General features: G+C 43.0%; 2 protein-coding genes across 2 annotated transcripts; one reads left to right on the forward strand and one right to left on the reverse strand.

The window, feature by feature from the left end:
• Positions 1 to 14,302: 14,302 nt before the first annotated feature.
• Positions 14,303 to 25,562, forward strand: CRYBA1 (crystallin beta A1). Its single transcript, XM_043962736.1, has 6 exons — positions 14,303 to 14,498; positions 18,300 to 18,364; positions 20,431 to 20,549; positions 23,018 to 23,159; positions 24,430 to 24,572; positions 25,309 to 25,562. Exons 1-6 carry the CDS (start codon positions 14,468 to 14,470, stop codon positions 25,454 to 25,456), a joined length of 648 nt encoding a protein of 215 aa, XP_043818671.1. The 5' UTR covers positions 14,303 to 14,467; the 3' UTR covers positions 25,457 to 25,562.
• An 8,949-nt stretch (positions 25,563 to 34,511) lies between these two features.
• On the reverse strand, positions 34,512 to 55,199 carry NUFIP2 (nuclear FMR1 interacting protein 2). The gene is made up of 4 exons (XM_044001057.1): positions 54,731 to 55,199; positions 49,040 to 50,761; positions 38,149 to 38,181; positions 34,512 to 35,919 (listed from the first exon to the last, which is right to left on the reverse strand). The coding sequence occupies exons 1-4, from the start codon at positions 55,086 to 55,088 to the stop codon at positions 35,867 to 35,869; spliced, it is 2,166 nt and encodes a 721-aa protein (XP_043856992.1). The 5' UTR covers positions 55,089 to 55,199; the 3' UTR covers positions 34,512 to 35,866.
• Between the last annotated feature and the right edge of the window lie 71,273 nt (positions 55,200 to 126,472).

Raw genomic sequence — 126,472 nt, forward strand, 5'->3', positions numbered from 1 at the left:
TTAAAGCATACCAGGTATTCACGTGGAGTTCAGAAAGTTAAGAAAAGGCCTATCTAGCCTAGAGTTCCAGCCTGGTCGGGTTCTTCCTCAAGTCCTCCAACACGAGCCTGTTTCGATCATGAACTTCCCTCAAACTGAGTGTAGAAGGTTTTTTATCCAGAGCATAGGAGGTCCTTACACACTGCTTCAAGCTGATTGGCAGGCATCATCCAAATCCATTGGTTCACTGGACTTGAAGGTGGTCTCAAGTTAAGTTCAAAGTCTTTAGCTTCTGAGAATACCTTCTTTTTTTAAATAGGCATACCTCATTTTATTGTGCTTTGCTTTATTGTACTTTACAGATATTGCTCTTTTTAAAAAAATTAATAAAGTATTTTATTTTTTTCCTGTTACATGTAAAGATAGTTCTCAACTTTTGTTTATACAAGCTCTCCAATTTCAGATTTTTCTCTGTCCCTCCCCTCCCTCCCCCCTCCCCTAGACAGCAGGCAATCTGATATAGGTTTTATATATATATATATATATATAATATATATACACATAATAACATTAAACATATTTCTGCATTAGTCATGTTATAAGAGAAAAATCAGAGCAATGATGACAAACCTCAAAATAGATAAACATCAACACCAAAAACAAAAGAAGTAGTATGGTTCATTCAGCATCTATACTCCACAGTTCTTTTTTTTTTTCCTAGATTTGGAGATCCTCTTCCATCATGAGTCCCCTGGAACTCTTCTGTACCATTGCATTGGTGAGAGGAATCTAGTCCATCACAGTAGATCAATACACAATGTTGATGATACTGTGTACAATGTTCTTCTGGTTCTGCTCATCTCACTCATCATCAGCCCACACAAGACCCTCCAGGTTTCTCTGAACTCCTCCTGCTCATCATTTCTTACAGCACAATAGTATTCCATTGTATTCATATACCACAACTTGTCCAGCCATTCCCCAGTTGATGGGCATCCCCTCAACTTCCAATTCCTTGCCACCACATAAAGAGCAGCTAGAAATATTTTTGTACATGTGGGTCCTTTCCCCTTTCCATGATTTCTTTGGGCAAAAGACCCAAAAGTGGTATTGCTGGGTCAAAGGGTATGCACAGCTTTATCGCCCTTTGGGCATAATTCCAAATTGCTCTCCAGAATGGTTGGATCAGTTCACAGCTCCACCAACAATGCATTAGTGTTCCAATTTTTCCACAGCTTCTCCAACATTTATTATTTTCCTTTTTTGTAATTTTAGCCAATCTGATAGGTGTCAGGTGGTACCTCAGAGTTGTTTTAATTTGCATCTCTCTAATCATTAGAGATTTAGAGCATTTTTTCATATGGGAATAGATAGCTTTGGTTTCTTCTTCAGAAAACTGCCAAACAATACCTTCTTAAGGGCTAGCCAGGTGTGCTTACAATCTAGTTAACTTGAAGTAGGCTAATCAGCAGTCAATCACTCTCACTTAATTCCATCAGTTTAGATTAATCTCCAGGTGGGCCTTTGAGTAGCTGCTAAATCCCATTATTTTAATCACACTAGAGATACCCATTTAAAATAACCCTAGGGGCAGCTAGATGGTGCAGTGGATAGAGCACCAGCCCTGGAGTCAGGAGGACCAGAGTTCAAATATGACCTCAGATACTTGATACTCACTAGCTGTGTGACCCTGGGCAAGTCACTTAACCCCAATTGCCTCACTAAATAAATAAATAAATAAAATAACCCTAGACTCCATAAAATACCTGGGATTATACCTACCAAAACAAACCCAGGATTTATACAAACAAAACCATAAAAAACTTTGTACACAAATAAAGCCAGACTTAAATAAATGGAGAAATATTCATGGATAGGCAGGGACAATATAATACAAATGACAATTTTACCAAAATTAATCTATATATTCAATGCCATCCCAATTAAATTAGAAAAAAATTATTTTACTGAGCTAGAAAAAAATAATACAATTAATTTGGCATAACAAAAGGTCAAGAATATCAAAGGAACTAATGGGAAAAAATGCAAAGGAAGGAAGTTTAGCAGTACCAGATATTAACCCATATTATAAGGCAATAATTATCAAAACTATGTGATACTGGCTAATAAACAGAAAGGTAGATGAGTGGAACAGTGTAGACATACAATCTACAGCAGCAAATGAATATGGTAAACTAGTGTTTGACAAGTATAAAGACTTAAGTTTTGGGGATAAGAATTCATTATTTGGTAAAAATTGTTGGGAAAGCTGGAAAGCAGAAATTGGGCATAGAACAATATTTTATGCTATTTACCAAGATAAGGACAAAATGAGTACATGACCTAGATATAAAGGGAGGTATTACAAGAAAATTTTAAGAAGATGGAATATATTACCTATCAGACTTATGGATAGGTGAACAATTTATAAATAAACAAGAAATAAAGAACATTGTGAGATATAAAATGGATAATTTTGATTACATTAAATTTTAAAAGGTTTTGTACAAACAAACCAAATGTAGCCAAGATTAGAAGGAAAATAGAAAACTGGGAAATAATTTTTATAGACAGTTCCTCAGATAAAGGTCTCATATCTCAAATATTTAAAGAACTTTGTCAAATCTATAAGAATGTGAGTCATTCCCCAGTTGACAAATGGTCAAAGGATATGAACAGGCAGTTTTCCAGTGAAGAAGTCAAAGTAATTTATAGTCATATGAAAAAATGCTCTAAATCATTATTGATTAGAGAGATGCAAATTAAAACAACCTTGAGATACCATTTTATACCTATCAGATTGGCTAAACTGATAAATGTTGAAGGAAAAATTGGGCCCTTAATTCATTGTTGGTGGATTTGTGAGCCGATCCAACCATTTTGGAGAGAGATTTAGAGTTATGTCCAAAGAGGTATTAAACTGCCTCAACCCTTTGACCCAGCAATACCGATATTAGATCTCTTTCCCAAGATGCTTAGGGAAAAAGGAAAAGAACCTACATGTTCTAAAATATTTATAGCCACTCTCTTTGTGGTGGCAAAGAACTAGAAATTGTTGGGATGCCCATCAGTTGGGGAATGACTGAACAAATTGTGCTACATGTTCATGATGAAATATTACTCTGCTATAAGCAATGAGGAACTCAGTGATTTTGGAAAAGCATGTGAGACCTCCACAGAATAATGATGAGTGAAATAAGCAGAACCAAGAGAACATTGTATGCAGTAATAGCAGTGCTGTTTTTAAAACAACTTTGAGTAAAACAAACAAAAACAACTTTTAGCGACCAAGTCATTGTGATGATTACAAATAACCAAATTAACTTCAAAGATCCTATTGTGAGCTTTTACCTGCCTCACCATTCTGTAAACTCCTGGCTGGCCAGAGCTTCCAATCTATAAGGGTTTTTTAAAAAAAAATCCCCCAGGCTCGTTAAGCCAATTTGTAAGGGCCTGCCCCCTCCCCAACTGCTTCTCCCAGACTAACAAGAAAAAAAAGCCTCCTTTCAATAAAAGCAAAACACAGGGTTTATTGATAAGAACAAACTTAGAGATAAGGATAAAGAAAAGTAGGACTTGGGGCGGCTAGGTGGCGCAGTGGATAAAGCACCGGCCCTGGATTCAGGAGTTCCTGAGTTCAAATCCGGCCTCAGACACTTGACACTTACTAGCTGTGTGACCCTGGGCAAGTCACTTAACCCCCATTGCCCTGCAAAAAAAAAAAAAAAAAAAAGTAGGACTTTCTTGCCTTTGGGTGTGGCTTCCTGCTGCCTCTGCTGCCTGCACTTCCCCTAGTCTCTTCTCCTCCCTCTGACTCAGTCAATCAGTAGCTTCCCTCTTGTCTACCATCTACTGTCTTCTGTCTCCACCCATCTCCTTCTCTGGTTGTTCCCTCTACCTCTGCTCTATGTCCCCTTCACTCCTTCTACTGACCCACTTCACTACTCCCTTCTTGCTCTTAAAAAACCTTTCTCTTTCAGGTAACTCGGGCCAACCACCCACACACCCCAAGCTAATTCACTGGCACTCCCAGGGGTAGGGCCCAAGGCTGGCTGGGGCATGGAGCTCCCATGCAGGGCACGCTCGGAGTTCCAGGTTTCCGTGCATATCCCCTGGCTGGGCAGAGGGACCTGAGGCGTGCGCAGATTTTCTGTGCATATCCCCATGGGCCGCCCGAGGCTTACTTGTGTGGGGGGGTGGGCTCTCCCGAGGCCTGCAGGGTATGCCCGAGGCTCTCTAATTTTAGCCAAAGATGGGGGTCCTCAAATCAATTCTTCTGAGGGTTTTTTTTTTTTGGTGGTAAAAGTTAATCTGAGGGTTGTTTTTTTTTGGTGGGTCAAATCAATTCTTACACTATGAGGAAGATGCTGTTTGCATGCAGAAAAAGAAATGACATTACATATATATGTGTATGTGTGAGTGTGTGTATATACCCTCCACACACACACACAGACAGATTTTTGTCTAATGGTAGCCATCTTGAAGTTTGGGGGAGATGCGGAAGGGGAAAAAAAAAGTTATGTGATCACTTTGTTATATATATTTGAAAGGAATAGCAAGTTATAAATAATGGATCTGCAATTTTAGGTACAATTCTCTGCTTTTCTATTCCACTTTGTTATAGAAATGCTTATTTTATTTAAGTTTAGAATAAAATAAATAAGGTTTTAAAAATTTGCAAAGCACTTTCCATTTATTATTTCATTTTATCCTCACAATCACCTGGGAAGTAGATACTATTATTATCTCCACTTTACAGTTGAGGAAACTGAGGCAGGCAGAGTTTAAGTGACTTGCCCAAGGTTACACAGCTAGTAAGTATCTAGATTTGAACTCAGGTCTTCCTGACTCCAGGTCCAGAGCTCTCTTCTGTACTATTCCACTAGGACCTAGCAAGGAATACCTAACAATGGCAGGAACACAGACAGTGGGGAGTTCAAGCTGATGGAAATAAGGAAAAAGCCCCATAAACCTCTCAGGGTACTCTAGAACCCTGGGGGGGACATGCTGCAGCCTAGCTCTGGGACAGTATCAGAACATACTCATTTATCATGTCCCCCCTTTTTCAGACACAGTGCCTTTCTGGATGCAACTACAGCATCACATTGTTGGCTCATGCTGACTTAGCAGTTCACGAAAATCCCCAGGATCTTTTTATGTGAACCTCTGCCCAGCCACGTTTCCCCCATTCTTGACTTTGCAGTTAATTTTTGAACCCAAGTCCAGGCCTTTACATTTATCCCCATTTCATGTTACTAGATTAGGCCTTTAGTTTCCATTTTTGGCTTCTGACTCTATCATCCAGTATAAATGAATAGATGAATGAATAAGCATTTATTAAGCACTTACGATGCGCCAAGAAATAGGCCGAGTATTAAAGATCCAAACAGAAAATTGAGACAGTTCCTGCTCTCATGGAATTCACATTCTCATTGGAGAAGCCAACATTTATAGAAGAGTTCCAGCTGCAGGGTGAATGGCAAGGTTCAGGGTACAGCAGTAGAAAAGATGGCAATCCCTGGGGGTCCAGAGAAAATGGTGGAAGGGCAGATGGCAAGGCCCAAGATGGACTCATCCCAGTGACCTGAGTAGCCATGTTGATCCTGACCCTTGGGGGACAGAGGTAGGGAGGATTAGAGGGGCCCGGCCCATGACAGGTTGGAAGGGGGTAAGTGGTTCTGAGGCTTGGAGTATCTTTCATGCTATGTAGATGAGGATGGATGGTCAACATACAACTGGGGAAGGGGGGGGGGATGAGGATACTAATAGGAAGGTTTGGGGAAAGGTCTCCTCCTGGCATCTGGTCCACCAGACCTTCTGGAATCAACACCAATATATAAGTTCTTCCTCCTGGCTGTTGTCATCTGACTATCTGGTTAGCATTCCCTCTGCCCTCTTAATCTTAGAGCAAGTGGGTTGTTTACTGGGTCACCCTCATTTTTACTCAGGCGATTCCATTCCCTCCACAACTGCCCTAGTGAGATTCACATTAATATGAAATGTTTTCATTCATTAACCCAGTTTTTTCTTTAAAAGCTTATCTGATTTCCTCCTCATGTGACTGTCCCCTTAAATGTTTAAACCTGCCCCATTTTTGTTCAGATTGATGAATCTCTCCGTGGTTAGAAGAGAAGGGACCATGGATGGAGTCCTAAGAGAATTCTAACAAGGGGAGTCAAGATATTGAGTTTGGAAAAAAGGCACAATAGGAACACTCAGAGGTCAAAGGCCAAGAAGGTTAAAGACTGTTTCTTACCAGCCAGATTAGGGAAGGGTGAAGTCTGATTAGGGTGTGATCCATGACATCCAAACCACAGAGTCAAAAGAATGAGGATGGGGAAATATGTTTAATGAATTGCCCCTGGTTACAAAGCTAATAAACACAGGAGGAAGATTCCAACCTCTATTATCTCTCTCAACTACAAGTTCAGGGCTTGCTCCATTATGCCATTGTTGTCTTCTGATCGGCCCCTCTTTTGCATGTGTGGATCCCCTGTAAAAGTTATCCTTAATTCAAGGTATTTGGTGGGTCCACACCTACAAAAGAACCAAGCCACAGCTCATTAGCCACCACCAATATTTACTTCTATTAATCCATAAAGGACACAATTATCCAAACAAGACTTTTAATGGCTTAGCATAGTACAGCAAAATGTAGAGTGGGGAGGGTGGCCACACCTGGGGAACATGTATGGAAGGGCACATTAAGGGAGAACGCATGGTCAAGGAACAGATGTGGAGGGCACGTGGGTGGAAGAGCACATATGGCTACCACAAATGGCTAGGGTGTAAGTCTCACCCATTGGAGGTACATGGGCTCAGGTCACAACCTGGGATAGGCAACCAGTGTTCTCTGATGATATCATTTCACTGTTCTCCTTGGTCTGCTCCTCCCTGGTTTCACACGGCATATAGTCCCTGCCAGGCTGGCTGCTACTAGGTATTGTAGTCATTGCTCCATTTCTCTTTGTAACTAGCTTCTGGCTTTAGCTCAAGTCCTCAGCTAAGATTCTACATCTTTCACATAAAAGGAGGAGGAGGCTCTGGCATGACTCTTTTAGCTTGGAGCCCAGAGTCTTAAGCCTCAGTTCTATAATTAAAGAGGCAAACCTTCCACACCTAGTGTGAGACTAAAGAAAATCTCTTAGCAACTCTCTCTCTATATGGAGAGAAATTTGTCAATTCCTAATGTCTTAGATGTGGGTGGATTCTCTTGGAAGCTAGTATAGTCATCTAAGGGGAGGACACATCTTCTGTGTCTGGGGCTGGATTGCATCCCATTGTTCCATACAGTTATTTGACTTATGGTTAGAAATTCCTTGTAACTTTCCATTAGCCCCTTATGGGAATCCTGTGCCCTCAAATTTATTCAAGGGGGTTTCATCAAAGAAAAAGATCCATGTGGACCTGAGGCACCTCAACTTTCATTCACCCCAAGATCCTCCTGGTATGGGAGTAGACTGGAGGCCCAAACAAAACAAGCCTGGAGGTGCATTTACAATTGAAGTATCCTCCACCTCAATCTTTTGTTCTGAATTCCTGCCATAATTATGTATATTCAGCAAGAAATAAGCCACCCAGGCTTTGAGCTGCTCTGGCTTAGTTGTCAGCTGTTAGCTGACCCTTGACCAAACAGTAAACATTGACGGATGCATGTGTGCGAACATAAGAAAAAAAAGCAAGACTAGAGGGATTTTGACAGAGATGGCAGAGATAGCATTTCACATGGAGGAAACAGTATAAACAAATGTACAAAGGTGAAAAAGGATAGCCTGTTTGGGGAATGCTGAGTGGTCGGGTTTGAATGGAGCAGAAGAGACTGCAGGTGAATGATGGGAGCTAAGGCTGCAGAGGCAATTGCAGCTAGACTGTGGAAAGCGTCAGGCTAACGAAGCTAGGCTTTATTCCTCGGTCAATGGGGAGCAAAGGAAGAGTTTTGAGCAGGGAATTGGCATGACGGTGTCTGTGTCATAAAATTAATCTGTAATTCTGTATTAATTTCATTAATCTGACATTAAGCCCCTTTAGTAAGCGATCTGAGAGAAGAGAGACAGAAGGAAGACGAGAGGCCAGGTAGGAGAGCATTACAATAATCCATAGAGGAGGTAATGAGAATGAAGTTCAGAACTGCAATAATAAGGGTGGCTAGGCGGTGCCCTGGAGTCAGGAGGACCTGAGTTCAAATCCAGCTGTGTGACCCTGGGCAAGTCAACTTAACCCCCATTTGCCTAAAACAACAACAAACTACAAACTATAGTGACAGAATTGGGAATGGGAAAGACAAGATAGCTAGGGGAGACCTTGTAAAGGTAAATAACATCAAAAAGACCCTGCCGGCCCTTTCTTGGATTTTGGGGGGATTCAAGAAATTCTACTCCTAGGAATTCTCAGTGAAACTATATTAAAGAATCAAAGACTCCATAGATTTAGAGCAAGAGGGACCTTGGAGGTGACTCACTCCAACCCCTCATTTTACAGATGAGAAAACTGAGGCCCCCACAACTGAAGAGAATTGCCTGAGGTTGCCAAGGTGGTAAGAGACAGACAGGTTTAGAACCAGAGTTAGGACCCTTTCCATTTTATATCATATATTTCCCCAAGTGCTCCACAATCCCCAGATAACAGGGTACAGAGGAAAGGGTGCTGTATTTAGAGCATAGAGAATGTGGGTTAAAATCCCACTGTCTCTGTGTGACCTTGGGCAAGTCATTCCTCCTTCTCTGAGTTTCTTTACTTGTAAAACAAAGGGGCTGGACTGTAGTGCCTTCCAACCCTAAATCTATCCTTGCCATTGACCGATCTCCAAGTCCCATCCCAGTTTTCTCAGCGGGGTCCCCTGTGATGTCTCAGGCTTAAGGTTTCTTTCAATAGGTCTCGGCCAGACAGCCTATCTCCTGTTGGAGGTTGAGGGAAAGGCAGAGGGTCACGCGGCCTGAGAGCACACAAAATGCCCGAGGAAGGTGCCACCGACTGGAAAGGGGGGAGGGAGAAAGCAAGCCGGGAAACGATAGCTGATCAAACATTTTGCTTTGTCCTCATCACGCTTGATAGGCCGGACAACAAAAGAGCGAGTGAGACACAGTCCAGCCCTTTGTGTTTTGGCCACAAAGTGCTGAGTCCAGGTCCCAGAGTGGCCCTGTGACTCCCTCCTCCCCCGTATGACCTTCCTCCACCTCGCTCCCAATGGGGTGGATAGAATCTCCTAGACCCTCTAAGTTGAGTCACTGGCTCCAGGTGGTGAGGGAATCTGGTCATCAGCCCGTGAACACACCTCCCTGCCACGTCCTTAGTATACTCATCTGTAAAATGGACTACACATGTGGGATATAGGAGATTAAACTCCATGAGGTCCCTGCCTTTCCTCCACTAAAGTCCTTCTCTGGTGCCTCATCATGGTGCAGAGGGGACCCTGAGTTCTCCTCATCCGTGGACAGTGAATGGAATAGGGGCCTGAGAGTCAGTGGACCCAGGTTCAAATCCCAGCTCTGCCAGTAAGTAGCCATATAGTTTTAGGTCAGCCACTTAACCTATCCAGAACTAATGAGGAGGTGGGATTCGATGACCTCTCAGATTCCTTCCAGCTCCCAAGGCCTGTGAACCTAGACCAACGGGACCCAGACTCCAGTAAATCCTACCAAACAAGTCAGAGTTTGGTACCAGAGACAGCCAGGGGTCCATGGTGACTGAGAATAAACCTGGCTGTTGTTGGTGTTTGTCCTTCATTCTCCAAGAGGACCATGACATCAGAAGGTGCACTGAATTGGATTGAAGTGAGGGAGGGCTGTGCAAGGTTATCAACCTCACTCTCTCCTCCAGAGCCATCTGGGTCCAGTGGCAAGATAGACATCAGGATGATTAGAGACAACCCAGGATGTTTAAGGTAATTGGAGTTGAGTGACTTGCTCAGGGTCACACAGCTAGTGTCTGAGGTGAGATTTGAACTCAGGTCCTCCCAACTTCAGGGCCAATGCTTCTAAGTACAGAGGAGCTCATCCTCAGAAGAGGGACCGGTAGGTAATAAATATTTTTTTTTCCAACCATAGACTCTACTAAGACAATGGAGAGATTTCTAGAGGCAGCTTTGGGTCCAAGGCAAGAAATCCTGATGCAGAGAGTCCAAATCTCAGTTTGCCTGTTTAAGACTGTGCAATCTCAGGTAAGTCCCATCCCCACTTTGAACACCAGGTTCCCCTTCTGGAAAAAAAAAATGAAAGCATCAGACAGAATGATCTCCAATGCTCCTTCCAGCTGTGAATCCTGTGATCTGCAGAGAAACCACGGACCTTTAGAAGCACTAGAGAAGTCCCTGCCCTCAAGTAACTTTCGGTCTGTTTGAGGAAGTAAGATCTTTGCAGGAAAAGATGAGTATGGCGATGCTGGGTCTAAATCATAGGTCTCTGCTCAGTGACCCTCTGTTTTACCCTTTTAAAAATTATTGAAGACTTCCCCTCCCCCCAAAAGATCTTGTTTATATGGGTTATATGTACTGGTACTTAACCATGTTAGAAATTAATACATCTTTTTGTTGTTGAGTCTTTTTCAGTCATGTCCAACTCTTCGTGACGCCATTTGGGGTTTTCTCAGCAAAAATACTGGAGTGGTTTTCCATTGCCTTCTCCAGCTCATTTGACAGATGAGAAAACTGAGGCAAATAGGGTTAAGTGACTTGGCCAGGGTCATGAAGCTAGTAAGTGTCTGAGGTTGGATTTGAACTCAGGTGGTCCAGATCAGGAGCACTTTACCCACTGCACCACCTAGCTGCCCTAAGACATCTTTGTATGACTATAAAAATAGTTTTGACCTCATGGACCACCTGATAGGGTCTTGGCCCCCAGAGCACACTTTGAGAACCATTGGCCTAGAGCACCGAGATTAGTGAAACTTGCCTCAGGGTCACATACCCAGTATGTGTAAGAGGCAGGATCTGAACCCAGGTCTTCCCTTTGGGTCCAGCTCTTTCTCCATCAGGCCACAGGCTGCTGCTTCTCATATCAAATAGAATACCAATGGGAAAAATAGAAAAAACCAGAGCATCTGTTTATTTCTCCAGGGTCATGCCAAGAGGCCAAGACCAATGGAAGGTAGAGTACCAGTCATTGGTGTGCGGGAGTAAGGAGGGGGTGAGGATGGGAGGACCCTGTTAGTGGACAAACACTGAAATTGTATTCGAATATTAAGTGGAGTAAATAGCTCTAGAAGAGTTCCTTAATCAACCTTAAAGAATCTGAAATCATCTTGAAATTCCCAGAGTTCTACTAAGAGGGTGGTGGGAGGTAAAGAGGGAGACCCAGGGATTGGCTCCTGGCCCATTCAACAGTACTTGTGCATTGTTCTAGCAATGATGTCTAATTGTTTTCTTTTCATTGAATAAATTTTAAACTACATCAGTCTTCATTGTATGAGCAACCCCATGTGACTTCAAGTCCCCAAATAAAAACATCGATTGTGCATAAAACACAAATAAAGCAGGCTGGCAAAATGCTGGCACTTTTTCTCCCCTGAAGATCCCTGGTGGGGACAGTCTCTGCTCTCATCCCAGCTTCTCATCGACTTGAAAATGGGAAAGGATCTCTGGATATCATCTAGCTCAGGGATTCTCAGCCTTTTTAGGCTCCTGGATGCCTGGTGAAGCCTGTGGATGCCTTTTTAAAGATTTGAAGGGCATGGTACATTTCAGTCAGAAGTTAGTAAAAATATAGATGCAACTTTTTTCCCCCATATATGTTCACAGACTCCCTGAAATCTAACCATTGACCCTCAAGGGAGTGTGGACCCCAAGTCAAAAACCCCCCAACCTCCTCATTTTACAAACGAGGCAATTGAGGAACAGAGAAGTGACTCCCTCAAGGGTCTGATTTCATGGGGTCTGTGGACTTGAATGGGGAAGAAAAAATCACATCTTTGTTTTCATTAACCTTGGGTTTCCTTTATAATCTTAATTGCATTTTGTGTATTTGGAGATATTATTTTGAGAGGAGGTCCACAGACCTCACCAGACTGCCCAAAGGGCCCATGACATAAAAAAGGATGAGGCCCTGATCTGGTCCAACCCCTTCATTTGATAAAGAAGGAAACGGAAGAGGGTGATGGTGAAGGTGGAGGTGGTGGTGATGGATCCAAAGCCTCAGAGCTAGATTGAGGCCAAGACTGAAACAAGACTCTCTTCCAACACCCTGCCTTCAAGAAGCTTACAATCTCTTTGGAGAAATAAGGTGTGTGTATGTGTGTGTGTAATATTCAGTAACAACATAAAGCAGTTTATTTCTTGCTTGCAGTTGTTGAGTGGGGGGGGGGAGTTCTTGGTTGGTAGCTGTGAGTACCCAGATCACAAGCATGGTGTCTTGCTAACTGAATGTAAGGCTAGCATCTAACATGGCTTGGAAAGAAAGGATCATAGAATTGGATGATTCAAAGTTAAAAGGGACCTCAGAGATCACTGAGTCATAGGCTTATAAGTCTAAACTATAGCAGGGGTCTTAGAAGTCTTTGAGTTCAACTCCATTTTACAGATGAGGAAACTGAGACTCATAGAAGTGATGTAACAAACCACTGTCACATGGGTTATGGGTATCAGAGATAGGATTTCAACTTAGGACTTCTGTCTGACTCCAGAGCCAGAGCTCTTTCCACTGTGTCCTTTGGTGAGGGAGGAGGAATTACAAAGATGTAGATATCAAGCAAAGTGCTAAATAATCCTGGGTATTTCCCCATTGTGATGACTCCCTGATAAGAGGAGGGCATTCCAATGAGTGCAAAATTGGGGCTGTTGGTCCTTCATGGGAAGCTGGACAAGCTGAGGACTGAGGAACTGAATGTGGAGGGTTTGGGTGAAGAGAGGAGCAGCTCCTGAAACAAAATGCTACTGTCTTGTGGTAGAATTGGGAAGAAAAAAGGGAATTAGATTAGATTCCATGGGTCTGGATTGGAGTCTGCTTGTATCACTTACTTGCTATGTGACTCTGGGCAAGTCAATTCCCTTCTGTGAGCCTGAATTTCTCGCACCAAAAAGTCAGGGGATTGGGCTAGGCAACCCCGAGGATTCCTCCCAGCTAAGAAGTGTTATTAGAATAACCAGCATTTATGTTGGGCTTTAAGGTATCATTAGAACGTAAGGTCCTTGTGAGGTCAAGGGCTGTTTGGTTTTGTTTGGATTTCCAATCTTAGGAAAGGGGGTGGGGGGAGAAAGGGAGACAGAAACAGAAGAGAGAGGGGTAGGGAGATCAGAGACAGAGACAGAGAAAGAGAGACAGAGACAGAGACAGAGATTGTTTGAGACACACTCGACGTTGCAGAGAAGGTGGTGACCCACACATTGGCAAAGACATCTATTCCCTATACATACATACATGCACATACACGTATATAGACTCAGACATAACAGACTTCTTTTGCTAATTGCTAGCATCCGAGAGTTCGGAGCACTTCCGTGACTAATCCACAGATCCCGTAGCATTTATTAAATGCCTCTTTTGTGGGGAAGTTGTTGGGCTCCTGCCCACAGAGAGCTTGCTCTCTGCCCAGAGCTAGGACCCGGGCGTGGGGGTGACGGTGGGGAGGGGGGAGGCTGGGGGCGGGGTATAGGCTTCTGGAACTTCCCCAGTCCCCGGAGTCTCGGCTCCCTCTCCTCTGCAGACAGAACAGCCAGTCGCCTTCGGACTTCCTCTCCGCGGATCTCATCCATATTCCTGGTCAGACCCAAGGTTGAAGAGCATCCCCGGGATGGGTGCGAAGGCTCCAAAGAAGACGCGAGAAGCAGTTGTAGCCATCAGGACACACCAACGAAGGGACTCCCTTTTTGTCTTTTTATTCCCAGCCCGCCCCCCCCCCCCAGTGCTTGATAAATACTTTTTCATTCATTAAAGGAATTTCCCCCTGGTACAAAAAAGGGCGCACAGGCTCTGTGAGTGGAGGGAATAGGGATGGGCATGAGGTGGGGGCGGGATAGGAGTGGGGGTGAGGGAACAGCTGATGGTCTTAGACTCTCTGAGGACTGGGGGGGGGGGGGGAGGAGGGTGGAATGCTCCTTTCAATCAAGGTAGTTGCTTGGAGAAACAGGGCAATTGAGCCCCTGGGAAGCTCAGAGATGAGGCGCTCACAAGTCACTAAGGAGGGAGGGGGCTTCAATTAGCCAGGTAAATGAAGCACACCCCCCCTTCATAAGCCCCTGAAGCTAAGGCCCAGTTCCCCGCCCTAGCAAGGGTTCCTCCTTCCAGCAGCGTTCAAAGACAGGCATGGAGAGCGCAGAGCCCCTTTCCCCAGCCCCTCCCTAAAATGACCCAAGTCCATCGGGCCTGCGTCCACAGACAGCGGGGGTGGCCGGGAATGTTGATATCCCTTTAGACAAAGACCCAGACAGCCCTGGCCCAGGGGGCTGAGCTGCCCAAAGCCCCAGGGATCACCTAGAGATCTAGGCAGAGAAAGCATTGTGCTGACGAGCTAGAGGCGGCCGCCTTATATAAAGGGTCGCCCTGGGCTGAGCTGGTACCAAATGGAGACCCAGGCTGTCCAGAGGGAGCTCGGTGAGTGAAGCTGGGGCCCTCCTGCTCATTTCTGTCCCTTAGCTCCCCGGGTTTTGGGATGGAAGAGAAGGAACTGCAGGGAGCAAGGGGTGGAGATCGGAGGCCTGAACCCTAGAAGGGTCCTCTGGGAGCCCCTGGAAGGAGGGCGGCGGAGCTGGATTCCCAGTACTGCCCAAACGGCCCCTGCGGGGTTGGAGGGGTCCTGGAAAAGAGTTTTCGGAGGGGGGGGGGAGCAGAAGCCATTGGGAAGGAGAGGCTGCCTGGAAATGCGGTCGGGCTGCTGAGGGTCTGAAGCATCGGGTTCCCTGTGTTGAAGTTTCTCTGTCCTTAGCTCCAGGGAGCCTCGTAGACCCTCAGAGCGCATGTAGTCCAATCCCGTCATTTTACAGGAAACGGAGGCCCAGAGACAGCAGGGTGCAGGGGGTAGGGCGCCGAACTTGCAGTTAGGAAGACACCTTGGGCCAGTCGCTTCATCTGTATGCCTCAGTTTCCTCATCTGTAAAATGGGGGTAATTAATAGCTCCGGCCTTAAAGCGTTGTTTTGAGTATCAAATGAGGCAGTCTGGGCGAAACCCTTTGAAAACCTTGAAATGTGATAGGTGTTAGCATTTATATAGTGCCTACTGTGTGCTAGGCCTTTTACAATTATTATCTCAGCTGATCCTCACAACAAGCCTGGGAGGTAGGTGCTGTTTATTAATCCCATTTTACAGGGGAGGAAACTGAGGCAGACAGAGGTAAAGTGACTTGCCCAGGATCCTACAGCTAGTTAAGTGTTTGGAGATTTAAACTCAGGCCCAGTGCTTTATCCACTGTGCCACCAATTAGCCACTAACATCCTCTAGTAGACTTGGCTAAGGTCACACTACTATTCAGTGGCAGAGCTGGGTTGAGGACCCAGGTCACCTGACTTCCCATCCAACGCTCTTTTCATTTCTCCCCACTGCCTGGGTACACACCCTGGTTCCTTGAATCTGCTGCCTGGAAGAGGAGGTGGCTTTGGCTGGGCCCTATCTCCTAGGGTTAGGCTGTCCATCCTAGGAAGGGATGGTTAGGAAACAAAGGTATTATCCTTAAAACACATAGAGACCCACAAAGTCAGCAAATGAGGGTCTGCAGGCTTAGTGGAGAGGGGGAGAGCAGCTCTGAAGCAATCACCCCAGGGGTCCTCTTCTGAGCCCCACCCCCACCCCCAACCTCTCACTGCCTCAGCCAATCAGCTTTGGGCACTGGAATGAGGCAGCTCCCTTGGCCATACCTGACTTCTCCCAGGAGTTCAGGTCAGTCTAGCCAGTATGGAAAAGTTTCAAAAGAAACTTGACCAGGAAACTCCCCCAAAGGGGAAAATGCCCCCAAAAGATTGCACTCATATACTGAGTCATGGTCTTAACTCCAGTGTGACTTGGCTGAAACAGCTTACAAGTCAGTCAGTCAGTCAATACTATGTTTAGGCATTGTGCTAAGTTCTGGGGACACAAAAAGAGGTCCAAACATTCCCTGACCTCCAGGAGTTTACAGTCTGACTGGGAAGAAGGTATGCAAACAACAGGGTACATATAACTATGGACTTGTGTACACAGTAGCCTGAAGGTCATTTCAGAGGGAGGGCCCCAGCAGTGGGAGGGACCAAGAAAGATGTTTCCTGCAGAAGAAAGGGAGCCAGGAAGCAGAGATGAGGAGGGTGAGTGTTCCAGGTATGGGGGAACAGCCAGAGCAAAGACTTGGTGATGGGAGATGAGTGTGGCATGCAAGGAATGGAGTCACTAGATCAGCAGATTTGTGGAGGGTGGGTCAGCCAGGCCCAGTTCCTACTGCTGGGTGAATTTATTCACCCTCTGGAAAGGGATCAGGATTCAAATCTCATTTCTGAAACCTACTAGCTATGTGACCTTGGTCTAGTCACTTAACATTTGTGGGCCTCAGTATCCTCCCCTGTACAAGGTGGATTAGATGGCCTCAAAGGTCGCTTCTAGCTCTAATTCTATGATCCCACGGTTTTAGGCTGACTACGGTTTGGTAGAAAGCAAGGCATTTTTTGAAGTCAGGATGGAATCTAAGCTCTGTCAGGCATTTATTTGCATGACGTTCGGCAAGTCCACTTGGCTTCTCTGCGGCTCATTTATAAAATGAGGGGGTCAGGCTAGAAGATCTCTGAGGACCCTTCCAGTTCTTTATCCATCTGAATTTGAGGGCCTGGCCTGGGTTCAAATCCTGGCTCTACTACTTCCTACCTTTGTGACCTTGGACAAGTCACATGAAAAGTCAGAACCTTAACTAACTCCTTAACTTGAAAGAGGAGGGAATTAAGTATTGTGAGTCAGGGACAAGGCCGAGACTAGAAGCAGTGTTCTGTCCCGCAACAGAGGTTAAAATGACACTGTGGAAAATGGTGGATTTAGAGTCAGGAGAAACTAGGGTTGAAATCTTAGCTTTGGCAGTTGTTAGCTATGTGACTTCACCTTAGTCACAACCTTTCTAAAGCTTGTTTCCTCATCTGTAAAATAAGGAATTTGTACTGGGTGATTGTGAAGTTCTTTCCAGTTCTAAATACCATACTTTTAAGTTATTCTTCTCTCTGGGCCCCAGTTTCCTCTTCTGTAAATCTAGGAGCTTGCATTGGACAGTTTCTGAGGTCCCTCCCAACTATAGAACCTACCTTGAGACTACACATGTATAACTTAGATTGAATTGCTTGAGTTCTTAAGGTGGGGTGGGGAGGGAGGGAGGAAAAGAATTTGGAACACAAAGTTTTAAAATTTGTTTTTACATGTCATTTGGGAAAATAAAATACTATTTTTTTTCTTTCTTTCTTTTTTGGTGAGGCAATTGGGGTTAAGTGACTTGCCCACGGTCACATAGCTAGTAAGTGTCAAGTGTCTGAGCCCAGATTTGAACTCAGGTCCTCCTGACTCCAGGGCCGGTGCTCTATCCACTGCGCCACCTAGCTGACCTTGTCCACAACTTTTAAGGTCTATTAAGAAGAATCATAGCGCTAGAGCCGACAAGCTAGCTAGTCCCACTCCCTCACTTTACAGATGAAGAAACTGAGACCCAGGGAGACGAAACGACTTGCCCATAGTAACACAGCTAGTCAAGTATTGAGGCTGGCTCATAAACTCACAGTTCTGTAGCGGTCAGAGGCCCCAGAGGTCATTTGGTCCATCCCCTCCCTTCTACAAAGGCCCAAGGACACGAAATGACAAAGATCACGCAGGTATTAAGTGTCAGAGTCAGGATTCAAACCCAGAACCTCGGACTTCAGAACTAAAGCTCTCGGAACTGTACCACACATTTTATATATGCTGCCTCCTTCAAATGAGCCTTATAACAACCCTATGAGGGAGGTACTTAATGGGATTATTATCTTCATGCTACAGATGGGGGAAATCGAGGCTCATAGAAGTGATGTGTTGGAGGGTGGGCTTGAACCCAGGTTCCTCCTGACACCAAGTCCAGCACTTCTACTGTCTCTGTAGTAGATAGGGCACCAGGCTCTAGTGCCAGAGCTGCCCACTGCCCCCCTGGCCCTAAGTCCCTTCATCCATAAAATTATTGGGCTGGGTCACATCTTCAAGGTCTCTCTCTGTCTTGCGTTTCTGGATTCCACAGTTTCAGCCGAGGCCACAGATGGGATTGTATGAAGTCTATCAGCTCATAGTGATTTTGCCCCCTTTTGGGGGACATTTGAGAGGTGGAGAAACAGAGCCCCATTTGAACTGATGACAGAGCTCTGGGCTTACAAGAGTAACCACGTTGATCTTGAGTCAGGACCCCCCAAGTGACATTTTCTTTCTCTTGCAGAAACTGTACCAGCAGCTAGAATGGCTCAGACAAACCCTCTGCCTGGGCCTCTAGGCCCATGGAAGGTAAGCCTGTCAGCTGGAAAACCAGGGCATGGATGCCTGGCCTCTTTGGTGAAGGGGCATGATGGGAGGGGGCGGTCTCAGAGGCTAGGTGAGAGTCCCAGGGCAGGTGCCAGGGCCCAGAGTGAATCGGGCACTTCTGCTGGGCTGTTGCGGCGGATAAAATTTGACTGTCAGTCAGGAAAAACATTTATTTGTCTATGCTAAGCAAGGGTTGAACGCTGATGCTGTGTCCCCAGTGTGTGCCATCCACCAAAAGCTTTGAACCTTCAGTGAAACCTGGAGCAGTTGATTTATAACAAAATAAACGCCTCCACGGCTAGGAGAGTGGGATTTCCCAGCATTCAAAAGAGAGGCATTTTAAAAAGTCATGTTAAAAAAAAAAGTCTCTTCTTAGGCCACCCTGGCTGGCTCCTTATTGTCTACAGCTAATCCTAGCAGGGCTGCCCCAGGGTTGGGCCAGGAACACATGTGGGTCAAGACCTCAAGAGAAAGGAGAGATATTTTCTGATTTAGGAGAATTCTACTGGCTGGGGTGGGGGTGTGATATATTGCTACATTGATGAGATGAGCTATCTTTGAAAATATGCCCAAAGCAACACCAGCCATAGCCCACCCACCTTAAGGTCGGGGAGAGATGGATTCAGACTAATTGAGCTTCTGGGACATTTCTCTCCCAAATCGCTCAAACTTCCTTCAGTTCAATAATGCTTTCTGTGTTCAGAGCGTCAGAAACCTAGAGCTAGAAGGGACCTTAGCAGTCATGGAGTCCAACCCCTTGTTTTCCAGAAAAGGAAGGGGCAGCTCTGTGGCACGATAGAGCACTGCCCCTGAGTTCAAATCTCACCTCAGACACTTACTAGCTGTGTGACTCTGGACAAGTCACTTAACCCTGATTGCTTTAAAACATCCAGGGCCATCTCCAGTCGTCCTGATATATATACCACTGGACCCATATGGCTCTGGAGGAGAGAGTGAGGTTGGTGACCTTGCACAGTCCTCCCTCACTTAAATCCAATTCACGGCAAGTCATGACATGACCCAGATGTCATGGTCCTTTTGGAGAATGAAGGACAAACAGATAAGGAAACTGACTTGCACAGGTCACACAGTTAAGTGTCTGTGGCAGGATTTGAATCCAGGTCTCCACAGCTCTATCCACTATATTTGTTGTTCAGTTGCTTTTCAGTCATGTCCGACTCTTCGTGATCCCATTTGGAGTTTTCTTGGCAAAGATACTGGAGAGGTTTGCCATTTCCTTCTCCAGATCACTTTACTGATGAGGAAACTGAGGCAATCAGGGTGAAATGACTTGTCCAGGGTCACACAGCTAGTAAGTGGCTGAAGCCAGGTTTGAATTCAGGTCTTCCCAACTCCAGGCCTAGCGTAGCTGCCCATCCACTATAGCTTTTCTTACAGATGGCGAAACTGAGAGCCTGGAAAAGGGAAATGATTTGAACTCAAGACCACCCGGGCAATCACAGACAGAACCTGTATTTCCTTGCTGAGGAGCAATATGGTAGAGTAGGGGAATGTCTGTGGGTTTAAATTCTGCGCCTGCTACTTACTAGCGCTGTGACCTTGGTTAAGTCACATGAAAGTTGGAATGTTAGAGATCATAGGATTGGAACCACAGAAATGAGAAGAGATTGGCCCCCAGTCATGGGTTTCTGCTCCTATGCCTACATTCCGGGCCTTGACTCCTCTCCTCGCTGACATGGTAGATCATGGTGCCTGTGACAGTCCCCACATTAAATCCTTCTCTCAAAGTCTATCAAAGAACCCAGTTATATGACCCTTCTACATGCCAGGGAGTGTTTAGCCAAACAACTTCCTCATTCATCAGGGAATCACCACTAGATAAAAATAAAGGAACCTAAAATTTCCTGAACTACTGTGGCCTATTTCTATACTTGCTTAAAAACCCAACAAACCAACAACCCTACCACAGAAGCCTTTCCTTCTGGTGACCAGGAGCACAAGGTTAAGCAGAGAGCCCCCTGGTCTGCCTTGTGTCCCACTTGCCAAGTGTCTCCCTCCCTCCCCACCCTTGCTTCATTCTGTCACAGGTAACCATCTATGACCAGGAGAACTTCCAGGGCAAGAGGATGGAGTTCACAGGCCCCTGCCCCAATGTCTCTGAGTGCAGCTTTGACAACGTCAGATCCCTGAAGGTGGAATGTGGCGCGTGAGTACCCAGCGGACCTGCTGTGGATGTGCTCAGAGCCCTGACCAACGAAAACTGTGCTCCCCCCAGACAGATTTGGTTGCCTGGGGAAGGGGAGGGCCAATAGTTATCACTGCTTTCTAGGAAGGGGCTTCCCACCTCCTGGACAATTCTGTAATCCATGTTGTTGCCTGGGCACAGCAGACAGAGGAGCTGCAGCCTGGATGCGTCAGAATCATCTACGTTAACATCCCAGCTAGTCTTCCAGGGCCCCCTTGTGGATGGTCAATCTTTCTGTCCTGATAAGAAAATGCACTCTTTTCTCCCAGTCTGTCTCCTCCCGGGTGGATAAAAACCCCAGGCCACTTTGTCATCACACTTGAAGGAGCGACAACAAGGGGAGAGGTTATTGATTGGCTCAGGGATTGGTGCCAGAATAAGGAAAGCAGAATGGAGAGGGAAGGGAAACAGAGTGTGTGGACAATTAATCACAATAATAATAATAATAATAATAATAATAATAATAATAATAATAATAATAATAATAAACAAATAATTTATATGACACTACGTGCCAGACACTATGCTAGGCTTGGGGCTTTACAAATATTTCATTTGGTCCTCACAACAACTCTGCAGGCAACAGGCTGTTATTATTCCTGTTTTGCCAATGAGGAAACTGAGGCAGACAGAGGTTGTGACTTGCCCAGGTGTTAGAGGGCAAATTTGAACTTCTCTGACTCCAGGTCCTATGCTCTATCCCCTGTGTCACTTCATTGGTCACGGAAGCTGGGAGGCAGGGATCAGCTGAGTGGAGAAAAGTCCAAAACACTTATCATTTTGCTCTAGCTTTGGGTGATCCAAGGAAATGGGAGCTCGATAGCCCCTAGAATCTCACTTAGCTCTTCAGACAACTAGACAACCTGTTTTGTATCTTAAAGGAAAGGGAAGCCAGTGAAAGGGGGGGGGGCGATGGAGCCAGGCCAAGGACAAAGCCACCAGACTGTGGAACTGTAGCTCAAAGGATGGAATCTGAGGGGGATTGGGGAGGGGGGAGGAGATTAAGATAGGTTATCATGGGAGACTGTGTTTAGGATAGTGACTGAAATGGCAGAAAGAACACTCAATTTGGTGTCAAAGGAATTGGGTTTGAATTCCAGCTCTATAACCTACTAATCTGGGCAGCTAGGTGGCGCCATAGTGCATAGCCTGGAGTCAGAAAGATGCATCTTCTTGAGTTCAAATCCAGCCTCAGACACTAGGGGTGTGACTCCAGGCAAGTCACCTAACCATGTTTGCCTCAGTTTCCTCATCTGTCAAATGAGCTGGAGGAGGAAATGGCAAACCACTCAAGTATTTTTGCCAAGAAACATCTCCCCCCCAAAAATGGGGTCACAGAGAGTGGAACATGGCTGAAATTACTGAACAACAAACAAACTGGCTGTGTGACCTTAGGCAAGTCTGGTAACTTTTTTTTTTCCCTTTTTAAAAAAAATTTTCTTTTTTTAAATTAAAAATTTTTTTTAAAGTCTGGTAACTGGGGCAGTTAGATGGCACAGTGGATAGAGCACCAGCCCTGGACTCAGGAATACCTGAGTTCAAATCCGGCCTCAGACACTTAACACTTACTAGCTGTGTGACCCTGGACAAGTCACTTAACCCCAATTGCCTCACAAAAAGTCTGGTAACCTTTCAAAGCCTCAATTTCTTCAGATATTAAAAAAATGGGGTAGCTAGATGGCGCAGTGGATAGAGCACTGGCCCTGGGTTCAGGAGGACCTGAGTTCAAATATAGTCTCAGACACTTGACACTTACTAGCTGTGTGACCCTGGGCAAGTCACTTAACCCCAATTGCCTCACTAAAAAAAAAAAAAAAAAGGAACCTAGACTAGATGACTTCTAAGATCTCTTCCAGATCTAAATCTATAATCTATGAGGAAAAAAAAAAAAAACACCACAAAAAAACCAAGGGGCAGCTAGGTGATGCAGTGGATAGAGCACTGGCCCTGGGTTCAGGAGGACCTGAGTTCAAATATAGTCTCAGACACTTGACACTTACTAGCTGTGTGACCCTGGGCAAGTCACTTAACCCTCGTTGCCCTGCAAAAAAACTACCACACACACACACACACACACACACACACTAATCTATAATCTATGATGTGAGTTCAGATTAGGTGAAGGCAGGTTTTCCAATAAATTCTCAACCCCTTCAGTGAAGGAGTAGAGTAAGTTATTCAAAACAACAAATAAACCAAGAATTCCAAATATCCCCCTCCCCCCCATTTAAGTTCCTGGGATCATCATGGAGAAGTTGTTACTTAGATGAAATAATGTAATCTGTAAATAGTTATACATACGTGAATGCTTGTTATTTCTAATTCCGTAAGGTAGGGCCTACAGGTGCTGCATCCTGGATGATGCTCTTGGGGGAGTCGGTGGATGGTATCTGTGGGCGCTGACTTGACCCGGGACTGTCTCTCCATAGATGGATTGGTTATGAACACACAAGCTTCTGTGGGCAGCAGTTTGTCCTGGAAAGAGGAGAGTACCCACGTTGGGAGGCCTGGAGCGGGAGCAACGCCTACCACGTTGAGCGTCTCATGTCTTTCCGCCCAATCTGCTCTGCGGTGAGGAGCTTGAAGATTGTGGTCTGGGTGTGAAGGCGGGATGGTGGTGCCATTGTTTCCCTTAGGTTTTTCCCACAGAGATGGTCCAAGGGGAGGTGTCTTCTCCTTGGGGACTACCTAGAGCTATCATTTGTCCTTGTACTCCTGGTCATCTTCCCCCAGGTAAGCAGAAAGCCTCATGGTGGGGGTGACTCAAGTGTAAATGGGGGCAGCTAGGTGGCGCAGGGGATAGAGCACCAGCCCTGGAATCAGGAGTACCTGAGTTCAAATCCAGCCTCAGACACTTAACACTTACTAGCTGTGTGACTCTGGGCAAGTCACTTAACCCCAATTGCCTCACTAAAAAAAATTTTTTTAATTTTAAAATTTTTTTAAAATTAAAAAAAAAGTGTAAATGACACCCAACTGGATTACTTTTTCCTTAAATATTTTAAGAACAGATGGCTGGCAGCTGAACCCATCATGGGGTAAGGGAAAGAGGATGTTCCTCAGATAAATTATTCCCCTTTGCTCTATTTGGGGGGAATTTTGTTGTAAAAACAGGTGATTGAAGTAAATCAGGATGTGCCTTATCTGTCTGCCCAAGGCTGTTTTGATCCCTAACATCTCCACTTAACTTTCTGACAATGAGTTGCTCCACAACAGAACAAGCTGTTTTCTAAAGGTGTGGAATCTTACTGGGAATGTACAAGGAAGACCGGGTGACCATTGGATATTGTCCAAGGGCTTTCTGCCTTTGAAAGGATGCTCATTTTGAATATACTCTAGGGTTCATTTGAGAGACAGTATAGCATCATGAGTCAAGGACCAGACTTGTGTCTCAGTACCTCAGGCACACTTATCTGAATAGGTAGAGGATGCTTTTTTCCACACCAGGAGTTCCTTACACTGATGGAACCAGAGGATTAGACCATCAAAAAATCAATATTCATTTAAGGATCCATGAAGCCCCTCCAAGTCATCATTTTAGTATCATGGGCTTAAATTTTGACTAGTTTAAAAGAGTATTCAGGGGGAAACAGCTAGGTGGCACAGTGGATAAAGCACTGGTCTCCTGGATTCAGGAGGACCTGAGTTCAAATACAGCCTCAGACACTTTGACACTTACTAAGCTGTGTAACCCTGGGCAAGTCACTTAACCCTCATTGCCCTGCAAAACAAAACAAAAAGAGTATCCATTTATTTATTTATTTATTTTTTTTACAAAGAATTGAGGAAAACAAGACTGGTTTGGGGGCAACTCCCAGGTTTTCTTGTTCTTGGGTTACAGAACCATAAGGAATCCAAGATCGTGATCTTTGAGAAGGAAAACTTTATCGGCCGCCAGTGGGAGATCTGTGACGACTACCCTTCCCTGCAGGCCATGGGTTGGTGCAACAATGAAGTTGGCTCCATGAAGATACAGTGTGGAGCGTAAGTGAGAAATGGGATTCAGACAATGTCGCCCTCTGCTTCGGGCAGCAGCAGAGACACACCTATGATTGACTTCATTTCTTTTTTATTGAGTTTTTATCATTCGCATTAGGGAATCTTACCTATATTTGGGAAAGAGTGATAGACTGGAAATCAGAGGACCTGGGTTCAAATCCCAGTCCTGACACTTAGAACCTGTGTGACCCTTCAATGAGTCACAAACTCCCTGGGCCTCAGTTTCCTAAATCTGCAAAATGAGAGGGTTAAATGAAATCACTGAGGGTTTTTTGCAACTCACATCCTATGAGCACTGGCCACAGAAATGCCTACAAAAAAGCTACATTACACTCATTCACCATTTTTGTACTAACGATACCTAAAAATGACTTTAAAAAAAATCCTTGCCTGAGCAGAGAAACACTAACTGTTCATAACAGTAAGCAGACTTCCTCCCTGACCAATTTAAAGCTTATTAACAGGGCTTTTTTTGCTTGTCAGTTCTCTTCCCCATATCATAAGCATTTGTGTAGGTCCTAGCTCAAGTACAAGAAGTACTATTCTGGCACCACAGGAAGTGTGAACATCAACACATTCAGGGGTGAGAATAAGCTTCACTGTTTCCCCAAATCCACTATGTCACCAGTTGGGGTCTAGTCGGATTTCTATTTGTTTTCAAGCCTTAGAGCTAAGCTTTCATTGCGTTTCAGTAACAGGCTGACTATCCGAACTTTTCTAGGTGGGTCTGCTACCAATATCCTGGATACCGTGGGTACCAGTACATCTTGGAGTGTGATCATCATGGAGGAGACTATAAGCACTGGAGAGAATGGGGTTCTCACGCCCAGACTTCCCAGATTCAGTCCATGCGCCGCATCCAGCAGTAGATTCCCTGAGACGAGGGAAGAAGTCAGCTAAAACCATTCGATGACTGGCTTTGAAATGAATGGGTTTCGCTGTACTGCTCATAAGCCATCACTTTTGATTGTGAACAACTGCTAAAAATTCTCAATAAATGTCATTAAAAGAAAAAAAAACAAAGGCCAAAGTTGTGGGGTTCAAGTTGTAAATAACCAGCAAGGGTCTGTTTCTGTGAAGTCACTAAAAGGGCTGAGTTCTGGCCAGCTAAATGGGCGTTTCTGCCTCCACAGGCACAGATATTAATAGAAACATCTACTTTGTGTCAGTTATGACACAGGGCAAAGTTTTGGTCATGAACATCTTTGCACTGACTTCCAAATGACAGGACCTCATCCTGGCAGGCCAAGCAGCGTCCCTTGACTCTTTCTAAATGCCACCAAAGGGACATTTATGTAGCAGCAACATGTTTAAGGAGATGTGTGTCAGGAATATTAATAGAAAAATAGAAAACTGGCAAACGAAAATGGCCCAAATAAACAGGCAGATTTTGTCTCTGCAGCACTTGCCATGGGCATGTAAAGTAAAAAAAAAAAATGACTAGCTAAGGCTGAGCTACACATTCCTCTTACCTCTAAGGGATAAAGGAAGTGATTTCTTCCCTCTATTCTATAACAGATCGATCCCACATACCCAGTTCCCTTCTGTGACCAAAACCACCAGAATGTTTTGGTTACAGGCTGCTCAGGAAAGCTGAATGGTCCCTACAAACCCACTTTTGGCTTCACCAGCACCATGCTCTCAAAGGGGTGCACTGATCTAATATATTCCTCACGTGGCACCTTTTCTATCCTGAGAGGAATTCTATGCTTTTTTTCTGACTGGGCTGCACTCTGCACAGGGGAGTGGTGGGTGGTGATAAAGATAACATCTAAGTATCAGAAGTTTATCTTCTGAGGGCAGCTAGGTGGCACAGTGGATAAAGCACCGATCTTGGATTCAGGAGTACCCGAGTTCAAATCTGATCTCAAACACTTGACACTTACTAGCTGTGTGACCCTGGGCAAGTCACTTAACCCTCATTGCCCCACCAAAAAAAAAAAAAAAAAAGTTTATCTTCTTCACTATCCTCTATGTCCCAGTGAATGGTCTAAAGTCCAGGACAGTTATTTTACCTAGATTAACTTGGTAGGATCATAGCATGGAAGGGTGAGGATGGAGCCTATCTGTGCTTGCTCAACCCGGGTCTTCCAATACTCCATTACTCATACTGCTTTCAGAAAGGGCTTCTACAAGCCAGAAAACTAAAAAGGGTCAAATGGAATACACAAACACCTCATAAACTTTAAAACTTTTATTCAACAATTTACATTACTTTGATCTACAAATTTTCTGGGGGATTTCCCCCCGATAAAATAAGTCAATCTAGGTACGGTTGCAGAGCTGTTGTTGGGTCAGCAGAGTAAATGAAATTCACGCAGTTTTTTTTTTCTTTTAAAACACTAGATGTGAAGACATCAACAAAGAAAGATTATGTCATGTAACTGACACGGACTCTCCTTGGGGTTCTATGATGTCAGATACAGCTACAGCAAACACCTAAGCAATTAGCTAAAAGGTTCATCTCTGGTCACTGCTCTCTGATTTGGAGAATGCCTGGCTTTTTAACTGGGTAACGCAGTTGAACCCTTTATACAATTACTTGGGAGGCAGGAAAGAGAAGGGAAAACCCCATGTGGTGTCCCACCCTTCCCTCAAACTAAGAGGTAACTTGGCTCCTAAACAAGTTGCCATGACAACTTCCCCCCACCCCCCATGTTCTAGGGTAGCTGGACACAAACAAGAACTACTGACAGAGGCTTTTGAATAGGCTCCATCTACCTAGGACAGAGCCTGCTACACTCTCTTGGGCACTTCTGCCTTTCAGGCCACACAAACAAGCAGATCTTTTGAGTTTGTATAAGATGGCATTGCTTGACTCACAAATACTGATGATACAGAAGAAGTGGGAGGGGGGTGTCTGCCTCATGCTTTTAAAGTCAACACACATTAAGGACCTCCAGGTGGGTTCCAAAACCACTGAAGGTGCATAAGCACACATGTGATGACTGAAATATAGCCCTCTTCTATACACTGGAAAAGCTGTAACATTAGTGAAGGATTTCTGCAGGATCTAAGAGCATATAGGAAGAAAAACTGTTAAGTGATCTCTTTCCCATAATGGTTCACCTTTCCTAAACAAAGGCCCTAAACTACATTACACTCCCCCTAAAAAAACAGAAATCTTTAAAGAATGGTTTAACTAAACCAGTTTAGGACATGTATACAACTTTTTTAAAGCAAACACACAAAAAGTAAAGCTATTTAGTGCATGCAAATTGCAGCAATTTAACTGCCCCCTATTCCTACACTAAGTAACAAGGGCAATTGTCAGGGGACCAATTTCCCTAGACAGTTTTGTGCTTCCTCTGCAAACACCCAAAGAACATTTTGGGCGAGTGTAGCAGCTAAACTAATCTCAAAGCTCACTTCCTCTATTTGAACACGACCAAAACTATGGTAAAAATGAGAAGAGAACCCAATCCTATCTTTAAACTTGCTTAAGACGTTAAATTGGTCAGAACTTCTGTGGAGCATCCTTTCATTCCCACTTAGTCCACGTACCTTCCTTTGACCCAAGAAATAATGGTGTAATTCTTACTAAAGGAAGCAATAGCATGGGGGGGGGGGAGTTTGGGGAAAGTACTCAAAATCTCCCCAACAAAATGACATGTATCTAAGCCAAGCTCTCCTTTCCAAACAGGGTATTATTACTACAAGTGCTCTTTTCTTCTGTTTCTGTAGTTCTGTACTAGACCAGAACTGTGGTCTCAAGTGACAACCTCCCTCAGGAGATGGCAAAGCTAAGCGTAGAACAGGAGCATAAGAGGGATGGACGATGCCACTTCTGGTAATGACACACAAAACTTTCAAAGCATGTGCATAGCTTTATTCCTCTGCTTAGAGAACTAACCTTTTCATAGAGCTTCAGCAAACCCAAGTGTGCAAAATGCATTTCTAGGAAGTAATGCGAGCAAAGCATTCCCATTCACATGGGCACAAGCAGAGAGGCTAACAAGTCCCACTAGGGAGAGTGAGTCTGGAGACGCGATGGGAAAAGGGACAAACGAGAATTGCACAGTTCGTTATTTTCAGACAATGGCTGCGGACAAGCATTTCTCTTTATTTTTGCTTTTATTTAATAATAAGCAAGGTGCTGTCTTTAAACAAAAACTTTTAAATTGGAGAGAGTTGATGATGCTCTAGCAGCTCCCACAGAATGCCAGAGCAAAGCTGGCTCCATCCCTCCCAGCATTTTAGGACCCTGCCCCTCTTTGGTTAAAGGGGCAGGGAGAACATCGAAGAAAAATACAAGAAATGGGATCACATGGCTTGAGGAAGGTGCTAAAAGCCAGCAGGTAGCAGGGAAGAGGGAAGGGCCTGAAGAGAGGACTCACTCTCCTTGCAGCCTACAGAACAGCCACTAACACACTGAGTAAAATATGAATTGCCCCAGCTCTAAAGCAGTTCCAGTTGTGACAGGACCAATAACCACAGAGATCAAATGGTGAGCTCATCATTCAGCATGAAATGGCAAGAACTCGGACCTCAGAAGCTACTCAAAGATCGAATTTTTTCTTTAAAAAATACACATGCAAGGCACATTGATATAAAAATATAAAACTCTGGCTAAAGAAAATGTACTGAATAAGCAGGCAGATTCTTGTCTCTAGTATTTACATACCATGGGCAAAATTTAAATTTTGTTCTCAAAAAATCTGACTAGGTAAGGCTAGGCTACACATTCCCCTTATCCCCATTTAAAGGATAAAGGAGGTGATTTCTTACCCTATTTGGTGTTTTCTTCCCTGTATTCTTTAACAATTTCCTTAAAGTTCCCTTATACGCTTAAAAATTTCCCTTCCCTCTTGCCAAGTCCCACTTAATCTGTTTATACCTGGGTTTACCTTTGGTCCAAGTCACCAGATAGAGTGGAGGAGTCAGTCTACTCTCTAAACAAACCAAATTGCTCCTGAAGTATGCATTACCAGCACGCCTTCATGGGCCAATGTTTTCTGGTATAAGAATGAATCTCCCTAACCTCACTCACCACTACTTCTTGCAAATTGATTATGGAATGATGCAGTGTTGGGGGAAGTGTCTTTGCAGGACAGTACCTGGCCTACTCACTCCCCCAAGACTACCACAGACAATTAGGTTTCACCTGGTAATTGGAGCATCCAAAAATATACAGAACTCAGACCACGAGGATTAAGTCTAGTTGGCTAACAGCAGTGTGTAAATGACCATTTCCTATCTATATAACATTCATCACATTAAGGAAAGTCATCACCCAGGGCAACAAGAGTTCAAGGTTCTTTTCCAGGAAGTCACATGTCCTTTTTGACCTTAAGAAGTCATCCCCACCCCACTTCTGACTCAGGAGGAACAAAGGCCACACTATAAGATACTAATTTTTGATGGTGGAAAGGGAAATTTTCTTTAAGGCCAAAAAGTTTTATAGTAGCAGGCTCACACTGCTTTTCTTGTCCAGTTACCGTCCTTCATGGGTACCGTGGTAAGCTACCTCCACTGATGTGCTCCTCCTCTCCTCTCCACCAGTTTCCTATACTCTTAGAGTTAGTGGCTGTGCTGCAGATAAGGGACACCTAAGCAACCTAGGAAGAATCATGGCGTATTGTTCATGGAAAAAGTGCATCACATTCTTGATTTTCAGTTACTCATAGCAGCAGCAGGAGCTTTTAACCCAAGACAACATGAACACAGTCGTAAGTCCATTCTTAAATGCAGCAACACAATGAAATGTCTTCAAGGTCAAGAGAGGTTCCTCAGTAAAGAATAAAACATCAAACTTAGACTTTTAACAGAGGGTCAAATTAAAGAGGCATAATTCTTATTTACATATTAAAACAAACCATTTGTTAAAATACTTAATCTTTACAACACCTAGCAAAAAAAAAAAAAAAAAGGAAAGACATAAGAATAAAGCGGAAATTCCTAAAAGCATTATCCACTTTTGGAATCCTTATTTAGCACCTGAGGAAAGACTGTAATGGAAAGCCAACAGTTTCAGCGGCAAACTGCAAGTTTTACATTAGCTTAAGGTCGCTATGTTTGCCCTGTACAATTTTCATACCAAAGAGATGCAAATGGGACTTATTTTAAAAGTTTCTATCATTGTTAATAAGGCTGTAGAAAAGGGTTACATACTAAGATGTTACAAAATGGCTTTAGAACATAAACAAAACTTTAGGATGAAGCAGAAGAGAGGAAATATAGATCCACCAATCCCAGAACACTCAGGGACTGATTCTCCCCAAGGATTTCCAGCACCTACTAGCCACATGCTCCTAGGAATGCAGAGAGAAGTGCTTCACCACCAAACTCGCCCTCGGCTTGCAAGTGTATACACCCCACAAAACTCTACCTATCTATACTGCCTCAGAATTCAGCTGTCATACCAGATAGACTGCAAACAAGCCCTTTGTGCTATGGTGACGAAATTGTGCAAACAGATTACAAAGCTCAGTTGATGCAGTGCCCACCAGAGTGGGGGTCCCTTATTTTGTTCATTTGATCTTCAGTACAGGTTCACAATTTGCACAGGCTAATCTATCTGGGGGACAATGCACAGAAATGACTTTCCAACACCTGAAAACAATCCTGGAGCTTCACTCACAGTTTAATAGACTTGGCATTGAGGGTTAGGGCACTGAAGTGGTCTGTGTAAACTACCAGAAGCTGTTTATGCCTCTAGCCTTGCCTCCTACGTCTCCCTTTTAAAAGCTCCTAAAATACCAAGATGTAGAACATCCTTCCCCAAATTAAATGGCAAAACCTCAACTGCACAAAGTTTTAAGGATAAGATGAAAGGCCTCTGTCCCTACTTGAGTGGCATTCTCAGGCTGACCTGACAGGTTACACCTCCCCATCCCTCTCCCAAACCCCCACTATTGGCCAAATACATTGTCCTGTAGCAGCTCTGTTATGAATACGGAAATAAAGGCTTCTACTGCTCTCTCCAGAGGCGGTTTACAGTGAACGTACACCTGTGTGTTGCCTGAGGAAAAGGTCAAGTGGTCAAGCTGGAGAGTCTCTGTGGAAGCTAGCTAGCTCTCCTCTTTGAAGAACATGGGGTTGGTGGAAGAGCTAAATAGGAACCTGCCTGCCAACCCCCGCCCCATGTTTAGCTGTGACTAATCAGTCCGTCTTCTCTCCAACTTCCCCCTCCAGGGCCATTCAGTGAGTGATATTGTTAGAGTTTCACACCAAATGCCTTTTCTGATTTTATTTTTTAAGTCCACAGCAATTGAAGTGAGAGAAGCTACTGGAAAACTTAATGTGGGACAGCAGCAGCTACTACAGTTGAACCATAGTCTGTCTTGACTGTGTGTAAATGCTGGCCCCTGGAACTTCATTGAGGTTAGTTGTGTCTGTCATTCCATGCAATATGTTTTTTAATGGCAGCTTTTATAAAAAGATTAAGCTTTTGCAGATTCTCAATGAGTAAAGTGACTGGCTTAAGCCCCCAAAGCTCCAAAACAGAAAAGAGAGAATAGCATTTAGGTCATCTGCTTTACAGAAAGATCATATCCACAAGTCGATTGCCTTGTCTGGCATTCCTTCCCGGAAAAGAGAGAGCAAACCGGTATCAGCAAACATCCCAATATCCCTCCTGTGAAACCTGTCACTAGGAAAGGTGGAAAGCTCAGTTCTATCTATGGGATTAACTTCAGCAGGGCTGGGTGGCAGAGGAAGCAGACAAAGATAAATACACCCTGTCCTTAAGGGGATGGGGGAAGGAATTGACTCAAGACACTTACAGGAAAGTGGTCTGTGACATAGGAGCCTATGATCAAGACAGATTTTTAAAGAATTCTTTACCTTTAATTAGTATCTTCATAGCTATTTAAAAAAATAGGTCATGAGCTCATTCTTAGTGCCATATTTCAAATACTACCTTATTTTTTTAAAAAGATTAAAACCACCTGACTTTACTCTGTATAATGAAAACAAATGGCACAAAATAAATACAAGTTTGTTCTCTGAATACTAATGCTTTACACACATTCTTTTCCTTCCAAGTCTTCACTGTCATTTCCCTCCTTCCCACATTCAGACACACACACACACACACACACACACACACAACTATTTTCAGTCTTTAGAATGTAGGGATACTATGATCCCTCAGACTGTATTTGGTTTCATGCTACAGTACTAATACTCTGAGTAGAAGGAAAATTCATGATACCCAACAGTAACACATTATCATTATTTAAATGTGCTAAATTAATCACAGCTGAGTTTTAAAAGTTTACATAAAATAATCAGAAAACAGATTAACTCTTGATTCTTTTTTTTTTTTTAATAAGTGCTCTGGAAGGAATTGTGTGAGGACCTAAGGAAAAACTTTTCAGACAAGTAGAGAGTTAAGTGTTACAAAACCAGCACAAAAGGACATTTATGCCAATGTCCTGCTTATCCTTCGGCAAAAATGTCCATTAACCCAATGCCCAGAAATACTGACTTAATGTGGCTGGGGCACTAGGGTTTTCAGAAAGACAAAAGTTTCTAACTATAGAAATCTAACCATATAATCCAGCTAAACTTCAATGGAGGAGGGGGGGGAGGAGTGAAATAGTAGGTCTAGAAGTACAACTCTCCACCACTCGTGCAGGGAAGGGAAGGCAGGCCTTTCCTTGCCCCTTCCCCTAAGATAAGTGGGCCCAGGGAGGAAGCAAGGAAGACAAGGGCCAACACAGTTTGCTTATTATCTCTTGATGATTTGTTTGAAAGTCTTTAGGCTAAATAGTGTTTCCTCAATACTCATTAAGTTTTGCTTCTACAAACGGAAGGTTAGATTGAAGTTCAGTTGGGCAACTTTGTTTCTTAAACAAAAATGTGTATAAAGAAAATTTTCATCCAGCTTCTGAAACCTCACCAACCGCAGAAAAGCTGCTGGGGGGTGGGGATGGGGCATCATGGGCCAGAAGACTTGAAAAATGAGAGTAAGAGACTTGGGAGAGGGAGAAAAAAATGGAATCTGGCCCTAAGGCGGCAAGTGGTTCCACAAGGCAATTGAACACACAGCAGAACTTTAAAACCAGTAAAACAAACTGGAGCCTTTTTTTTAAAGCAACCTTGTAATGTTTTGACTTTTTTTTTTTAACTTTTAAGAAATTTTATTAAAAAAAAAAACACAAACACAGACTTCTTCCACCTCAGTTATTATGCTGCATTTTCCAGTTTGTTCAATGCTTTAAAGCTCAAGGATGCCTCTGCTCGGAATTGTACAGGAGCCTGAAGCATCCTAGCTTTTGGCAAGCAGGCAGGAGACTCAACAGAATTAAAATAGGAACACAGGCAGACTAGATGCAGGGCACATCTGTAAACATATTATACATTTGAAAATTACAACATTTGTAAAGGTGATACAGTTTACAGGTGAAATGAAACTATTCTGGAACTGGCCAACCACAAGTTTCTGAACCTGGACTGATACAATAAGTTATTTTTTTAATATATATATCTATATATATTATGTATAAAAAGCTTGTTTACATAAAATGGAGTTGGCAATCCATGCTTATACTTTTAAAATCTAAGCAGGGCAGAAACCAGCAGACTTTTAAAGATAATTTAGTTTCTCTCTCCTCTGTTGAATCCAACAGCCTCTTTCAGGAACTACCTTAATAAAAGCTTTAAATAATTAACAAACCAGACAACCCATCCATGCTACAATCTCCAAACACTGGACACACCCAAACAAAAGGGGTTCAGCAAGACAAGTTACTTTATCCCCTAATGCCCCACGAGAGCCAATCTAATACCTTTCCACCTCTAAATGCCCAGCTATTTAACCTGTATTTTAGGTGTGGGTGCCTTTTTTTTTTTGTTTAATTCTGGTACCTGTGATGGTGCAACAGGCCAGAGAATTTATTTTGCCACTAACATCTGGTTGATCTTATACTGGAGACCCTTGATTTTGCATCCCTCCCCCCACCCCACTCCCACCCCCCAAACCTAGGCAAAACCAAAAAAAGCACAAACCATTTTAGCGTGCTACACACAAGCTGCAATGCACAGGATGGCTGTGAGCTAGGGCTTATTATATGCTTCTCTCTGACATAAAGATCTTCCCAGATTTTCACATTCCATTCCTTTAAAAATGTTTGCTCTAGTAATAAAATATACTTAATAGAGAGATAATTAGAAGCAAATAGCTCAGAAGTACACAGATTGCAGGAAAATAGAAAAGGGGTGTACCCTCCAGGGGCAGGGTTTATTCCTCACTGGCTAGAAACAAATACAGAAACATTTTGGTTTTCATAGGCTTTTTTCCCTTTTTCTTTTTTTAAATGATTCAAGAAAAAAAAATGAAGGGGTAAGGAGTCTGCAGAAAAGGAACATAAACATGTTTTTTTCTTAAGATTTTTGATGAAAAACAAGGAAAACCCCCAGCACATGTAGTGTTAGTGAGACAGAGCAAGTCTGGAGCACCTACAGTTGAAAAGCAGGGTATGTTTTTGCTCCCACTTACAGTTAGATAAAAATGTGGGAACAGTCTTTTTGTATGTTAAATAACTAAACCAATCACTTGTTCTGCAACTCGTCTTCCAATGACATTCCTATGAATTCTTCGGCCATACAAGTCCAATGTGGCACCGAAGCCAAGTCAACTGTGCACCACCCACCACTCCAGAATTGTAGGATTTCTACCCCCCTCCCAACCCCCAAAGATGACCATTTCCCCAGCACCCCACAGGCTGTTTTACTCCGGGCAAGACATGCACACCATTTTCTGGAAAAGGCCACCCTGCAGACTTCAAGGCGTTTCTATCCAGCATTCTCGCAGGGTTCAAAGTAAAACAAAAAGACTGAAGGAGCGGGGAAATGTTGAATCATTCTGGGTTCCCTGTGATGAGCACATCACTAGTCACATGACAGGAATTGCCTCCTCTCCAGTGGGTCATGTGTTGCCCAAGCTGATGACAGCAAGAACTTTGGGACCACGCTTGTGTATTGAGTCTGTATTCATTAATCACTTGCATTCACTCTTTTAAAACAAAACAAAAACTAACAAAAGAAAAAAAAATCTACTCAGTACCGGAGATTAAATAACCATGTGTAGTCTCTTGAAATAAATTTTCTGATTCCTTAAGAAGTCTAATTACTTTCAGTTGCCTCTTTTTTTTTTTTTAAATAACTATATATATATTTGTATATATTATCCTGTGATTCTACTTATGGTTCCTCTGCTGCACTGAAGATCTAAGAAGGAGCATCAAAGCCTTGTGTCCCCCATAAGCGGCTCTAATGCTGCAGAAAGGTGACAAACAGGCAGCCAGCCCATCTGTCTGTCTGTTCCGCTGCCTTCATTGATCTGGACTATCCATGGCTTCATCATAAGTGATTATCCTTTGGGGATCTGTGGGAGGGAAAAAAAGGTGAAATGACACTTCAAACATGACTCCCCTAAAGAAAAGAAACACCCTGACACTTAATTGCTGCTGAAAATTCTCATATCTAACTATCCCAATCTATGACATATCACTGATTTTCTCTGAGTTCCACATAGATCAGTGCAAATTAAGTTTAATCTGATCACTGTGGCTATGATTACAAGTGAACCCTACACCAAAATATACAGATACATATACATATGGATTTAAAGAGAAGTTTTGCAGAACTTTTAGTTCTTTTAAATCATATATTGTTTCCATTCCCTCTTAATCCATGGCAACATAAAAAAATCCTAAGTGTACAGTGTACATATACTTGGCCCAACCTCAGGCAAGCTTGTTCTAGATACAGGATCTAATCTTTTAGATTATATTTGAAAGCTGCTGCTCCCATTTTTGCAGAGCCTTACTTTCTGAGGAACCATGCAAGCCCCAATTTTCTTATCTTATATGAATTGCTACTTTGGAAATGTATCGGAGCTTCAGAATATAAGCACGGGGCACGGCACACTTATCACACATGCCTAACAGATGATAAAGATGAAAATGTTCCTGTAAGAACCCACATTCCTTTCCAGACCCAAGAGTTGGATCTAAGTCTAGGGGTCAGGGAGAAGAAAACTTGAAGTTCATGAGTTATAATATAAAGCCTTTTCCAATTAAACCAGTGTCCCCATACCACCTGGCAAAATAAATAGATCTGGCTCCATTGCAAGGAAAATTAGCACCCACTTAAGGTAACAGAAACTTTGTGCTTCTAAGAAAAAGATCTGTAATAGCGTAGCTTCATATCCAACTTAATTGGGGGGGCCAACAGTAACAATACAAATGAAGATAAATGATCACAGAGAGGACCTTCTAACCTCGGTTCACTATCATCTAATGGAGAAGAGGAGAAAAAAGGGAATGTTGAAGATAAGAGATTTTGTAGCAATCTGGCTATACAAGTTAGTAGGAAGGGAGCAGGGGAGGCTTTTTTCCAATACTGGGTACCTGGGTAGTGGCACCAAGGAGATTAAGGCTATTAAAACAACTTTAAAAATATGCAAATGTAACATTTTACTTTTGTGTGCTTAAAAAAAAAACACAACCAAACAGGGGCAGCTAGGTGGCACAGTGAATAGAGCACTGGCCCTGGAGTCAGGAGGACCTGAATTCAAATCCGGCTTCAGACACTTACTAGCTGTGTGACCCTGGGCAAGTCACTTAACCCCAATTGCCTCACCAAAACAAAACCAAAACAAAACAAACCTACCAACCATCCCACACCTAAACCTTCAATGGACACCAACATTACTAAGCCCTGGTTTTCTAGGGAGAGCCTGGGCTGCCAGGCTACTTGGATTTTAGTCCTTATTCCGTCACCCCTGAGGAAGATGCCATTGGAGAAATCATTGAACACCTATGGAGCTTGGCTGCCTCACCTATCAATGAGGAAGAAAGTCTTTTCCAATGTCTAACTGTAGGTATTTTAGACATTGTTCTTAGAATGTCTCCAATATTATTTTAGCCTAAAACATAGTCAATGCTAACCAAAAGGTACATGAATACTCAATTTATTTGTCAATGAGTTTGGATGTGACATGGATTCTCATAAATTAAACTTTACTTTCAAGATATTCACAGTTCATTAACATTTGGGAAGAAGGCACACAAAAGTAAAATGTTACATTTGCATTATATTGAATTTGTTAGATTTTAAAGTTTCAGGGCCCAAGAAGAAAAACTAGATTGATTTAAAAACAACATGTTATTCCAAGTTTTCATTCAAGTACTAACCATCTAAGTTTGCTGACTATAGAGAGACTTCAACCCTCCGGCCCAACTTTTTGGATATTTCAGTACTTAGTATTTCTTCTCACAGACATGCAAGAGTAGGAAGAAAATGTTGGGGAAAGCAATCGTTGATTGTGCCCCTTGATTCTTTAATTGGTCTGAAGTTAAGAGATAAAATAAGGTTTTGCTAATACTTTCTAGTACTACAAACTTCAATTACTGAGGGTTAGGGTCCTCCCTCTTCTGTTTTCTTGGATCCACAAGTAGCCACACCCCTCACTCCCAATGCTGCCCTCCTAGAGGAGGATCAGTGACACAGCACCAAGATCTGGGAGGCCCCTAGAGGACAGTGGCAGGTAGCCCATCGCCAATGCTGTTGGTATTAGTCATTTCCATTCTACATAATCCTCAGTACTTACCTTGCTTCTGCAAATTCCAAATAGATTCCATTTCTGAAAAAACAAGAAAAAAGGTATTAGTGAATGCTCCCATGATTCAGAACAGCAATACTTTGTGATTTTATTGTTAAGATTTAGCCTGTCAAGGGGCAGCTGGATGGCACAGTGGATAGAGCACCGGCCCTGGATTCAGGAGGACCTGAGTCCAAATCTGGCCTCAGACACTTAACAAGTACTAGCTGTGTGACCCTGGGCAAGTCACTTAACCCCAATTGCCTCACCAAAAAAAAAAAAAAAGATTTAGCCTGTCAAAAGCTCTGTGAAGCACAAGTACTGGCCCTGGAACCCGGGAAGTATCTTGGGGGGGGGGGGGGTGTCCTAATACTCTAACATGGAACTTGCAAGGGTTGATTTTAGGAAGCAGCTATTTATTAAACTACTGGAACAGATCTTTTTTTTTTCTTGTTTTATTCAGGATCTGGTGAAGCATGCTGTCTATGATCAGGTTGGCTGTCACAGTTCATCACTGAAAACCCCCAGGTATTTGTTAGCCCAGCAACACAATATACAGTACAAGAACAGAACACACCATGGATCATCTGAAATAAATTCACTGTTAAGGAATAACGGATCCAACAGCCATTTGAGAATTACTCTGAGGCTATCAAAGAAGTCAGTCTTCTAAAACAAATATCTGATAGAAAAGAATTAAGATGACCAATTGTTTCTATGATAAAGTTACAACTTGAGTGAAGTAGAACCAAAAAAACCACCCTCCCCATGGAATACCCCCCCCCCAACGACGACGACGACAAGGACGACGACAACGACAAGGACAACGACGACCAGTGTGCAATTTAGAATGACTACACTTGGCCCCAGTAAGAGTTGAGAAAACACACCTCTCTGCTTTCTTTGCAAGAAGCAGGAAGCCATGGGATGGATACCACACACACTATAATTGCCAGGTGAGCTTAAGGTTTGGCTTGGTTTTAATGAAACCATCCTTCTGCCCCCAATATTTAAGACTTGGGGGTAGGGGAGGTTTGGGTGGAATTTTCAGAAATCAATGATGGAAAAACAAAAGACATCCAAAAAAATTAACAGAAAAGGTAACTTTCTCTTTAATCAGATGCGCTCTATTATCTAATTTTTTAAGTCTGAGGAGCAAGTTGTTTGGAATGATCGTGCTTAGGCCTGTTAGAAATAATGAGTGGTATTAAGCGCCCTAGCTCATCAATAGAAAAACAAGTCTACCTGGTAAACGAGCAGGCCAGAGAGGGGCGGCACACTAATCATACCGGAGCTGTTTCACAGCAGGGCTGTGTTTTTCTTAACATGGACTATGCTCATAGGCAAGCATTTCACCATCAGTGACACTCTCCACTTCCTAATAACCTGTTCTCTAAAATGATGTGTTTAATCTTTGAGGGCCCAGTGTCAGTGGACAGGTGTTTATTAAATACAGGGTAATTTAATATCTTTATACGCCATGGATTTACTTTCACAGAATTTTAGAGTGAGGTTAGGCATGAAAGGAAGTCCTCTACAAGATTAATTCGAGGGAAAATGCTACAAATTAAATTGTAAAACACTTTCCAGCTGCTGAGGACAGAAGAAGAAGAATTTAACAATTAAGCCAGAAGTTGGTGCTGTCAGATGAAGAGTTTCCTCTCCCTCTGTAGAATGCAATGACTTTTTTCTAGGAGAGATTTCATGAAAAGCTCTAGCCAGCAAATCAACATCAATTGGCTTCAAAACAATATACTGGTCCTAATTAGATACACCAAGCACATTCAAGGTAGGACAGAGGGTTTATCTGCACTAAAATTTCATAGCATTTCATAAGTTTTATAAGGAATTACAACCAAAGAAGAAAAGCAGAATCCATTAAGAGGAACTACATCATTTCACAATACAGAATGCCTAGACCGCAAAACAAAACTCAGATGTGAGATTATCCAGATAATCATTTCTTAAAACATAATAGTATTCCATGTAATAATTTTTTCCAAGAAATGAGGAGTGGGAGTGTTGGTAAAACCTGAAAAGACTTATATGAACTGATGCAGAATGAATAGCAATATTGTAATGATAATTAACTTCAAAAGAGTTACTCTGATCAATACAAATGGTCCAAGACAATTCCAAAAGGCTCATAAAGAAAAATACTATCCACACCTCCAGAGATAAGTGATCAACTTTGAGTGCGATTGAAATATAATTTTTTTCACTTTATTTTTCTTGCCTTTTTAGAAAATTCGGAACTCAAAAATTCTAAAGAATGTTATATATGAATAACAAATTTTAAAAATCGGGGCGGCTAGGTGGCACAGTGGATAGAACACCAGCCCTGGATTCAGGAGGACCTGACTTCAAATCCAGCCTCAGACACTGAACACTTACTAGCTGTGTGACCCTGGGCAAGTCACTTAACCCCAATTGCCTCACTAAAAAACAAAACAAAACGAATTTTAAAAATCACATCCCAGTGAAGATTTTTGACTAAGCTTATTCAAACAGTCCTCCCTGCCAAAGCCAACAACAACCTCTCACTTGCCCCATCCTTTAAAAAAAAAAACCTTCACTTGATTCAGCCATGAAGTTATCTTCTCTCTTCTCTTTCATAACCAAACTCCTAGAAAGAGTTACCAACAAATCAATGCATCCACTTCTTTACCTCTCACACTCCTTAACCCCTTTGCAATCTGTTTCTTATCCCTATCACTTTGAAACTGCTTTCTCCAATATTATCTCTTAAGAATCTCAATAGCCAAATCCAAAGGCTTTTCCTTTGTTTTCACTGGTTACTCTAATTAATGATCATAAGATTCCATGGGTTCAATGATCTCTGTAGAGGATTGCCACTTTATACATCCAGTCCTAATCTCTCTCCTGAACTTTAATGTCCTATCATTGGCATTACCAAAAGATGTTAGACATTTTTACTCGCATAATCCCACTGACATCTCAAACTCAAAGCCCTAGAGCCAATTTTTTATTTTCCTTCCTCCCTTTCTTTCATGCCCATAGCCAACCAATTGCCAATTCTACCTCAATCTCATAGATAGACCCTCTTTTTCCACTTGGCAGTCACCATGCTGCCCTACTTTCAGGCCCTCAGAGCAGGCTCTGAGGCTCCCATCCTCCAAATTATTAAATCTTGACTGACTCCCTACTGCCTATAAGTTAAAATACAAATTCTTTAGCCAGACATTTAAAGCTTTTCACAATCTGGCTCCCATCTATCTTTACAGATGTTCCCAGCCACCACCTCTATCTCTTAGATTCCCTTTCCCGATTCTCTGAACCCTGCCCTGCTGAAGTTACTTCATTTGCTTATCTATGTATGTGATGCAAATTGTACCCCACCCCCAATGGAAGAGACATTTCATTTTTGTCTTTTATCCCTAAGATCCAAACACTAGTACCTTAACTGAAATGCACTTCAATAAATAGCGTCATAGCAATATTCTAGTCAACAAATCTTCTGGGAAAAATGACAGGGAAGAAAGGTTGGCCAAAGCCCCCAAAGAAGCTTAGGGCCCTGCCACAAGTACAGGGTAGGTCCAGGCTGTGACATGGTGAAAGACCCCATATTACTGAGAATTAAAAAATTAGTCAAAACTAGAAGTCAAGATGCTGAGACTACATGTGACTTCTGGCTCTCGGCAGAGAACCATTCCCAGAGAGGCAAAAGCAACCAATCACCAGGTGAATGCCTCACTTGGAAAGGAGCCCTATGATCTAAGCAACACACTACCCAGATAGGTTGTGCCCTTGGATAAAACTTCTGACAAAGTTTTGCTGGGCATCCTCTTCATTAACTTAATTGGTACTTGTGTATTTCTTTATGCCAGGGGATAGCCAATAGTTACAGGCCAAGAGATAGCTCTAGTTGACCACAATTCAACCACAAGATATTATCCTGTACAACCAACCATTCCTCTGATTCCAGACCATGTCGCCCTCACTTTCTGCAGTAAAAATGTGTCCCTGAAAGGGGTTAGTTTTATAGTCTAAATTTGTCTTTTTTTCCCACTTGATTTTGGTGCGTCCAAGTTTTGCTTAAAGCAGAATACTATACCTGTGGGGTGGTACCGGGGGTGGCACTGTTAGCCAATCTTTTCTCTTCAGGTTAGCCCTATAAAGCCATTCTTTAACCTTTCTCATGCTTCAACTACCCCCCAAAGCAGAAAGACAAAAAATTCCTAAACTTCCAAACCACTCACCAAAACAAGACCATCACAAAAAGCTATCTGGGTGTTTAGAAGCGGTGTCATGTGTAGATAGCCTATCTTCCACCTTTCAATAATCAAAACATCCTGCAGACAGATTTCTCCTAACATATAACAAACAATTCAACTATGGCAAGATTTGAGCCTTGAGACTTAGTCAAAACGAGGATTTTCCTTCTATGTGTTCTGAGGAAAAAGACCTCAAAGTACGGGCCAGCTAAACCTGCCTACATGCAATTAAATCGCCAGTAAGAAAGCAAGGGTGGCCTATAATTTGCATTCTGGAATACTAATGAAGGTCCCAGATTTGACAGCCTCCAGCTAAGAAATTAACTCAGTGCCAGTCCAACTTTTAGCCAAGCAATAAATCAGTATTAAGTGAAATAAGACACTAATTAATGAAAGCCCCCTCTCTCCTTCTCTATCAGCAGCTTAAAAATTCTTCCCGGGGGCAGCTAGGTGGCGCAGTGGATAAAGCACCTGGATTCAGGATGACCTGAGTTCAAATCCGACCTCAGACACTTGACACTTATTAGCTGTGTGACTTTGGACAAGTCAACAAATTCCCACCAAAAACAAACAAACAAAAAAAACAACTTCCAAGTGCTACTCTCAGACCAGTTGCAATTTACAGTTCCATGTATTAACCTATAGCTGCGTGCCCATTAAGTCACTTCTAGAAACTGTATACTACTTAATCATGTGAAGTGGTTATCATAAACCAATTTTGCTTGAATGCTTGAAGAACAGTTAACTATTTCCCAATTAGCCTTCATTACTAGAGTAAACAATTACGTCTTCAAAAAGAAAAAGGGGATTTTTGCAGGGGAGGCTTGAGTTGGAAGGTGGCAGTCCTTGTTCCCCCCTCTCTTTATGTACTATTAAGGGAAATAAATTCAATGGCTAAATGGGTTATCTCTGTAGTACTAGCCTCCTTGAACAACTAAATCAAGTACTGTCGTGCTTAAATAGCTTTCCTACATTTAAAAGGACCACCACCATTGATACAGTAGTAATGGGAAAGAATTGCATCCTCTCACATTGGCCCCTTTAATTTCTGGGCTGATGTCGATCCCTCAAGGATTTATACTTTAAATTAGTTCTCATTAATCCTGACTCCAGTAATTTGAAATGTGATCCCGTGACTGCTCTCCTCCTTACTGTTGAAAGAAAACTTAAAGTGCCTCAGTAGAACGCAAGGTCTTTGAAGACTGAGCCTTTGCTTCTGTAATAATGCCCTTCACAGAGCTATGCTAAATATTGGTTGAATTAAAGGAAACTCTGCTGTCTGCACCAGTAGACCCATCTTTCACTTTCTATCTCCCTGAAGGAAGTAGTTCGCCAACTTCCAATAATCCACATTCCTTGTGTCCACAGGATTAAGACCACAGTGTGGCCATAATCCAGGTAGGCAGAAAAGCAGTCTGCCACAAAGTAGCTGCTACATTTTCCAGTTTATATTAATCAGACGAATACACAATAAATAAGGTACTCCCAAGAAAATTTCAGGGAAGCTGGCTTAGCTACACTTTAAGAATTCATTTATCCCACAAACTCAACAATAGTTAAGAAACCTATTATGTTTATTTTAAGCAATTCTAACAGTTCCTTAATAGTTGTCAGGTTTCCTAGTCCTCAAAAGATCGCAAGGAACAAACTTGCCTGACAAATTATAGGAGTCTGACAGCAGGAAGAAGTCAAAAACCTTGTCAGTGTGGGAGTAGACATAAAAACTACAAAAAACAGACAGAAAATTCATGAAGAATCGCAGGTAGTAGTCACTTAGTTTGGAGGCAGCTTTATATATTTCAGTTGCCTACTGTTGACTTTTAGTTATCAAGAAAAGGTTAAATAATATTCAGGGCATTATTTAATGGTTGAAAGAAAAATACTGGTGCTTACAGGGCCAAGTCTCCAAAACCTGAAATTCACTTACAAAACACTCTCACTGCACAATGACACTTGACACAAATGTTGGTCAACTTGGGGGTGGGGGGTGGTGGTCAAAACACATTCATGCCTGTAACTTGCATAATAACTTAATTAAACCAATCTGTATACAGTAAAGACAACTGCTTTGGGATTTATTCAGAACTAACATTAACTGTCACCAGCAGACTTTCCAATTTACTATCCATAAGCCCCAAAGAAGGGAGGGTCAACAGTGCAAAGAGCTGGGGCAGCTAGGTGGCACAGTGGATAGAGCACTGGCCCTGTATTAAGGAGAACCTGAGTTCAAATTCGGCCTCAGACACTTAACACTTACTAGCTGTGTGACCCTCAGCAAGTCACTTAACCCCAATTGCCTCACGGACACAAACAGTGCAAAGTGCCAAGTAAAAGCGGTGATTCAAGATATGAAGTCTCAATTCTCCCCAAGACAGAGCTATAAACTTGTGAGGGCCATACTAAAGACAAGAAATTGATTTTCAGCTTTAATACTAAAAGATGACATTGTCCCAGAGCTTGGTAGAATAAAAAAGGAGCCCCTAAATAATTTTGAATGGCTTCTTGAGGACAAAAAAAGACACAGCAAAACAATTCAATGATTAATTTCCTTCAAAAACAATTCAACAACCATCAATACCTAGCACAATGTCAATTTTTAGACTACAAAGCCTGAAAGAACAAAAATGGAAGAAAAAAGAAAATTTTCCTTCCATTTTCCACACCAAGTCTACAAGAGCCAAGAAGACCATAGTAGTAAGCTGCCTTGTCCAATCTAGCTTCCTTGCTCTGTCTCATCTGTGAGGACTGCTCAGTGGTCCCAACATTTTAAGTGAACATGTGAAAGGAGACAGTTGGAAAAGGACAAATCAACGCTCTATGGAGAAACCAAAAAGAAACGACAAGACACAAAACTCTGAACACTGACAAACACTGGGACACTCACATCCTTTATCTATATTATCAATTCCCAGAATTTTCCTTCTTTTCTACAACATGCTAGCCAAAACAGCACACTGCTTAATGTAGTCTTTAGGTAATACTTTATACTCTTTTTTTCAGTTTGTTCATGTTTCATAACTATAGAGCCTGCTCCACCTCCTATCCTCCCCCCACAATGGGAATACAAATGTCTGGTCCATCTCAAAGTCAACTGGGAGCAGCGCTCAGAAACTCAGTGGAAACCCTGTACTTCAGGAGACACGAGATGGTTCTGCCTTCATTTGCTATTATACTCCCAAAATATCTTTCATAGGTATTTTAAGAATTATTACTCAGAATTACTCTACCCACTTGATAATGTGAGTTTCCCAAAACAAGAAACTTTTACTTAATGAATGACAACTCCCTTTCTTCCCTCCTCTTTTCTAATTGGTCCTGCAAAGAATACTCAAGGAAAACTACAAGGAGATTCTACTTCAAAGAAAATGGTGAGGGGGCAGCTAGATGGCACAATGGATAAAGCATTGGCCCTGGATTCAGGAGGACCTGACTTTAAATCCGGCCTCAAGACACTTGACACTAGCTGTGTGACCCTAGGCAAGTCACAAAAAAAAGGGGGTGAAAAATATCTAGTCAAAGTTTTCTTTCATATCATGCAAGTGATTGAAAGAATTTTAGTGTAAAACAATTTGACAAATTGAAGGGAACTATAAAAGATGGAAAAGTCTTGATGACACTCAAAATAGCAAATCTAAAAACCTAGGGGCAAACATTGAGTGAAATGTACAACCAACTTTGCAGACCTATGCCAATAAGGAAAGATCAGAAACAACCTAACTTCGTTGAGCTGTGAGGCTGCCAGCATGAAAGGGAATTTGAAAATGCACCTGAACAGTCTACACAAGGCCAGGCGCCTGCTCCATACCTCAGGACCACCTGACAAAAATCACAGACGCCTTCTCTCAATGCTCCAAGTACTTTACCTAAGCTCCTAGAGGGGAAGATGGCCTGCTCCATCTTCTTGGCCTTTGCTTTCTAGCACCTACCACAGCAGCTGCTGCTGGTTTTTCCCCTCAAGTCATCTATCAAACCTGGAACCATGACTACCTATATTTCAAGCACTTATTCAGAATGGACAGAACCAGGTGAGGATCTGGGGGAAGATGGCGGGCCTCATGAAGCTTACAAGCCAGTAGCAGAGCTTCAGGATTCATTTCCATACCCTACAATGCCCAAAGACACCACACAGCACAATATTTATGGAATGAATAAAAACAGCTCATGTTATTTCCCTTCTTTTGCTAGTGTTGGGTACTGGAGAGAGAAAGGTTACAACTGAGAGCCATAGGACCAGGATGAGGTGTACACCGGGGAGCTGAGTCCCACAAAAATGCAGGGGAGGTGGAATAACAGAATGGACAGGGAAAGCTGTTTAAGTGAGGAGGATGGAATGAGGATTGGGGTTAAGGGCCAGGAGATATGGAAAGAAGGCATGAAGAGGGTAGGAGCCAAATATTGTGCTAATTTACACCTTGATGCTGGCAGGCGGCAATAGAAGTAATTAATAATAAAACAACAATGCTATACTTAACTAGTGGAATTTGTACATATGCACGGTGGCCAGTCATCTGCCTGAGTCTAGATGCTAAATTAATTTACAAGCTCAGTCAAACAAACAAAAAAGTCAAATTACTTTTCAGTACTGACCAAGAACTCATCACCATGACCATTCTTAGTTGTCAAATTCAACTTCGAATGCTTTTTGGCTATTTCCAGTATAAAGCCATACTGAGCCTAGCACCACCTCAGAGGATGCAGCTAATTAAAATGTCAGAAGAGCCTTCTTAGGAGAGTATCCCAAAAGTCAATGCATCAAAATCCTCTTCACTGTGAACTTGTTCCTTTCAGTGTCCCCTAGACAGACTGCACCCCAGTCAGTCCTATATAAATCCACAACAGTATGAAACTCACAAACCTGCTGCATGGAACATCTAACCCCAGATCAAAATGCAATCTAAGCCCTTAGAGAATCAAAACCCAACATGACATCACTTTTAATTCATCTGTTACTGCTTTCTGAAGAACATTACAGGCATCCCTTAATTAAAGGTCTCCGAGGATATCTCATAAATGCTGAAGATGACACGCCCAATCTCTTTTGCAGCAGTGAACCACGTACTGGCATTAGTAATCAGTATGGGTGCCACAGCACTAACGTATTATTCAACAGTTTAAAAAATAAATTTCTTGTTCTTAAATGCTGAATTGCTCTATCAAGTGGGCCCTTTTCTTCTGTCCAGGTTAGGTCAATCACATGCCCGTCCTATTTCTTATTATTTAACTTCCATGATGGCTCGCTCAGTGGAGGAAGAGGACAGTTAATTCTGCCAGTTCTGGTTCTAAACTTTCTCCAGAATTCCACCCTCTCTTCCATCCCAACCCCTTCTTCTAATAGGCTACTGACAGATATGGGGCAGCCTTCTTCTAGATTGTGGATAAGAAGCCCCAGACTCCCAACAGTTTGGGACAGGCTTCTGGTAAATAATGCCACTTACGCACCAGAAGAACCTCCCAATGTCGACTTCGACAAAATGTATTTGAATTAGGCTGTTATGTCCTGTGACCTCTAACCCCAAATACCCAAAGTTCTAAGGCAGTCCAATCAGTCAACTTGCAAGGTCTAGATTTCACCTGCCTGGCCTGGGACCAGACCTGCTTTCCTCATAGAAGAGCCCCAAGTTAAGTGTAGCAGTAAACTGGCCTACCATTTTAGGCAAAGAAAGGGTGACCCAATCTCCAGTCTCTCTCCAAGTCCCTATGATGCTCTAGACCCTTTCTCAACACCAGTAACTCTCCTGTCACTAATCTGTGGAATTGGTTAAAACATCTTTGGGGTTCAAAACTGATTCAAAGAAGTGGACATTACATAGAGTAAAATCATGCAGAAAATTGTGCAAAAATGAGACAGAAAACAATTTCTTAAAATGTAGAGCTGGGGACTCATTGAACTAGTTATTCTCCCAGTTTTCCTTTTAATTCTTTAGTCTATCTAATATGTCTAAAAAGATATCAGCTAAAGGTTTCTAATTAAGTAGGCCAGATGAAAATTTCAGGGGTCTATAATAAAAGATATTATTATCTGTACATTTTAGGAGGGGGGAGGAGAAAAGTAGAATAAGTCTTAACCATTTTATTTCAGAGACTCAAAATTGTAAACAAATTCAGGGAAAGGCATCTGACCCCCAGGAAGAGAGCACCTTCCAGTCAGGGAGACCTGAATTCAAATCTGCTCTCAGACACCACTTACTAGCTGTGTGACCCTGGGGCAAGTCACTTCACCCTGCTTGCCTCAAGTTTCCTCATCTGTAAAATGAGCTGGAGAAGGAAACAGCAGACCACTCCAGCATCTCTGTCAAGAAAACCCCAAGAGAAGTCATGGAAGAGTTGGACATGACTAAAAAATGACTGAGCAACATCTGTGCCCCGGCAAGGTTGGGAAAATATTCTATTAGCCTTTCAATTCTCTCCGACATATGCACTATCAAAGCATCCCACACATGCTGACATAAAAGGCTTACCTATCCCACTATGCTTTTGATCCAAGACTCTAGCAGGCAGCATGCTCTTTAGGACATTAGTTGTTTAATGGAAAAAAGCATCCCTAAACTTAAAAAAAATTTGCTTTATGCCAAGAACCCAAGAAGGTGGCTTCCTATTTGCTATACATTAGAATCAGAAAATCTTAAATTCACAAATAAAAGCAAGATATTATACAAATGAGTTACCTTTAGTGTGATATATAATAGCAGCCCTCAGGTCAAAAGAACCCCAGCTATCTTTCCTTTCTAGGCCTCTCTGGTACCTCTGTTCTTTGGCGGAGGCTAACAAAGTGTTCGTAGGAGAGGCCAGAGGATTTTCTATCTCGTAGTCCTTTGAGAGAAACACTAGTGCACCTTGACTACTGATGTCTGCTTTCTGCAGGTCACCTGTGAGGTTGGGCTCCAAGGTTAAGGCTCCAGCCTCACCAGCAGTCCCAGGCCTTAGAATGCCACCCAGAACCTGAGGACTAGTCCGTTTATCCAACTCATAAGCCTTGGGAAACACAGGATGCTCGGTTCCTGAGGGAATTATTTCAGCACCCTGTGAAACCAAAGTGGCAGGATATTCCCCTTGAAATGTCACTTCCATCACTTTGTGATCTGCTGATTTCCCAATAACAGTCTCAGGACCAGCACTAGGCTCGTTTATAAACGATAACCCCCACTGATTCTGGAAGATATCCCCCAGGTTTTGCTGATCTGCCTGAGAGGGCAGATCCACCTGTGCTGCAGCCAAAAGCACAGTTTGCATATTTGAAGGGTAGATAAAAAGGCTAGGCTTAATTTGTTCAACGGCTGCTGAAGTTATGCTCATGTCCTGGAGCATGGTCTCAGTCCCAGAAGAGGTGGGGGTTACAGTACTAGCAGCAGTGGTGAGCAGTGGCTGATTCCCTGGAGAATACAGACTTCCCTCAGTCCCTGCCAAAACAGGACCATTAGAAAAGTTGGCGGAAGTAACTGACTTCATAGCAGACATGGGGACTTGGGACAGTCGACTTGAGGTTTGGGCCTGAGTTTCCCCAGCAGACGGTGAAGATGATAATGACAAGGGAGACACCGAAGGGCTCTGAGCTGCTTTGTTGAGGTTCTCTTTAACTTTGCTTGCATAACTTATTTTAGGAACGATTTTAGCACTGCTATTGTCCACTGGAAAAACTGGGGGAGGTTTAAATAGGGTCCACGAATCCTCTTTGGAGGCAACAGGTGTGGCATGCTTGATTTTGGGTCGATCATCGAACTTTTTGCTGCTTCCACCAGGCTTGGCATCAGAGTTTTTCCGCTGCATGTCCCCAACTCCAGGTTTCCCACGACCTGCTCCTCCAGCCCCAGCTTCGTACTTCCAAATGGGCTTAGACCCATCACCTCTGTTTCCCTTTTGCTCACTATAATCAGGTTTGAAATTGTCAAGTCCCTGCTGCTTGAAGTTCGGGGCACTGGACTCCGGCTGCATTATTTTATCTTGCACTAAATTCAGGTTCTCGCAGCCCTTGGCACTGTTGCGTCTGGCTTTCCGTTTCTTAGGAGTGGTGTAGCCACTCTCCGAGCCGCTGCCATCATTATCGGCCCCTCTGCCTACATAGCCATTAGTGATATAACCAGAATTATTTGTTACAACACCATTTGGAATAGATACTGAATCGGCCTTGTCTACAGATTGGTTGTCTCTGGGCTTACTTTCATAAGACTTCTCATTCTTTTTGTCCATACTGTTTTTCTGAATGAAATTCTTGGTTTTAATTCCTGCTTTCCCAAAGGTACTGGTTTTCACAGTCTGCTTCGGATTTAAATTAGTGTCTATAGCTTGCTGGTTGCCATTGAGGACCCTCGAAATCGGGTTGGTGGCTTCATCAGAGCCCAAGCTCTTTAATATTTCTCTTTCTCCAGCATTACCATTTAGTTCACCATAGCCTAGGAAGACAGAAAAAAAAGTTATTCTGAATGCAATAACATCTATGTGGTAACCCTAAATTTTCACTCCAATTTTCTGTGAAATGATGCCCCTAATTCTGTCTTCTACGTAACTTATCATTTACGAACTATTTGACCCTTCTTTCAAATACCTCAATACCCTTTATGGAACTCTTCTGACAGGAGAAACTGGGCTTCAGAGATGAAAACAAAAGAGCAATTCTGCAAACCCTCAACTTCTATCAAGGACAAGACATCTAAAAACTAGAATAGTCAATGTAATGAAACCAGGAACTGTCCACTGTCGAGTCTAAGATGAAAGCTTGATTACACAGAACTGTTCTAAGTTGGTACTCAGATCTAATGAAAGGGTTCCAATAGCTAGCTAACTTTAGGTGTTTCCTGAGATCACCAAATGACCATGGAATTTGGAACAATCATCCATTCTTCAAACTCTGTAGGAAGAAGAATAGTGGTAACATGCTGAGATCACACCACTGAAGTTCTGCTACCTTTCAATGTAGACCAGAGAAAGAGACCAAGAAATCTTGTTTAAAAATCAATTTAAGGGCATATATAATGTGAAGAAACAAAAGGCCACAAAGAAAAAAACCTCCACAAGAGGCCTTTACTGCACTCAACCTCTGCACCATGGAAGGGCAAGATGGTAGTAGAAGGTAGGAAATGGGGGAGCTCTTCAGAAGATGAGTATAAAGTTTTGATCCTTCAATCTTTCTAACACAGAACTCTTAATAACCATCCTTAAATACCAACTTTGAGAATGCTATTTGATTTTTTAAAAATAGCTTCCAAAAAGGGTCATTGAAAAGGTACCACTCCCCTAAAAATGGCTTTGGGTGAAGGCTTGAACTGAAGGTCTACCCTTCCAGTTCCCTATCTATAGAGGATCCTAAGAATTCATGGCCAAATTGGATCAAAAACTTCTTAAATGAAATGATTTCTACTGGTACATTCCTGCTTCTTGAAAAATCCGCAAAGGGCAAACAAGGTTCCTCTGGGTCCAGCTTTCTAAGAAAAAAAAATCATCTCATCTCATAAAAAAACGTTTTGCTGCTTAAGTGAAACTTTGTTTCTAGGTTTCAAATATTTATGTGGTTTTTTTTTTAATTGGCATGCAAACTTTGAAAGACTTCAAATCAGAAGTACTCAGATGTTCAACAGCTGTAACTGCTCTAGTCTTGTGCAATTCTGAACCAAGGACAAAAACTTTACAAAACTCACCATGCAAAGGGAGTCTTAAACAAAGGTTTGTACTTTTTCATATCAATCAAAAGTAATCAATAGATCATGTGCACCTCAAAATGAAGGGACAAAGAAAAACACAATCCATGGTAAGCCAGGCAAAGGTCAAAACATTTGATTTCTCCTAGGAGAGAATCTAACTGGACTTAAAAGCTAGAAGGGGGCTTGGAATTGCAACCCATCCAACGAGAGATCTGGTTCTTTTACACAAGAAGAGACCTAAAGAGATGAATCCATAATCAAACCTAAAATAGAAGGAGGATTGTAATCCTCTAACTCTTTGCCTTTTGTTTCATATCAAATTGGCCCAAAGATACCATAACTGTTTCTAACATCTGACATGATTGCCTTATGAAACAGAATGAACCTGTCAAAAACAATTATGCACCTAAATAAAGTAAAATATCACTGAAATTCAGAAGACAAATCTATATATGCCCAACAACAATTTACCTAAATTGTATGACTATTTACAATTTTTCTTATGCCAAGACCCAGAATGCTAAAAAGACTTAAAAAACCCTTAAAAGTTAAACTAAATGACAACAAATAGCTGAACATTAAGTCTGAACAATAAGTCATTGCTAGGCTCTTTTGGAGGGCTAATATGTGTTAAAACAAAACTCCATTTTAAAACGGACTTAAGTTCTATTCGGTTCTGGAAAAGGACTGTGGCTTTTGGATCCAGTATTTCAGTATTTCCTCCCAGTCCCTCGCTCCTGCTCCCTCTACTGGACAGTTGCATAAGAACTGTTGATCCTCAGGGTTTGGGGGGCAAGCACCACCTTGCAAAGTTTCACGGGGAGCCCTACTGCCAAGCCAGGCAACGTGGACTTTGTTCAAGCCGGGCTTGCATGTAGCGGGGGCACACCCCCCGAGAACGGCTAACCCCTCCTCGAGTCCCCAACAATCAGAGGCCAGCTACTGCTGCCCGGCCGGCCAGAAATGCCACCTGAGGACATAAACTTATTTCTATCTCCCCAGGACAGTCCAAAGAGGGACGGGATCGATGGGGATCTGTCCTAGCACGAGCTGGCCTCCGGGGCCAGATCGGAGACTTTGGGCCACACGCCGACCTTTTAAGATCCCTGACTGGCAAAAACACGGCCAGTTTCTCTAAGTGGTCTTAAGGAGCTCTCTCTCATCGGTTGTTCCCAAAGAGATGAGGAGAGGAGTACCAATACTTAGCAGCTCCTCTGCCTCCGACCTTCAGAATTAAAAAGCCCCCAAAGTACTAGCCATGAAAACCCAGCCCATTCATTGTTATGCACATAAAGCTCCCCCCACACCCAACCCCGGACTTGCCGAGCCTCCTCGGGGCTCTTCCTGTCGCCAGAGGAGCTGTTAGAGGTGGCAAATGTGACTTTTGGTTCAAACATCCTCAAAAAGTTGCCTCCCGCCCTTTCCCCCCACCCCCCAAGACCTACAACCAACATTGGAGACCATGCTTTGGGGGTTCAGGGATTTTGAACCGAAAGGCCTCCCCTCCACCCCTTAATGTAATACACCCCCAAATTCATCATAAGAAGCTCTGGTCAGGATTTTGGGGGTTAAGAAAATAACGCCCCAAAACTGCTTTCCTTGGGAAAAAGGCCAGGGCCTCCCCTCCCACGCGGCCAACACGCTGGGGACCAACAACTTCACAGCGCAGGCCGACGGGGGTGGGGGTGGGGGAGGAGGAAGAAGAGGGTCACACCGGTCCCCGCCCAGGGGGACTCGGCCACGGCCCCACGCTCTGCTCTCGACGCCAACACCGGTGGTCTAACAGCCGGCAGGGGGGAGGCGGGCGGCTCAGGCCCGGCCCGCGGCGCGAACACTCGCAGCGTGGAGTGGCGTGGCCGGTCTCCCCCCCACCCCGCGGCCACCGCCCCTCCCGGGCCGCCGGCCTGGCTTACCTCCCCCTCCCGCCGGCCCCGCCAACCACCGCCCCAGGCGAGCGGGCGCCTGGGGAGGAGAGGGGCCAGCCTGCCCGGAGGGAGGCCGCGGGACACGCCGCGGGCGGAGCCGGGCCGGGCAGGAGGCCGCACGGCCGCCGCTCCCCGCGTGGCCCGACCCCCAACCGCCCCCGCCCCTCGGCCGCGGGAGCCGCCGCCGCCGGGTCACCGAGGCCGGGCTAGGCCGCGGCCGAGCCGGGCCGGGGGCTGGGGGAGGGGGGGCGGGGCACGCGCCGGGCTCGCGGCCCCCCTCCCCGGCAACCCCCCCCCCGCGGGGCCCCGGGGCCTGTGACAGGAATCGGCTCCCAACATGGCGGACAGGAAGCGGCCCCGCGACGAGCGGAGAACATTCCAGCCGCGCCGGCTCCGGCCCCGGCCCCGGCCCGGACAGCGAGGGGAGAGGGCGGGCGGGGCGAGGAGCGGGCGGGGCAGGCGCAGGAGAGGGGCAGCCCGGCCTCGGCGCCCTGGCCTCGGCCCCGGCCGCGCCGGGCTCAGCCCCGCCGGGTCCACAGGTGGGCCGGGGCCGGAGCCGGGTGGCGCCGGCGGCCGCGGGGGAGGGGAGGCCTCGGCCCGGCCCGGCCGCTCCAGGCCCGCGTGCAAGGGCAGCGGGCGGGCCGCGCCGGGCCCCGCGGGGCGGGGGCCCGGGAAGGTCACGCCGGCCGCCGGGCGGAAGCAGGGGCGGGAGGAGCGGCGCGGGAGGGTGTCCCCGAGCCCCGTGACCCCGAGCACCTTCCCGGCCCCGGCGCCCCCCGCACCCCCCGCGCTCCCGGACCTGTTTTCTTCCTGGGCGCTTCCTGGTGCGGCTGCAGGGCGTGCTTGGGCTCATGTCTCAGCGGCTTGGGCTGGGCCTTGGGGCTGGTGCCGTCGGGCCCGTGCTGCAGGTACTGGTGCGGCGGCTGGTGGTGCTGCTGGTGGTGGTGGTGGTGATTGTGGTTGTGGTTGTAGTAGTAATAATGGTGGTGGTGGTGGTGCGGCGGCGGCGGCGCTGCCTGGGGCGGCTGCTGCTGCTGGGGGTGGTGGTGCGGGTAGTGGTGGCTGCTGCTGCTGCTGCTGCTGCTGTGCTGGGGCGGCTGCTGGGACTGCGGCGGCGGCTGGGGCTGAGGCTGGGGCTGGCCGGGCTTCTCCTCCATTGAAAGCGGCGGGGACTCCCTGGCTGGGGCTGCGGGCTGCTGCACCGTCTCCAGACCGTCTCGGGCTGCTCTCCGGGCACACACCGTACATCTGAGTGGCTCTCGCCAGGGCACCGGCTGACTGGGGGATTCTGAAAGATTGGCAGCTGCCCTCCAGCAATCAGCGGCCCGGCCCGGCCCACAGGCCCCGCCCCCCGTGCCGCCCCGCCCCTTGCCCCGCCCTTTCGGCGGGCCCTCCCCGGCTGAGCGCCACTTACCCGGCGCAACCTCACAGGGCTGGGCCTCCAACGTCAGCACTATGGCTCTCTCCGCCGTCGCTGCCTCGGCCCGGGGCTCGGCGCGGTCCGCCAACAGCACTTTCCACACGCCGCCCCCTCCAGCTAGCTCGCGTCCGGAGCGGCAGATTCCACGGGCCGCCGCCGCCGCGGCGGAGCTGCCTGTCCCCTCCGGGGCTGCCCGCCCGGCCTCACCTCTCTCCTGGCCTGGCCGCCCCGGGACGGCGAGCCCGGGACGGCGAGCCCGGGACCCTCCCTCCGCACGGGGTTGGCGGAAGGGCGAGCACCCGAAACCCCACCACCAGTTGGTTTTAAAAATGCCAGTGTTTCCGGAGCCCGCGGGCTGCTGGGGGTCCCGGCCTCCTTCCGCCCTCAGGGCACGTGCCGCGCCCCGGCTCCGCACCCTGAGGGCGCGAGACCTTCCCCACAAGAGCCGGGGGCGGCCAAGAAGCCCCCTAGCCGACCCCGCAAACTTTACCAGAAAGTCTCTCTGCGGGAGCCTCCGGAGGCCAAGGGAGAGCGAGATTGGGGGGGGGGGAGGGGGGAGAAGCGGGTGGGGGGGGTGTCTGTCCAAGGAAATCTAGGGGCCTGGCCGGAGGCTGGGGGGGGGGGGCTTGCCAGCGGGGGCCTGGCGGGTGGGCCGAGGAGGGAAAATAAAGAGGCGCGGGTAGACCCTCCTTGGTCAATTTCTGCGATCTTTGCTTGTCACCCTTAAAAAAAAATTAGGGTTAAATAAGAGGATTGTGGTTGGTCCTATAGTGTCAAAATAATCCCGTGTTTATTACATAACAACTTGTGATTATAAAAGCAAATGTGATGTCAGTACTGTAATTCCCTTTTATGAGTTCTCTGCAGGATTAAGTTAAAAGTTGGTCTCAGGTCAGAAAGCAACAAGTTTTTGTTTACAGGCTGGTCGTTTTGAAATTAACAGAAGGGAACCAAAAGGATACTCTAAAGCCAGGGCGTTGGGATCTTGTGTAAATAATTAAAAAAAATAACCATGTGTAAAGCTGCTGTCCCCACACAAGATAACACACGAACCAGTGATCTCCCCTGAAGTAGTGTTACCTCACATTCCCTGTCCACTGATGGAGAAAGAGAAGCAGATTTAGTGTTTGGGGTTATAATACCGCTGCTGTTCATTCCTTTGACTCATGGCTGAGACACTAGAATTCCTTGAGTTCTACCTTCTGCTTTCATGTTACTTCCCTGGGGGCTTTGGGAAAGCCCTGGAACTCCCTTCTGTTGCCTCCTTTTCCGTACCTCCAAAGCCTCCATTATCTCACAATAAGTTACCTGGGCTTGAGGAGAGAGAGTCTGCTCTCCCCTGCTTACTTATCTGGCCTTTTTCAACATGCAGTACCCAAGATAAAAAAGCCACTTGTTAGACTACATACTTAGAAGTTTGTTTGTTCTACTGTTCCTGGGTTCTTCTGAAGTAATTTCAGATCAAGGTTACTTGACATTTGTAATACATAGGACATTTTCCGGCCAAGTTCCATTACAACAAAAACATTCAGTAATTTATTTCTAAGGCCCATCCACTTAGAAAGAGGGTCAATCTTTCCCATTTTGTTCAATATGTGTTACAACTAAGGAATGATAACGTTTATAGAGCCCTTGAAGGTGGGCTTGACAAATACCTCATTTTATCCTCACAACAACCTTGGGAGATAGGTGCCATTACTATCCTGACTTTACAGATGAAGAAAGTGAGCCACAGAAAAGTTAACTGATTTACCCAGTGTCATATAGAGCTAGTAAATGTCTGAGCATAGATTTGAACCCAGGTCCCCCTGATTCTAGGTCCAGTGCTCAGCAGAGTTCTTTTGAATTTATTAAATATATGATTTGACCAATGATACACTTCTATGAGGTCAGGAAATTGATGGCCTTTCTTTACTTTTCACTCATAATAGATAAGTAACTAATTATTAGGTATATCTAAAATCTGCCCTGTTTGAGAATTGTCTTGAAGGAAAGAGCAATGTCTCTTATAAGAATAACTCTATATTCTTGGCTCCCCAAAATAATTAAAATAAATATATTCCCCCCACTTAATATACTTTGCCCTGAAGCTGTCTATAAATGAAGAATGTTCAACTGATAATGATGTCATGTCTGGTTGCTGCTCTTTTAGAAGGAAAAAAAAAAGTGGGGAAAGGGGGTGGAATTTGATATTCTAACAAGTTAGTAAAACAGCATTGACCTAACTCAAGAAACTCCAAACTGATTCCTTCGATACCCTAGCCTGCCATGCGCTCTCTCTTCTGTCCGAACTGCCAATCATTTTGACTTCTGTGATTTCTTTATTAAAATTGGAGCCCCATGCATTATTAAAGGGCATCTGAAATACTGTGACTCCAACTACCCCAGTGAGCTCAAAGCCACCAGCTTTTTCCTGGATCTGTATTCTCCTATCTTGATTTAAGAGGTTAAAAAAAATTTTTCACTTAGAGTTCCTCTCCAATACTTAAAAACAGTTTTATTAATAGATGAGTATAGCTTTCAGATGTTAATTTACCTTGAGGTTTCTAAAATCTGGCAAGCAGTATAGCACACTAAAAAGAGAAATTGAGATTTCCTGCTTAACACACACACACACACACATTTTTAAAGCAAAACCTTTTTCTCCTTCCTGGAGACCAAGGATGAAGTGTAGCACTTTTTTTCTCTCTCTTGCTGTTTCTTGTCTGTTGCCTTAGACAAATCATCTTGTGTTACTCCTAAACTTGAAAAGAATTGCAGTTCATTAGTGATCTCAACAAAATTAGGAGAGAAGAGGATGACTGCTTTGCTAAGAAAAAGTACTTATTACTTCAGTGTTAGCAAAGATGGTTCTAATATTTCATGAAATCTTTCAAAATGCACGCAAGTTCTATGACTCCAAAAATGTACCTTAAGATTTCTTAGTTATAAAATTAAAATAATTTTTCACACATCCTTTGCCTTGCATTTATATTCTGTGATTCAGTCTTAAAAGACATAGGAGAAACTGCCACATTTAATGAGAAATGCCTCTTGTGTTCAGCAAAATCATTTCCCCTCTGAGGGCCTTTGTTTCCTCATCTATAAAGTGATGGTCTGTGGGGTCCCTCTTAGCTCTAATGCTCTGAGAGTAATAATCTTTCATCCCAGGGCTTGTTTTCTTCATTGTGAAATCACATAACACCAGAGGAGTTGGCAATTCAGGGTCCAGTTTTGGTTTTGGGGTTTTTTTTTGGGGGGGGGCAATGAGAGTTAAGTGACTTGTCCAGGGTCACAGAGTGTCAAGCGTCTGAGGCTGGATTTGAACTCAGGTCCTCCTGAATCCAGGGCCAGTGCTTTATCCACTGCACCACCTAGCTGCCTCTCCAGTGTCCAGTTTTATAGCTGTAATAATTAACTATCACTTTATACCAATTATAATCTGGAAAAACCCAAACAAACAGCCTCATCCAAATGTATTTGTTTGGAAATCAGACCTACCTCCTATGGTGATTCCAACTTCATAATCCAAAGCAATCAAGTCACGGAGCACCCCGAAATCATAGAATCTCCAGTGTGAAACATCTAATGCTTCATTTTATTACAGATAAAAAATATTTTTTCATTTTTTTTTTCTATCAGATTTCAGAATTTTTGCCCGGAGACACAAACTTCAAAAAGACTTTTGGAAGGACCAGATGGAGATAAGGAGAGCTCAGGTTGGTCTTTCAGCAAGCAGAATCAGGTGGCTTTCTGGATAGGAAAGCTTTCAGGTATTTGGCCTTTTGAGTATCATCTTGTCAGGAATAAAAAGCTAATGCAGCCTACATGGAGCTTGTTCAAGTGACAATGTTGTATGGGATTTAACTAACAAACAGTATTTTCCAGGGGCACAAATCATGACCCACCAACTTCTAAATCCAAGAATTCTGTCAAACTGAGTTTCCCTTATCTGAATGCAGATGGCACCATACTGTTTCTACTCTTTTTGTTTGTTTTTTAGTTTTTTGTTTGTTTGGGGTTTTTTTGGGTTTTTTTGTTTTTTACTTTTTTGAGGTTTTTCCCTTTTGTTCTGATTCTTCTTTCACAACATGACTGATGTGGGAATATGTTTAATGTGATTGTACATATTGTTAAGGGCTAAAATTCTTGCTAGTCTGTCTAAAATATCTAATGAGTGGTCGCCAATCAATTACAAGCTTTAGCAAGAGTTAGACTTTTAAGCATTTATTAAGGAGAATAAGAATTTGGTAAAGAGAGAGAGAAAGGCCTAGATTCCTATCTATTAAAGGGAGAGCACATTTCTAGCTCCCTTCTCCGCCAGCGTCCTCAGGAAAAAGACCCAGAGTCAGCGCCAGTCTCTTCCTTCCTCCTCCCACTAGTCTGCGTCACTTCCTCCCCGCCAAAGAAAAGACTCCTGGTCTTGCCCTCAAAGACCTTCGCTTCATGGGCAGAACTCTTCTACAGTAAGTATCCAGCAGGTGGCGTCATTCCAATCGTTACAGTCCCCCCTGTTGTTCCTCAAGAAACAAAATGTTTCCTTGACGGAACAGTAAAAACAATATAATAACTATTGCTAACTAATAATATGTGAACAACAATATAGAAAAGGAAGAGAGGAAAGTTTTGTCCAGAGGGGCGATTTTTTGTCCTCATGAACCGACGCTTTGACATTAGTCTTGCAAAGGGAGGGCCTCTGCAGAGAATACATGTTACAGATGGTGTATATTATAACAGAAAGAGAAAAAACCAATAACAACAACAAATCAAAACTGTTCATTTAAAATCTCTGAAAGTCTTTTCTCAGATGTCCTCTAGGTGTAGTCGTGGAATGGAAGTCTTTTCAGGGGTTGATGTGTGGATGCTGGTAATCAGCCAGGAAAATTTCCTACAAAATCGAGCTTAACACAACTTTAAAATAGCTTTGTCAATAATCAAATCAAACAATGAAAGTTCTCAAAAACATGTCTAAGGGAATTCATAATCTTAGTTGTTACACATGAAACATATAATAAAACAAAAATTGAACCATTCTTTACAATTATATTATTATTATAGTCCCCCTTTATGGAGGGTAATTGAGAAGACAATTGCTGCGATATTAATTTTTAAAAATAATTTTTATCTTTGTTTCATCACTTTTTGCATCATCTGCCTAATTATCCTCATGCCATTATGAGAAATTAGAAAATCTAATATAATTGGTAACAGGTGTCAAGGCCAAATTCAACACTGTATTTATCATGACACCTGAGATAATTATGGGGGTTACCATAAAAGAACAGAGAAATGATGGGATATGAGCATTCCCACACTTGAGCAATATATACTGCCCATACAGTATGCCAGGCTTAAAATAGGTGGATGGAATATACGTCCATGCCACCGAACATATTGGAGGAAACTGAGTCAGACTTAATCAGATCCATGGGATTAAGATGTCCATGGCATCAGGCATATAGGAGGGAGCATAGAAGCCAGGTGTAGAAGTGAGATGGGTGGGATGAATACTTCCAGCCATCTGTACAATATTGTGGGGAAAAATAAAATAAAATATTAAACCAAGAGAATCCAACCTCAACATTTGTCAAAAGCCGTTCTCTCGGCCATACCTTGACTTCATGCATGTCTCCCCTCATGTGACAGTTCAGTGTCTGCTCTTGCATGTATTCCTCTTGTGATTGGATGGCACCTTGGCCAACTGGCATCTGATAACTCAGAATAAAGGTAATTAGTGTCTTAAATGATAAGTTCCCATAATCCAAGTCTCATATGGATTTAAAAATTGAGGATAATAAATGATTGCAAAAAATGTGAATACATCTTGACTCAGAACACAATATATAATTATGCAACAATTTCAAATAATACCCCTTTTTTTTAACTTAGTATACAATTACTTTTTTGAAAAATCTGAACATATTTAAATACAAGTTAAAGCACAACACAATCTCAAAGAAAACTTTTACAAATGTTCCCCTCTTTTTTTTTTTTTTTTTGGAATATGCTTATCAAAAATAATACTTCTAGAATCAATTTACACTTGCCATGGCAAACAGTTTGCCAGGGAAATGCTTTAAAGAGTTTGATCAAATAATCAGTTGAGAAAAAATAACAAAAACAAACAACTCAGAATATGGGAGCACAATACTCCTAGAATTAACATTGTATAATAAAATCAAAACTATCTTGCAATGTTTCAAAATTAGATAGACAAATGAATAGAAGAAAATACACATGGAACAATAAAATACAGTGAAATTCAAACTAAGGAAATCTAAATGAATATGAACTTAATATCAATAAGAGTATTATAAAATATAAACTTGATCACATGACTATAAAAAGCTTTTACAAATATTCTCCTTGTTTTAGAAACTAAGTATAAGACACAATCTCAAAAGCATGAAAATCTCTATGAAAATAAACCCATACCATTAATTTCAAAATGTATATATAATAGCACAGAAATCCTATGTAACCTCTGAACTGATACTATTACTCTGAGTGAATTCAGAACACTTTTGATTCCGATATCTAAAATCCCCAATACTCATATCAATACCTTGCTGTTTACTTCTACATTTCTGTAAAATATATATACTTCCATGGCAAAAGAAGCGGAGTCTTGAACTATGGTGATGATTGTCATTCTCATTCAGCTTAAGTTTTTCTTCTTTAACCCCTCTATATTGTCTGTCAGTCTTTTCACCATACAAATGCTTTATAAGATTACTAATTAAAGACAAAAGCAGGTTAGCAAAATTATGAACAAAACGAGTATATCTGGAATTTAAAGGGTTTTCTAAGGTTGTCTCAGAAGCACAGCCAGGCTGGGGAAGGGCTGAGCCTGAAGCTGCAAATGTAGTTAGAAAAAGGTGAGCATGCACATCAGATCTCTGGACTTCCCAGGCAGGGGAAGCTATGGGCTTGGCCATAGGAGGAGTAGAGGGTGGGGTCTGGAGAGGAGGGGAGGGACCAGAGCAATTTGAATCAGACTTGATTTTGAACTCAGGCCTGGATTCCTCTTCCCCCACTTTGCCTCCAGGTGCTAGGGGATTAAAAGCTTCTAGAGGGTGGGTCATTGCCTCCAGGCATGCAAAATTAGAGCAACAATTAGTGTTAGAACTGGGAAAAGCTGCAGGAATCTCTTCAGGTTTCTCTGAAAAAGCATGGTTGGGAGAGTGGGAGATATTTCCTTGTGTGAGTAAGTTGCTGGCTCTTCTAACAAAAATAAAAAGAAAAATAGAAAATCCACAAAAACAAAGCATTAACATGATCTTATCTCCCATTTGTCTGGTTAAACAGACTAAAATCAAAAATAGGGTAATTAGGGAGTTTAAAAGGTCCATTCGAAAAAATTTAAAGGGAAAACACAGCCAGTACGCTAGTACTTAGCAGTTAAAGGGAGAGGGAGGGGAAATTTCTTACCCAACCAGAAGATCAGAAGAAGACTGAGGGTTAGCTTTCCTCTTCGTGGTCAGCCATCTGTTAAGGGCTAAAATTCTTCCTAGTCTGTCTAAAATATCTAATGAGTGGTCGCCAATCAATTACAAGCTTTAGCAAGAGTTAGACTTTTAAGCATTTATTAAGGAGAATAAGAATTTGGTAAAGAGAGAGAGAAAGGCCTAGATTCCTATCTATTAAAGGGAGAGCACATTTCTAGCTCCCTTCTCCGCCAGCGTCCTCAGGAAAGAGACCCAGAGTCAGCGCCAGTCTCTTCCTTCCTCCTCGCCAAAGAAAAGACTCCTGGTCTTGCCCTCAAAGACCTTCGCTTCATGGGCAGAACTCTTCTACAGTAAGTATCCAGCAGGTGGCGTCATTCCAATCGTTACAATATGTAACCTGTATCAGATTTTTTTCTGTCTTGGGAAGGGGGGAGGGAAGGGAAGAAGGATAAAAAATTTGGAACTTAAAATCTTATAAAAACAAATGTTGGAAAATATCTTTACATGTAACTGGAAAATAATAAAATACTTTTAAGATTTAAAAAAACACAAAAAACAACTGAGCTTCCATTTATTCTTCTCTGAACAACATTACTGGGACCTGCACCCAGATTAATGGTTTCTGATTCACCATGTTTGGCACTTGACAGGAAGATGTCTACAAAGCCTCCTACAATATAAAAGCCAACTGGAAAAAAAAATGAATGACCAAATAAAAATAATCATTTAGTGGTCTGAATTTCATAGTACTTTGTTAGGTGCTAAATTGACTTGACAAAGAAGACTAGGGGGTTAGTATAGCCTCAAAGATAGAGATAACCCTCCAGTATGGAAGACCTGGGACTGAGTCTTGCCTCTGAAACATACTGGTAGTGTGATCACAGACAAATCACTTACTCCCTTTGTAGCCCAGGTGAGTTTCTAAGAACAGGAGCTTCAAAGAGAGGACACATCTGCTTTGGGAAGGGAGAGTTTCCTCACCAGCAACTCCCTACCTACACCCATGAATCCCCAAGTCTGGGTTTAGGACAGGCCAAAGGCCCCAAGTGGATTGACTGACTTTACTGATTAACTCACTTAAAGTTAATTCAATTAAAACCACACCTGCCTGGCCCTCAAGAGGGTGTGTTCTCAGAGAATGTGAACTCTGACCTCAACACAGAACCACCCTCAAGTCCAGTGAACCAATGGATTTGGGTGATGCTAGCCAATTAGCTTTAAGCAGTATAGAATGACCACTTCTCTGGACCCAGAAAAGGCTTCTGCTCTCAGCTTGGCTCTCAAACAGGCTCCTGGTGGAAGACTTGGAGCAAGAAGCAGGCCAGGCTGGAGCTCTAGGCTAGATAGGCCTTTTCTTAACTTTCTGACCCAGGTATTCTCTTTTTACTAATACTTGATATACTTTAATATATGCTTAATGCTCCAAAACTGGTGCTAAAACTTCTAATTTATAAGTAACAAATATATTAGAAACCCCAGCTAATTTTCCCTAAATTTGGGACAGAAATAAGGCAACCACATTAATTTTATACATCATAGGATCAGAAGTTTATTTTTTTTAATTTAAAAAAAATTTACTTATTTATTTAATACCAAGACATTTTAACTTTTTTTTTTTTTGCTGGGCAATGGGGGTTAAGTGACTTGCCCAGGGTCACACAGCTAGTAAGTGTCAAGTATCTGAGGTTGGATTTGAACTCAGGTCCTCCTGAATCCAGGGCTGGTGCTTTATCTACTGCGCCACCTAGCCACCCGTGACATTTTTTTTTTTTTAGTGAGGCAATTGGGGTTAAGTGACTTGCCCAGGGTCACACAGCTAGTGTTAAGTGTCTGAGAATGGATTTGAACCTAGGTATTCCTGACTCCAGGGCCGGTGCTCTATCCACTGTGCCACCTAGCTGCCCCCACCCCTGACATTTTAACTTTTAACATGATAAACATTGATAGATCTTGATTTTTTTCCTTTTTTTTTTTTTTTTTGCAGGACAATGAGGGTTAAGTGACTTCCCCAGGGTCACACAGCTAGAAAGTGTCAAGTGTCTGAGGCTGGATTTGAAGTCAGGTCCTCCTGAATCCAGGGCCAGTGCTTTATCCACTGCACCATCTAGCTGCACCCTATTTATTTATTTAGAATTTTTCCCAAATTACATGTAAAAAAACCCAAATATTTTCACATTGATTTTTGTTTTGTTTTGTTTTAGTGAGGCAATTGGGGGTTAAGTGACTTGCCCAGGGTCACACAGCTAGTAAGTGTTAAGTGTCTGAGGCCAGATTTGAACTCAGGTACTCCTGACTCCAGGGCCGGTGCTCTATCCACTGCACCACCTAGATGCCCCCCACATTGATTTTTTAAAACTTTGTGTTCCAAATTTGCTTCCTCCCTCCCTCCTCACCCCTCCCTAAGAAATCAAGCAATTCTATATAAGTTATACATGTGCAGTCATGCAAAACATCTTCAAATTACTCAGATTGTGAAAGAAAACAAAGTAACTTTAGAAAGAGGAACTAACAAATAAAATAATACTTCAATCTGTATTCAGATACCATTAGTTCTTTCTCTGTTGATGGTTTACTTTTTTCATATGTCCTTCTAATGGCATCCTGCTCATCATTTCTTTCACAATTACTATTGCTAACCGTATTACCCTCCATCCTATTCCCTCCCCTTGATATTTACTCTATTTTCTACCTTCTTTCACCCTATCCCTCCTCAAGTGTTTTACTTTTTACTGTCCCCTCCCCCAATCTGTGCTCCTTTCCTTTGCCTCCCCGCCTTATCCACTTCCCCTCCCACTTTTCCTCAGGGCAAAATATATTACTATACCCATTTGAGTGTGCATATTATTCCCTCTTTGAGCCAATTTTGATGAGAATGAGGTTCACTCACTCTCCCACTCCTTCCCCATCTTCACCTCTACTCCATAAGCTTTTCCTTGTTTCTTTTATGTGAGCTACTTTAACCACATTCCACCTCTCCCTTTCCCTTTCTTCCAGTGCATTTCTCTTACCCCTTAACTTTATTTTAAAGATGTCATCATGGGTCAACTAGGTGACACAGTGGACAAAGCACCAGCCCTAGACCTAGGAAGCCCCGAGCCCAAATCCAGCCCCAGACATAAGCCAACCCACCCTGCCTGCCCCACAAAAGACAAGGATAAGCAAAAAATAAATGCTTTCTGGATATCATCCCTTTATATTCAATTCACACCTGTGCCCTCTGTCTAAGTATATTCCTTTCAGCTGCCCTAATACTGAGAAAGTTCTCATGAGTTAGAAGTATTATCTTCCCATGTAGGAATGTAAACAGTTTAGCCTTTTAATATCCCTCATAGTTTATTTTTCCTGTTTACCTCTTTATGGTTCTCTAGGGTCTTGTATTTGAAAGTCAAATTTCCTATTCAGTTCAGGTCTTTTCATCACAAATGCCTAAAAGTCCTCTTTTTCATTGAAGTCCCATTTTTCCCCCTGAAAGATTATACTCAGTTTTGCTGGGTAGGTGATTTTGGTTGTAATCCCAGTTCCTTTGCCCTCCAGAATACCATATTCCATGCCCTCTGGTTCTTTAATGTAGAAGCTGCTAGATCTTGTGTTATCCTCACTGTAGCTCCACAGTATTTGAATTCCTTTTTTCTAGCTGCTTGCAATATTTTGGAGTTTGGCTATAATATTCCTGGAAATTTTCCTTTTGGGATCTTTCAGGAGGTAATTGGTGGATTCTTTCCATTTCTATTTTACCTTCTGCTTCTAGAATATCAAGGCAATTTTCCCCGACAATTTCTTGGAAGATGATGTCTAAGCTCTTATTTTGATCATGGTTTTCAGGTAGTCCAATGATTTTCAAATTATTTCTCCTGGAACTATTTTCCAGGTCAGCTGTTTTTCCAAGGAGATATTTCATATTGCTCTGTATTTTTTTATTCATTTGGATTTGCTTTATTGTGTCTTGATTTCTCATAAAGTTATTAGCTTCTATTTGCTCTATCCTAATTCTTTTTTTTTTTTAGTGAGGCAAGTGGGGTTAAGTGACTTGCCCAGGGTCACACAGCTAGTAAGCATTACGTGTCTGAGGCTGGACTTGAACTCAGGTACTCCTGACTCCAGGGCCGGTGCTCTATCCACTGCGCCACCTAGCTTCCCTCTATCCTAATTCTTAAGCAATGATTTTCTTCAGAGAGTTTATGTACCTCCTTTTCCATTTGGCCAATTTGGCTTTTCAAGCTGTTTCCTTTTTTTTTTGTGACTGTCCTGTATCACTCTTATTTTTCTTTCCATTTTTTCCTCTACCTCTCTTACTCTATCTTCAAAGTCCTTTTTGAGCACTTCTGTGACCTGAGACCAATTCATATTTTTCTTGGAAACTTTGGATGTAGGAGATTTGACTTTGTTATTATCTTCTTCTAAGGGTTTATTTTGATCTACCTTGCCACCAAAGAAGCTTTGATGGTCTATGGCTTTCTCTGCCTGTTCATCTTGACCACCTATTTCTTGACTTTTAACTCCTTTTTTTTTTTTTTGGTGAGACAATTGGGGTTAAGTAGTGACTTGTCCAGGGTCACATAGCTAGTAAGTGCCAAGTATCTGAGGCTAGATTTGAACTCAGGTCCTCCTGAATCCAGGACTGGTGCTTTATCCACTGCACCATCTAGCTTCCCCTGTCACCCTTTTAAGAAGTCTTTGGCTGGAAAATCATCTCCCTCTATTCTTTTGTGGGTTCTGCTGCTCCAAGAATTGTCTTATGGCATTATTTTGAAGGTATGTGGATAGTTCTTGTCGGGATCACCAAGGGTCACAGCCTTTCCTCCACCCCCCACAAGTTTGTTTCTTTTTTCTTAATCTTAATAGTATTTTATTTTTTCCCAGTTCCATATAAAGATAGTTTTCACCATTCTTTTTTTTTTTTTTTTTTTTTTTTTTAGTGAGGCAGTTGGGGTTAAGTGACTTGCCCAAGGTCACACAGCTAGTAAGTGTTAAGTGTCTGAGACCGGATTTGAACTCAGGCACTCCTGACTCCAGGGCCGGTGCTCTATCCACTGCGCCACCTAGCTGCCCCACCATTCATTTTTATAAGATTTTGAGTTCCAAATTTCTCTCCTTTCCTCCTTTCCTCCTTCCCTCCCCAAGATGGCAAGCAATCTGATATAGGTTATATATGTACAATCATGTTAAACATATTTCCACATTAGTCATGTTGTAAAAGAAGAATCAGAACAAAAGGGAAAAATCTCAAGAAAGAAAAAAACCCACAAAAATAAAAATAATATGGTTCAATCTGCATTCAGACCCCAGAGTTCCTTTTTTGGATGTGGAGAGCATTTTCCATCCTGAGGATGATTAGAAGTTTAGAGCAAGAAGTAACATTAGAGGTCATCTAATCCACCATCTTCATTTTACAGAGGGGACAACTGAGGTGCAGACAAATGAGGTAATTTGTCCAAAGTCACCCAGCATTTGAGTGACAGAGTGAGGATTTAAACCCAGGGCCACTATATCTAAGTCCATCACTTGTTCTACTATTCTATGGACCCTCTTTTTCCTTCAAGGACTTTATTTTAAATCCTACCAAATTGCACAAACATGGTTATTGTGTTATTTAAAATCTAAATTGTGGGTCCTGTAATGATTGGAATGACGCCACCTGCTGGAGAGCTACTGTAGGAATGCACCGACATGAGGAGAAGGCATCTGAGGGCAAGCCATGTGGTCAAGGTCCTTGGCGTCAGGAAGTGACATTTGCTCGTGGATACTGTCTATCAAGGCTACCAGCCAATCAACTTGAGGAGCCTCCCACACGAAGTAGGAAGTGGACGCTGGCAGAGGGCTTTTTCCTCTTTTGGTTCCTGACCTCCTAATGGCTGGTCGGATGATGGGGTCTCTTAGAAATAGTTAGATTTTTACCTTTCTCTCTGATCCTAATGCTCTTTAATAAATACTTAAACACTTAAATACTCTTGCTAAAGCTTATAATGTATTGGCGACCACTCATTAGATTTTAGACAGTATAGCTAGAATTTTAGCCCCTTACAGTCCTAATCTGCTTCCCTGGCTAAAATCACTGATAAATTCAGCAAGAGTTTAGGCTTTTAAAGATTTATTAAAATATATTATAAGAGGGGCAGCTAGGTGGCACAGTGGATAGAGCACTGGCCCTGGAGTCAGGAGGACCTGAGTTCAAATCCAGCCTCAGACACTTGACACTTAGTAGCTATGTGACCTTGGGCAAGTCACTTAACCCTCATTGCCTAACCAAAAAACAAAACAAAATATAGTTAGTGAAGAGAGAGATTGAGAACAGATTCCTTATAGTATAGAAATCCTAGCTTAGATCTAATTTGGTATAGCCAGAGAGAAAGAAACCAATTTCCTCTCCTAGCAGCCCATGTGAAATTTCTCACCACCAAGAGGGTGTCTGAACCACTAAAAGGGACCCTCCTGTTCTCCATCTGCCACCATGTACCTATTCCTCACCAAAAAGAGACTGCTTCAGTGAGCAATCATCCACTTCCTAGTTCCTCTCTCCCTCCCCTAAAGGGGAGGTCCTTCAAGCTGATTGGTTGAGAGTATTCTCTCGCTGATGTCAGTAGTACACCGCCTCTGAGAACAATGTCACTCAGGGCTAGCCAGGTTTGGTCCCCATCTAATCATCCTTAAGTAGGTACTTAGTCAGTTTCTCTTTCTCACCCAATTCAAACAATACTAAATCAATCAGGTGGGACCCCTGGGCGACTGCCAAATCCCATTATTTTATCACAGTTATTCTACTAATAGGGTGTGGTTTCCTGTAGGAAAGTTATGCTGTGCTCATTTTCAAGGTCAAAACTCCTTTGCCTCTTTTCTCTCAGTGACCTGGCCACGCAAAGTTAACATGATTGACTCTAGCCTTGACTAGGTCACTTTAGCTCAGTCTGCACTTCAGTTTCCCCATCTACAGAAAGGGCCACATCAAAATGCTATGAAAATCAATGAAGTCATGTCCCTGGAGTGATTTGGGGCAAAGAATACAGCTCTCAATGCAAGGCAGTGTGTCCTGCATGCTGAGCTTCAGATGCACGCCACGAGGCTTTGTCTGTCTTCAATTCCAAGTCTAGGGAGGGCCAGGATCAAGGAAGACCCCATTGGACCTAATCATAAGCCACTGTCAAACTTGGACTTCAGTGACTTGCAGATGGCACAGCTGGTGCCACTTGTCTCCAGGGTCAGCAATCCCAGCAAGGGATGACTTGCATCAAAACAGCCTCTTGGATGGGAGTCAGGTTAACCAGAACTAGCAGAAATAGCAACTCTTAGTTCCAGATCATTCTGGGCCTCCCATTAGTGTCCAACCAGGTGCTACCAGGTGGGTGAGCTTCTCCCAACCTTGTGCAAAAGGGAGGAGTTCTTAGTTCTTGTGGCCAGAGAGAATGAGCCTCTAGTCTCTGACTGAAAGATAGTGATGGTGCTGCCATGCAGGCCGTGTTTTTATCTCTGTATCACCATCTTTCAGAAAGAGCTGCTGCCCCCTCAGTCTTAGTTAAGAAGCTATTTTCATCTTTAATAAATCTCCATCCTGAAAGCCCAGGGAGTATGGAGAGGAAATCATCTGGTAGAGCAACAAGCAGCTGCCGCCACCACCACCACCACCACGGCTCTCGATGCCTGTCCAGCCTGTTCCATTTTATTTCTTTTTTTTTTTTTAATTTTTTTTTTCTTTTAGTGAGGCAATTGGGGTTAAGTGACTTGCCCAGGGTCACATAGCTAGTAAGTGTTATGTGTCTGAGGCCGGATTTGAACTCAGGTACTCCTGACTTCAAGGCCGGTGCTCTATCCACTGTGCCACCTAGCTGCCCCTCCATTTTATTTCTAACAATCAGGGCATAAGACTATCGACTTACAACCAGGAGGGACCTAAAAGAGGTCACCTAGACCAAACCCCTCCTTTTACAGAGAAGAAAACATTTTGGGGGCAAATTTCTTGCTGAAGCTCACACCCACTGAGCAAGTGACAGAGCTTACTACATAGGTCATGTGATGCTAGTCCTCATGCTCTCTCCACTACACCACACAGCCTCCCCTCTCTGTTTTTCTGTAGCTTGTTCAGGGATATCCATAAGGATGTTCCTTTTTGCACATAAATTCAGATGATCCCACAGAGATAGACAACATCTGCTGCCTACTCCTGCCAGAAATATGAAACTTGTTTACTAAGGCACCACCAAGTCATCCAGAGGCCTTTTCACTTCCATGCAAAAAGCAGTCAAGTTAACCTCAGATCAACCGGAGATAAAGTAGTTTGGCCTGGATTTCAGGGAACTATGGCTACAGTTCTCATTATCTTGGTGCTTTACACAGAATTAGCAATATCATTGACAAGAGCCTCCCTTCCAACCTACTCTTCATTTTCTTGCCCTACCAGGACCAGAGTTCAGCTATAGGCAGGTCACATTTCCTGGCCCTTAGATGAGCATGCCTCCTAATCTCATCATCATTACCATTCCAATAAAGCCCCCAATTTCTTTTTGTGTGTGTGCCTGTCTTAGCACTTACTTAAGGAGCTTCCATTTCTCTTCTCTGGGTTCTCTCCATAGCTCTGTGGGGTAGAAAGGACAGATAATTATCCTTGTTTTGCAGGAAAAGCTGAAACACAAATTGTTGTTCGTCCTTCATTTCCTTTTTTTTTCTTTTTTTTCTTTCTTTTTTTTTTTTTAAGTGAGGCAATCGGGGTTAAGTGACTTGCCCAGGGTCACACAGCTAAGTAAGTGTTAAGTGTCTGAGACCGGATTTGAACTCAGGTCCTCCTGACTCCAGGGCTAGTGCTCTATCCACTGCGCCACCTAGCTGCCCCCATCCTTCATTTCCAAAGAGAGCCAATGACATCATGGGTGAATTGCATTTAAGTGAGGCAGAGTTATACAAAGTCATCAGCCTCCCTCTCTTCCAGTCATCTAAGTCATGTAGTGAATGACCTTGGTGTCTTCAGTGTCTGACCAAGCTCTAAACATTCCACCATGCCTGCTTCACCCTCTTCATGGCCATTGGAACAAATTGTTCTCATTCACCCATTCCATGGGGGAAGTATTCATGTGCTTTGGGTAAACATCCCTCTAATTTACCGATGGGTTTAGCCCAACCTGGTTTAGCCCATCTGCCAAGGTGGTTTTACCAGGGTGTGGCCACTGTGCATGCTAAAACTTCTTGGAGCCACAGGTGAGAGTTGGGTGAAGGTGGATACCAGAGCAGCCCTGAGAAGGGCTCCACAAGCCCTCTTACCAGAGGGGCTATCCTCCCTGAAACACAAATAGGTTGAAGGTCTTACCCAAATAAGTCCTTTAGCCTCATAATATTAGTGCTTCTTGGAGTGTTTGGTTAAGACTCCAGACCTCAGGGTTATCACCAGACCTCACATCTGACTCTGACTTAGGAATCAAGGATGCCCTAGCTACCAGGATCTTGGGATCCTATGTCTAGAAGGGGAAGGAGCCTCAGAGGCCATTGTTCTGCAGATTAAGAAACCAAGTCTCAGGGAAAGGAAATGATTTGTCTGAGTTCACACAGGGAGTAAGCATCCGAGGTGGGATATGAATTCAGATCCTCTCATTCCAGAGCTAGGAATTCCAAGAGAATGGAGACCCTCCTTTAGATACTTGTGTATCTGTATATGTCCATATATACATATATGGCCCTGTAGACTTATATCCTATTTATACCCTTTGGCTTTCTATTGCAGTTCTCATCCTGTTCCTCTCAGGTCTTTTTTTAGAATCACATGTTGTTATAGCTCTTTAGTCTTCCTAATGGGGAAAAACCATATTGTAGGCCATCAGCACTTAGAGAAGGAAATTATAGCTCCTGTTCTTACCATTTGAAAGAAATACACATTATTGAACACCTGGACTGTACAAGGCAGTATGTGAATACAACAGTAAATTAATTCCACCAGGTTCTGTTTTAGCCAGCAAGGTAGACCATAGAGACAGTGTTTCCTAGAATACGTTGAGTCAGCCTGCTGAAGTCAGAGCTTCCCACTGACCATTGCATGCTGGGATCCATAAGCTCTTCAAGCCACCGCATTAGACCAAAATATCAGTAAGAGCTAATATTGATAAAGCCTTGATTATTTACAAAATGGTCACACATGTTATTTAGTCTGATGCAGCACCATTTTTTGTTTTCATTTAATGTCAGTTATACTAAACTGATTCCTTCAAGTCATCAAGCTTCTTAGGAAAGACAACAGACTTCCCTAGAAAGGAATTTCTACCTTGTAACCAACCTGAAAAAGAGATATTTCTGAGAATGGATAAAAACCTAGTCAGTATTTTTAAAAATCTTTCTGTTGTCATTGGATGGTTTTTTTATTTATCACAATGAGGTAGAAAAAACAAAACAAAACAAGATTGGCTTATCCCACCAAATCATCCTCTTGGAAGGTCTTAGAATTGCTCTCATTACCTGAGTTCTGTGTGGGCTGTTTGAAATAATCACAGTTATGCAAATATAACTCAAGCCCTTAGTCAGTCTGTTATCTACCAGTGGATCAGGAACCATTAACCAAATAAGAACTGTTTCATCAATTGAATAGCAAAATGAATAACAAAGAATATTATCCCCATTCATAAGGGAGTATAATCTCCCAGTGGTTGAAGATGGACACATCCTGGACAACTTTTCATGATGGAAGAGGGACATTCTCTGAATAACTCAAGCTTCTAGAGTTTGGCCCAGTTGAAACACCTCTTGTGATTTAGCCTCCCATCGACTGCTTTGATCTTATTCCACCAGAGTTGGCCACTTCTCTACAAAGCAATTCTCTCCAGCTTCCTAAAGGCCTTCTACCTAGAAGGGAGGGTTAGGACTCTTGTGAGACTGTCCTAGGCTTCAGGCTAGTTCACCTAGTTTCACTTCTTTTTTAGCAAGATTCTCACTCCCCATCAACATGAATCCTCTCAATCTCTTTTGATGTTTAGGTTGAACCAAATTTCTTTCAGTTCTCATCTAGCCACAAGCAGGTAGCTCCAGGGCCATGCAAATTACCCTGGAGCTCAGAGAAGGCTCCAGGACAATTTAGCCACATTGGGACAGGGTAAACAGGCCCAAGTCACTGTTTTATTTATGTTCTACCCCAGTTAAATAAAAAAATCACACCTAATTCACAAATACAATTTTACTAATTCAGGATAGATGTCTTTCTCAAGCTTGGGAAGCCTTGCTTAACCTCCTGAGGATACCAACATAGAGTTTCCTGTCCATCTGTATCTTTTTTTTTTTTTTTTTTGGCGGGGCAATGAGAGTTAAGTGACTTGCCCAGGGTCACACAGCTAGTAAGTGTCAAGTGTCTGAGGTCGGATTTGAACTCAGGTCCTCCTGGATCTGGGGCCGGTACTTTATCTACTGTGCCACCTAGCTGCCCCTAGTGTACATACATTTTAGATATAAAATCTTTGTAGATACATATGTACACATATGTATGTGTGCATATATTTATGAGAGGCAGTATGGCAAAGTGGAAAGTGCACTGGCCTCAAAGCCAGGAAGACCTGGGTCTGATATGACCCATCTGACTCTGGACAATCCTATAATCTCTCAGGGTTCCAGGCAACTGTCCAAAACAACAAGTTGCAGAGAAGGTGCCAACCTGGTTTACAAATATGGAAACTGAGGGGGCAGCTAGGTGGCGCAGTGGATAAAGCACCGGCCCTGGATTCAGGAGTACCTGAGTTCAAATCTGGCCTCAGATACTTGACACTTACTAGCTGTGTGACCCTGGGCAAGTCACTTAACCCCCATAGCCCTGCAAAAAAAAAAATATGGAAACTGAGGCTCAGAGAGAATAAGTGATTTGCTGGAAGTCAAATGGCTAGTAAAAGTGTCCAAATCTGGATTTGAACCTGGGTCTTCCCCACTTCAGCGTCCATCATATCCTGTTTGTGTCATCCTAGACTTCTTGTCTCCGGCCAAGGCTGACACTATTTTGAGTACCCCGCATTCTGAGTCTTGATCTTAATCAGACTTGATGCTGATCCAGAGCTGCCTGGCTCCTGGCTGGCTGAGATAACGCACAGAGAGAGAGGTGGTCTTCCACCACTAGGATTTTGCTTTCATTCTTCCTCTTTCCTTTCAGAGATGAGCTGTCTTTGCACAGCAGCTCCCAAGGGTTGCTAGCGCTCATGCTTTCTGGCTAAGCAAGACAGGTCAGTAGTGCTTGGCCTTAAACACTAGGGGTGATCTACCACTCCAGACTTACTGGGACTTAATCCAAATATGGACAGGTTCCTACGACCCTAGAGCTAGGAGAATCTCAGTGGTCATCAAGTCCAGCCCCATTTTACAGATGAGGAAACTAAGGCCCAGAACTATTGAGTGACTCTCCCAGAATCACACAGCTAGCCCATGTAACTGAGATTGGATTCATACCCAGACCAACTCTGATCAACAGAATGACCAATCCTAATTCCAGAGGACTCATGAAGAAACGTGCTTTCCACCACAGGTTTCATGGATTCTGGCCATGCCAGTCCTTTGCTCAAAACCCTTCAGTGATTCCTACTAGGATTGGCCATTCTGTTGATTAGAGTTCTCAAGTTTTTTCAAAGTGGCTGCAATTGTATAAATTGTTCTCTTGGTTCTGTTCACTTCGCTCTGCATCAGTTCATACAGGGCTTCCCAGGTTTCTCTGAAACTATCCCCTTCATCAATAGTATTCTATCACATTCATGTACCATAACTTGTTTAGCTATTTCCCATTTGTTGGGTACCCCTTTAATTTTCAATTCTTTACCACCACAAAAAGAATTGTTATAAATATTTTTGTATATATGGGTCCTTTTCCTCTTTTTTTGGTCTCTTTGGGATATAAACCTTATGGTGGTATGATTGGGTCAAAGTATGCATAGTTAAATGGCTTTTGGGGCATGTTTCCCAATTGCTCATCAGAATGGTTGGACCAGCTCATTGTTCTGCCAGCAGTGCATTAAGGGACCTATTTTCTCACATCCCCTGTCTGTCCCTTGTTGCTCCAAGGTTCTTTTTTGGTACAGAAATTCTCTTGATTCTCAAAAAGTTCCCCTGTCATGCCATGACCTTCATTCAGCTGCTGCCAATGCATGTCCTTCAATTCCAGGCGTGTCCCACTAACTCTTGCCTGCTCCACCACTGGGTATCTCTGGGGCCATGTCCTTCTCCCTCTTTGTGGGCTTGTGTGGTTCCTAGATGCACATGGTTCCTTGGAGATATCATGGTACTGTAAAGACTTCCCTCAAAGAAGCTAGAGCCTAGGCAGCAGTCCCCAGAGAGCCACACAGCCTGGCAGCTACTACTGTGGGTGCTGCAGCCACAACTACTGACAGCCTGGAAAAAACGGTTCTTACCACTAAAGTCCTTGGCACTATCAGATGGTCAGCATCAGAAACTGATAGGATCTTATCGATAGAAATTACATTAAAGAAGAGGTAGTGCCTGTTTTGTCACTGCCTCCTAAGGACCCTAGGATTCTTCTGACTTACAGCGGAAACCTTCCCAAGGTTGTCTCTCCCATTAGAATGTGAGTTTCTTGAAAACCATGTTGCTTATTTTTCCATTTGCATCACCAGCACTTAGGACGTACATTCATTCATTCATTCATTCACTCATTCACTCATTCATCTGATCAGCTTCTCTGTGGTCATCTCAGCTCTCACTCTTTCTTTGTCTTTGGCCCTCTAGTCATCCTTTTAAAGGCCAGGTCTAAGGGCATAGCTCAGGTTTATGATTAGCCATGACTCAAGCAGTCATCATTGATATAGAGTTAAAGGAGAAAGGAGCATACCCAGGACCAAGGGGATTCTATCACTTCATTAAGCAAACATGGGAGGGCTTCAGGAGGACCTCTCTAGGCTCTTCCTGGGCACGTCCTCTGTAAAAAGATGGATCAGAAAATCATGTGAATGATCGATTTGAAGGGAGCAAGAATGGAAGTCAGAAAATCTGTTGCCCTAGTACAGATTGAGTAGTAGTGAGGGTTTGTATCAGAGTAGTGACAGTGGGAATAGTGAATGGAAGGATGTAAGAGATACTATGGAGATATAATCAATAGATTGGTGACTGTAATTGACTACAAGAAAGAGAAGAGAGATTAGAATACCCAGGTTTTACAGCAAAGGGATGAATGTTGGTGCTGAAGCTTAAGGAATGTCCAGTAGACCAGAAGAGCTGGATCACAGAGCATGTGGAGAGAGGTCTCTGCTGACTGGAAAGGTAGGAAGGTGGTGAGGGGCTTGGGCACCTCCACTAGTGTGCTTCTCGTCTACTGTTTTCCACTCACCATTCACGTCAAGACGAGCATGAGGAGCCAACAAGGGAGACCCAAGTGATGGTTGGCAGAGTCGGAAGAGAACCAGGAGAAGGTGAGGTCCCTGAAGCCAAGGAGGGAAAGAGTCTCTGGAGAGTAGGGGTGAGAATAGGAACCAAAAGAAGCTATAAACAGCTTGGCAGTTGGTAACTTTAGAGGGGCCAAGTGCAGTAGAGGAGTGGGGACAGAGGCTCGATGTTAAAGAACAAAAGAGAAGGTGGATGGGGGGGAAGTGGAGGAAGTAAGTGAAACAACATTTTCAGGAAGTTTAAGCACAAAGGGGACAAGGATTAGTCAACAAGCAAAACAAGAGAGATGGGCTGGTAGTTGGATGGGGCTGAAGGGTGTCGTGGGCATTTATAGGATGTTTGTTGAATTAAAGCTTTATGGGAGGGCTCTTTATGGATTGGGGTCCCAGGAGCATGTTTATGGGTGGAAAATGAGAGAAAGCCAGCAGCCACTGAAAAATCAAAGATGAACCAAGTATCTTCATGGGATGAGAGCTGGCCTTGGCTCCTGGAGGAGGTGCAAGGAGATGGGATCCAGGGCATAGGTGGAGAGATTAGTCTTCATAAAGAAGAGAGGTCTTCAAACAACTCCTTACCTCCTCTCCCCCTATGCTTACCCCTTTCCCACACTTCCCTGTGCTTGTCCAGAGCCCTACCATTCTTCCTATAGACTTGAAACCTTGGCATCATCCTTACCTCACTCTTTCTCATCCCTCTTAGCCAATCAGTTGCCAGGTTGTGTTGATTCCACTCCCACAATGTCTCTCACATCCATCCACTTCCCAACAGTCCCAGGACCACCCTGCTGGTCCAGATACATGTCACATCTTACCTGGACCGTTCCCTGGACTTCCTGATTTCCCCACATCCAACCTCTCCCCTCTCTAATCCGTCCTCTACCAAAGCAACATTCCTGAAGTTCAGTTGCAGCTCCCCTTCTCATAAGGTCCTACAGCTCAGAATAAAGTACAGACTCCTCTCTCTGGAATTTAAAAGCCTTCAGAGGGCAGTGGATAAAGCACCGGCCCTGTATTCAGGAGGACCCGATTTCAAATCCAGCCTCAGACACTGGACACTAGCTGTGTGACCCCAGGCAAGTCACTTTAACCCTCATTGCCCTACAAAAAAATAAAATAAAATAAACAAAATAAAAGCCTTCAGAGCCTAACTCCAGCCTCCTTTTCTCTCACAGACTCTGCCATCTAGTCAAAGGGGCTTTCTTGCTCTTCCTCACAGTCTGGCTGTGACCCTCCCAGGTTGCTTTGGTAAAGGGACTGTCCTCATAAGGAAGTACCCAACAACAATCCTTTAATGCCTCAGGCCTGATTGTCCCCCATATCTGGAATGTGCTGCCTTCTCAACTCCACCTGTCCAAAGCCCTCGCTGCCCCCAAAAGATCAGCTCAAGGACCAACTTCTTCACAGACCTTCTGGGGTCTCTCTGGGGGGCTGCTAGTGCTTGTACCTCCCTCCATCTTTATTTTGTACACACAAGTATGTGTCCAGTTGTTTCTGCCCAGTAAAGTGTAAGTTCCTTGAAGGCAGGGACTTTCATTTGTATCTCTTTAAGTCCAGCACTAAGCACAGTACCTGACATAAAGTTGGTGCTTAATAAATGCCTGAGACACGAGTGAAAGAAGACTGGTGATGACTGAGAGGTATAGATGCTTCAGCATAGTGCCTGGCACACAGTAAGCGGTCAATAAATGATTAACCTGGAGAAGGGGAGTTGACAGAGATTCACAGCTCAGTGAGTGAGGGGAGAGTTAAAGTCATATGCTTTAATCACCAGGGAATGGAGGAGAAGAGGAATGGACACTGAAGGAGAGTGTAGAAAGAAGGCTAGAATAATGGCTGTGGGCAGTGAGATAGGGAGTCTGTAGGAATGAGATGATGCACCATAAATGGATGATGGGTGAAATTCAAATAAGTTCAGTAAACATTTATTAACCACCTACTATTTACAAGGCACTGGGGACACAAAGACAAGAACAAAAGTCTCTAGATTTTAGTAGCTGACTTTCTATTGTGGGGTTGCTAAATGTACAGAAAAAATTAAATACAAAATGATTTAAATAGGGAGAAAGCACCAGGCACTCAGAAGGAATCCCCCCAAAAGGTGGGAAGTGACATCTAGGTTGTGTTTTAAAGCAAGCTGGGGATTTCACAAGGCAGAAGTGGCAAGGGAGGGAAGATTCAGGTGTACCCAAAACAAGGAAAACCCAACATTCCATGATGGTTCTCTTTAACCCCACAGGGATTCATATAAAGTCTGTATAGTACTATCCTTTGGTGTTCTGATACTGCTCTGAGGGCTTGTGAAAGCAGAGGTTTGTACTCTCCAGCCCCAGGTTTTGTCACTCGGACAATTGTCCAGTCACCTCTTTCATCCTCTATGTAGTTGGTTTTTTAATAGGAATGATTTTATGTTTATTAAATTTATCCTATTAAATTTCAACTTTTTGTAGTCCATTTTGTCCCTACCTGTCAAGATTTTTTTCACATTCCAAATTTGTCATCTTCAAATTTGGTAAGCTCACTGCCCATTTATGTCTTTATTCTGTATATTAATAAAAAGGTTGAACAGAACAGGTATGAGGACAGAGTCCTGTGGCCCACCACTAGGGACAGCCCTTTAAGTCAAAAATCCATCAAACAGTACTCTTTGGATCCAGTCATATCTATTCATCTCAGCCATGAGGCCATCTTAAGAGACCTTGTCAGAGGTTGGAAAGTTGGTTTGTTTTCCAATAGGGCTTGCACGGGGTGTTGAGCTAGTTTGTACAAACACTTAGAATATCAGCCTTGTTGGAAGTCCAGCCCAGGACTCCCAGAGGGAAATCACCAGAGTGTTGTCAGTGACACCTCATACTCACCCTGATGTCCTCCACTTCCTAGAGGACAATATGGCAGCCTGCATTTGCCTGGAAATCCTTGTCTGTTTTCTGCTCTTGTGGTTCCTTTGAGGAACTGAATATTCTGCTGCAGCACCACTCTGTGGGTCCTGAGTCAGCTAACAGGAGAGTAAACTGTGTTAAGGCTCCTTTTTTTTCCCCTTAGCCCCACTTTCTTACTCCGATGGATCCATAATTTGTACTCCCTCTACTGGTGGCCAATGTCAACCCCCCAACTCTTTACCCTCTACAATTCCCGGTAATCCCTCGCTAGTCAAATCACCGAACATTCCCCTGTCCTTTGACATTTAAGCTGACCATCCTTTGTTTATCATTCTCGATGCGTGGCTGACATTCATTGCCTTTGCTCCCTACATAAATAAATAGTGAGATCGAGTCACATCATCTATAAAATAGGAACGGTATTTTTTGACGTTGCACATTCATGAAGATATATTAGATTTTATTTATAAAGACTTTGAACTCCCTGTGATTATATTATGTAAATATATATTCTGCATATTAATGAAGACGGTATTTGGTTTTTATTATTAAAATGCAGCTGAGGGGGAGGAGGAGGAACTCATTAACAGTTTCAGAAAGGAAATGAAGGAGAGGTATATTCACTTCCATTGTCAGCCAATTTCAGGAGGCTGATTATTATCCTAGACACCTGTTTCTGCAAAGGTAACCTGTCATTTAACAATATTGAAGTTGCATTAGAAACCTTCTCCTAGTGAATATGGTGGCTTAACCCTTGATCACTTTGATTCAAATAGACTGCTATTTTTTTTTTTTAACCGTGTGAACCAAAAGCTGTATGCCCTAGAGGATAGGGAGCTAACAACAACAAAAAAAGTTTTTTAATGAAAAGAGAACAGAAGGAAAGCCAGAAGGAATCACAGATAAGCAGGACAGCTTTGAAAGTTATGTGTTGGATTTATAATATACTTAAACAGAAAAGCAGCTGCATAAAACAGAGATTCACAGTTTCATGTGTAATCCTCTCCTGTCCCACAATGTATAGAGAAATGATCATGTTTATGTTCAGAATTTAAAAATCAGTAAAAGAGGGGCAGCTAGGTGGCACAGTGGATAGAGCACCGGACCTGGAGTCAGGAAGACCTGAGTTCAAATCTGACCTCAGACACTTGACACTTAACTAGCTGTGTGACCCTGGGCAAGTCACTTAACCCCAATTGCCTCACCAAAATAATAATAACAATAATAAATAAATAAATAAACAAACAAATAAACAAACAAATAAATGAATGAATGAATGAATGAATGAATGAATGAATGAAAATGTTCCTTTTAGGGGCAGCTAGGTGGTGCAGTGGATAGAGTACCTGCCCTGGAGTCAGGAAGACCTGAGTTCAAATCTGGCCTCAGACACTTGACACTTAACTAGCTGTGTGACCCTGGGCAAGTCATTTAACCCCAACTGCCTCACTAAAAAATCAGTAAAAGAAAATGACCAGAGCGTGCCAAACCTAGGGCCAGGAGAGCTGGGATTATAGAAATGCTGACACTGACACCTGCTGTCCAAGGAAATCACTGAAAAAAATCACTGACCTCTCCGAGTCTCAGGTTTTTTATTTGTGAAATCAAACGAATTAAAATATGGAAAGCACACTTTGCCAGGCTTAAACTGCCACATAAGTGCTCCCCGCTATTATTGGTAGTAATGATAATAAATGAGGGCTTCTAGGCAGCCTTTTAGATCTAAATCTATAACTATATGGCCACATTACCTGAATACTATAATGGTCAAATTGACAAATAAGTACATATGTGTATATAAGTGCACACATACACACATAGAGTTTTCCAACAGTCTTAATGCAGTGTTTTTGTTTGTTTTTTGGGGGTTTTTTGGTGAGGCAATTGGGGTTAAGTGACTTGCCCAGGGTCACACAGCTAGTAAGTGTTAAGTGTCTGAGGCCAGATTTGAACTCAGGTCCTCCTGAATCCAGGGCGGGTACTCTATTCACTGTGCCACCTAGCTGCCCCCTTAATGCAGTTTTAAGCTTGAATAACTTAAATAATCTTAAAACTACGCTAAGATTTTTGGGAAGTTCCATATATGTGTGTATGTATATGTACCTACACACACACAATAATTTACAATATATTTCAGTGATGTGATATCTACACCTATACATCCATTCATATGTATCTCTATATATGTGTGTATTGTTGTTTAGCCATTTTCACTCATGTCACATCCTTTGTGACTCCATCTGGGGTTTTCTTGGCAGAGATATGGGAGGGCTTTGCCAGTTCCTTCTCCAGCTCATTTGACAGATAAGGAAACTGAGGCAAACAGGGTGAAGTGACTCGCCCAGGGTCACACAGTTAGTTATTAAGCGTCTGAGACCAGATTTGAACTCAGGGAGATGAGTCTTCCTGGCTCCAGGCCCAACACTCTGTGAGCCACTGGAGAAAGAGAGAGAGAGAGAGAGAGAGAGAGAGAGAGAGAGAGAATGTTACCCAGCTGCTGTATATATGTATGTATGCATATCACATATACACATACATATATACACATAAGGTGGCTAGCTGTGGGGGGGGGTATAAGACAGCTAGTTGGCACAGTGGATAAAGTGCTGGCTTGCAGTCAGGAAGACTCATCTTCTTGAGTTCAAATCTAGGCTCAGACACCGGCTGTGTGACAAGTCACTTAACCCTGAACAAGTCACATAACCTTGTTTACCTCAATTTCATCATCTGTAAAAATGAGCTGGAAAAAGAAATGGCAAAGCACTCCAGCATCTTTGCCAAGAAAACCCCAAATGCTAGTTGGCTTACTAGATCATTTCTAGTGACTAGAGCATTAGTTATAAGGAGTGGTTTATTACCACTATTAAGCTTAAACTGTAGAAATGATCTACCAGTCACATAGTATTATGACAAATGAAAATCCCAAAAGACAGTTTCTAGGTAATGAATGGTCAATTTATTAATTAAGCTAGTTAATAATAAATTGATGACCATTGGTTTCTCTTGATAACCAAAGCACCGAATGCTTAAATATCTTTGGAAAACGAGGTGCCCCTGACAAGTGAAAATCAACCTTGAGTGATGAACAATTAATGAGGGGGTGGACATATTAATGAGGAGGTAGGCTAAAAGTCTTCAGCTTCTCCTGCTGAGAACATGGCTTGATCATGAGACTCAGCTGCCTCCAGCAATCTGGACAAAGAAATCCATCTCTACCCAGACCACTCTGGTTGTTTTTCTGCTTCATAAGCTGGGTTCCCCTGGACTCCAATGGAGAAGCCCAAGGACATGGGCTTTAATGCTTCAGGGCTGGAATTCACCTAAATTAGATTTTGTTTATACTATAAACAAAAATAAGGGCTCCTAGTTGGGTGAGGTCTGGCCAAGATCACAGAGCATGTATCCTGAGGATTAGGCCAATCTCATCTATCAGCCTTGCCCTTCAGAGATTGGCTGAACGACCTACAGGGATGGGTCCCTGGATGAGAAAACAGAAAGGAAAAGCCTCCATCCTAATTTTATAATTGGTTATTAATATAATAGAAAAACAATCACTTCTCAGTATTAATTAAGCCCCCACTATGTGTCAGGTACTGTGCTAAGTGCTGGGGATGTAAAAAACCAAAAACCAAACAAATAAAAAAGGCAGAAGACAGTCCTTCTCAAGGAGATTCCATTTTAATTTATAGACTTTTTTTTTTTTTGGCAGGACGAGGAAGGTTAAGTGACTTGCCCAGGGTCACATAGCTAGTGTCTTGTGTCCGAAGCCAGATTTGAACTCAGGTCCTCTTGAATCCAGGGCCAGTGCTTTATTCACTGCACCACCTAGCTGCCCCTAATTTCTAGACTTTTATAGAGAGGCTCTCAATGCTCTGTGGAATGATAGTAGCAATAGAATAAGAAGAAAAGCAGTAACAACAGCAATGACATCCAGCAAATGTCAGAGGAAAAGCTTTCCAAATATTGAGACTCAGCAGAAGTAACTAACCCAGTTTGAGAACAGGAAGAAGTCCATCTCCTGTCTACCACTTGGGTCATTCCAGAGATGCTTTCAGTGCATCTACAGAAGAGGAGAGCCCATATCTCCATACTTTCATACAATTACCAAAACAAAACAAACAACCATTTTCTCCAAACCTGTTCTGTTTTTCACAGAACACTCAACATAAATAATTGGTCCTGAGACTATTTCTGGCTGATCTCTCTGTGGAAGATAAGATGGTAAATAACTGACTTTGTATCGTACCGAAAGGCTCTTTTTGTGTACCATTTCATTTGAGCCTCTGAACAGCTCTGGGAGGCACGTTTTCTGATTCCCATCTTATAGATGGGAAGACTAAGGCTCAGGTTTAGTGACTTACCCACAATCTCACGGTTAGTGAGCATCAGAAGTAGAATTGGAACTGAGGTCTTCCCAGCTCCAAGCCCTAACCCTTCTACCACATTACCTCCCTTAAAGGCAGCATGGAAGGAAGACCTATCAAAAGAATCAAGCAAAATCTAGATAAGCTTTTGTTGTGTGTGTTGTAGGAGTATTTTTTATTTATCTCTGGGTTTACCAAACTGAGACTTTGGGAATCCTGAAGTTAGTGGAGGGGGAATGGAAATGTAAACAAATGCTGAATGTCCTCCAAAACTGAGAGCAGTTTTAAACTGGAACTACCTTCCGCCACTTGGTTTTTAGACATTTGTATTTTAGTGCCTGTAAACCTGACTGTCCTTGCCTTCCCCCATAAGAAGATGAGCAGACATGACATCATATTAGCCAATTTCCTTGCTTCCATTGGTTGCTAAGGGGTATATCATATTTTAATAATAATAACCAGCATTTACATAGCACTTTAAGTTTGCAGAGCACTTGACTGGCATGATCCTGTGGCATCTTCACAACACCCCTGCAAGGCAGCTGCTAGGATTAGCCCCATTTTACCCATTAGGAAACTGAAGCTCAGAAAGATCTGATGACTTGCCCAAGCGTTGAACTCGAAAGCCTCCGAGTTGAGATTCAAGCCCGGGCCTTCCTGACTCTAGGTCTGGCACTCCAAGTACTAGATCACCCTGCCTCACTAACAAACCTTTTAGCCCTTAATGAATAAGCATCTCTTGAATATTTCGGTACATATTGGCGAGGTTTCCACTTGTTTGTTCACGTAATTGTCATGACTTTGGGGGCTGGTATGACCTATTTCCTTCCTCAAGATGCTGAACAATGTACAATACTCCCACAACTCTACAAGGGCAGGCATAGTTGTGGGGAAAAGGACAATAGTGGGGGCACTCAAGGGGGAAAACCAGATAAGAAGGCTGTGGACATCGTGGAGGGAGAAATGTTCATACTTCCAACAAGCCCTTGCATTGCACGACGAACCTCTCTCCCTTCAATGAGATCTGTTTGTTTTGCAGTTAATAGACTACAGAAGCTGTTTTTGCCTTTCCCCCCCCCAGACCTACCCTTTAAACTTTGCCACTAGATGAAGAAATGAGGCAGTGCAAGCAATTGCATGTTTCAGTAGGAGTATGTCAACAGTTGGAATATTCTGTATGAATTTATTTTGCAAAATTGCATCATTCTAATGAACAGGGTGGTCTAAATGATCAGAACCCTAGCCTATAAAGACCCAATCCAACAAGCATTTATAAAGGGTCTACCATAGGGAAGGCAGGATCAACACAGCCAGTATGTGTCAGGGGTAGCCCCTGAATCCTGCCCTTCCTGGCTCAGAGGCCAGCTTGGTCCATCACATCCCATTGACTCTCAGTCCCTACTCTTTGGGCTGTATAGAGAAAGAAAGAATAAATTTTTTTTTAAGTCTCTGCCCTCAAATAACTTACCTTCTAATGGGGGACAGGCAGAGAAAATAGGGGAAAAGGAAGAAAACACTAAACTGGGGAGATATGAGAAGGCATCGTTACCAGTTATGGTAACGATCACATACCACCAGGAATACTGCTTCTAACTACATAAGAGGAACCAAGTAGCTACTAAGCTGCCAGTATTCCTGAGCTCTCCGTATTAGACCAGGTTTCTTCTAGAGGTTAGGCCTGCTACTGCTACTGTGAGGACCAGATCTATCTATGTATATGTGTGTGTACATATATATATATATATATATATATATATATATATATATATATATATATATATATATATATATATATACATATACATATACATATATATACATATATATACACATATATATATGTACACACATATGTGTATGTGTATGTATATATGCATGTGTTTGTGTGTATATATACACACATGTGTATATACACATGTTTGTTTTTTTAATACAGATTTTTTTTATGGTCTCAGGAATCCATAAGACAGGAAGAGTCTCTCTCCACACTCTCACTGCTGTTTAGAGTGAGAAAACTGTTTCATTTCAGGGCTGGATTCTTCTCCAAGGCCACCCTGTGAATGCCAAACTGTGATTGTCCAGTGCCAGCATACTCCAGGGCCATCTTTCTACACATACAATCCATCAACAAGTGTTGAATACCTATGAGGGTAAATTAACAATGAAGGGAATAAAAAAAATGTTTTTATTTTGTTTTGTTTTGTTTTTAGTGAGGCAATTGGGGTTAAGTGACTTGCCCAGGGTCACACAGCTAGTAAGTGTTAAGGGTCTGAGGTCAGATTTGAACTCAGGTCCTCCTGACTCCAGGGCCGGTGCTCTATCCACTGCGCCACCTAGCTGCCCCCCAAAAATGTTTTTAATTAAAAAAAAATAATGAAGGGAATCTGTGTGCATAGCCAAGGTATTTTATTTCAGAAATACGAACTGAATTGATATTGCAGAAGACATGAACATCTCACAGTCAGACATAGTAATGATAATGGACAATCAGGAGAGGATAAGGCTGGACCAGCTCCAGGCAGGGAAATGAAGGAGAGCCTGGAGGCAGACTCCTAATTGTAAGGTCATAAGATCATAGAATCTCTGGGTTGAAATGGCCTTCCCAGGTCACTGGTCTAATCTCAGCCTGCAGAGAAGTGCTCTCTACAAGATACCAACAAATGATCATCAAAGACCTCCAGTGAGGAGGGAGCCAATGTCACCATCAGTGGAAGATGCGTGGCAGGCATGTCCTCATCCCCACAAAGGGATTATAGGCAATTGTGATTACATGACCCCTCATTCCAGTTTTTCTACTGACCAGCACTACAACTTTGGGCAAATCAATTCATTTCTCTGGGTCTCAGTTTCCTCATCTCACACTAGATGATCTCTGAGGGGCCTCCCAGCTCACATACTCTATGAATATAAGGATGATTTGTACCCAGGGGCGCTGGATTCCATTCGGCTTCTCTAACTGTATGACCTTGGGCAAGGAGCTTAACCTCACTGGGTGAGAGACTGTTCATATAAAAACATGTTCGTCTAGAAATAGTTGACCTTTAAGGGCTCTTCCAGCTCTGAATCGTATGAGATGACATAGATAGATAGGTAGATAGATAGATTAGATAGATAGGTGAGAGAGAAGAGAGACAGAAAATGAGAGCGAGAGAGCAAGAGAGCAAGAACAAGAAAGAGAGAGAGAAAGAGAGAGAGAGAGAATAGACAGGTGATAGATAATAATTCATCTGTGTCCTGCTTTGGGAGAGGCACTAGGGATACCAATATAAGCAAATAAGACAGTATCTGCCTTCAGGAAACTTCTGTTTTTTGTTTTGTTTTGGGGTTTTTTTTGGTTGTTTTGGTTTTTGTGTGGCAATGAGGGTTAAGTGACTTGCCCAGGGTCACACAGCTAGTAAGTGTCAAGTGTCTGAGGTCATATTTGAACTCAGGTCCTCCTGAATCCAGGGCCAGTGCACTGCGCCACCTAGCTGCCTCCAAACTTCTGTTTTAATGAGAGAAGTCAACATACCTAGGTGACCTTTGGGAGCAGGGAGGTATGGTGTGGAGGTTAGGAAGGTAGAGGCAGTGAGATGAGACAAAAGCTCATCTGCTAGACCCCAGGGGTGAAGTCCAAGATGTCTGTGGGGAGATGGGGAAGAGGAAGATGAAGGTGTGCCAGGGTTGAAGGGGGTGCCTTAGAGGTGAGGAGTGATTGCTTTTATATGTACATCATATGTCATATCATCACAGAATCCCAGACTTAGAGCTGGAAAGGACCACATGACCCAAGCAAACTCCCTCACCCAGAGAGGTCACAGAGCTTGGAATTGGACCCAGGTCCTCTGACTTCAAAGGCCACCCTTTCGACATCACTGTGCTACCTCCCAATAGGCAATGTTTTTGAAACATAAAACTTATCGTCAGCAATAGATGATCCCTCATGCCATGTCCTAGGTAGGTACCATGGAGTACACCAAGAAGTGTAAGGCATGAGACATTCTCTCCTCTGAGGCCCTTTCTGTCTGCAAAGCACTGTGCAAGGATCTGAGGGAAACACAAAAGTAATCCAGGATGAGCCCAATGGGTGCCTGGCCTGAAGGAGTTCATATAGTCTGTTTGATAAAACAAGACATGCACTAACAGAATAATGATTCAAAATGATGCGTGTCAATGAGAAGTCAAGCTAAGGGAGAGTCCAGAGGAGAGGAGCATGATAATTGTTTGGGTGAAATAGACAGGAGGTGGCCCTTGAACACCTCAGGCCTTGGCTTCTCTCCCATTGGCCCCCAATTATGGTGTCTGTCAGGTGATGATTTGGGAAGGCCACATCTTGGCCCAGACCTGAAAGTTGAGTCAAGTCAATCCAATGAGCATTAAGCACCTACTGTGTGTCAGATACTGTTATTCAGGCCTTGCAATTTAGTGTAGTAAATAGAGTGCTCGACTTGGTGTCAGGAAGACCTGGGTTCAAATCCTTCCTCAGATACTACCTAGTTGTATGACCCAAGCAAGACACTTTCCTTTTGTGGGCCTTGGCTTCCTTCTGTATAAAATAAGGAGTTTTGACTCGGTGACCTCTAAGAACCTTTCCAACTGTTAATCCATGATTCTATGACCAAAAGAATGAAGAGGGAAAAAGTTGTCTTTGGTTCATCCTCATCCTCCCTTTCAAAATCCCATGGCCTAAGACTCAATGCTCTGATTTCACTCCTTTGATGCCCCTCTTGTTCCCAGAGTACACCACTACACCTGGGCATGCCCTCCCTGGGTGACATCCTATGCTCCTGTTCCCTTTCTTTTCCATCAAAACTTGCCTGTCTTTTATCCCCTTGCCTCAGGGTTGACCCTCTTCTAGAGAGCACATAGCTAATTCAATAAGCTGATGTGACTGGCATGTAGGAGGTGTGCTCTGGATCACACAGAATCACACTACCCTTCAGGCCACCTAGACTTCAGCTTATGTCTGGTCACGAGGTTCCAACAGGCAGGCAGCCTGTCTCCATTTTCTCTGGCTTCAAGAGCTATGGTTGGAGGGAAGAATATCAGCATCCTTGTCTTATGGGTTAGGAAACAGACTCAGGAAGTTAAAAAATTTGGGAAGAGTCACCCAGAGTGTTTGCAGGAAGGAATTATGATGTGAGCTGTTGGTAAGTTGGCACTGATGCTTACATCATATGGAAGTTTACTCTATTTTAAAGGCAAATAAGTGCAAAATTAAATTAAAAAAAAAACAAAACCCCAAGACATTAATTAGCCCAGCAAGACCTAAAAGGTCCAGTGAAGCTAAACATATTTCAGATCATGTCAGTCTTCAGAAAAAGCTTACAGTCAGGGTCCTATTCTTTTTCTTTCCAAATGGGAAGACAGAAAATATGATCAATGACCGCGCCTCTACTTATGTCTTGCAAATTTGTCTAAACAGTCTGTATCCTACAAGCCAGTTTCCCGGGGCATCCCATAAACCACCTCATCCCTGCACTTAGGTCATATGTTTAAAAGGTGGTGCCTGAGCCACAGGCTGGTCATCCATCTTTTGCAGGTCCTACTCCAAGAACTGCCGATGACAGCTAGCCCCCATCTGCTTCCAGAAGGTGGCAGAACTAGAGATGAGGAGGAGTTGGGGAAATTTCTGGTGGAGGGGTCGGTCTCCCAGCCACACCACAAGGGCTCCTTAGCTTGGGAAATGGCTCTATTGGTGGCCTTCGTGTGGAGGCTGAGAGCAGGAAGAGTGGTGGAAAGAACAGCATCCAATTGCTATGGCAACTGGAATGTTGCAAATAAACCCCCCCTGGAATAATAGGCTTGTTTCTCAGCCACACTGGCCTGATTATTTCCGTTATTCCTGCCCCTCTCCTTCTGCTTCTTCCTCCACCTCCCATTCCTCCTCTGTCTTTTCCCTCCCACCAGACTATGAGGAGGCAGTCTTCTCCCCCTCCCCCAGCCCACCCCCCAGTAAAAATCCGACTTTGTGCCATGGAGGTCCTTTCCCTGCCACAGGAAATGTGCCCATTCTGCATTAGGAGGCTGTGATCCTGCTGAGAACCACAAAGAACCCGTGGCAGGTGAGGTTACCCAGTAACTGCCAAGGAATCTTGGCAGGTCCCAAGCCATTTGTTTTCTTTCTACCAGGGACTTGCTGAATCACCAGACCTCTCTGAGCTTCCCCCTCTACAGGGATTAATGTTTCACTGGATTACAGGAAATGCCTTAGAGGTGGACGATTCCCAGTTGTGTTCACCTGCCTCAGCGTGGCACCCATCTACCTCTTCCGTTCAGTCTCCAACTCCCCGATTCCCACTCGCGGCTCTGGCCAAATTGTATTCATGCGCATTTCTAGATGTGTCCTTCCGTTTTCCACTCCATGCCTTTGTGTGAATTGTTTACTCTCCCATATCAAAATCCTCACCATGCCTCAAGACCCAACTTAAAGACAACTTCCCTCACGATGCCTTCCTTGATTTCATCCCCATCTGGAACTGAATTTCCCTTCTCTGAAATGCGGGAGTTTGGGGGAGGGGCTTGTACCTGGAGTAGGAAGCACATGATGTTAGTGTTATTTGTATACTTGTCTTATTTCCCCTCCTAGTCTTGGAAAGAGCCATCTGCATTTGCTCCTTTCTTCCTAGCTCTCTGCAGGCTGGTTTCAGACCTTATCATTCAGCTGAAACTGTCCTCCCCAAAGCCAAAGTCCCTTCAGATCTAATGGCCCCTAATCAAACCTCCTCTCCCTGACCCTTTCCTTCTGGCTACTCACTCCGCACTAGGTTTTTTTGTTTGTTTTGTTTTGTTTTGTTTTTTGGTGAGGCAATTGGGGTTGAGTGACTTGCCCAGGGTCACACAGCTAGTAAGTGTTAAGTGTCTGAAGCCACACTTGAACTCAGGTCCTCCTGACTCCAGGGCCATTGCTCTATCCACTGCGACACCTAGCTGCCCCCTCACTAGGTTTTCATCACACTGCCCTCTCTGGGCAGTCTGACCACTCCCCTGTTTCCTTGTTCTTTGTCTGCATCACACCCACTAATCTGTGGGCAAAGCTCTATTCTGGGCCTTCCTCTCGGCTCTCCTGGTGGTTTCATCTGCTCCTATGGGTTCCATGAGCATCTCTGTACAGGTTACTACCAGACCTGTGCAGCCAAACTCCAATCCCACATCACTAATGGCCTATTGGGCGCATTCAGCTGCATGTCCCATAGGCATCTATGGCAAACTCAACATGTCTAGAGTAACCTTTCCCAACTTACTTCTTTTTGTTTGTTTGGGTTTTTTTTTAATTTTGTAGGGCAATGAGGATTAAGTGACTTGCCCAGGGTCACACAGCTAGTAAGTGTCAAGTGTCAGAGGCTGGGTTTGAACTCAGGTCCTCCTGAATCCAGGGCCCGTGCTTTTTAATCCACTGTGCCATCCAGCTGCACCCCCCAACTTACTTCTTTCCTAGTTACTGTTGAGGCTACTACCATCTTTTCAAGCATTAATGGTTTGAACTCAACTCTTCCCTCTCCCTCATCCCACATATCCAATAAGTATCCAAGCCATATTGACACTGTAAAACATCTCTCATATCTGTTCTCCTCTCCAGGCATGCAACCATCACCAAGTTCAGGCCTTCATCCCTGCTTACTTGGACTATTAGAGTAGCCTCCTAACCATTCTTTCCATATCCAGTCTCTCACCTCTCAAATCCAACTCCATACAGTCACCAAAGTGATTTTCCAAAAGCATAAGCCCTGGGGGCAACTAAGTGGCACAATGGATAAAGTACTGGCCCTGGATTCAGTAGGACCTGAGTTCAAATGCGGCCTCAGACACTTGATACTTACTAGCTGTGTGACCTTGGGCAAGTCACTTAACCCTCATTGCCCAGCAAAAAAAAAAAAAAAGCATAGGCCTACTCAGTAACTCCAATGGCTCCCCATCTTCTCTCGAATCAAATATAGAGCCCTAGATAGCCTGGCTGCATCCTGCCTGTCCAGCCTTAGAATAATATTGTTCTTGTGAGAATTTGAATAGTACTCCCTACTGGAGAGATACTGTAGGGAAGCTCCACCATGAGGAGAAGGTATGTGATTTACAAGCCATGTGGCTTTAGCATCTGGAAGTTGGCTGGGGTCCCGAAACTTGTCAGTCAGAGCTACCAGCCAATTAGCTTGGAGCTGTGTGTGTGTGTGTGTGTGTGTGTGTGTGTGTGTGTGTGTGTGGACAGCCCTGTTTCATGTTTCACGAGAGGCTTCTGGGAGGAGGAAGGTGCGAGCTCTCTCTCTTTCACCTGGGACCTCAGTTTGAGTGGAGGAAACATCGCCATCTTTGTGGCCATTGGTCATTTCTTTTCTTTTTTGCAGGGCAGTGAGGGTTAAGTGACTTGCCCAGGGTCACATAGCTAGTGTCAAGTGTCTGAGGCTGGATTTGAACTCAGGTCCTCCTGAATCCAAGGCTAGTGCTTTATCCACTGCACCACCTAACTGCCCCCTATTGGTCATTTCTTGAGAAGGCACCATCACATTCTGTGTCCCAAGCTGCCTTCCACCCTTTAGACCACAGGGCATTTTTTTTTCCCAAAGATAACAGGCTGCTAATGGGTTTTTTTATCTATACTATTTCAGGTAGGGGTCCACAGTTCCCCGTCAAAATTGGGGGAAAGCTTCACAGAAAGTTAGTGGTTCAAGCCTTGCTCTCCACCCCCCACCATTCCAAAGCCCACTAGCTGTGCACAGTAAGCAAACCAGGACATTAAACTGTTTGTATTGTTATCCCGAATCCTTGCAGCAGGACTGGCTCTCTGGCTCCTGCTCATGATGGAGTCTGCCAAGAACAACTCAATACATTCTGTCCTCAGGAGTTTCCCCTTTCAGCTGGCCTTTGAAATCTCACCGTGGGCACCTAGAAGATATATCAGAATCCCAGCAAATGCCAGTCTTGTAGGACTGAGAGTACCAGCAAAGGGGAATTCAGGCCACCCAGAAGACATCAAGGTGGCCACAGGAACTTGACTGAAGCCATGGGGATGGAGAACAAAAGATCTGTCCTGGGAACGCAGAACCCTGGCATGACTCAGTCATGCACCCCTCCCGATGTGGACGACTTTCCAGGATTTGTACAACACCATCACTGGATAACATGGTGACATAAGCACTGAGATCACCATGGATCTGGGAAATTCACCTAGCCTTTTACATGTGATTATTTTTAGCCTGTGAGATTCCCTGCATTTCCTGGTAGAGAACAAGGAGGGTGTCATAGGAGGGAGATACTGTCAGCATGCTGAACAGCACGTGGCACAGTGGGCAGGGTGCTTGGCCTGGAATCAGGCAGACCTGAGTTCAAATCTTGCCGCAGACATTTACCAGCAATGTGACCCTGGGTAAGTCACTTAACCTCTTGAGAAGTCTTGTTTCCTCATGGGTAAAATGAGGGTGATAATAGCACCTACTTCTGAAAGTTGTTGTGTGAGGATTAAACGAGACCCTATTTATAAAGTGCTTAGCACTTTCCATTGTGCCAGGCACATAGTAGGCATTTAATAAATACTTATTTTCCGCGCCCCCTTTCTTCCTAGTAGCAAGAATGACCTGCGCCTGTGCAAGTGGGGCCAAAAGATGAGTCTGAGATAAAGATATGGACTCAGTGAGTATGAGTTGATCAACTAGAAGAAATACAAGCCAGAAGGCTATACCCGGGAGGTAGTCAAGGCTGTCCTTATCACTTTGCCCAGGAGGAAGGTCCCAGCAAGACTGTACTGTCAGCACTCTGGACAGGAGCTAAGAGATGCGCTCATTGTGGGTGTGTCATGTCCCTCCCCTCCCCCCCCCCCCAACCCACCCCGACTGAGGCAAAGCTAAATAATGGTTCTGCCTTTGTGGGTATGGAGGGGCAGCCTGCAGAGGGGCATTTTAGGAGTGAAAAAGGCATCCTTCCAGCACGTTCGAGGCTGCCTGCTATTACGGGGTTTATAGCTGTTTCAGGAACCTTTGGAAAACTACTCAGACTCAGGCATGGCTGCCTTTTCAACCTCCCTGGGAAACTTTCCTGGTGTGGGTATGTGTCTCCTTCCAGGACATCGGGCCCTTGGGAGAAGGCCAAGGGAGCTCTCACTGTGTTTCCCTCTCCCTGGCATCTGATTGGCACCTCCATGTCAGTCATAAGGAGGGTGGAATGACTGGGGCTTTGCCTCAGGATGCCAAATTTCAGGGGCACAGAAAACAGCTTCAGTCCTTCAGTTGTAGAGAAATAACAACCAGTTAGGCCAGTGGATGGAATGCTGGACTTTGAGACAGGAAGCCCCGAGTGCAAATACTACCTCAGACACCGCAGGACCCTGGGAACATCACTTTACACCTCAATCTTAGTTTCCTCACCTGTAAAACTAGGGAATCCTTGGACTCATTGATCTCTAAGGTCCCTTCCAGTCCTAAATCCCAAGAAGCATGGGCTAAATTAGGAGGGCCCACCTCCTTTACCCATTGGCTATGTGTCAGGTGAGCTCTTCCCCTGGCCTTCTATCCCAGCCCCCTCGATGTCATCCCCGGCATGCCCTCTCTCTCCATGGCCTTCCCATCATCGTGCCAGGCTCTCTGGCAGTGCCCACTCTCAGCTGAGTTGGGAGTGTTGATTTTTTACCTTTCTCCTCTCTATGTCCTGGTTGCAAAAACTGCTAGTTAATGGATCTGCTCTAAGTTGGATGGGGGGATGATAGGGCCTTCCTCAGACAGCCTAGGGCCACAGCACTGATGTGGAACCCGTCTAAGACTCTACTCCATTCAGTTCAGGGGAACTTGGAGCTGAAGTCATCAGACATAGGAAGCATGATCTTTTAGGGACCAAGGGTTCTTATGAGCACCTTAGAGTCACCTAAGGCCTATGGAATGGTCATTATTGATTTCTGGGCCTATATCAGGCAAGTGCTCAGGAGGCAATGCTGCCTTCACCTAATGGTCTTTCTACCATTTTTAATCCCTGGCCCACTTCTCTCCCAGCTCCAGAAGCCTGGATTTAAATCAGGATGAGATGGAACATTTGGCCTGGCACAAAGTAATCCCTGGTCCTGAGGTCCCCTTGAGAACTTGGACCGATTTCTGTGCTGCCCCAGTTTATCTGTACTCTGCAATAATCAGAGTATTCTCTTGCCTCCAGGGCCACCCCAACCTATCTAAGATTAGATTTGAATCCCCTAAGTAGTCCTGGAAGAATAGTCTCTATGGGGTTCACAGAACTAGGGATAAACTTCTGGCCCATAAACAGACCCCATGAGTTGGGGTGGGCTAGGATACCATTTGTTCTATGGTATTTAACTGTCACACTCAGGGTAGTTTATGATAATTGTTTGTCCTTTGCACTCATGTCATGACTTGCACTGAATTAGATTTAAGTGAAGGAGGGCTGTGGAAGGTCATCAACCTCACTCTGTCCTCCAGAGCCATCTAGCTCCAGTGGCAAGGTATGTATCAGGATGACTAGAGATGGCCCTTGGATGTTTAAGGCAATTGGGGTTAAGTGACTTGCCCAGAGTCACACAGCTAATAAGTGTCTGAGGTGAGATTTGAACTCAGGTCCTCTTGACTCCAGGGCCAGTGCTCTATCCACTGCCCCACCTAACTGCCCCAGTTTATTGTAGGGACAAAAGAGAAGACTAGGACTGGGGGAGCTAAAGTGAGGATGGAACTAAAAAGAGCAGTGAGAGGCACCAGGAGGTCCTGAACCCCAGCATCCCAGACTGACCCATAGGTGGGAAGGCAGGTGAACATTCATATTTTGTTTGTTTGTTTTTTTTTGGTTTTGGTGAGGCAATTGGGGTTAAGTGACTTGCCCAGGGTCACACAGCTAGTAAGTGTCAAGTGTCTGAGGTCATATTTGAACTCAGGTCCTCCTGAATCCAGGGCTGGTGCTTTATCCACTGTACCACCTAGCTGCCCCTGAACATTCATATTTCATGAAGCACAGATACAAGAAGCTTAGGCTAGGCAGTCATAGAAAGAAGATAGGGGTTGACTAAACACCTGGGGGTTATTTCATCCAGATGTCAGAGGTCAAGTCAAGATACTTAATCAGACACCCAATAAGTGATTAGGACAGAAAACACAAGGAACCAGGAACAAGAAGACCCTGACACTCCAGAAACTCTTGTCTCAGTCATTTCTGTGCCTCCTGCAAGGAACCAAGCCCAGGTCAGCTCTGTAACAGCAGATGGGAGCCAGTGAGCCAGTGATTATGTAATTGGCTAAGGGGGGCCTGGGAGGAGGAAGAAAAGGGAGTAAATGGGTCAAGATCTAAACCAATGGAAGGAGTACCCACATTGGGGAAATCATGGGTACAGCAAAGTGGGGATAAGGTCATATCCTAACAGGGACACATCGGTATCATCCGCCCAGCTCCCTTTTGGGTTCCTTCCACATCCAAGACCATTAGTTCTGGGTCTCCCCACTCCAGAAGGGCACACATATCTCATCCCAATCTAACCTTCCTTTCCAACCTTATTTCTCCCTAACCTCATCTCTAGCCACCCCTCCCAACCCCCACCTCTACACACACACACACACACACACACACACACACACACACACACACACACACAGATGAGTCCTTGCCTCTGCCTATCTAAATTCCACCTCCCTTCTCCATGAAGCCTTCACATGTTTGCTGAATTAAAGTCTCCTTCAGCCTACACTGAAATCTCACTTTTAGTTCCCTTTGGACTTACAATAATACTTCATTATCCTCTGATTGTTTCATTTATCTCCCCAACTAAATGGAGTAAGCTTTTTTGAAGGCAGTCAGTGATTAAGTGTTTATTATGTGGCAGGCACTGTGCTAACATGTAAAGGACAACAAAGCACAGAAAATGGCCCCAGTCCTGGGGCGGGGGGGTGTTATATATTCATGGGGGGTGTTATATATTCATGAGGGGTACTCCATGTAAATAGAAGAGAAGGAAGATAACCTTAGAGGGTAAGGTCAAGTGGCTGGGGGGGACTGAGAGGGCCTGAATAAGGGGGTGTTGGAGCTGACTCTTTTTTTTTTTTTGTGGGGCAATGAGGGTTAAGTGACTTGTCAGCCCAGGGTCATACAGCTAGTAAGTATCAAGTGTCTGAGGCCAGATTTGAACGCAGGTCCTCCTGAATCCAGAGCCAGTGCTTTATCTACTCTGCCACCTAGCTGCCCCTTGAGCTGACTCTTGAGAGAAGCCATGGATACCAAGAGATTGAGATGGGGAGAGAGCATTTAAGATGTGGTGGATGGTCAGTACAAAGGCATGGAGATGGGAGATGGAGTGTTAGGTGTGAGAAACAGCACCTGCAGGGCAGCTAGGTGGCACAGTGGATAAAGCACCAGCCCTGGATTCAGGAGGACCTGAGTTCAAATCTGGCCTCAGACCCTTGACACTTACTAGCTGTGTGACCCTGGGCAAGTCACTTAACCCTCATTGCCCTGCTCCCCCCCAAAAAAAGTTTTAAAAGTTCATTAGAGAAACAACACCTGTACCATGTACTGATCAACTCTAAACCCAGTGACCTGTTCTCATTCCAGTTAGTCAACAGCAGTCAGTCAAAAAGCATTAAGCTTGGGGGCAGCTAGGTGGCGCAGTGGATAGAGCACCGGCCCTGGAGTCAGGAGTACCTGAGTTCAAATCCGACCTCAGACACTTAACACTTACTAGCTGTGTGACCCTGGGCAAGTCACTTAACCCCAATTGCCTCACACACACACACACAAAAAGCATTAAGCTCCTAATATGTGCCAACAATGGAAATAGAAAGAAAGGCAAAAACAGTCCCCAACCTGCAGAGCTCTCAGTCTGATGGGAGAGATAACAGGCAAATAATTATATATAAACAAGCTCTAGACAGGATAAGTGGAAGATAATCAACAGAGGGAAGTCAGATCACCAAGAGAGACCAGGAAAGGGTTCTTAGAGTATGATTTTGACCAAGACTGGAAGGGAGCCGGGAAAGACAGCTCAGGAGATGAGTGTCTTGTGTGAGGAACAGCAAGGAGGCCAGGGTCACAGTTATCTGTCATGAACCACTTTCTCTTTGAAACTTTTCCTCCCATGGGCTCTAGAACAATATGCTTTACTGTTTTCCCCATCCCTATCTGACAAAACATTGTTGGTCGGGGCAGCTAGGTGGTGCAGTGGATAAAGCACTGGCCTTGGATTCAGGAGTACCTGAGTTCAAATCTGGCCTCAGACACTTGACACTTACTAGCTGCGTAACCTGGGGCAAGTCACTTAACCCCAATTGCCTCACCAAAAAAAAAAAAAATTGTTGATCTCCTTTTGGTGATAAATTACAGACACGCCCTCAGACACAGATCCTTGACCATTGACAGCTAATAAACCAATTACATGTGACTTGTTCAGTCGTTTTCAGTCATGTCCTACTTTGTGACCCCACTTGGGGTTTTCTTGGCAACAGAAGGGGTTTGCCATTGCCTTCTCCAGCTCATTTTATACATGAGGAAACTGAGGCACACAGGGTAAAGTGACTCGCCCAGGGTCACACAGCTAGTAAGTGTCTGAGGCCACATTTGAACTCAGGAAGATGAGTCTTCCTGACTCCAGGCCCAGAACTCTATTCACTGCATCACCTAGCCGCCCCTTTTCATGTATGTGGTAGAAGCCAGAGGGCCCTGCACAAGGTCATTGCCAGGGAAGAAGCTGTCAAAATGTGAAGGAAGGAAAGTCATGGAATCAAAGGAATCATCTGTAAAGGTCATATGTGTGAGATTTGGACACAAACCTGGATTAGCCTGGTGATCTGACTTGGATGCTTGCCTCTGATCATTCCACTCAAATCACTGTTGAGAAATCATGTCGAGGTATGTAACCAGCAAGATGGCTGAACACTTACTTTCTGCAAACTTCTCCAATCCCAAAACCTAAAGAGAAATTGTGCAGCAGATATCAAGTAATTAGAGCCAAATCCATAAGAAGGCAGAACCTTTGCACAAGATAAAAGAACCAGGAAATAGGCTTGAGTAGCAGTGGCCCAGGTGGGGGAGGGGCATAGGCTCATCAGAGCTAACGACCACAACACACAAAGCTGGTTGATTGGCAAGTTGGTCTGGGGTCATCTATGGACCAGGGAACAGGCCAGACAAGTGAAGAACCTGATTCTCCTTAAATCATACCACCTGGGACGTCTTAAGCTTGGGATACTGCAGCCTGGAAACAGTGCCCCACTTTAAGGAGCTAAAAGTTTAGTAAAAGAAAGGCAAGATGAGCCAACAGAGAAAGGTGAGGACCATAGAAAGTTTCTTCAGTAACAAGGAAGACCAATGAGCACCCTCAGAGGAAGATGTCAACATCAGGGCCCCTATCTCTAAAGCTTCCAAGAAAAATATGAATTGGTCTCAGGCCATAGAGGTGCTCAAAAATGACTTTGAAGATAAAGTTAGAGAGGTAGAGGAAAGAATGGAAAGAGAAATGAGGGTGATGCAGGAAAGACATGAGAAAAAAGTCAACAGCTTGAAAAGTCAAATTGGCCAAATGGAAGAGGAGGTACAAAAGCTCTCTGATGAAAATAATTGCCTAAGAATTAGGACTGAACAAATGGAAGCCAGTGACTTTATGAGAAAACAAGACACAATAAAGCAAATCCAAGTGAATAAAAAAATAGAGTAAATATGAAATATCTTCTGGGAAAAACTGCTGACCTGGAAAATAGGTCCAGGAGAGATCATTTGAAAATTATTGGTCTACCTGAAAACCATGATCAAGGAAAGAGCTTAGACACCATCTTCCAAGATATTCTCAGGGAAAATTGCCCTGAAATTCTAGAAGAAGAAGCTAAAATAGAAATTGAAAGAATCCACTGATTACCTCCAGAAAGAGATCCCAAAAGGAAAACTCCTGGGAATATTATAGCCAAATTCCAGAGCTCTCAGGTCAAGGAGAAAATATTGCAAGCTGCCAAAAAGAAAGAATTCAAGTACTGTGGAGCCCCAGTCAGGATAGCACAAGATCTAGCAGCTTCTACATTAAAGGACCAGAGGGCATGGAATATGATATTCCAAAGGGCAAAGGAAATGAGATTACAACCAAGAATCACCTACCCAGCAAAACTCAGCATTATTTTTCAGTAGAAAAAATGGGACTTTAATGAAAAAGAAGACTTTCAGATATTTGTGATGAAAAGACCTGAACCAAATGGCAAATTTGACTTTCAAATACAAGACCCTAGAGAACCATAAAAAAAATTGGAGCTGGGGGACATACCTGGGGTACAATGGGCAACTGTCTTGTGTCTGAGGCCAGGTTTTGGCTGGGATCTCCCAGGGTCCAGGGGTGATGCTTTGTCTACTGTGTCACTTAGCTAGATGATGACATCTTTAGGGTTAAATTGAGGGGTGAAGGGAATTCAGTGGGGAAGGGGGAAGGGCAGGAGTGAAATCCTACAGGAAAGTAACAGGAAAAGGCTTATGGAGTTGGGGAAGAGATGGGAGAGGAGCAGGGCAGCAAATGGATTTTACACTCATCAGAAAAGGCTCAAAGACCTTAAACTCATCAGAGCTGCCTCAAGGAGGGACTAACATACATATCCAACTGGATGGAGTAATCTATTTAATCTGGGCAGTAAATGAGCCTAACACTCATCAGAATTGGCTCAAAGACCTCAATCTCATTAGAATTGTCTCAAGGAGGGAATAATGTACACACTCAATTGGGTGGAGTAATCTCTCTAACCCTGCAGGAAAATAGGAGGGGAAGGGGATAAAGAGAGAGGGGCAAAAGAAGGAAGGGCAGAGAGGGGAAGGGGACAGACAGAAGCAAATCCCTTTTGAAGAGTGATAGGATGAAAGAAGATGGATAATAGAATAAATATCATAGGGAAGGGAATAGGATGGAAGGGAAACAGTTAACAATAGTAATCATGAAAAAGAGAAAAGGGGGAAAATTGTACAAAAAATATTTATAGCAACTCTTGGTGGAGGTTAAGAATTGAGAATCAAGGGAATGTCCATCAATTGAGGAATGATGGAAAAAGCTGTGTTATATGATTGTAGTGGAATGGTCATGTGCTACAGGAAATGACAGACAGGATGATCCCCGAAAAACCTGGAAAGACCAATGAACATTGATGTATAGTGAAGTGAGCAAAGCTGGGAGGACATTGTGCGTAGTGACAGCAGTATTGTTCAATGAGCAATTGTGAGTGACTTAACTACTCTCAGCAGTGCAATGATCCAAGACAATCCCAAGGAACTAATGAGGAAGCTTACTATGCACCCCTACAGAAAGAATTGATAAAAAGAACACTTGTGGATTGTACACATATAACCTGAATTCAATCTTGTGGAGGGGGGAGGAAAGGGAGGGAGGAAGGGAGAAAAATTTGGAACTCTAAACCTTATGAAAATGAATGTTGAAAACTACCCTTACATGTAACTGGAAAATAAAATAAATGTTTGTTGCTGAATAAAAAAAAAAGATAATAGGCCTTCCTTGGGGCAGCTAGGTGGAGCAGCAGATAAAGTACTGGCCCTGGATTCAGGAGGACCTGAGTTCAAATCCGGCATCAGACACTTGACATTACTAGCTGTGTGACCCTGGGCAAGTCACTTAACCCTCATTTCCACACACACCCCCAAAAAGATAATAGGTCTTCCAAAGAAACAGTAAAATTTTAAGCGTTTCTAAAGAAGGGTAAATGTTGGTTCAGCAAGCTTTTTCCAAATGCATAAAAAACAGCAGGACTGATGTTGTAAGTCAAGGGTTAATAAATAGAAGGATGTGGTCACAGTTTCCTCATGGGAAACTACTCCATTTTTAGAAAATTGCCTGTTTTGTCATCAGTTGATGTTTTGCCTTTGTAGTTTAAGTACCTCAATACAAAATTGCTCACGTTATTCTTCTACAGTGTGATGAGGATACAGAAGGGACCAATCCATTCCTTCACTTGGGAGATAATACTCTTGGTGAATTGGCCTAAATGATTTTAACTCTGTATTTTGTATGTGTGTAGGATAATTCACACTCCCGTGCTACCTTAAAAAAAGATTGTTTTAAGATGTGAAAATGATTAAGTTCTTGAAATCAGTGGTGATCTTTCCCTTCCAATTGTATAGTGTTTTTATGCAGCAATAAAATGGACTTGATGAAAAAAAAAAAGATCATAGGTCTTCCAGAAGAACATGAGAAATAAAAACAAAACCTGAATACCATAATGTGGGAAATAATGTAAAAAAAAATTGTCCCAAACATCTGATTATGGACAACAAATCACTGATGGAGAGAACCTGTAGGCCACCACCACATCAGCAGAAGCAGCAGCAATAAAAAGTCTCCTTTAAACTCTAGGGTACGTAGTAGTTAAAGAATTTCAATAGCAAACAATAAATTTTGCAATCAGGCAGGAGAAGACCCTTCAGATATGAAGGAATGGCAGTTTGGGGAACACTGGATTATTCTACATTCACATGATCAAGTGCAATCAAAGAATATATTCATAGCATCATAGCATGATCATTTAAAGCTGAAGGGACCTCAGAGACCGTACTAAGTTCTTTCAGCCAAACCAGAAATCCTAAGCCTAGGAACGGTAGAGCTTTCCCATGTCGACTCTGTTGGCTATGTTCTGTGGCAGTGTTATTACCCTCTCTCAGTAACACTAAGCCTGGGATTTGTGGAGTTTTTCCAGGACTGTTCCTTGGCTGGGCTCAGAGGGAGGGGTTTTTACTTCTCTGGCAGTAGATAGCAGAGCAGAGAAAGGTTACTTTTTCCAGCAACAATGCTTTTCTTGTAATCAGGCCTGCAGTCAGGAAAATCTGAGTTCAAATCCCATCTCAGACACTTCCTAATTGTGTGACCCTGGGGCAAGTCACTTTACTTCTGTCTGCCTCAGTTTCCTCATCTCTAAAATGGGGATAATAACAGTACCCAGCTGCCAGAGTTGTGAGGATCAAATGAAACCTTCCAAGCATCACAGCTTTTCCTGCAATCAGCTCCTTGAGCAGTCAATTGTTCCTCAGATCAGCTGTTCCAGCAGCAAGGTTCTCCTCTCTGATCAGCATCTCCAAACAGCAGAAGGAAGCAGAGACTCGAGATCACTTCCTGCGCTCCTCTCTGAGAATGATCTTGTCCCAACACTACGGTTCCGAAGTAGGATAACTCGTGTGAAATCACTCACCTCTGTCATGATGAGTCAAAATCCACATTTCCATCTACGAAGCCCCATTATCCCGTAACCACCAAATAGTTGTTAAGTATCAGGGTTTGCCAGTTTCCAAACTCAAAGGCTTCATGGCAGTAATGTATATCGTATGTAACTCTGATGCTGGAAAACAGGACACTTCAGCCATCCTTGTTCTGAGATAGTGTCCTTTCCACAAGGCTGCTTTTCCAGTGGTTTTCATGCAACTGTCTGTTGCTGCCACTTTCTTGTTTTGTTTTGTTTTCCGGGGCAATGAGGGTTAAGTGATTTGCCCAGGGTCACACAGCTACTAAGTGTCAAGTGTCAGAGGATGGATTTGAACTCAGGTCCTTCCGAATCCAGGGCCAGTGCTCTATCCACTGTGCCACCTAGCTGCCCTGCTGCCACTTTCAATCAATAAAATGGCCCCAGGCAGATTGGGCCACCTCCTTACAAGTAACTTGCTCAAGGTTACACAGGCAATAAGTAACAGAGGAAGGACTTTCACAGTCCTTCTCCAGAACCATGCATTTTCCACTGTACTGTGTCCTCCCATTACAACTTAGAAATATTAGTGAGCATGTTGCCATTGGGCATTGTGTTCTTCAGATCTATTCTGCACACTCCTACCAGGTTAATCTTCCTAAATGAGTACTTTTACTATCACCCCTGCTCTAAAATCCTCAGTGGTTCCCCGTGGCCAGCTGGTCTAAACCAAATAAATATTTGTATTAAATGCCAATTATGTGCAATCTCCACTGGTGTCTATCTCTGATACATCATAATTGAGTTCAATTTGAAAGCCAACTAGTGCAAGGTACTATGCTAGATACTAGGAGTTACAAAGACAAAAATGAGGCAGTCCCTGCCCGCAAGTAACTTACATTTTACTGGTAAGAGAGATATAGCTATGCAGAACTAAGTCGGTAGAGCTGAGGGACTTTCCTGTTGGAATTTAGGAATAGATTGGGTTGGGATATCAAACAAATTAGATATCAATTATACTCGTGCTGAGACTAGAATGCTGCAAAATAAAACAAAGACCAAAAAAACCCCATTTCCTTCTCCAGTGGATTAAGGCAGAAGTTAAGTGATGTGCCTAGAGTCAAATCTGAGGCCAGATTTGAACCCAGGTCTTCCTGATTCTAGCCCCAGTGCTTTATCCATTTAACCATCTAACAACCCCCTTTCTTTCTTGCTTGCTTGCTTTTTTTTTTTTTTTGTGGGGCAATGAGGGTAAGGTAACTTGCCCAGGTTCACATAACTAGTGTCAAGTGTCTGAGGCTAGATTTGAATTCAGGTCCTCCTGAATCCAAAGCCAGTGCTCTATCCACTGCGCCACCTAGCTGCCCCCTAACAACCCCTTTTTATCGTATTATATTCAGCCCAATGCTGTAGGTCATCGGGTCTCTTTGAATCTCATCCAGTGTGTCAATGATCCTTCCCAGCTTTGAGTCACCTGTCAATTTGATGTGCATACCCTCTATGCCTTTAGCCAGGTCATTAGGTCATTAATAAAAATCAGAAGTAGGGGGTGGCTAGGTGGTGCAGTGGATAAAGCACCGGCCCTGGATTCAGGAGGACCTGAGTTCAAATCCAGCCTCAGACACTTGACACTTACTAGCTGTGTGACCCTGGGCAAGTCACTTAACCCCCATTGCCCTGAAAAAAACAAAAACAAAAACAAAAATCAGAAGTAGCTCAGAGTCAAGCACACATGCCTGGATTACTCCATGGAGGACCTCCTGCCATGTTGAACCATTCATAGCTACTCCTTGTATCCAGCCATCCAACCAGTTCTGAGTCATTCTAATTATGTTACTGTCTAGTCTAGTAGTTCCTTATCTTCTGGGTCTCAGGACCCCATTACACTCTTTTTGTGTGTGTGTGTGAGGCAATTGGAGTTAAGTGACTGGCCCAGGGTCACACAGCTAGTAAGTGTCAAGTGTCTGAGGTCGGACTTGAACTCAGGTCTTCCTGAATTCAGGGCTGCTGCTTTTTCCACTGCACCACCTAGCTGCCCCTACGATATTAACTTTATAACCTACATAAGCAAAAGCACTTTGGAGTCTTCAATCTTTTTTTTTTTTTTTTTGCAGGGCAATGGGGATTAAGTGACTTGCCCAGGGTCACACAGCCAGTAAGTATCAAGTGTCTGAGGCCAGATTTGAACTCAGGAACTCCTGAATCCAGGGCCAGTGCTTTATCCACTGCGCCACCTAGACGGCCCCGTCTTCAATCCTTTTAAAGAGTGTAATGGGGGGGGCAGCTGGGTGGCAAGTTACTTAACCCCAATTCCCTCACCAAAATAAATAAATAAATAAAATAAAAATAAAGTTAATATCTTAGTATTATTATGAAAATAGTTTTGAAAGGGGTTCACAGATCATATATTGAGAACCACTGGTCTAGGCCATATTTTCCATCTGTTTTGCAGGAGTCCTATAAGATACTATATTAGATGCATTGTTAAAATCTGTATGAAGAATTGGCAGCTGGGGCAGCTAGGTGGTACAGTGGATAAAGCACCAGCCCTGGAGTCAGGAGGACCTGAGTTCAAATCTGGCCTCAGATACTTGACACTTACTAGCTGTGTGACCCTGGGCAAGTCATTTAACCCCAATTGCCTCTCACACACACACACAAAAAAGAATTGGCAGCTGTAAGAGCAGCAATTTTGGGAGCTCACAGCCCAGAGACAAGCTACAATTGCATTGATTTAAGAACCTTTCAGAAGATGGCAGAGGCAGCCATTCTCCTGCTAACAACTTAAAAATAGCTCATTAGATTGAATTCAGGAGAAGCATGGTTAACAAAAAGTTGGAATGAGACATTTTTCTAGCCCAGGACAACTCGGGAGGTTGGAAGGAGAGGTCTGTGACAATAGGGTGAGGGCCAGCCTGGAGTGCATGTAGCAAAAACACCAGCTGTGGGCCTTGGAGACGGCTGCAACAGCAGAAGGAGCAGCTTCAGGAGCCCAGAGACACAAAGGGGACCCTGTGGTGTCACTGGATGAACGACATGGGGCTGTTTGGCCCCCGTCTTGGGGAGGAGGGAGGGAAGGGAGGGTGGGAGAAAAAAAATTTGGAACTAAAAATCCTGTGAAAACAAATGTTGAAGACTATCCTTATATGTAACTGGAAAATAATAAAATTTTTATATAAATTTTTTTTAAATTAAAAAAATTTTTTTTGGTAAGGCAATTGGGGTTAAGTGACTTGCCCAGGGTCACACAGCTAGTAAGTGTTACGTGTGTGAGACCGGATTTGAACTCAGGTACTCCTGAATCCAGGGCTGGTGCTTTATCCCACTGTGCCCAGCTAGCTGCCCCTAATTTAAAAATTTTTAAAGAAATAGAATGTTAGGTGGATTAGTGGATAGATTAGGTATGCAGTACCTAATACAAATGACCATAATAATCTAGTTTTTTTTTAAACCCCCAGATCCAATGTTTTAGAGCAAGAATGTATCTTTTTGACAAAAATTGATGGGAAAACTGAAAGCAGTTTGGCAGAAACAGATTAACAGCATACCAAGATAAGGTCAGAATGGGCACATGATTTAGACACAAAGGGTGATACTATAAGCAAATATGGGGAACACGGGAAATTTTACTGTCAAATCTATGAATGAAGGAAAAGTTTATGACCAAGCAAGAGAAAAAGGATCACAAGAAGTAAAATGGATCATTTCAATTACATGAAATTAAAAAGTTTCCACAAACAAAACCAATGCATTCAAAACAAGAAGGAAGGGGGGGGGATTTTACAGCAAGTTTCTCTGATAAAGGTCTCATTTCTCAAATATACAGAGTACTGAGCTAAATTTATAAAAGATAATAGCCATTCTCCAATTGATAAAAGGCCAAAGGATATAACAGATTTCAAAAGAAGAAATCAAAGATATCTATAGACATATGAAAAAAATGCTCTAAATCACTATTGATTAGACGAATGCACATTAAAACAACTGATTTACCACCTCACACTTATCAGATTGGCTAACATAACAGTAAAGGAAAATGAGAAATACAAGAGAGGATGTGGAAAAAAATAGGAATACTAATGCACTGTTGGTAGAGTTGCGAACTGGTCCAACCATTCAGGAGATCAATTTGGAATTATGCCTCAAGGGCTATAAAACTGTACATATCCTTTGACCCAGCTGTGGTGGTAAAATTATTGGAATTTGGCAGACTGATTGGGATGAGCCACACCTGGCCTTCCCTGAGTGATGTGTGCTGCTTATATCAGCAGGAGAAACCACTCTCCACAGGCAGTTTTGAAGGGCCTCCCTTTTTGGGGGAGGAAGAGTAAACATTCGCTGAGGGGAGCTCAGTCTCTTCCGGGATGGTTTTTTTTTTTCTGGTGGTGCGAGCAGCCGGAGCAGACGAGTCCTTCAGCTGAAAAGCTGTTTTTCCATTGAAGCTATAGACTCCAGGTGGTGAGTAACATACAAGCCCAGCTCTTTTGAATTAGCTGAACTGAAAGTGAGTTTGGGGATTGTATAGACTTACGTTAGAGTTAGGAGGATTATCTGTATTTCTTTTTCCCTATTCTCTTATCTTTGATTTTATTAATTTCACCTTTGCTGTTTATTTCATTCTCATTAATTAAACCTGATTCATCTGTGGAAAAGAGGCTGTTAGGCTCCTTTCTTATTGGCCTGGGAGAAATATCTAAAAAGGCAGTTTGGAGGGGAGGGAGCTTTGAACCTAGAGGTCCCTCATTATTTCCGGGACCCCAATATTACAGTGAACCACTCAATTAACTCTCCATATATTAAATTTGGCCCTCACACAGCCATGCCACTACTAGCTCTGTATCCCAGAGAGATCAAAGAAAAAGGATGGGAACCTATATGTTCTTTTTTATTTTGTTTTTGTTTTTGTGAGGCAATTGGGGATTAAGTGACTTGCTCAGGGTCACACAGCTAGTAATTGTTAAGTGTCTGAGGTCGGATTTGAACTCAGGCCCTCCTGACGCCACCTAGCTGCCCCCATGGGGACCTATATGTACAAAAATATTTATAGCAATTCTTTTTGTGATGACAAAAGAATTGGAAATTGAAGGGATGCCCATTAATCGGGAATGGCTGAAAAGTTGTTGGTATGTGATTGTGATGGAGTGCTTTAAGACAAAGCTTCTTAAACTTTTTCTACTCATGACCTCTTTTTGCCCGAGAAATTTTTACACAGCACCAGGTACATAGGTATGTAAAATAGGTATATGTAACCTTTTATTGTTGCCAAATTTTTCATGACCCCCACATTTAGTTACCCAATATGGGTTACAATCCACAGTTTAAGAAGCTCTACTTAAAGAAACGAGATGGGAGTTCGTTTCAGAAGAACCTGAGAAAACTTATAAAAATTGATGTAGTGAAGTGAGCAGAACCAGGATAATCCACTGTGAAAGACTTGGCTACTCTACTCAAAACAATAATCCAAGACAATTCCTTTTTTTTGGAGGCAATTGGAGTTGAGTGACTTGCTCAGGGTCACAGAGCTATTAAGTATCTGAGGCCAAATTTGAACTCAGGTCCTCTTGACTCCAGGGCCAGTGATCTATGCACTACACCACCTAGCTGCCCTTTTTCAAGACAAATCCATTAACACTTACCAGCTGTGTGACCCTGGGCAAGTCACTTAACCCCAATCGCCTCACTAAAAAATAAATAAATAAACATTAAAAAAAAAAAGACAAATGCAAAGGAATCATGATGAAAAATGCAAACCATGTCTTTTTTTTCCACTTTATTTTTCTTGCCTTGGGGGGGTTGGGGGGGCCAACATGGGTAATATAGAAATATATTTTGCATGATTTGGCATGTATAATTGATATCAATTTCTTTCCTTCTCAATGGGTGGGGGAGGGCCAGAGGGAAGGAGATTTAGCAACTCAAAAAAAAAATGCTTCGAATGAATGAATGAATGGATTTGGGAGGAAGGCAAATAATAAAATCTGCATAAACTAGATTGACAGAATTCTCCTGAAGTACCAGCTTAGTAACCTTGTCAAGAAAAGAGATAAGGTTAGTCAAGCATGACTTGTTCTTGAAGCCATGCAGGCTCTTTGTAATAGTAGCTTCCTCGCCTAGATGTTCATAAATCATTACCTTAATGATCTACTGATGAATTTTCCCAGGAATTGAAGTCAAGTTCACAGGCTTATAGTTTGTTGACTCTATTCTCTTCCCTTCTTCCCGTCAAAAAAAAAAAATCAAAACATTTGCCCTTCTGCAATTGTGTGGTACCTCTCCTGTGTTTGTTTTACAATCCATCAAACATTACTGAGAATGCCTCAGCAATTGCTTCTGCCAGTTCTTTCAATGCCTAAGGCTATAGGTGGGGGCCAGATGATTTGAATTCATCAAGGCCAATGAGAGAGTTTCCAAAGATCTCATTATTTATCTTGGGAATCAATTTCCTTTCAAATATTCTTAGATCTGTCATTTCTAGTACAAATCATTTTCTTGGGAAGAGAAAAGAGAAGCAAAATGAAAATCAAGCAACTCTACTTTCTCCTGTTGTCAGTTATTGTCTCATCTTCTAAAAGCAAAGACATTAGCACTTCTTTTATTTCTTTTTATTCTACTTCCTCATAGCTTAAAAAAAAAAAGACCTTTTCTATTGTCTTTAGCTTCCCTCTCAAGTCTCAATTCATTCTGAGCATTGGCAGTCCTGGCATTATTATTATATATATTTTTTTACCTGTCCTTGCTTCTATTTTCTGTACATTTCTTTTAAAAATTTAAGTTGGTTGGTGAGCTCACTATGCATCCACATCAGTCTTTTCCATTTTTCTTTCTCGTTGGAATCATTTTCCTCTGTGTCTTCATCATTCATTGTCTTATACTGTTACCTTCGGTGGACACAAGTGCTGAAGTATCTTTCCAACTGCAATCTAAACTTAAAAATATAGTCTAAGGTGTAACACCTTTAGGAAGGCAGCAAGAATTGAGTTGGCAGAGAACAAGGGAGGATATTCCAAGTGGGAGAAAGCAGTATATAACAAATATGAGGAAATATTAAAATACTGTAAAATATTGAAAGTTGCAAAGAGGCAAGCTTCTGCTCAATGTAAGAGAAAATTATTAGGACTGTCCAAAAATGGAACGGGCTACCTCAGGAGGTGGTGAGTTCTCCCTCTTTGGAAGTATTTAAGCAAAGACTTGATGACCACTTGTCAAGGCTGCTAAGGAGAATATTTTTGTTTAGGTTTGTATAAACCTAATGAGACTATTTGGGCTCTGAAGTCCCTTCCCGCTCTGAGTTTCTGTTATTTGGGGGTGACAGCAAAGGAACAACAAGAAAAGGAATTGAGTCCATCAAGTGACCATTTCAAGAGATATCAAATGAGGAACCCAGGTGTTCCAGAGCTACTCAGGAAATGCAAAAGGACTTGGAGGAAAGTGCCTAGCACTTGGGGTGCTGGAATTTTGCGTGGACACTTACTAGTTGTGTGACCCTGGGCAAGTCACTTAACCCCAACTGCCTCACAAAAAAAAAAAAATTAAAAGGCATGGATGGGGGATGCAGCTAAGTGGCACAGTGGATAGAACACCGGCTCTGGAGTCAGGAAGACCTGAGTTCAAATCCTGCCTCAGACACTTGATACTTAATAGCTGTATGATCCCAATTGCCTCTAAAACAAAAACAAAAACAAAAGGCATGGATGGGGTGGGTTCTGCCCCATGGAGGGAATGCCAAATTGATGAACTCACAGATCCAGATCCACTGGAGTATTGAAGAATTCAAATATATATTGACTATCAAACTACATTGTATTCTCTTCCAGTAGAAAATAAGCTCTTTGAGGGCAGGAATACATTTGTCATTGTATCTCCACCTATGGATGGTAGGCCCATAAAAGCACTTGAGAAATGCTTGTTGATTGGTTTATAATTTATCTTAAAATCATACCTGTTTATTTGCACCCCAGCCCCCTCCAGCACCTCAATAATGATTAAAAAAAATAACTCAAATCTGCCTAGCCCTTAAAGTTGCCCAGTCTTTTACATAGACCATGTCATCTGAGTTTCACAATAACCCAGTGAGTTAGGAAGTGGGAGAGTAGCTATTTCCAGATGGGGACACTGAGGAACTGAGGGCTAAAGTGATTGGTCCCATAGCTAGTGCCTGTCACAGGGACTGGCTCCAGATCTGCTTCACTCTGGGGCCTATGGCCTCTTCACTGCCTCAGTGCTGTCCCAGGATCTGTTCGTAGTCATCAGTCAACAAGTGTTGTAGGGCCAATTCATTACAAAGGCAGCCCCTGCTTTTCCTAATGGGTCCCTGAACTCAGGTAATAAAGAAGCTCCTCTTTCTTTTAGGAACAATGTTTTAATACTGTAGCATCCTAAAATGTCAGAAAAGGGGATTGAATGCATTTGTCTCTAAGGTCCCTTGCAGCTCCAAGTTCATTTATGATTTTATGTTCTTCATCAATGACCCCCACATCTGACAGATCATATGCATAGCTAATAACATGTCATAAAAGCAAAACTGCAATAACCTTAAACCTCTATAATAATTGTAAAATTGTGGTCTAAGTTCCATAAAATGGTCATAAATACAATGTATACATTGATTCTACAAAGGGTCCCAGTGGGCCTCATAGTATATGTGCAACCCATAAAAAATAGAGCTGGCTAGCATGTAGCTGGTGTAAAATGAATTGGCTAGTTCCAGCTAAGCTATTGAATAACTGTGTCATCTTCAACAGGGGCAGCTAGGTGGTACACTGACCTTGAAGTTGGGAGGACCTGAGTTCAAATCTCACTTCACTTAACCCCAATTACCTTAAACATCCGGGGTCATCTCCAGTCATCCTGATGTATATCTTGCCACTGGACCCAGATGGCTCTGGAGGAGAAAGTGAGGTTGGTGACATCACACAGCCCTCCCTCATTTAAATCCAATTCACTACAAGTCATGACATCACCTGGATATCATGGTCCTCTTCCAGAACGAAGGACAAACAACAACAGCCTCTTTTTTTTTGGTAAGGCAATTGGGGTTAAGTGACTTGCCCAGGGTCACACTGCTAGTAAGTGTTAAGTGTCTGAGGCCGTATTTGAACTCAGGTACTCCTGACTCCAGGGCCAGTGCTCTATCAACTGCGCCACCTAGCTGCCCCAACAACAACCTCTTGAACAAAGGCACTCTACCAATTCTGGACCTCACTTTCCTGACCTATAAAATGAGCAGAACAAGAACCCTCTTGGCAGTCTAGCAAAGACTACAGCCATTTCTTCCACATCTCGACTTTCCCCATCATAGTTTCATTATATCACAGGTTGGCATAAGAAATTAAATGGGAATTTTGGGGGAATTTTGCAGAAGCCACAAACATTCAAGGCCAGGGGATGACACCAGATACTTAACCTAACAACCTTACAATAAGGTACTGTAAACACCCCAGAAGAGAAAAAGAAAAAATTCAGACTTCTTCTCTGGAATGAAGGGAGGGACAGAAAATTTTACATGGATTTTCTTAGAATAAGTTTTTTGCCTTTCCTTGTATCTCCAGTGCCTGGTACGTAATAAATGCTTCGTGGGGCAGCTAGGTGACACAGTGGATAGAGTGGAGTCAGAAAGACTTCTCTTTCTTAATTCAGATCTGTCTTCAGACACTGACTGTGTGACCCTGGGCAAGTCATTTAACCCTATTTGCCTCCGTTTCCACAACAGCAGGATCTGCTTTCACTAGGGAGAAAAAGAAAAAACCCTGGCAAAACCTAGAGAGTGTCTTCTAGACCAACTCTTTCTGATTTTACAGATGAGGAGAACTAGACACAAAGGATTTACCTAAGGTCACATAAGGAGTAAATGACAAAGCTGGGGATTCGGGTTCAAGTGCCATGACCCCAGTGGAATATTTAAGAACTATTGGGCAGCTAGATGGCGCAGTGGATAGAGCACCGGCCTTGGAGTCAAGAGTACCTGAGTTCAAATCCGGCCTCAGACACTTAATACTTAACTAGCTGTGTGACCCTGGGCAAGTCACTTAACCCCAATTGCCTCACTTAAAAAAAAAAAAAAGAACTATTAACCATACAAACAATTGATCTAAATCACTAATAATGACATGGAAATCAAAACATCTTTGAGATTCTACCTCTTAGCTAGCAGATCATAAAAGCTCTGGAGTCAGAGGGCTTGGGGACATATTTTGTCTCCAACACTTATCAATTTGACCTTAGGCCTCAGTTTCCTCATCTCTCAAAAAAAAAGGAATTGGATTCGATGGGTTCTGAGATCCCTCCCTACTTCAGAACTATGATCCTGTGAGTTTAGTTTGAGTATTTGTTTAAATGGCTATGCAATTTGGAACTCTGCCCAAAGGACTATAAAACTGTGCATACCCTTTGATCCAGCAATACCACTGCTAGATTTCTATCCCAAAGACATCCCCAAAAAGAGAAAAAAACCTATTTGTACAAAAATATTTATAGCAGCTCTTTCTTGGTGGCTAAGAATTGGAAATCAAAGGGATGCCCATCAATTGGGGAATGGCTAAATGAGCTGTGGTATATGATTGTGATGGAATATTATTGTGCTGTAAGAAATGACAAGCAAGATGATTTCAGAAAGTCCTGGGGGCAGCTAGGTGGTGCAGTGGATAGAGCACCGGCCCTGGATTCAGGAGGACCTGAATTCAAATCCAGCCTCAGACACTTAACACTTACTAGCTGTGTGACTCTGGGCAAGTAACTTAACCCCAATTGCCTTACCAAAAAAAAAAAAAAAAGAAAGTCCTGGAAAGACTTGTATGAACTGATGTATAGTGAAGTGAGCAGAACCAAGAGAACATCGTGTACAGAGACAGCAATATTGTTTAATGAATAACTGTGAATGACTTAACTATTCTCAGCAATACAATGATCTTGATATAGGGGAAATTGGGGTACGGGTTGGTGGGAGTTGGGGTTCTTGGGAATTCCTCTTTAAAGAATTACACCCTCTTGCACACAAAACTTAGTTAGAACAAGGTGATAGTTTATTTAGGGCCAAGGGAAGGGAAGGGTGGGGGGAGGGAAACCATGAAAGAAATCCTTAGACTTTTCATGGGGAGATTTGGCATAAAGCACATGGCTCAGAGGTACCAAATCTCCTCGAACAGGAGACTGGAAGGTACTTTTATAGAGGACTGATGGGGGTGGACCATCTGCCCGTGAAAAGTTCCTTTAGTGAGAGAGGACCATCCCCCACTGGTGGTAGCTGGGGGAATTGGGTGAGCAGTGGAGGACCATCCCCCACTGGTAGTGACTAAAGGAATTGGGTGAGGGGTGGCTATGGATCCCTCTTCAGAACACAAAGGCCGAAGCCACACCCAAACTTATCTCTCCAGAGTAAGGGAGACCAGAATGAAGGGTAGGAATCCCAAGCTAGCTCAGTCTGATTTGGTTCCTCTAGGCCTTATCTGTCCTCTGGTTTAGTTTCTCAAGGAGAAGATTCCTCGGTGTGCCCCAGAGAAATTCTGGGGTGCTCTGCGCCCCATGACAATCTAAAACAATCCCAAAGGACTAATAATGAAATATACTATCCACCTCCAAAGAAAGAACTGCTATTAATTGAACACAGACTGAAGCATGCTATTTTTCACTTTCTTTCATTTTTTCTTTTATTCAAGTTTTCTTATACAAAATGACTAGTATGGTAATGTTTTACATAATCATACATGTATAACCTCTATCTGATTGCTTATCGCCTCAGGGAAGGGGGAGGGGAGGGAAGGAAAGAAGGATAGAATTTGGAACTCAAAACTTTAAATAAAAATGTTTCTTATTGGGGGCAGCTAGGTGGTGCAGTGGATAAAGCACCAGCCCTGGATTCAGGAGAACCTGAGTTCAAATCTAGCCTTAGACCCTTGACACTTACTAGCTGTGTGACCCTGGGCAAGTCACTTAACCCTCATTGCCCTGCCCCCCCCAAAAGTTTACTATTTTTAAAATGGCTATGAAAAGTTTGTGTTCCTTTGATTTTTATTAATTGGGAAAGGGGTATGAACAGGTGTATCAATACATTGGCCACAATGATGAATTTGTCAAACACAGGTTCTCTGAAAGATGGTTTGAAAAACCATAATGGGGGACAGCTAGGTGGCACAGTGGATAAAGCACCAGCCCTGGGTTCAGGAGGACTTGAGCTCAAATACGGCCTCATTCACTTGACACTTATTAGCTGTGTGAGCTGAGCCTGGGCAAGTCACTTAACCCTCATTGCTCCGCAAAAAAAAAAAAGAAAAAAGAAAAAGAAAAACCATAGCAGGCATGTGATCTCGGTCAGTGGAGTCCATGTCCACAAATGCCATTGTAGATGCTTATGCACCAAAGGTATATTTACCATAAAAATCTTTTTTCAATTTGTTTTAGTTTAAGACATTGTTTTTTTTTGTATAAAACTAATCATAACAATCATCTTATCTCAGATAAGATTCTAACATCCAAGATTCATAGGGAATTAACAAAAATATATGACAATGAGCCATTTCCCAATGGAATTCAAAGGAAGAATTATAACCATGTGAATAATTGGTCAAATCACTAATAATAAGAGAAATGAAAATCAAAACAGCCTTGAGATTTTACCTCTCAGCCAGCAAACTGTCAAAGATGGCATTGAGAATAGTCAGTGTTGTGGAAAAACAGTCCTTCTAAATGTCTACAACCATCCAGGGAAACAATTTGGAATTATACTAAGAAAGTGACTAAAATGTCCATACTTGGAGAATTCACTGCTTTTTATACCAAGATAGAAAGAAATGTCTCATGTACAAAAATATTCATAGTGGCACTTTTTGTAGTATCAAAGAAGTGGAATATCAGTAGGTACCTGGCAGTCAGGGAATGGCTAAACCATTGTGGTGTATGAATGTAATGAAATGTTACCACGCTACCAAAAAAAGAAAGAAAGAAAGAAGGGAGGAAGGAAGGAAGGAAGGAAAGAAAGAAAGAAAGAAAGAAAGAAAGAAAGAAAGAAAGAAAGAAAGAAAGAAAGAAAGAAAGAAAGAAAGAAAGAAAGAAAGAGAAAGAAAGAAAGAAAGGTGAAGAATTCAGAGAAACATGGGAAGATTTACTTACATGACTTGATACAGAGTAAGCAAAATCAGGCCAACGTGTACCATGATGACAATAATGTAAATGGAAGGGGAAAAGTGAACACTACATATTCTTGTCCACAGAAATGAGTTAAAGAATTATATCTTGTTCCATTACAGAGGTGGGGAAATATGAATGTAAAATATTGTCTATACTGTCAGACATAGTTGAGGTTTTCATTTTGCTGAGCAGCTTCTTTTTTCTCTTTCTTTTTAAATCTTTGTTACGATGAATGGCTCTGAGGGGCAGCTAGGTGTTGCAGTGGATAAAGCACCAGCCCTGGATTCAGGAGGACCTGAGTTCAAATCCGACCTCAGACACTTGACACTTACTGGCTGTGTGACCCTGGGCAAGTCACTTAACCCCCATTTCCCTGCAGGGGAAAAACAACAACAACAAAACAATGAATGGCTCTGTACAGGGAGATTCATAAATGAATGTCATATAAAAAACAAAAGGTTTCAATCAAAATAAGATGAAATTGAAAACACAAAGCAATTGCAGTATTGTGAAAGCCATCAATTTTTCTTCCATTTATTCCATAGATAATTTTTCTCTCCTCTGCAATTGAGGTAACCATATTATTCCATTTTTGTGGTTGTTTTTTATATTTTGGTCATCGATCCCCTTAAATTTAGTGTGTATAAGATGTCACTCTAATCCCATTTTCTATTATACTGTTTTCCATTTTTTCCCAACACTTTTTATTGAATAATGATTCCTTTCCTCAGTCAAACACAAATCTTTTGTATGCATTAGGCTCTGATTATGGATTTTCTGTTTTGTTCCATTAATATATTTTCCCATTTTGTATCTAGTTTCAGACTGTTTTGATGATTACTGCTTGCTCTGCAGTATAATTTATAATACAACAAATGATCTCTTAATTGCCGATTCCAATGGCCTGATCTCAGTTCTTATCTATCTTCTCTCTCTACAACATTTAATTTTGTTGAGCAACCTCTTTTCCAAGATACTCTCTCCTTCCTGGGTTTTACTGACACCACTCTGTCTGGACACTCCTTCTACCTTCTTGACTGTTCTTTTTCTCTCTCTTTTGCTGGATCTTCATCCATGCCCCTCCTTTTGTATGGGCACACTCCCTGACTCTGCCCTGTGCCCATTTTTCTGCCATTTCTGTGTTCTCTCTCCGTGATCTCATTAGTTTCCATAGGTTCAATTATCCTCTCTATTGGAAAGACTGCCAAATCTATATGCCCAGCCCTTCCTCTGAACCCTAGTCATGAGTCATTAACTGCCATCACCATCCACTTAACTGGGTGACCCATAAGCATCTCAAACTCAACATGTCCAAACTAAACTCATCTTTCTCCCTCAATCCTCCCTTCTTCCAAACTTCACCATTTTGTAAATGGCTCTACCATCCTTCTGGTCACCCAGGTTTGCAACCTTAGAGTAATCCCCAAATGGCCACTCTCACCTGCCCCTAGGTATCAGTGAGTATCCAAGTCTTGTACAATATCACTTTCTTCTTCTTCTTCTTCTTCTTCTTCTTCTTCTTCTTCTTCTTCTTCTTCTTCTTCTTCTTCTCCTCCTCCTCCTCCTCCTCCTTCTTCTTCTTCTTCTCCTACTTCTCCTTCTCCTTCTTCTTCTCCTTCTTCTCCTCCCCCTCCTCTTCTCCCTCCTCCTCCTCCCCCTCCTCCTCCCTCTCCTCCTTCTTCTTCTCCTCCTCCTCCTCCCCCTCCTCCTCTTCCCCCTCCTCTTCCCTCTCCTCCTTCTTCTTCTCCTCCTCCTCCTCCCCCTCCTCCTCCCCCTCCTCCTCCTCCTCCTCCTTCTTCTTTCTCCTTTTTGCATACAGTATCACTTGTATCCCTTTTCCTTCTTTCTACTCACAGTTACCATCCTATTTCAAGTCTTTATTATCTCTCACATGGAATATTACATTACCCTCCTGATTATTCTTCCTGCCTCCTTCCTTATTCAAGTGTGAGAGAGGACACACATGGCCCCACACTCTTTGCCAGATCAACTCCAGACACTCAGGGAGAAAAGAAAGACTTTGGAAGCTATAAACATATAGGAGAAGCCAAATCACCAGCATGACTCAATTTCCAGCTTACCCCCTAGAGTCTTTAGGGGAATTTCCTCTTCAGTTACCTTGAAGTCTCATGTCATGCCAGCTCCCTTCTCCCATTGGTGAGTTCCTTCCTGGGCCTCCAAGTCTGTCGTGCTTCATTCCCCTCCCTGTCAAGCTTCTGATTTTCCCAGATTTTCCCACCGTGACTCAACTGCTTTATCACTCACACCTTCTCTCAGCTAAGAGATCATCATGCCGTGACACCTTCTCCCCTCCCAGAGTGTCAGCTTCCTTTTATGTGTGCTCTCCGACGTTTAGAATGTAAACTTCTTGAGGGCAAGAACCATTTTTCTTTTCTTTTGTATTTGTTTGCCCAGCACTCAGCACAGTGCCTGACACATAGGAAGCATATAATAAGTGCTAGTTACCTATTGCCTTCCTCCAAGCTCTCCTCTCTCCAGTCCATCCTCTACACAGGTACCAAATTCATTCTCCTAAAGTGCAGGTCAGGCCACATGATTTTCTGCTCAAGAAACTCCAGTGGCTTTAGTAAAGCTAGGTTCTGTACTTACTTTCCCAACCCACAACAGCAGGTCAGATTCCTCAAGCACAACTGGCTCTCTCCATGTCTCTCTGTCTCTCTTCCTCCCCCTCCCTCTCTCAGAGTTCTAGGGATACCCCTGAAGGGGCAGTGGGGTTCTTCCGATGCTATTGGCTCAAGTCCCAGTTCCAGTGTGTTCCCCTCATGTCAATGTCTTTTGCCAGTTAATATCACCTTGATATCATGGACACCAGTGATTTTCACCCTGCCATAAACTTAACTAACATCAACGAGCTTTTACAAATTGCTATTTATTGAAAAGGTATAGCAGGTACAAAAATGATCCCTCTCCCTCCCCAGCCCAAACCTGGACATAATCTCCCTTCTGCAACCTTGGTCCCCGAGAAGAATGGGCTCAGACTTAAAAACCACATTCTTCTCACCACCAAGTTTACTTCCTGGTATAATAGCACAGCTGAAGGCTGAGGCATTCCTTTGTTTTCTGCTCATGGTGTCACAGATGCTCACTACAAGGCTGCTGGACTTTTGGTACTTCTTCCAACCTTCTGAGCTTTTGCAAAGCCCTGTTCCTAAGGAAAGGAGACATAAATAAGTGGTGACCCTTTTCCAGATACACACTTGCATACAAGGTCATGCAAATGGGGGCAACCTGCTTTTATTTATCAATCTTTATATTTCCCATTTCATTTTGGCTCTAATTTTGCTTATCTTCCTTGTGTGCCTTCTTTTGGAGTATTCCTTTTTTCATTCCATAATTTCTTTAAAGGCAAACTCAACTCATTCATTTTTTCTTTTTTCTCTCTTGTTAACTAACATAAGCATTCAGGGCTATAAATTTACCTCTGAGTACTTTGGCTGTATTCAATAATTTCTGATGTTGTGGTTATGCTGTCATTATCTTTCAGGCAATTTGTTATTGTTTCAATAACTCATTCTCTAGCCCAGCTATTATCCAATAAATCATTTTACATTTCCATTCTAGACCTGCATTTTTTGATTGCATTATCATTGCTTAGTTCTAGTTTTATTACATTACGAGCTATAAATGTGGCATTTAAAATTTCTTCTTAACTTTACTTATCACTTCTCTATGATATAAAACAGGACCGTTTTTTTGTGAATATCCATCTACAAGAGCAAACATGACAAATATTTATTATTCAGCTACTGTGTCTAGGGCATTATATTGGGTTTTAAGTTAGATACAAGGTTCATATAGGACAAGTTCCTAGTCCTAAAGAAACTTAAAATCTAGTAAGGGGATAACAAGCAAACAGATAAGAACAATGTAATGATTGGAGTGATGCCACCTGCTGGAGAGTTACTATAGGGAAGCTCCGCCATGAGGAGAAGATGTCTGAGGGCAAGCCATGTGGTCAAGTTCCTTGGCGTCAGAAAGTGATGTTTGCTCGTGGGTACTGTCTATCAAAGTTACCAGTCAATCAACTTGAGGAGCCTCCCATTTCTGGGAGGAGAACATGAAGTAGGTAGTGGACACTGGCGGAGGGTTACTTCCTCTTTAGGTTCGAGACATCAGCTTGGTGGCAGTACTTCACATGGGAGCTTAGGAAGGCTAGGATTTCCATGCTATAAGAAATCTGTTCTTAATCTTTCTCTCTCTTTACTATCTTATGTCTTTTAATAAACCTTAAAAGCCTAAACTCTTTGTGAATTTATCAGTGATTTTAACCAGTTTCCCCCCAAAACTGGGGGGGACAGATTAGAACCCACATTTAGATGTTTAAATAATAATAATAATAGCTAATATTTATATAGTAATAATGATACTATTATTAATAATTAACATTTATATAATGCTTTAAGGTTTGCAAAGTGCTTTACATATGATCCTGTTTGATCCTCATGACAACCTTGTATGGTAGGTACTATTATTTTCCCCATTTTGCAGAAGGGGAAACTGAGGCTGAGACTTGAGCTGTAATACAAAACTATAAAACAATGATTCATTGTTTTATTTTATTGATTGTATATCTAAGAGAAGGGAAGAATATATCTTCTGCTTTACCCATTAAGTTTGATCTTAATAGTATTTTAATTTTTTCAGTTACATGTAAAGATAGTTTTCAACATTTATTTTTATAAGATTTCTAGTTCCATATTTTTCTTCCTCCCCCCACCACAAGACAGCAAGAAATCTGATATAGGTTATATAAGTACAATCACATCCCCATTTAGTTTCTATTAAGATCATTTCCATGTGCATATAATGCTGGTGCCAATATGACCCTTGACATAATAAACCAGGTGCAATGTGGGGTGGGAGGAGGAATCTCTCCTAAAATCTGTCTGAATTCTACCCCAACCTAAAGAAATTCTAGGCCCATGTGTACAAAAATATTTATAGCATCTCTTTTTGTGGTGTCAAAGAATTGGAAACTGAGGGGATGCCCATCAATTGGGGAATGGCTGAACAAGTTGTGGTCTATTGTGCTTATAAGAAATGATGAGCAGGTGGATTTCAGAAAAACCTGGAAAGATTTATATGAACTGATATTCAGTGAAGTGAGTAGAACCAGGAGAACATTGTACACAGTAACAGCAATATTGTGTGATGATCAACTATGATAGACTTAGCTCTTCTCAGCAATACAATGACCCAAGACAATTCCAAAGGACTCATGATAGAAAATGCTATCCATATCCAGAGAAAGAGCTATGAAGTTTGAAGTAGATTGAACCTGTACTATTTTCACTTTTTTTTCTTTCTTGTAGTTTTTCCCTTTTGTTCTAATTTTTCTTTCACATTGTGAGAAATAATTATTAATAATGGGTTTTTTGGCATACCCCCCACTCCAAAGGTTTAGCTCAGGGACCTTTGCTGATTTCTTTCAGAGCCAGCCCAAAGGTACAAAAGAGATCAGACTAACTCAGTAGAGATTAAAACCCCACCTATCTGAAAGCACTTTTGCCCTCAGGGGGTCTCTCTTTCACTAGACCTTTACCTCATCTAGGTAGATCTCATTTTATTATAGACTACCCTCAGGTCATGTCAACCAATGTGTGAGAGCCACCTCTATTGGAAGAGGAAAAGAGACTGGGATCACAAGGTGAATGCCATTCTGGGTGGCACACTAGGAGAGGAAGGCTGTCCAGTAGCCCTCTCTCTCTAGGTAATATAGGACTTCTGAACTCTGCTTGGAGCCATGTGCTCTCTCTTATAGACAATATGGTCCGGGGTGGGGTGGGGGGGACGGTGTTTTGGCTTGTGTTAAATGCAGTCATTGCTCTCCTAACATTTAATATGATTTGGGGGGGGGGTGGGGGGGGGTAGGGTTTTTTTTGTTGTTTTTTTCAGGGCAATGAGAGTTAAGTCATTTGCCCAGGGCCACACAGCTAGTAAGTGTCAAGTGTCTGAGGTCAAATTTGAACTCAGGTTCTCCTGAATCCAGGGATGGTGCTCTATCTATCCACTGTGCCACCTAGCTGCCCCATTTAATATGATTTAATAAATGCTACTAACTAAATAGGAGCAATAGCCACTAAGTTATAAGTAGCAATATCTTAGAAACCCTGACCTGGTTCCCCAATAATTTAGACAAAAACAGGCTGGTCCCACAATATTTAAATGACACAACCATCATGACTAATATGGAAATATGTTTAACATGATTGTACTATTTAACTTATATCAGATTGCTTCCTATCTTGGAGAGGAGAAAAGGAAGGGATGGAGAAAGAGAAATTTAGAACTCCAAACCTTATAAAAACTGAATGTTGAAAACTATCTTTATATGTAATTGAGAAAAATAAAATCCTACTAAGTGGGGATAAAAAAGAAATCATAGGGGGCAGCTGGGTGGCGTAGTGGATAAAGCACCAGCCCTGGATTCAGGAGGAACTGAGTTCAAATCTGGCCGTAGGACACTTGACACTTACTAGCTGTGTGACCCTGGGCAAGTCACTTAACCCTCATTGCCCTGCCCCCCCCCAAAATTATAGAAATACCAGTGTCTACCTTCCACCTTTTGCCTCCCCACAAGGACCCTCAGCTCCTCTGCAAGCATTCAAGTTAATAAGACATTAAATATAGGAAAGATTTTATGGACACAACAGACATACAGAAAGGTTTGGACCTGAAGCCATTAGACAGTTAAAGAAAGTTTCCACCTTTCCTATGGGAAATAAAATATATAAAATACAAGCTTCTTGGGGCAGGGACTATCTCATTTTTGCTTCTATGCCCCATCATTGCACAGTTCCCAGCGCAATATTGGAAAACTTAATAAATTTTTAATTGATTGATTGATGACTCATAGTACCAATGAACTGATAGGGCTGGGCTGTTTCTCTGTACATGTGATACCTTGTAGCATCCTAACTCTCTGGCAAGGACAAGGTCCACAGGCTGGTTCTTCCCATCGTGGCTCTTTGCCTCATTGACTCTCTGGGTGCATTGGTTTGCTATTTCGCCCATGTTTTTCTCTCTGCTCTGGTTCTTGCCACATTGCTCATGTCCAGGCTCCAACACTCTTCACCAATGTCTTCCATCAAGTCTTTGTCTGGCAATGGCTCCTAGATGCAAAGATGGCTCTCTCTAGGGTCCCCATAGATATGAAGACCTTTCTCCATGTCCCTGTGGTCTCTGTTCCTCCCTATCTGAAGTCAGCCTCCTCCAAGTTCTCTGTGAACAAGGGAGGAGGAGCTTCCCTGAATGAAGGAGGGGCTTACCTGTATACCCATTATCTATCACCTTTAGTTTTTCTAACAGACTGTCTCTAATTTTTTTTCTCATAATTTTGTTTGCTTTATCACAATCTGTCAGCTGAGTGCTGAAAACTCAAAAGATCACAGATTTAGAGCTGAAAGAGACCTTAGAAACTTTTGAGTCCAACCCTTCTCATTTAACAGATGAGTAAACTGAAGGACTGGAGAGGTCAAGTGACTTGGCTAGGGTCACACAGATAGTAAGTGTCTGAGTCAGGATTCAGACTTTGCCTTATAGATAGGAGAACAATTTATGAATAAATAAGAGGAAGAGCATTGTAAGGTGTAAAATGGATGATTTTGATTACATTAAATTAAAAAGAGTTTGTACAAATAAAACCAATATAGCCAAGATTAAAGGGCAAGAAGAAAATTGGGGGAAATTTTTATAGATAATTTCTCAGAGAAAGGTCTAATTTCTCAAGTATATAAAGAACTTGGTCAAATGTATAAGAATATGAGTCATTACCCAACTGATAACTGGTCAAAGGATATGAGCAGGCAGTTTTGTGATGAAGAAATCAAAGCTATACAAAGCTACATGAAAAAAAAATGCTCTAAATCACTATTGATTATAGAAATGCAAATAAAATAACTTGAATTATCATCTTATACTTATCATATTGGCTAAAATGATAAAAGAGGAAAGCAACAAATGTTGGATGGTATATAGAAAAATTGTTCACCGTTGGTGTAACTATGAACTGATCCATTTTGGAGGGCAGTCTGGAATTATGCCCAACGAATTATAAAACTGTGTATACCCTTTGACCCAGGAATACCATTATTAGGTTTGTTTTCCCAAGGTAAAAAAAAAAAAAGGAAAAGAACTTATATGTTCTAAAATGTTTATAGCAGCTCTCTTTGTGGTGGCAAAGAACTAGAAATTGAGGAGATGGCCTTCAAATGAGGAATGATTAAACAAGTTGTGGTATATAATTGTGATAGAATACTACTCTGCTATAAGAAATGCTGGGGGCAGCTAGGTGGCGCAGTGGATAGAGCACTGGCCCTGAGTCAGGAGTAACCTGAGTTCATGTCGGGCCTCAGACACTTAACACTTACTAGCTGTGTGACTCTGGGCAAGTCACTTAACCCCAATTGCCTCACTAAAAAAAAAAAGAAAAAGAAATGCTGAGCTGGTTGATTTTATAAAAAATATGGAAAGACACATGAAATAATGAAAAGTGAAATGAGCAGAACCAAGAGAATGTTGTATACAGTACTAAAAATATTGTCATAGGAACAACTTTGAATGACTGATTCATTTTGAGTGTCATCAGTACTCAAATCAACTACAAAGAACCTATAAAGGAAGATGCTATCTATCTCCAGAGAAAGAGCTGATAAATAGAAGCATGTATAGTATGCTATATACACACACACACATATACATATACACATACACACATACACGCATACACATATATATGGTGGCCTTCTCTAGGGTAGGGTAAGGAGGGAGGGAGAAAAAAAAAGTACATAGAGAACGAAAGAAAAGAAAGAAGGAAGCACAAAGAAGCCAGGTAGCTTTGAAAATAATGAATTGATTGATTACATCGTTTAAAAGAAGTAAACATCGTGGAAATTCATGGTTTTATATTGAATTCTCTTTTTATGTCGTGCTGTCTACATGGAAATGTTCTTTTGCGTGTGTCTTTTTGTATTTAAGTTCAACATGAATTTTTAAAAGTTTAAGAGAATAAAAAACTAATACACTGGAACATCATTTCATATATATCACATATATCATATAATATGTCATATTAAGTTATATTGGGGCAGTTAGGTGCACAGTAGATAGAGTGCCGGGCCTGGAATCAGGAAGATTCATCTTCCTGAGTTCAAATCTGACCTCAGATTTTACTAGCTGTGTGATCCTGGGCAAATCACTTAATTCTCTTTACCTCAGTTTCCTCATCTGTAAATGAGCTGGAGAAGGAATGGCAAACTACTCCCAGTATCTTTGCCAAGGAAACCCCAAATGGGGTGACAAAGGGTCAGACATGACTGAAATGACAACAACAACAACAAATGTTCCATTATATTTTGTTACATTCCATTATATTATATTACATTATATGGTTCGCAAATATTCCAGATTTGTATGCTCTTATTATCTGTGGCAACCTTAAGCAAACTATAATTATAGGGCTTCCTAGTTAGAATTCAACTTTATCAAATATCATGGCTGAAAGTCCAGAATTCTTTTGAGCTGGCTATAGCATAATAAATGCTAGTTCTCCCTTTCAATTTAAGCTGTGTATATCTTAGATCATTAGCTGTATTTACTAAGGACCACATTTTTGTTGGATTCTCTTTTTAAAAATTCATCCTGTGGCCCATTTTCTCTTTCTAAGGGAAAATTCATCTCAGGAATGTACAGCTAGCTAGTCAGGAAGTCTTGGGGTTGGCATATGGAGAAGATGTGAGCATGTGTGGTCAGCCTGGTATCTCCGAGGACTTCTATCACCCTAGGACGGGGCCAGGTGTGTGATGAAGTCCAGCATTATTGCTGCTCGGGGTCAGAGGGGAGTCCACCTAGATTGCAACAGACCTGCTGGCTTTTCCTAAGGTCCTTGACCTGAGTACATA

The sequence above is a fragment of the Dromiciops gliroides genome, chromosome 4 (genome assembly GCF_019393635.1).
Source record: "Dromiciops gliroides isolate mDroGli1 chromosome 4, mDroGli1.pri, whole genome shotgun sequence".
Taxonomy (NCBI): domain Eukaryota; kingdom Metazoa; phylum Chordata; class Mammalia; order Microbiotheria; family Microbiotheriidae; genus Dromiciops; species Dromiciops gliroides.

What these genes read in the sequence shown, in the direction of transcription:
- NUFIP2 (XM_044001057.1), bottom strand. Translation starts at nt 55,088, where the DNA reads ATGGAGGAGAAGCCCGGCCAGCCCCAGCCTCAGCCCCAGCCGCCGCCG. An exon ending in AGCGCCCAGGAAGAAAACAG is followed by an intron (nt 50,762 to 54,730) that starts GTCCGGGAGCGC and finishes CTGTCTTCCTAG; the next exon opens with GCTATGGTGAACTAAATGGT. An exon ending in TTGGAATTTGCAGAAGCAAG is followed by an intron (nt 35,920 to 38,148) that starts GTAAGTACTGAG and finishes TCCCTCCCACAG; the next exon opens with ATCCCCAAAGGATAATCACT.
- CRYBA1 (XM_043962736.1), top strand. Translation starts at nt 14,468, where the DNA reads ATGGAGACCCAGGCTGTCCAGAGGGAGCTCG. An exon ending in GGCCTCTAGGCCCATGGAAG is followed by an intron (nt 18,365 to 20,430) that starts GTAAGCCTGTCA and finishes ATTCTGTCACAG; the next exon opens with GTAACCATCTATGACCAGGA. An exon ending in CTGAAGGTGGAATGTGGCGC is followed by an intron (nt 20,550 to 23,017) that starts GTGAGTACCCAG and finishes GTCTCTCCATAG; the next exon opens with ATGGATTGGTTATGAACACA.